This window comes from Mytilus californianus, unplaced genomic scaffold, assembly GCF_021869535.1.
Source record: "Mytilus californianus isolate M0D057914Y unplaced genomic scaffold, xbMytCali1.0.p SCAF_3, whole genome shotgun sequence".
NCBI lineage: Eukaryota > Metazoa > Mollusca > Bivalvia > Mytilida > Mytilidae > Mytilus > Mytilus californianus.
The window spans coordinates 26,056,299-26,200,477 of record NW_026262679.1 but is presented as its reverse complement, the minus strand read 5'-3'; the positions used below and the strand labels follow the sequence as shown (position 1 = coordinate 26,200,477).

Genomic DNA, 144,179 nt, shown 5'->3' with positions numbered 1-144,179 from the left:
GTATTGTTATTTCTAGGCATCCACTATTTACTCTTGCATTTAAAGTACTGGACAAAAATGATAGAGAGTCCAATAGGAAAGTCTGTAAACATGATACGTATTGTATGTCTGTTCAGCAGATACAACTCATAAATATTCATTATGTTTATCATGCTTCAACAAAAATGGTGTGACTGTAGGTCTCTGTCAGTTCTGTCCATACTTCCTGAATTTCACTTTATGTAATGATTAAGTCTTTATTGGTTGCCAATGAAGCACAGACAGTGACTAGAAATGAACTTGTCTGGCATCTGAAGGTGATTGTTCCACAGGACAGTAAGGACATTTCACCCTGAAATTTATTATTAAAATTGTATATTACTTCCTCTCTAGTTGTTTACACACTTTCTCTTTTATCTGATTAAAACATTTATACAAATCAATTGTAAGTGATGTGTTCCTTGTAATAAAATAAAGTCTTTGTTTTCATAGATTCATATACTCTAATATATTTAGAAAAGCGTTCACCTTCTTTTCTTAAAAACAGTAAATTATTATATGAGGCATATATATGATGTCATACAAGAAAAGCCATTCAAGGGGAAGTAAGCAATGTTCCATTCTTGCACAGTATGTTTTTACTGATACTTAATCCAGAATATAAAAGTTGAATAACTATGATAACTAAGAAAACAAAGTTTTATCAGTAAAAAAAATGCATTCCAATAAAGTATAAAAATGTTTCAATGAAAACAAGTTAAATAAACCATGGCACACAACCTCTAAACAGATTCTTCAATGATTATATTCTAGTCACATCACAACTGAAATGCCTGGACATGTAAATTATAATTAAAAGTTCCAAGAAAATAAAGTGATTTTTTTTATTTGAAAATGTAATACTTGACATAACTAAACTGAACATAGCAATTTATTTTAATGGGTTTATACAGATATTACTTTGTAAATGTCAATTTGATAATACACCTAAAACACCAACTGCAAACAAAATTCTCATATATGCACAGAACAGAAAAAATCCTTCAAGATTTACTTACTTTGAACCACTAAAGATGGTCATACAACAGAATGTATCATTCAGAATGTACTTAATTAGAACCACTTGTAAGTCAAGGAACATAATGTATCATTCAGGATTTACAAACTAAGAAACAATGGAAAGTCACAAATCCTGGAAGTACTTACTTAGAACCACTGGAGAGTTTAGTTAAAGCATCTTTTGATATCACATGACCACATATTAGTCTCATTGGCGGATTGGTATCTGTACTCTGTTGGCGAAGAATTGGACAGGCAAATACGGAATGGTATCGGAAATCAGTTCCCAAATCTATCTCAACCTATCAATACAAAATATATCAAGCTAGTTTGAAGATAAATATGAAAAAAAGTTCAGTTCTATTTTCTCAAAAATACTTCTACATTGTTCATGCACAAAAATAATCAAATAACCCTAATTAAGTTATTGATTCCTTGTTGTGACCTGTATAAAAACATATTCTCTTCTTTTTTCTCTTCTTGTTCTTTTTTAAAAAATTCAAATTCAATAGAGAATAACAAAAATGTGTGGTACGTGCTATATGCATCCTTCATGTTTTAAATTGCCCCTAAAATTGGAATGTAAAATTATTAATGACACTCAAATTTATTGACCTTGAGAAAACACTGGATCAGTAAAAAAGCTAACTTTGTGGTTCCAGATAAAATAGATTTACTACACAATCAAATTAACTACAGTACCATATAGAACTTGTTTTTTTTTATTTCTTTTTTCTTTCAGGTATAGATTTAGTCATTATATCTACAAACCGGCAGTTCATCTTTATTACTCCATACTCCTGACACTTGTCTTTGCTGCATCACCTGTTTTATATTCAGTAATGGTGGCAGAGCAATACAACCAGCTTTAATACTGAAATACATCAAAGTAATCATTATAATCACTGAAATACAGCTAATTAATCATTATAATCACTGAAATACATCAAATTAATCTTTATAATCAACCTGCTTTAATACTGAAATACATCAAATTAATCATTTTAATCACTGAAATACATCAAATTAATCATTATAATCACTGAAATACATCAAATTAATCATTATAATTAACCTGCTTTAAAACTGAAATACAGTAAAGTAATCATTATAATCAACCTGCTTTAATACTGAAATACATCAAAATCAAACATCAAAATCATCATTATAATCAACCTGCTGTAATACTGAAATACATCAAATTAATCATTATAATCAACCTGCTTTAATACTGAAGTATAGCAAATTCATCATTATAATCAACCTGCTCTAATACTGAAATACATCAAATTCATCATTATAATCAACCTGCTATAAGGAGGCTCGCGGGTACAAAAATTTCAGCAAAATTTAAACATTTTTTTTTCATTATAAATTTTATTGATTACACTATTAGTTGTTAAAAAAATCAACCCAAAAAAATCAATTCGTTTTGGCCACAGATGACTTTTAAAATGTTTATATCATTGAATAAAATGCTCACCTGGGCGCAGCTTGATACAACCGCAGAGGTTGAACCCTGAACAGTTGGGGCAAGTATGGACACAACATTCAAGCTTGATACAGCACTGAATTTGGATTGTGATTAAATATTTGACACAGCATAGGTTTCTGACACAGAATGAATGTGGTCTAAGAACTTAAAAAATTTTAATTTACCTATTCAAACCATATTATTATTTGCTTTAATATATAAATCAGAAATAACCAATTTAAAATGGAAAATTTTAAAGAAAAAAAAAATCCCTCCCCCAAATTTTTTGAACCCCCTTATGATTCATCACTCCCAAACTCAATCCCAGCCTTCCCTTTGTAGTATGGTACCTTGCAGTAAAATTTCAGAGAGATCCATACACTTGAACACAGGTTATTGTCTGGAAACTAGAAAAATGCTTGTTTTTAGGCCCCTTTTTGGCCCCAAATTCCTAAACGTTTAGGGCAATTACCCCCAAACTCAAACCCAGCTTTCCCTTTGTGATATGGAACCTTATAGTACAATTTCATAAAGATCCATATACTTACACACAAGTTATTGTCCTGAAACTAGAAAAATGCTTGTTTTTTTGTCCCTTTTTTGGCCCCTAATTCCTAACATTTTGAGGCAATTATCCCCAAAATCAATCCCAGCCTTCCCTTTGTGGTATGGTACATTGCAGTACAATTTCAGAGAGATCCATACACTTGAACACAAGTAATTGTATGGAAACTAGAACAAGAGTGCACACACTGAAATGTCTCGCCTTCTTTACTAATCATTGATATTATGTTGATAGTCCTAAATATAAAGCTTTATTACAACTGTCACATAAACTTAACATTAACCAAGAAAACTAAACATTGACCAATGAACCATGAAAATGAGGTCAAGGTCAGATGAACCATGCCAGGCAGACATGTACAGTTAACAATTCTTCCATATAACAAATATAGTTGACCTATTGCTTATAGTTTAAGAAAAGCAGACCAAAACACAAAAACTTAACACTGAGCAATGAACCGTGAAAATGAGGTCAAGGTCATATAAAACCTGCGCGACTGACATATAGATCATAAAATATTTCCATACACCAAATATAGTTGACCTATTGCATATAGTATTAGAAAAAAAGACCAAAACTCAAAAACTGAACTTTGACCACTGAACCATGAAAACGAGGTCAAGGTCATATGACACCTGCCAGCTAGACATGTACACCTTACAATCATTCCATACACCAAATATAGTAGACCTATTGCATACAGTATAAGAAAAACAGACCAAAACACAAAAACTTAACTATAACCACTGAACCATGAAAATGAGGTCAAGGTCAGATGACACCTGCCAGTTGGACATGTACACCTTACAGTCCTTCCATACACCGAATATACAAGACCTATTGCTTATAGTATCTGAGATATGGACTTGACCACCAAAACTTAACCTTGTTAACTGATCCATGAAATGAGGTCGAGGTCAAGTGAAAACTGTCTGACGGGCATGAGGACCTTGCAAGGTAAGCACATACCAAATATAGTTATCCTATTACTTATAATAAGAAAGAATTTAACATTACAAAAAATCTTAACTTTTTTTCAAGTAGTCACTGAACCATGAAAATGAGGTCAAGGACATTGGACATGTGACTGACGGAAACTTCGTAACATGAGGCATCCATATACAAAGTTTGAAGCATACAGATCTTCCACCTTCTAAAATATAAAGCTTTTAAGAAGTTAGCTAACGCCGCCGCCGCCGGATCACTATCCCTATGTCGAGCTTTCGCAAGCTCGACAAAAATGCTTATTTTTGGCCCCTTATTCCTAAACGTTTTAGGCAATTACCCCCAAACTCAATTCCAGCTTTCCCTTTGTGATATGGAACCTTGTAGTACAATTTCAGAAAGATCCATACACTTACACACAAGTTATTATCATGAAACTAGAAAAATGCTTGTTTTTTGCCCCTTTTTTGGCCCCTAATTCCTAAAATTTTGAGGCAATTACCCCCAAAATCAATCCCAGCATTCCCTTTGTGATATGGAGCCTTGTGGTACAATGTCAGAGAGATCCATAAATAACACACAAGTTATGTCTGGAAGTTACAAAAATGCTTATTTTTGGCCCCTTTTTGGCCTCTAATTCCTTAACTGTTACCATAACCCCCAAAATCAATCCCAACCTTCCTTTTGTGGTATTGAACCTTATGGTAAAATTTCATAGAGATCCATTCACTTAAAGTTAGAGTGTGAAAACCAATGTGTCTTCGGATGACAACGCCGGACGACGACGACAACGACGACGCCAACATCATACCAATATACGGCCAAAAATTTTTTAATTTTTGCGGTCGTATAAAAAGCTCTAAATTATCTCCCTTAGGTGCAAAAAATGCCATTTTTGGGCATTAAAATTGAAATATCTTTTTTAACTCATTGGCGACCTATATTTTTTATCATTTTTTTTCAGAAAAGCTGTACTTAAACTAATAAATTATAAAATTTAAGCGATTTCTGTAATTTAGTTCTTTTTTGATTTCAATATTACCTCTATTTTTCCTATTAGTTCAACAGAAAAAAAGTACCTTAACAAAAATGTATGCTTCTTTCGGAGGCAGATTGTGAGCTTAAATGAAAGGTGACCCTACTTTTTTATTTTATTTTTCTATTAAGTATATGATAAAGTTCATTTATAGAATAAAAATAGCGAAATCCTATATTTAAAAAAAAATGGATTTATACCCTCGAGCCCCCTTAATACTGAAATACATCAAAATCAAAAATCAAAATCATCATACTAATCAACCTGCTCTAATACAGAAATACATCAAAATCAAACATCAAAATCATCATTATAATCAACCTGCTTTAATACTGAAATACATCAAATTAATCATTATAATCACTGAAATACATCAAATTAATCATTACAATCACTGAAATACATCAAATTAATCATTACAATCAACCTGCCTTAATACTGAAATACATCAAATTAATCATTATAATCAACCTGCTTTAATACTGAAATACATCAAATTAATCATTATAATCAACCTGTTTAAATACTGAAATACATCAAATTCATCATTATAATCAACCTGCTCTAATACTGAAATACATCAAATTCATCATTATAATCAACCTGCTTAAATACTGAAATATATCAAATTAATCATTATAAACATGTGCTTTAATACTGAAACACCTCAAATTAATCATTATAATCAGTGCTTTAATACTGAAATACATCAAATTAATCATTAAAATCAGCCTGCTTTAAAGAATACTGAAATACATCAAATTAATCATTATAATCAGTTTTCTAAATATTTTTTACTGAAACTAAAATTATGTAAATACTGGGACTACATAGGACTGAGACTTTGAATGTAAATCTGAAAATTGTCATTCATTTTCAAACTGCAATTTAAATCATACTTGTAAATGCAATGTCATAAAGCCTTCTCTAAGAGATGTCCTTGTTCAGAAACTATACTTTCCAATATTTTGAAACACAGGGCAGTTGATTAATGACAGTTTGGGTGTGCTCCTAACTACTAAAAATTAATAGACACTTTGACATTAAGACAGTGGATACTAAAATAACTTTACTGATTCTTTATCTAATCATCCTTTTCTATAAATATGATTCACTATTCAGAAAAGGGTGAATAAATATCTATAATTTCACATATAAATTAAGATTGGTTAATTAGTCATTCAGCAAATATTACATGCTTTTGAAGGATGATCAAAGGAACATACCCTTGCTCTGTCGAGTTGAAATTTTAATATGCTAGATGACAAAGTATCAAAATGCCAGAAGATATATCTCCCTATCCACAGAAATTACATTGATTCTGAGCCAACCTGTTTTTGCTATTTTACAATAAATGCTGCCTGCTTAGTGGAGAAGCAGACAATAAAAAATATGTGTTTGTTTTGAAGCAGCAGGGAATCAAAACCAATGCCTCCTACTATAATCTCTGAAAACACCTGGATTTTTCAGAATCTTACCTGACACTTAATGGACTCTCCATGGACATGCCCATCAAGGTACATGCATCTCTTGTAAAAATATCACAGATTTCATCCCAGTATATGGAAGAGAGAAGATGGCTATATGATGAATTCTGTATTCCATGTCTGAGAAATAACAAACTTCCCATCAAAATCTGAATATCTGTAATATAAGTAGCAGGGTTGTTAATCTTGAGGATTGACTAGTAAGTGTAATCAAGAACCAATGTCCAAGCAAAGATTTAGGGAAGCAGAATATGATAGATAGACATCTAATATATTAATTCTTAAAGAATATTGGTCCTTAGGAAAATAAGAAAAATTGGATCATGAAAAGTAACAAGTATGTGTTCAAAATTGTATAATTTTAAACAAATTATAGACCTTTTTTTGTTCATACATCAACAAATGTTGACATGTACTGCCAACAAAAACAAATGGCAGGTTTGTAAAAATACTAATCAGATCCCCAATTGGCAAATTCACTATACAATAACTTTAAATTCTTTAATATAAAGTATCTGCATTAATTCTCAGATTTTGGGTTGGTCTTAACAGTTTATATCAGTGTTACAGACATATGGGTAAGCAAAAGTTTCAACAAGTTTGACTATGAAACATATAAGGGAAAACACAAAAAGTCTGCATAACATCCCCAAAATTTTACTTTTCTCTTTTTAATGTCCATCATTTGAAATTAGCATTTAAACCAAAGGTTTCATTTTTGACAAACAAAGCTCGTTATCAATACACATATAATGCAACTTGAATTGCAAATGATCATTATATATTTTCAGAGAGAGAGGCAAATTGTAATATAGAAATGCAACTTATTACAACTAGTTTAATTCTAGATAAAGACAATTATATCATTTTATCTTATTCTAATATTTTTTTTTATATAAACAGAAAAAAAAAAAAAAATTATGAGGGGACATAACACAGATATTTTATATTTGACCACAAAAATGTATCTATTTTGTTACTAGCAAAAAACAAGTGCAGTGTCAGACAAAATTTTTAATTTGCAAAAAGTATAATAGTATCTTGTATCTTATATCAAAATTCTGTAATAAGTTTCCTCCATAATATTTTTCACTACTATTATGTTAAAACCTGCACAAATAGATTAGATATGTGTTATAAAAATACCTCTAGCATGCTGATCTGCAAATTTTTCAAAATTTTTTGAATAATAAAGTGCAGCTAGTTGTGCTGAAGGTCCTTCTTTGATTAAGTTTATAAACTTTAATCTGTGCAGCTTAAATTCCAATGAACTGTTCATTTCTCTCAATTTAACTGCATGGGTATGTGCCCAACTGAAATAGAAAAGTTCACATAAAAATTTAAACAATCTGAATTCATTTTTTTTAAATAAAAAAAAGTTAATAAAAAGTCAAACAAAATTATGAAATATGGCAACAGAAAACATATAGGTGGAGATATTAACTCTTTACTTTTCATAAAGTTTTTTATCCTGCTTTCTGAAATAATTTTAACTGGAATCTCTCTTTTCATGGAAGTTTTTCTTTTTTTTTTATTCTATATTTGCCTTTATTTTAATTCAAACTGAACTAGTATATCTACAGAATAACATTAACTGACATAAATGTTGCCACAGCAAATATATTTTATTTTGGCTTATTTCCACTATTTTGTTAAATATAGATATCCCATAATAACTATCTTTTAATTCTAAAATACTTGTCAGATCATTTATTTCACAATTAAATGACAATTGTACTTTTTCATAAACCGTTTTATTGCTCTTATCAAATAAACTTTTTTTATACATTCCTTTTATGGCCTTACCATAATGCTGGATCAAGATCATTCATTCTTAAGGCACCAAGTATTCTGTGCAATTCCATAAATGGTTCTTTCTTATCTTCAGCAATGGCTAGGTCTGCATCCTATTTAAAAATTAAACTCAAAATACAAGATACAGATTCGTATTGAAAGTCAAAATATCTTTCATTAGTATGAGAAACTATGTTTTGAAATGCTGTTAAAAAAAAAGTATGGGGAATACTTTGCCATTTGATAAAGTACTTTCTGTTTTCAATTTTCCTTGGAGTTCGGTATTTTTGTTATTTTACTTTTTTAATCTGTATCAAGTTATTTTTGACATGGTGAAAAATTAAAGCACCCACAATTTAATAACTTCTGCACTTCATTTGTAAAATTTGAGGTGGGAAACCATGTGCATTGTATTAACATAAGATAGCATAGGATTTAAGAGAAATTAACAACTCTAACATGAAGGTACCCAATTTGCACCTATTTTGACAGTTTTTTTCACCTTCATTTATTTAAGAAACAGACAAACATTTCAACTTTTATTTTGTAGATGTATTCTTCTTTCCTATTTTGTTCCACAAATCTATTTTTGAATTCATACTGAGTCAAACCAAATGATCCAAGTTTCTTTAATGAGGAGTACCTAAATTGCACCCATGCTTAACTAGCTACACATCAGATAAAATGCTCCGCAGGGCGCAGCTTGATACGACCGCAGAGGTTGAACCCTGAACAGTTGGGGCAAGTATGGACACAACATTCAAGCTTGATACAGCTTTGCATTTGGATTGTGATTAAATATTTGACACAGCATAGGTTTCTGACACAGAAAGAACTTAAAAATTATAAATTGGACATTCACCTATTATGGTCCAATATCCAAAATCTAAATACATGGTTAGATTCAGCATATCAAAGAACCCCAAGAATTCAATTTTTGATGAAATCAAACAAAGTTTAATTTTGGACCCTTTTGACCTCAATGTGGACAAAGTTGATAACGGGGCCCAAAAATCAAAAATCTAAATACATGGTTAGATTCAGCATATCAAAGAACCCCATATATTCAATTTTTGTTGAAATCAAACAAAGTTTAATTTTAAACCCCGATTTGGACCAACTTGAAAACTGGGCCCATAATCAAAAATCTAAATACATGTTTAGATTCAGCATATCAAAGAACCCTAAGAATTCAATTTTTGTTAAAATCAAACTAAGTTTAATTTCGGACCCTTTGGACCTTAATGTAGACCAATTTGAAAACGGAACCAAAAATTAAGAATCTAAATACACGGTTAGATTCGGCATATCAAAGAACCCCAATAATTCAATTTTTGATGAAATCAAACAAAGTTTAATTTTGGACCCTTTGGACCTCAATGTGGACCAATTTAAAAACAGGGCCCAAAATCCAAAAACTAATAACACGGTTAGATTCAGCATATTAAAGAACCACAAGAATTCAAGAATAAAACCCCATTGAAATTGGTCAAGAAATAAGCAATTTATACCAAGTATCTTCTTTTGCACAATACTGTGCAATTAAATATTTCTTGCTATTGCGCAATACTGTGCTATTGCGCAATACTGTGCAATTGAAAATTTCTTGCTATTGCGCAATACTGTGCAATTGAAGATTTCTTGCTATTGTGCAATACTGTGCAATTGAAAATTTCTTGCTATTGCACAATACTTATTATATAATTATTTACACATCCTGTTTGGTGTGTATCTCCTACCATATCATTATTATTTGCTTTTAAATATAAATCAGAAATAACCAACTTAAAATGGAAAATTTTAAAAGAAAAAAAAAAGGAAAAAAAAAAAAAATCCCCCCCCAAATTTTTTGAACCCCCTTATGATTCATCACCCCCAAACTCAATCCCAGCCTTCCCTTTGTGGTATGGTACCTTGCAGTACAATTTCAGAGAGATCCATACACTTGAACACAAGTTATTGTCTGGAAACTAGAAAAATGTGTTTTTTGGCCCCTTTTTGGCCCCAAATTCCTAAACGTTTAAGGCAATTACCCCTAAACTCAAACCCAGCTTTCCCTTTGTGATATGGAACCATGTAGTACAATTTCAGAAAGATCCATACACTTACACAAAAGTTATTGTCCTGAAACTAGAAAAATGCTTGTTTTTTGCCCCTTTTTGGCCCCTTATTCCTAAAATATTGAGGCAATTACCCCCATCATCAATCCCAGCCTTCCCTTTGTGGTATGGTACCTTGCAGTACAATTTCAGAGAGATCCATACACTTGAACACAAGTTATTGTCTGGAAACTAGAAACATGCTTATTTTTTGCCCCTTTTTGGCCCCCAACTCCTAAACGTTTAGGCAATTACCCCCAAACTCAATTACAGCTTTCCCTTTGTAATATGGAACCTTGTAGTACAATTTCAGAAAGATCCATACACTTACACAAGTTATTGTCATGAAACTAGAAAAATGCTTGTTTTTTGCCCCTTTTTTGGCCCCTAATTCCTAAAATTTTGAGGCAATTACCCCCAAAATCAATCCCAGCATTCCATTTGTGATATGGAACCTTGTGGTACAATGTCAGAGAGATCCATACACTAACACACAAGTTATGTCTGGAAGTTACAAAAATGCGTATTTTTGGCCCCTTTTTGGTCCCTAATTCCTTTACTGTTGGTACCATAACCCCCAAAATCAATCCCAACCTTCCTTTTGTGGTATTGAACCTTGTGGTAAAATTTCATAGAGATCCATTCACTTAAACTAAAGTTAGAGTGCGAAAACCAATGTGTCTTCGGACGACGACGACAACGACAACGCCAACTTCATACCAATATACGACCACAAAATTTTTTTTTGCGTCCGTATAAAAATCAAATAATTGATGTTTTATTTTCTTTCCTCCACATTTTTTTTACCATTTTACAATAGTCTATGCTTGTTATGTACTTTATATGAAACGGATGTCTGTGACATATTTTAATTTCTCATTTTCAAAAGTTGACTATTTTTAGTTGTCGCATGCAATGTTTTCGTTGATTCTACTTTTTCACTGGACACTTCATCTGTTGATATATTATATGTGACCGTTTTGTGTATCTTTAAGAATATTTACTTATGTTGAAAGATGTGCATAATGATAAATGATAACATTGCAAAGTTTAATCTCTAAGATAACCTATAAGATTTTCAGTCAAGTTATTAATACATGTATATGTAAAATGGGTGTAAATTGGGTACTCTGTGCAATTTGGGTACTGTTTAGTTATGCTGGTGTTCGACAAAAAACTTTAAGTTTTATAGCAGTTTTAATTCTGAATGATAACAAGGACTTGTTTACTTCTATGGGATGCTGCTGTTTATTTCTTATGAAAATTATGGTGATCACTACCTATTTAGTCCAAAGAACCTTGAATAAGTGATAAATATATCCATTGAGGTGTATTGGACGACACCCTATTTGGCACTTAATAATATTAACTTAAAATATTTCTATCCTTATGATATATCTTTTTTAGACTATTGGTAGCATTGCATGCACTAACATACTATTGTTCTTTGTTCAGTATTTTCCAAAAAGACATTATAGCAGTAGAGGCATATACATGTATTCTTTTTCAAATAAAATTTCTGTATGTTTAGCAATGAAATTGAAAAAGGGGTACAGGTGTCATCAGTTGTCACCACCTATATTAGAGCTGATTAGCTGTACAGTGTTTGATTTGAATTAGAATTAAGGTGGTGACAACTGATTTGATATATTCACTCAAGGAATATGTATCAATAAATACCTCAACAATAGCATCTGCCACATCTAGCATTCCTTGTCTCATAAAATGTTCACATACAACTTCATTTAATAACATAGCTTTCTCTTGACCTTCAAATGCCCTATCAACAATTACTGATGAGAAGTCATTTACAAAGTTCTGAAATCAAAGGAAAAAGCATGATAATTACATTTTTTTGTAAGTGTGCATACAACTTAAATGATAGCCTAATGTGACTTTGTCTGTATGTAATTGACCATAATTTTAAAAAATATTGTACGACAAAAATGTACATGTATGTAAAAGGAAAATTTTAATAAAAAAAAACATCTAAAACATTGTGCAATGTCCAGAACAAACTGTACAGCTTTCAATACAGAAAAACAAAACAAGCAGTTTCTTTATCCTTAGTATAATAGTATTTTAGTAATGAAAACATTATGTTTATTAAATCTGTAAAGTCACTGCAAACATGCCCCATATTGAAATCAACTAAGGAATGTACACTCAAAGCCAAAAGAATACCAAAATCATGGAAAAGATCATTTATCAAGTTTTATCATATGAATGAATGAATACTTTATTTTTATTGCAGAAAGCATTAATTAACTATGCTATAGCAACAAAAACATATTTACAATATGACAAATGATAAACAGTAGAGAGCAATACATAAAATACATTATAGAAAATAAGTAATATTTTTAAGTAACAATATGTGATCGGATTGACCATGCAGATTTTATATGTAATTACACAATTTCTTTATAAGTAAAACAGACGTTAATTTAAATCACTCCCTTCTACAGATGCTAACCAGCTTTGTATATATATACTGATCTTAATAACATCAATAGACAATGATAGATATAATAATACTTATTTGTGACTGTCAATACCATATTTAATTTAGACCATTATCAAATAATAAATCACATACATAAACATCGTACAATAAAGATATAAAATCTGCAATAAACTTTTTGAGGGGCAAAGTAAGTCCTGGTTTCCATGCTTATTTTTATCAAGGTTTGGAAAACACAGACTTGAAAAGAGTGCTTGGTGACTAGTCGTACATTTCAAACTGATTTTTTTATTTCCTATAGCTTGTATCATGTAAAGCTACTACTTATACTGTCAAAAGAGGTTTTCTACAATGAATTAATGAAGTTAAACTTATCCTATAAATAGACCTTCTTTTTTGAGACAACGGCATTAAGATGCATACATTTGTATCTTGTCTTTAATAGAGACAGCAGCTTTAGGAAGTTACTCCTTAACGAATCTAAAACTTACTCTAAACTCACTCTTTCTACTTATGTATCTACAATTGTTTTAGCAGGTAAACCTTGACCATAAAGCATTTGAAACTTATGATGTCTATAGATTTACCTACTTTTGAGACAGTACTGTGAAGATCTTTGTGCTCTAACAGAAAAGTAACACATCTCAAAATTTTCTCATGTCTACAGATTTTCCTAAGAAATGTACTTTAGACACAATGACATTAAGATGTACTCTTTGTCTGTAACACATGTATAACCTACCCTGTCCACAGATTTTCCTACTTTTGAGACAGTACTGTGAAGATCTTTGTGTTCCTGTCCATATCTTGACACAGCTTCTTTTAGTCGTCTTAATGTCTGGATTAGAATCAATGACTGTGTGGCTGTCAACTCATTGTCTTCAGGACCTTTCAAAATTTAGAAAAGGGTAATTTCAAAATCCATACAAAAATACATTTTTACAAGTTACAGTAAATCTTTGTTTTAGAATTTGACATGTGGGGATCTAAGGTCTTTTGACCAGGTCAAAAGAATAACTTTCGTAAACCATTGAACAAACTATTTCCTAGATCCAGTTAATGTTAATTATATATTTTGAGATATAAATTTGGATATAGTTTCAGGTTTTTGCATCCCTTTCAAAAACTGTCAAGATATATAAAAATATTTGTGGATAGTGTCCACATTTGGACACAGAAAATGCCCCTGCTTGCATATCATATAGTTATAAAGGGACATAACTGAAGAACGGTAAAAGTGACGCTACCCAAATTTGAACTTGATCTGAGTTTTGTGGTAATAAGCATTGTGTGTAAGTCTCATAACATTTGGTTGAGGCTAACTTAAGAAGAGAACAGAAACTAAAAATTCTGCAATTTTTCTATTTGTAAACACGCATAACTCTAGAACGGTTGTGTATAAGTTTTAAAACATTTGGTTGAGACAAACTAAAGTTAGAGAACGGAAACGAAAAATTCAGCAATTTTTATGTTTATAAAGGGACATAACTCAAGAATGGTAAAAGTGTTGCCACCAAATTTCGTACTTAATCTGTATTATGTAGTAATAAGCATTGTGTATAAGTTTCATAATATTTGGTTGAGTTAGAAAACGGAATCAAAAAATTTGTACTTGATCTTAGTTTTGTGGTAATGAATATTGTGTATAGGTTTCATAATGTTTGGTTGGGGCAAACTTAAGTTACAGAATGGAAACTAAAAATTTTGCAATCTTTCGATTTATAAAGGGGCATAACTCAATAATTGTTAAAGTGACACTACCCAAATTCAACTTGATCTGTGTTTTATCAGTGGAAGTCAAAATTAAACATTGCATTGTATAAAGCATTGATTGTAGTTCATTCAACTATAATCATGGACAAAGGAAGATAACTCCAATTTAAAAATTACTTGATATTTAGAAGAAAATAAAAATTTTGCAACTTTTCCATTTATAATGGGGCATAACTCTAGAACGGTTAAAGTGACGCCACCAAAATTCAAATTTGACCCGTGTTTTGTGGTAATAAGTATTGTGTATAAGTTTCATAACATTTGGTTGAGGCAAACTAAAATTAGAGAACGGAAACAAAAAATTCAGCAATTTTTCCATTTGTAAAGAGGCATAACTCTAGACAGTAAAAGTGATGCCACCAAAATTCACACTTGATCTGTGTTTTGTGGTAATAAGCATTGTGTATAAGTTTCATAACATTTGGTTGAGGCAAACTAAAGTTATAGAACGGAAACCAATTTTGGTACGTACATACGGACAAGGGTAAAACTTAATGCCCCCTCCGCTACGGCGGGGGCATAAAAAGACCCATACAAAGTATGGTCACCTATAATTGTTAACTTCCACATCATTTGGTCTCTGGTAGAAAGTTATCTTGTTGGCAATCATACCACATCTTCTTATCATTATATTGTTTCCCACACTAATTCTGAATCTGAATCTGAATAAGTACGTTGCAGGGTCAGTATATGGCATCAATGGCAACGGAAGAGAGGGGCTGGAAAATTAGTCCAACAATGTGAGAGCAACCGAAGTTTTAAAGCTCTCAATTGTCTTAGCACACAGAAGATTGTCTGGTAGTCTATTCAAATCGGAAATTGTTCTTTCAAAGAATGACTGTTTATATTGGTCAGAATTACTAGGTGAATTTTTGAAACACCGACTGTTGCATGTTTTTTACAAATTTGTCTACAATGTTTGTTGTTTTATAGTCACTAAATTGTTTTGATTTTATTTGACGTTTTGACCTGGTAGAGAAAAGTTAGTCTACTGTGACAACGTTTGTTTTCAAGTGTTGGAAGTTTTAGTTAGTTCATAAGTCTCCTTATACACAGGCACTTGTCTCTGAAAAGAAGTCTTATATTTCCAATCGGCTGTTGGTAGACGAAATAATTACAGTTGACATACTTGGGGAGGCCTGCTACGAATGATTCCGACAACAAAGGTAGGAGTGTTATACATCATTGTGTAGATAAATAAATTTAAATTTACGGCATAACAAATTTTAGTGGGGTTGACTACAGAGAAATTGAAATATAACGGAATTTAGCGACCGGGTGACATTTTTCAAAAATGCGAGTCAAGTACCTGTGTCCTTAAACTACCTTCCTCTTTGCTTGTATAATTCCCACTGATGAAACGCACTGTTTGTCTCTGGGTGTGTTCTAATGCATTAATGTCCTTGTTTAAATAAGGGTCCCATACTATTGATGCGGATTCTAACAGTGACCGGATAAGCCCTATATACATGTAGTCTTGTTTCCTGCAATCCTTTGGACAGTGAGAGGTTTCTTCGCAAGAAGCCTAGAGTGGAGTAAGCTTTCTTCACGGTTTTAGCAATGTGGCTGCCCCATTTCAGATCATCTGAAATAATAACACAGAGGTATGGATTTTGTTGTACCTGTTGCAGGATGTGGTTGTCTAGTTTGTAGAAATGAGATGATTTGTTGTTGATGCTCAACACGTAACATTTTTGGCATTTAATCTCATATCCCATTTTGTGGCCATTTTTCCAATGATACAAGGTCGTTTTGTAGTAGTTGGTGGTCCTGTTGTGTTTGGACTATCCTATATAGTAGTCAATCATCGGCAAACAATCTGACTTAAGATTTGACAGTTTCAGGTAAGTCATTAATGTGACACAGGAAAAGCAGTGGTCCAAGAACTGTGCCCAGAGGTACTCCTGATGCTATACAGTTTTGTACCTACAGAGTTAGAATTTTGGCCATCTACCAGGACTTGCATAGATCATTTTGTAAGGAAGATGTTGTGCGAATTTAGAATTGGTCCATAAATACCATAACTTTCGAGTTTGGATAGCAGCCTTTTGTGTGGGACCGCGTCGAAGGCCTTAAAGAAATCCAGTATCACAATATCTGTCTGGTGGCCTTTGTCATAAAATTGTTCATAGTTGTTAAAAGTTAGGTTTTACAGGAGAAACCAGAACAAAAACCATACTGGAGTGGTGTGAGTATATGGTTCTTTTCTAGGTGTTTAAGGATATGCTTACATACAATATGTTCAAGCAGCTTGCAGATAACGCAGGTAAGAGAAACAGGTCTATAGTTTTCTGGTGTATCAATATTTCCTTTCCTAAATACAGGAGTGATGTTCGCATTTAACCAATTAGTAGGTAGGGTGCCTGAGTTTACAGATTGCTGAAAGATGTGTCTCAGCTCAGGTGCTAGTTGTTTAGAGCAGTTTTTCAGGACGATATTTGGTAAGTTGTCTGGCCCAATGGCTTTAAAAGGTTTTATGTTCTTTAAAAGTTTTTCGACTCTGTTGTTATCGTCAATGGTGGTATTGACTGATCAACTTTCTTGTCAACGTTTAGTGTGTCTTTTGTAAAAACCGATTCAAATTGGTTTAGAAGTATATTTGCCTTCTCTTTGTTGTCCATTCTGTTTCATTGCTGGTATACCAATGTTTTCCTGTTGTCTGGATTTAACATTACACCAGAATGGGTTTGTGTCGTTTTCTTGTAGACCTTGGTAAATAGTGTTGTTAATGTAGTCTATCTCTGCTTTCTCGAATTCTTTTTTGCACCTTTTCTGGAAGCTTTTGCAATCATTCCACTGTTTTGATTTCTTTGCGAGCTTATAAAGTCTTATTTTGCGTTTTTGGCTAAGATTTCTGTTGAGCCACGACAGTGATTTTCTGGATGAGCATACCTTTGACAGGGTGTGTTTGTTGATAATTGTGAAGGACATAGTTCCTCAACTGGAGTGGTGATTTGGGATTCCATGGATGTTGACAGTTGTTCCATTTCTTTGTAGATCGAGTCCCAATCAACTTTAATGAACATGTATTTCTTACACTTTGACTGTTTGATATAGTGTGGGATTAAGTCAAAGTCTGTGACGACCTTAGCATGATCAGATACCAGGGATGCTAGTTGAAGATTTACGTAAAGATGGATTATTTGTGAAGACAAGGTCTATTAAGTTATTGCATCTAGTTGGCTCTCTTTGTACTTGAGTAAGCCCGAGATCTATAGAGGTTACTGTGGATTCATTTATTTTCGTGGGTACCAATTTTCGTGGATTAAGGAAAACTTACTGGATATTTAATTTCCTGGTTTTGCCGAAGTCTGCATACAAGCCTATAGAAAATTTGTCATTCGTTAAACATTTAATTTCGGGGTTCACCTGTACCAACGAAATCCACGAAAATTGGTATCCAACGAATAATAATGAATCCACAGTTGGTTTTAAAGATGTAAGCTGACTTCTAACTTGGATAAGCTGACTACTAACTTGAATAAGAATTCTTTAAAAGCACTTTTAATTTAATACTTAAGCACACCTTCGTTAAGTTCTCTTTGAATGCTCTGGATGGAGTTCATCAGTTCATCTAGGTTATTGGCATAATGTTGGTTCAAACCTGTAAATTTTTCAAGAACTTTGTTAACTTCTTTTTCCACAGCTTGGCATGCTTCCATACTGCCAATTATCAAACACAAATAGACAAAAAAATACTAATCAAATATATTTTCCTTCTTTGTTGTCATTTTTTCGTCACCGGAAATAAGAAATGAAGGTCAAGGTGAAATGAAATCTGACTAACCACCAACAACCATTGTTTTAATAGTAAACAAGAACGGACATATTGTTATTTGCAGAACTTTTCCTGGAGCCAATGACGAAAAAAAAATTTAACTAATTATTACAAGTAACTTCAAATAATTTTAATGTTAGGAATCGACTGAAAAAACAAATTTTACAATATGAAAATCACAGATCATACAGGTCATGCATAAGTTAACCGGCAAAGTCTATATAGTTATAAGTGGTCAAATTTTATAGATAATATCAACCTATGTATGCTTGGTACAGGAGAATAAAAATAATCTCGTACTCTATTTCATTTAGTGAAAATTTGGTGTACATACGGATCTGGCTTCGTAGCAAAGGAACCTTCTCTGTTCTATCTAATACCCGATTACTATATAACACATGACTATATATTTTCATTGGAACTAATCCAAAAACTATAAATAGACTGACAAATCAAGTACTGGGGCACCGCACGGGAGTATTATTTCCCCGTTTTCCCCTACTTTATTCGTTCTCTTTACTGATAAACAAAATATAAATAATATGAAACCTGCATGGATTAGTTTTTATCCATGTTTCTTGTACCTTAAAATTTGGAAGAACATCCCGTAGTCCAATTTTTTGGTTTTCTCTGAAAGCATTGAAAAGATGTTTTTTTTCACTCATTGGAGTAATGTGAATATACTTGTTATTAACTCATCTTCGTTTTAAAACCTCAGTTCCTAATGTAAGATTGTTGTTTTGGGAACTCAAGATATTTGATATAAAAATAAGGAGATGTGGTATGATTGCCAATAAGACAACTATCAACCAGAGTTCAAATGACGTGTATCTTTCTACAGGTATAAATCGCCGTTCTAGATCGTTCCACATAATAGGATGGCTAATGCGCTATATACAAATATAAACCGCACCCACTAAAAAGGCACATCAACACACAAAAGAACGTGCCACTAATCCACCAATTCATGCATATATATATATATATAACGGTAACGGTAAAAGTGTGCTGTACAAATACTGCGTTGTCATTTACATGTTTATATACATCGTGCATTACAGTGCAGTTACGATTAAGACGGATGTGATCATCATCACTGCTCCATGCCTAAAATACTAGTTGCTATTTTATGCTAGGTGTGCGGATATATACATTAGATTTATAGCAGTCTATAGGTAAGCACTAAAGGTTAATGTCCTCTATTTTAAACATACTGTTAATATTGGATATATGCGTTCATCTGCAGAATATGTAGATATGTTCAAAGTTTAGGTACATTAAAGCACTATGCGGAAAATACCCAGGAAAAGAAAAATGTTAAAGCACTTTGTTGTAAAATGTCCAAATAAACAATAGGTAAATAGCCAAGCGGATTGTCGTTATTTTTGAAAAGAAAAATGCCCCTACCCTGCCATCTGCCTCATTCTACTGGTATGCATGTCGCAGCAGAACAGCCGTGTGAGGTTTTCTAGCTCTATGTATTGTTGTTGTTTCATATGGAATCCATAGTTAATGCTTTTGTGAGTACAGTCCATCACAATGTATATAACTATTAATCAACTGAAGCATACCATTATGGTTGTCGGCTGTTGAACATTTCATTCGAAAGTTCTGCAATGTAATTATGAAAGAGGAGTCTTAGTTTTCTTATCTATGCCAAAATTTCAGAAGGCACGTGTGATCCTATAAATTAAACAAACAAAAATTGAAAAAAATTAATATACTTGAACTGCTAAGTTTTACTGTAGATAACCATGAACATAAACTTTCCTTTAAAGAAAATTCTCTATTTCTATCCAAATTTTCAGAAATATACCGCTATTGAATTATTGTCTTCTCGTACTTTAATTCGCCGACAGCTTTTCCAAATGCAGCGAACTTGACCATGTCACCTATCTTTAGAAATAAGGAAACACCACAGTGTAATGCAACAAATCATTTAATAACTGTTATGCTGATGTTTGATTAACAAATGGGAACACACCAGAAAGTATTAAAAAAAATTAATAAACATCTCTCTATGTTCACGTGCTCCATGATTCTGTGCTGAATGTATATACAGGTCACGATCGGCGAGCTTCTGCACTAAAACCCGAAAGTTATTAGCATCCAAATTTTTCGGTCAACAACCACCCTATGAAATATTTTTTGTCGATTATACGTTCTTGATTTGTAATAAATGTTAACAAAAAAACATACACATAGAAGTTTAGTATATATGCATGTTTTGGTTCAATAATTTCCTGAAACTTGTTTTATACGACTTTAACAATGTATAAGTTAGGCAATTTGTAAACTGCATGAAAAAGATATGCATTTTCTAAATATTATATGTTGACGAATTTTTATCAGGCATTTTATAAAATGTCTGGAAAAATAGAAAGGCATTTTACAAAATGTCTGAAAAAATTAAGTAATATGAAATTTTCACAAAAAAGCCGTGCCTTTGAACAACAGAGCAGTTTATTCTGCGATAATCACTGGATTCATTAGCAGGTATTTTAAGAATTTAAAACCATTGAAAATTAATTCTACTAAAATGTTGACAACTCACAGAGACACTGAACTCGACCATCATTTGTTATATCAGATAATGTTTGGATGGCAGCATCTACTTCACATTTTTCCTCATTGTTTTGCAAAGCCATCGTTTTGTGTTACATCTAGTCTTACCAACAGCACTACAAACACATTATGTGAAACCCTGACCACTCACTTTCAGCTCTGTCAATACCTTTTTCTGTAAAATACGTAACGTTCGAAAAAACCAAAAAAAAACCATGGGTTTTCGAAAACAGCACACAAATGATGTATTTTCTTATACAATTATAGACAAATATTTAAGTTTTTACGAAATTGTTCGGAAAAGACTATATATATATATATACCAAGAAATTTGTTTTACATGCACAAGTATAAAAATTGCGGTTTTTATCCAACGCAATCATAGGTTTGAACGTTGTTTTCAATTTAGACTTTTGTATATTTTTTCGTTTGGGCTTGTATTATATTTTCCTTCGGGTTTATATGATTCGTTCATCCTATTTCGACTCTTTAAAATTAAAGAGTCTTTCCCAAATTGAGGTAAATTATATGGCCTTCCAAATACCGTTTCGATCCCTAACATCACTGAAGAGACATTAATTGTCGAAATCCGGATATGGTGTACAAATTTTTGCACCCCATGTTTGTGGCATACCATCTTTTCCACAAGTTTATTGTTTTCTGTTTGTCATTAAATTGATATTAAGATCTATTTTCTTAGATCTGGTGATCAATTTATTTGGCAATCGCCAATGGCAGTCAGCAGGGTTTAAGAACATCAGTTGTTCGACCTGTTAGTCAAATGCGTTTTGTTAAAATAGACTTTTTCACTTTTTTTGGTCTTTTGGAAATTGTTGTTTTTGCTGTATTTAGACCCCTCTACCAAGAAATTTGTTTTACATGCACACGTATAAAAAATGCGGTTTTTATCCAACGCAATCATAGGTTTGAACGTTGTTTTTAATTTAGACTTTTATATATATATATATATATAACTCGTCTAAACATTACCCAACAATGTTAGATCTGTAAATTTGCTTTCGCAAATATATATATATATATATATATATATATAAGAGTGAGTCAATCCCAAATTGAGGTAAATTATATGGCCTTCCAAATACCGTTTCGATTCCTTACATCACTGAAGAGACATTAATTGTCGAAATCCGGATATGGTGTACTAATTTTTGAACCTCATGTTTGCGGTATACCATCTTTTCCGCAAGTTTATTGTTTTCTGTTTGGTATTAAATTAATAATTATGATCCATTTTTATATCTGGTGATCCGTTTATTTGGCAATCGCCATGGCAGTCAGCAGGGTTTTAGAACATCCGTTGTTCGACCTGCTAGTCAAATGCGTTTTGTTAAAATATACTTTTTCACTTTTTTTGGTCTTTTGGAAAATGTTGTTTGTGCTGTATTTAGACCACTCTACTAAGAAATTTGTTTTGCATGCACACGTATAAAAATTGCGGTTTTTATCCAACGCAATTATAGGTTTGAACGTTGTTTTCAATTAAGACTTGTATATATATATATATATATATATATATAGTCTTTTCCGAACAATTTCGTAAAAACTTAAATATTTGTCTATAATTGTATGTATATATCTTGCATTAATTTGTAGGATCCTTTACAATAGATATTTCAGCTGATCTGTAACAATTCCATCTTCATGCCTTATATATCATGTACTGTATTACGACGCTAGATTTTAACTGACGAGGAAAGGTAACACCCGGCCACCGAAAGCTTTATTATAGTGAAGCCTAGGTGGTCGTGTGGTCTAGCGCGTCGGATACAGATATCGTGATTTGGTGTCACGATATCTCAGAAGCATGAGTTCGAATCCCGGCGAGGGAAGAACAAAAAATTTGCGAAAGCAGATCTAACATTGTTGGGTTGATGTTTAGACGAGTTGTATATACAGAATGTACACAGCCATGTATCACCATCACTGCTGGTGATCCGATGGATAAATCTGTTGTAGAGTTGTCACTGGTTCAGACGTACTTATAAATATAATTATTTCTGTGACTGTATCTTGCATTAATTTGTAGCTAGGATCCTTTACAATAGACATTTCAGCTGATCTGTAACAATTCCATCTTCATGCCATATATATCATGTCCTGTATTACGACGCTAGATTAAAACTGACGAGGAAAGGTAACCCCGGCCACCGAAAGCTTTATTATAGTAAAGCCTAGGTGGTCGTGTAGTCTAGCGCGTCGGATACAGTGCAGGCGATTTGGTGTCACGATATCTCAGTAGCATGAGTTCGAATCCCGGCGAGGGAAGAACAAATAATTTGCGAAAGCAAATTTACAGATCTAACAGTGTTGGGTTGATGTTTAGACGAGTTGTATATACAGAATGTACACAGCCATGTATCACCATCACTGCTGGTGATCCGATGGATAAATCTGTTGTAGAGTTGTCACTGGTTCAGTCGTACTTATAAATATAATTATTTCTGTGACTGTATCTTGCATAAATTTGTAGGATCCTTTACAATAGATATTTCAGCTGATCTGTTACAATTCGATCTTCATGCCTTATATATCATGTCCTGTATTACGACGCTAGATTAAAACTGACAAGGAAAGGTAACACCCGGCCACCGAAAGCTTTAATATAGTGAAGCCTATGTGGTCGTGTGGTCTAGCGCGTCGGATACAGTGCAGGCGATTTGGCGTCACGATATCTCAGTAGCATGAGTTCAAATCCCGGCGAGTGAAGAACAAAAAATTGGCGAAAGCAAATTTACAGATCTAACATTGTTGGGTTGGTGTTAAGACGAGTTGTATGTATATATATATATACAAGTCTAAATTGAAAACAACGTTCAAACCTATGATTGCGTTGGATAAAAACCGCAATTTTTATACGTGTACATGCAAAACAAATTTCTTGGTAGAGGCGTCTAAATACAGCACAAACAACATTTTCCAAAAGACCAAATGAGTGAAAAAGTATATTTTAACAAAACGCATTTGACTAGCAGGTCGAACAACTGATGTTCTTAAACCCTGCTGACTACCATTGGCGATTGCCAAATAAACGGATCACCAGATGTAACAAAATAGATCTTATTATTAATTCATTACCAAACAGAAAACAATAAACTTGTGGAAAAGAAGGTATACCGCAAACATGAGGTGCATAAATTTGTACACCATATCCGGATTTCGACAATAAATGTCTCTTCCGTGATGTTAGAAATCGAAACGGTATTTGGAAGGCCATATAATTTACCTCAATTTAGGATAGACTCTTGAATTTTGAAAGAGTTAAAATAGGTTGAACGGATCATATAAACCAGAAGGCAAATATAATACAAGCCCAAACGAAAAAATATAAACAAGTCTAAATTGAAAACAACTTTCAAACCTATGATTTCGTTGGATAAAAACCGCAATTTTTATACGTGTGCATGCGGAACAAATTTCTTGGTAGAGTGGTCTATATATATATACATATAGTATATATATTATATATATGTATATATATATAAAAAAACGCCTAAAAAGTGTACAAAACAACACCAATAACAAAAAAAGAAAACTATAAATGTAATTATTTATAAATATTTCGGATAACAGATATCCTTCATCAGTATGATTATGATCATGGATGTCAAATGAATCATATCAATCTCCTTTGATTAAACTACTAGTATAACAATCTTGAAATTTATACAATAAAACAGTTAAACTGACCGTCATAGTTTAGACCTTGTAAAATAAAATGACTGAATAATAGCCAACGATAAATCTTACGGGGCGATGGATCATATAATTATGATACAGTACACTACAAAATGTGATATATAACAAGTCTAAAAGGGTACATCACTAAAAAATAATAAAATCATGAACAAATGTTAGATATTTCGGATAACTAATATCCTTCATCAGTAAGATGTAAAATGAATCGTATCTTGACATGTGGTAGTCGAACTGAAATAATAATCTTTATCGCTATACAAATTATCAATAATCAATACGCAGGTAAATTTTTTCAATATTGATGTTTGGGAGGAGGAATAAACTCCTTAAAACAAGTCTAAATTGAAAACAACGTTCAAACCTATGATTGCGTTGGATAAAAACCGCAATTTTTATACGTGTCCATGCAAAACAGTTTTCTTAGTAGAGGCGTCTAAATACAGCACAAACAACATTTTCCAAAAGACCTAAAAAGTGAAAAAGTATTTTTTAACAAAACGCATTTGACTAGCAGGTCGAACAACGGAGGTTCTTAAACCCTGCTGACTGCAATTGGCGATTGCCAAATAAACGGATCACCAGATGTAACAAAATGGATCTTAACTATTAATTTAATACCAAACAGAAAACAATAAACTTGCGGAAAAGATGGTATACCGCAAACATGAGGTGCAAAAATTAGTACACCATATCCGGATTTCGACAATTAATGTCTCTTCAGTGATGTTAGAAATCGAAACGGTATTTGGAAGGCCATATAATTTACCTCAATTTAGGATAGACTCTTGAACTTTGAAGAGTCGAAATAGGATAAACGGATCATATAAACCTGAAGGCAAATATAATACAAGCCCAAACGAAAAAATATAAACAAGTCTAAATTGAAAACAACGTTCAAACCTATGATTGCGTTGCCACGGATAAAAACCGCTTTTTTATACGTGTGCATGCAACTCTTTTAGGTCATTTTTTAGTAGCAATAAACAAAAAAACTATGTCAATTGGACATGCTTTGATACTATATATGCCCTTGAATTTTTACTAGATAACATTTTTGTTCGCTTTGGAGATTCCGTATATCGTCAGGTTATCGGAATTCCAATGGGGACTAACTGTGCACCACTTATTGCGGACCTTTTTTGTATTGCTATGAGTTACAATTTATGACAAAAATCAGCAAAGACCCATCGAAACAAGATCTGATACACCAGTTTAATAATACTTTTAGATATTTGGATGATATTTTGGCTCTCAATAATGACGACTTCAGTATGTATACTAAAGAAATTTATCCTGTTGAACTTACTTTAAATAAAGCTAATACTAACAATGACCACTGCCCTTTCCTCGATCTTGATATCTATATCATCAATGGAAAGCTTAATACTAAAATATATGATAAAAGAGATGATTTTTCATTTCCTATCGTTAATTATCCATTTTTAGATGGTGACGTTCCCTTGTCACCATCTTACGGTGTTTATATATCTCAACTTGTACGATTCGCTCGTGTATGTAACAATGTTTTAGATTTTAACGAGATAAATTTATGTATTCCTGAAAAATTATTACACCAGGGTTTTCGATATCACAAACTAGTCAAAACATTTACTAAATTTTATCATCGGTATAAGGACATCATTCGTAAATATAGCTCAACATGCAGACTTCTTATACGTTCAGGTATTTCACATCCAATTTTTTATGGAAATATTCTTTATAAAGCACAAAAATGTCAGTATTCACCTCTGAAGCTAACAAAACCTTTAAATAGACTTATTAAGAAGGGATATAGTTACGATACTGTTGTCAGGTCATTAAAGATTGCATATTTTGGCGTTAATATTGATTCACTTATAGGGTCTTTGCATCGGCACTAAACACATTTATTTAAAAACCAGTTGTTGGCATGACACGGGTTATGTTCTTCTCATATATGTTATGATGGTATGATACTAAACCCCTAACGGGAAGGATTGTGCCTGATATTCATATGATGAAGACATAATCTTTCAATCAGTTTAATTGAAGTCTGGAGCTGGCATGTTAACTGCTAGTAGTCTGTTGTTATTTATGTATTATTGTCATTTTGTTTATTTTCTTTGGTAACATCTTCTGACATCAGACTCGGACTTCTCTTGAACTGAATTTTAATGTGCGTATTGTTATGCGTTTACTTTTCTACATTGGCTAGAGGTATAGGGGGAGGGTTGAGATCTCATAAACATGTTTAACCCCGCCGCATTTTTGCGCCGTCCCAAGTCAGGAGCCTCTAGCCTTTGTTAGTCTTGTATTATTTTTAATTTTAGTTTCTTGTGTACAATTTGGAGTTTAGTATGGCGTTCATTATCACTGAACTAGTATATATATTTGTTTAGGGGCCAGCTGAAGGACGCCTCCGGGTGCGGGAATTTCTCGCTGCATTGAAGACCTGTTGGTGACCTTCTGCTGTTGTCTGTTCTATGGTCGGGTTGTTGTCTCTTTGACACATTCCCCATTTCCATTCTCAATTTTATTCTTGGTAAAGGAGTCTAAATACAGCACAAACAGCATTTTTCAAAAGACCAAAAAATTTATTATTGTTAGAACGTGCAAATCCCTTATCTATGATAATGTCCGGTTTCTTATAACCTCGTTTGGTCAAAAATCCGCGAAGTTCCTGTAACTGACAGCCTCCTCAGAGGAGCAAATCCGCTTTACTCAGATAATAGCCGCAATGACCTATTACAATACAAACAGAAGCAGTATGTTGTATTGTAATAGGTCATTGCGGCTATTATTGTTAGCACGTGCAAATCTCTTATCTATGTCTCGTTTCTTATAACCTCGTTTGGTAAAAAATCCGCGAAGTTCCTGTAACCGTTTAGTGACAGCCTCCTCAGAGGAGCAAATCCGCTTTACTCAGATAATAGCCGCAATGACCTATTACAATATAAACAGAAGAGGCGCAGCAAAATAGATCCATTTGTTTTAACATACAATCCCGCCTTTACTAACCTTTCACATTTGATCCATACCAATTGGCAAACTATTGCCAAGCACCCTAAATTATCCAAGATCTTTCCCAAACCTCCTGTCTTAGCTTTTCGGAGACCAGCAAGTCTGAAAGACTTATTTGTGAGAGCTGATGTCTCCTCTAATAAAAGCTGTTCAAATTCAGGATGGTGCAAGTCGTGTGGTAACAGACGATGTCTGACTTGCCAACAAATACTGAATACTTAAACATTTACTTACCACTCCACCGGATCTGTGTACACTTTATTTTGCAATGTAACTTGCAAAACCTAGAATGTTGTATATATATACCTTCTTCAGTGTCGATGTGGCATGCAGTATGTTGGCGAGACAGAACAGCCATTCAACAAACGCATGAATGCTCATCGAAGTGACTACACCTGCAAGCCCGACCTCCCCGTAAGTCGTCATTTGAGATCACCTGGGCACGCCCAAGCTGATCTCAAAAATCTTACCATCACTATCATAGACCACAACGAGGGTTGGTCAAGGGCCGACAGACTTGCTCCGGAAAGGTTTTGGATACGAAAGCTTAGGACAGTTTCCCAAGAGGGCATAAATGAAAAAACATAGAATGTGTCACTCATTTTCCCTACCACCACTTGTTTCCAGTAACTCAGGCTTCCGTTTTGGACTCTTACAGTTTTAAGAAATTTATTCCTCCTCCCAAACATCAATATTGATAAAAAAAAATCCATGCGTATTGATTATTGATAATTTGTATAGCATTCAAGATTTTTATTTCAGTTTGACTACCACATGTCAAGATAAGATTCATTTTACATCTTACTGATGAAGGATATTAGTTATCCGAAATATCTAAAATTTATATATATATATATATATATATATATATATATATATATATATATTTACCGGTTAATAGCTTCAAAAACTATTTACTGAGTAAGAACTATTCACTAAAAGCAAGCATTTTCCCCTAAAAGACAATTTACCGGTAAATAGTTTCAAAAACTATTTAGTGGAAGCAAACATTTTCTCGTATAATTTCTGTTGAATTAAGCACTTATTTACTAGCTATTCAGGACAATAGCAAGTTTATTATCGCCTTTGCTCCGTGGACAATAAACTTGCTATTGTCTTTATAGCCAGTGTATACTATTTCCTGTGTTCCCAAATATTTAAAGTAACACTAGCATGATGAGGTTGACTCACATCATTTGCATATCAGAGCATTCAAGAGGCTGAAGCAGATCTTCACCAGATTGAAAAGAGCAACGAATCTCCTGATGCAGTGAATATGAAGATAATCAAATACAAAATTTATTTGGATAAAAAACAAACTCGGTCTTATATGGTGATCTGTTAATGCATGTGAAATTTTGTACAAAAGATTTTCGATCCTAAAGATTGACTTGGGTATGGAAATAGGGACTTCGTCAATCCAACAGAGAAAGGAATCCGTTTGCGCATGTAGAAATTCGCATCCTTTTTGAATAAGGACATTAAATCTAATGCTTCATGAAAGGAGAGTGTTTAAAGGCAACATGTCGTTCCATCATTATCTCAATTATATAATTTTTCCACAAATTACTTGCCTCCGAACGGACAATTTGTTGATATTGATTTTGATAATGTCAGTCATTTTACAGCATTACTGCCTGGGTGTTTTTGTCATTTTATACTGGGAACAGTATATCTATGTTCCTGTTTTATATAATGCCTGTCAAGATTAGGCATTTTATAAATTGCATGAAAATTTAGAATTTTTACAAAATACGGCCTAAATTTATAAATTGTCCGTAACATATATATATCAACGTCTAAATATGTGACAACATTACGACAGACTTTCTCTATTTGATAACATATTGTTATCTAGGACTTAAAACTCACAACCTAAGTGTTGACGAGCTAGTGATATAGTAGTGATTAGAGCATTCGGCCATCGAGACCCCTGCGGGATTCGAGCTTCTGCTTCTGTTACATAGTAGCAACATCACCTGCACTGTGCCGAGCTTCCTAGACCACTCCACCAATTAGGCTTTATAAAAATATAGCTTTCGTTAGTCGAGTGATGCGTTTCATTTCGACATTATGTAGGATTATAACACAGTGCATGATGTTTAGTGGCAGGTAGATTGTATACATTGCAGATTAGCTGTCTTTCGTCTGTCGTAATGGATGATATTTTACGAAGTTTTACATACCATGCATTCACATCAATATCAATTTTATTATATACGTCTAAATATATGACAACTTTACGACAGACGGTCTACATCGGATAACCTATATGGTTTACAAGGCCAACACCATACTTTATAAATACGTCTGAAATTTATCCCAATAATGTTAGATCTGCAATATGCGTTAGCAAATGTTGTGTTCTTCCTTCATATACTGCGGGATGCAAATCGTCATTAACATACTGATCAAAATCCAAACATATGAACAGCAAATGTATGCTACAACCCGAAGATAAAAGAAGATAAAACTTAGATACAGAAAGTAAAGCATCCAAAATACTATATCATAATATAATGTAGTATGTATTTGCTATAAACTGAAAGATATTAAACATTAAACATATTCTATTTCCAATTTGAAACCCTTGTGTTGTATTATATGTCTCTGATACATGTTATAAGACTAGAATGATCCAAATAGAGACATGACACATGATATTATTTGAATAATTATATCAAAAGGTTTAAATCAAAGATACGAATCAAGTTAAATTTCTCGAACGTCCGTTCTATAGCGGTTTACATTAGTTCATTTTTCGGTGATAGGTTATATGTCTGTTGTTATCAACCGTCATCACATGACTAAAAATTAATTGATGTATCAGCTGTACCTTAATTTATTACAACTGTCAAGGAGAGTCCATGCCATTGCTACATAATGTCTAAAAGTAGACCCAAAGCTAGTAAGGAAGTCAAAGTAATCGAAGAAAAAGACGAGAAAAATGTTTATGATTATGTATCGTTAAAAGAACTTCCTAATTTTGCTGAGTTAAACCAACAAGTAACCCGGCTTGTAGAAAGCAGCAGTTGGTGGGACCGGCATGGAGTGGACTGGATGATTCTATTCCTGAGTTTTGGACTTGTGTTTGTTGCTCTTTTCTTAATGAAATCTAGCAATATACAAACCGTTGCTTTAGGAGTGTTTGTTCTTGGATGCTGCCATTCAACTATAGCAATTAAAACTGCACATTTAGTTCAGCACGGTGCACTTTGCAGTAGCAAAGCTCTAGGCACATTTCTTGTCTATTTCGTTTCTGATGTGTGTGGCTCATTTTCTGGGGATCTTGGATATGATATCCACATTAAGGTTCACCATCCACACACTAACATCATTGGATTAGGAGATTCTAGCACATGGAAAGCACCATTTTTACCAAGCTACTTATATATGTTTGTAGGACCTTTGTTTTTACCTGTTGTGACTATACCTATTGTACTAAGAGACATATGGGGAAAATGGAAAAGTCTACTGAAATATCTAATACTGATGCCTCTCGGACTTGCAATTAACTTGTATCTTTTAATGAATATATCTGGATTCACATTCTGGGGAGCAGTTTTGTGCACACTTACTTACAGGGCAATTCTAGCTATACCTTATATACATGTCAACATTTTCCAGCACATTGGATTAGCAATGTACTCGCCCAAAAGTCGTCCAAAGAGGATTTATCAGATGTCCACTGGTGTACTCAACCTTCCACGGAATCCAGTCTTAGATTATACATTTGGACATGCAATAGTAAGTTGCCACATAGAACACCACCTCTTTCCAAAGTTATCGGACAACATGTGCCTAAAGATCAAGCCACTGGTTTCTAAATTCATCAAAGAAAATGGTCTTTCATACTATGAAGATACTTACATGAACAGAATGTGGATGTTCATAGAACAATACAATGAACTAATGGTGAATGCCCCACCCATTAGTCATTTTGTAGGGATTCAATGATCAACAATTATTTATTTACAGAATTATATTATAATGTTAAATTTTGTATTAAGAGTTGCTTTTATCTTCCTTTTTATCAATGTTTTGAAATTGTTTACCATGGCATTATGTAAAATTTTATTTACTTTTAAGGTCAGTATTCAAGTTATGTCTAAATGTCTAAATGTCTATAATAACACATAATAAAATGAATTAGAATATTATACATGCATGACAATTTTAAAACCTTTTGTTGATGGACTAGTTGCGATTACACATTGTTATAATTTTAAATGGTTTAAAGAAGATATATTACCGGTAGTTAAATGTCAACCAGACTAATAACAGTCATGACAGTGTATAATGCAAACTTGTCCACAGACATTTTCATAAATCAGGCTAGTAGTGTATTTCCTTAAATGTCTATTACAAGCAGTTCAGGTTTAGCATTTTATGTGTTACAGTAGGTGTTGATAGAGCTGCTTAAACCATTTTGTATTTTTAACAATTAATCCTCTTGTGTACGGGTAGCTGTAAGGTCATTTACATGTAATAGGAACATTGAAATCCATAGCAGGTCAAATAACATATATATATAAATATAATTTTGTTTCACTCTTGATTAAAATTGCCAGCCAAAAAATGCAAATACCTTTTTGAAGTCAATTTCATATATATCTATACATGTTGATATATTTATCATATACATTGTATTCAATGTTTGTTTTTGCTTTGTTTTTATTTCATCTTTGTTATGATTCTATTTTCAGACTTATTTCATGTATTAAATGGTTATGAAGAAGTTATGTTTCAATAGGGATGTCCATCTTGACATTAAATGATTCTATTATTCACAAACACAAATCTAAAAAAATTTAAAATATACTGTAGCAAAATTACTATATATACCTCTGATTATATTTCCTGAGAGAAATTCAGCTGTACATACATACTTTGGGTTGTATATTTTATGAATTTTATGAATTTTTAGAAATGACTTTCCACTCTGTTGACTTAAATTGACCTTGCAGTTTTGCTGGTTATCTTTATGAAATGAAACTTACTGGATTAGTCTCTTTTATTTATATGGTTGTTTGTTTGTTTGTTTGATAATCAGTGTTGCATGTTTTGATATTTTGTTAAAGTTTATAATTTTTCAATGAATAAAACAATAGAAATTTCAAACGTATTTTATTGAATTGAAATTGATATTGTTGTCATCTTATTCTGAAGAAAAAAAATTGAGAATGGAAATGGGGAAAGTGTCAAAGAGACAACAACCCGACCAAAGAGCAGAAAACAGCTGAAGGCCACCAATGGGTCTTCAACACAGCGAGAAAATCCCGCACCTGGAGGCAGGCTTCAGCTGGCCCCTAAACAAAAATGTGTACTATTCATTGAAAATGGATGTCACACTAAACTCCAAAACATATAAATGAACTAAAATTAAAAAACATACAAGACTTACAAAGGCTAGAGGCTCCTGACTTGGGACAAGCGCAAAAATGTGGTGGGGTTAAACATGTTTTGTGAGATCTCAACCCTCCCCCTATACCTCTAGCCAATGTAGAATAAACAAACACACAGCAATACACACAGTAAAACTCAGTAACATGCATCACAAGTGTTCTTACTACCTCAATGGTCTCATGGTAGCATGCTCGCCTAAGAGTGCAGGAGGTTGTGTGTGATCAATTGCCTGCTGGGTCAAAACCAGAATGATAAATTAGTATTTGCTGTTTCTCTACTTACATGTAGCATGCAGAATTAAGGAAAAAGAGCACAGACTGGTTGGTTGGGAGTCTGAAAATGTGTCAGAGTAGTATAACATGTCTTCCTGCAGACTATTACCTGTTGCACTATCATGAAAAAAACATTGCTCAGTATATCGTTATAACGTGGTTTTAGTACATAAGTTTCAAATTCACATTGCATTAACATGTTCTTGTCCTCAATATGCTCTAAATTTGCCACTGGATGTTAAAAATCCATGTATCATCATCTATATAAGTTTTTAGATGTTGAAAGTTCAATTCTAGACGATAAATTATACATCTTTCTTAGTATTTGTAGATAATTTCCAAAGCACACAACAATTTTTTCTTGTTCCAACATGTATATATTTAAAAGAATCTTTCTTCTGTAGTTTTGTTTGAAACTTTTACATGGATGTTTAGAACATTGGTTCTTCCAACTTCTGATATATTCATAAACAGTTAACCACAAGGACAAACTAAAAATTTTCCTAGATTTTTATCCTTAAAGGGATCCCTTCATGCGAATCTTGAAGTACATTTATTTTTCCAATAGTAAGCAAACCATAGACAGGTGATCCCAATTATATACAGGCAATAGAAATGTTTTCATTCTAATTATAGACAATAGAATCTTGTTCATTATAATTCAGGACAATAGAATCTTGTTCATTATAATTAAGGAAAATAGAATCGTGTTCATTCTAACTAGAGACAATATGAACTCGTTGAATCTTAAAGTGAGACAGAGTGGCCAAGAAAACAATCATATTTTGTTGATCTTTATGTATGTTAATGAATTTTCAATTGTAATTTTAAACTCAGTCCAATGTCAGTCCAAACAGCTATTTTTAAGTTTACATCAAAACCTATTACAACTTATAAACTGTAAGATATACATGGAGTTAATGATGAATTATAAACTGTAAGATATACATGGAGTTAATGATGAATCAAACTTCATAAACAACAAACACATTATAACAGATTTTCATTATTTATTACAATGTACATAAAGCAACAATACAGCACATGAATATAAGATGCAGCTGAATGAAAATTCCAGTCCTAGTGACCAACTGAAAAACAATTTAATGTCAAAAGATATTGAACTTTATACCTGTACTTAACATTTCACTGATTTATCTACTGCAACCAGACCCCCCCCCCCCCCCCAAATGTAATTCATCATTATACTTGCATGAGACAATTGATTTTCATTATTTTAAAAATGTTTATAACAAACCATCTTAACATAACTACTAACCAAAGAACAACCATAAACAATAATGTACTTTCATTTTCATGATTTCAACAAAAGACATAGACCAGATGTTACTTATAAAGACATAATTTAACTGGATGAAATTTCTATGTTTGTGATATTTCATTATTCTCACTTTACTCACTAAACAAATTTTAAAGTCAATTATCTTGAATGAAAAATGATATACACACTTCAAATTTATTTTCATGTGTAAAATAAAAAAAAAATTACAATGGACTTTACAGATAATTGTATTAAATTTTCAATAACCCAATTTTTTAATCAACAGATAAATCTGTTATACGTACATCTGGACATATTCCCAATATTTACCAATTGTCATTAAAAGTGTAATAAATTATCTGAATACATTTGTCAACAATCAGATCAATACACACAGTGAAATTATTTACATATCTTGGCCATGTGACAAGTTATATAAATATAATCAAGATGATACACATGTTAAAGGTCACACATTGTCATTATATATTAGAAATTTTTGAAGTAGATAAACATGATTAAGAATGGTATTCATCTGTCAATGACATTGAAAGGATAATCTTATCAATTATTTACAGGTTTATCAGTTTGTCTAAATTTCACTGTTGACCTAGACATTTGTGTCCAACATGGAGGACACACTCCAAATTCGTAAAAGTTGTCTTATTTTTGTTCAGTTTAATCACTGTCACTATCACTCTCATCACTTTCTCCCTCTTTGACATCTATGCTGAATTTGTACTCCTGATCACATCCCATGTAGGCATCACTCATATAGTATATAACATAGTTATAATGTCCAGGAGAGGGTGCCACAAAGTCCAACTTAATTTTGGCTTTCTGTTGTAATGTCAAACGTTTGATAGATAACAGAGAATTATTTTTGCTGTCTCCAATAACAACCCACCAACCTTCTTCACGTTTCTGAAAAAGAATAAATACTTGTAATATTGTATTTTTCAACAAAATTCAAAATCAATATACATAAACAATATAAAATAAACTGCTTCGGTGAGCGCAGCTGGAAAGACGGCAGAGGTCCAACCCTGAACAGTAAGGGCAAAAATGGACACAATATTCAAGCTTGATGCAGGTCTGAATTTGGATTGTAATTAAATATCTGACACATTATAGGTTTCTGACACAGAATAAATGTAGTCAAAGAACTTAAAATTGGTTATATGATTTGATATACAAAGAATTAAATTGACCCCCCCCCCCCCCCCTTTTCCAAAAAAAAATATTTGAAGAAATTTTCTTTTTATTTTCTTAAGTCTTGAGGATAAAAAATTGTCCCTCTCCAAAAAAATTTTTTTTTTTACCCCCCTAAATTTTTTTTTAACCTTCCCCCCCCCCCTCTTTTCCCCCAAAAATAACATTTGACATTCTTTTTGTAAAATGACGTACAGTTTAAGAGACATCAATACACTTAAACACGAGTTATTGTCTGAAAACTAGAATAAACTGCTTCGCTGAGCGCAGCTAGATACGCCCGCAGAGGTCCAACCCTGAACAGTTGGGGCAAAAATGGACACAATATTCAAGCTTGATTCAGGTCTGAATTTGGATTGTAATTAAATATTTGACATATTACAGGTTTCTGAATAAATGTAGTCAAAGAACTTGAAATTGGTTATATGAATTGAATTTATATTCAATTAAAGATTTCTTGCTGTTGTGCAATACTTAGTAAATCTGTTGTCAGACTATAAACAAAGTTCAATTAATTCTCAATATCATATTAGAAATTTATGAAAATAAAAAGGGAGCTTACATCAATAGATATAAACAATTCACCAAAGTTTCAATGAGAATTGGTGACAGCATTTTTGAGTTATTGTCCGAAAACTGGAAAATCACCCCTTTTTTTAATGAATAAAACCCCATAACTCAGAAATGTAAAATGTAAAATTTATAAAATTCTAAAGGGAGCTTACATCAATACGCACAAACAATTCACCAAAATTTCATAAGAATTGCTGAAAGCATTTTTGATTTTTTGTCCGAAAACTGGAAAATCCCCCCTTTTTTTATGAATAAAACCCTGTAACTAGGAAACGTAAAATCTAAAATTTATAAAAATCGATAGGGAGCTCATGTCAATAGATATAAACAATTCACCACAATTTCTTGCAAGTTGGTGAAAGCATTCTTGACTTATTGTCTGAAAACTGGAAAATCCCCCTTTTTTTAATGAATAAAACCCCATAACTCGGAAACGTAAAATCTAAATTTTATAAAAAACGAAAGGGAGCTCACGTCAATAGATATAAACAATTCACCAAAGTTTCATGCAAATTGGTTTAAGCATTTTTGAGTTAATGTCCGACATGTTGGCGACGGACAGACGGACGGACAGACAGAGGTATACCATAATACGTCCTGTAAACGGGCGTATAAAAATGCTTGTTTTAGACCCTTTTTGGCCCCTAATTCCTGAATGGTTTGGGCAATTACCCCCAATATCAATCCCAACTTTCGACTTGTGGTATTGGACCTTGTGGTACAATTTCCGAGCAATCAAAATACTTATACACAATTATTGTCCTAATACTAGAAAAATGCTTGTTTTGGGCCCCTTTTTGGCCCCTTATTCCTAAACGGTTGGGACCATCACCCCAAAAACAGTCCCAACCTTCCTTTTGGTTAAATTTCAAAGAGATCCATACACTTAAACTTAAGTTATTGTCTGGAAACCAAATGTCTTCGGACGACGACGACATGATAGCATTATACGACCCCAAAATGTTTTGCAGTCGTATAAAAACCATGCTTTAAAATCATAAAAAAGACAGGGTTCATCTTGACAGACAAATTGTTCATTCTATTGCAACAAAGTACACTTCAGTTATTTTTATCTTAACCTGATTAATACTGAAGAAGGATCATCTTAAAAAATATTGGGACAATGAACAATAACCCTTCCAAAACTGGAAAGGCATTAAAAGGCTAATTTTGTCAGGGTAAATAAACTTTCAAATGCTGATAAATTAATTACAATTACCATTGTCACAAATGAGCAGGTCATGGTTAAAATAATTATAATACAGAAATGACTTTAGTAATGTGAGCTTATTAACAGACATCCAAATTTTGTACCATCAACCTCTAAAACAACACAATTTAGTCCACTTACCTGTGGGAAGAAAGGAGCAATAACTGGTCCAGCTAATTCATCTTCTCTTTCTAATGTCACCTGTACATTTACAGCTGATCCACTATTAACAAAAACAAAGAATATAAATCATAAATTTCTGTAACACTTAGAAGTAGCTTAAATTCTAGGATTTGCTTTGATATAGATGAAATATTTTTAGCTGAACATTAGACAATCAACAACCAATCAATCAAAATTCATCATCAAATATACAAATTCAAACTAGAATGAGCTTTTCTTATTTGTGAATTGAATTTTCAAGACCTGTAAATTATTTGTAAAGCTATCATTATCTTAAACTTCAAATGTCAGTTGTATTGTGAATGTACTATACAAATTTTAGTTTATCTATGGATATGTATAACTTAAAATGAAAACTGACCTGGAGATGCTATCCTTATCTTGAACTTCATAGGTTAATTCTATGTTAGGATATCTGTTACAGAACCTGGCCACATCAGCCATTTGGGCTTCAGAAAATGATAACATGCTGTTACGTTCTTCATCTTCCATCTCCATAACATCAAAAATACTCTCTACACCCTGTTAAAAAATAAGACATCAATACATTAAACAACGGTATACCATAATACGTCCCGTAAACGGGCGTATAAAAACTCTACGCCCTGCCAAAATAATAAATCAATACATCAAAAATACTCTCTACACCCTCTCAAAACAAGACATCAATGCTTCAAAAATACTCTCTACACCCTGCCAAAATAATAAATCCATGCATCAAAAATACTCTCTACACCCTGTCAAAATAAGACACTAATGCATCAAACATAATCTCTACATCCTGTTAAAATAAGACACTAATGCATCAAACATACTCTCTACATCCTGTTAAAATAAGACACTAATGCATCAAACATACTCTCTACATCCTGTTAAAATAAGACACTAATGCATCAAACATACTCTCTACATCCTGTTAAAATAAGACATAGATACAACACATATATTCTCTACATCCTGTCAAAATAAGACATCAATACATCAAAAATATATGTTCTATGTTTTCATAGATCCATATATCAAATGCATTAAATTCTAAACTGGCAAAACTAAAAAAAAATATTTAAAAAGTCTACTGAAAGTTTGAATACGTCTCTCAAAGTAGCACTATAATACTAAATCGAACACAACTATAAAACTGTGACAAAGGTAATTTATTTTCTTAGCATTGTAGTATAAAAAAATGCTGCAAACGAATCAGTTAATATAATCCAAACTTCATATCTATGAAAGACATTTCTAATGAAAGATATTAACATACCTTGTCCTGACATTTTTTGACGATTTCTGAGGTAAAGTGTGGTAACTGTTTCAGATATGAATCTTTACCCCACATAGCCTGGGTAACCATTTGTGCCAGTTCCATAGCAGCTAAAGCTGGTGTTAACCATCCATTACTACTCAGTACATCTACACAGGCTTGGATTAAACGAATAGCCTGTAAAAACAATATGTACTCTTCATTTCTGTCTGATAATCTTAATTTCAGTTTCTCTAATTCTTAGTCGATTTATACTTTCCCTGACCTGTAGATTACTTACTACAATATAACATAATATAATCAACGTGTGGTTAGTTTGATCTAAGTTCGTACACATCTTTTTGCAGATCAGTGGAAAAGAAAGATGGTTTGTTTTAAAATCAGTAGACAAACAGATTCCACCACAGAATCTTGTGTAATACAATATTTCTCCCCTATCAAAAGTTAAATTTCAAACATTGCATATGCTCTGCCAGCCGCCTGTTTTAAATTAAAATAAATGGGGAATGTGTCCATGGGACATAGATGATGCCCCCGCTTGCATATCATATAAAATTATAAAGTGACATAACTGAAGAACGGTAAAAGTGACACTACCCAAATTTGTACTTGATCTGAGTTTTGTGGTAATAAGTATTGTGTATAAGTTTCATAACATTTGGTTGAGGCTAACTTAAGTAAGAGAACGGAAACGAAAAATTCAGCAATTTTTCCATTTGTAAAGGGGTATAACTCTAGAACGGTTAAAGTGACGCAACCAAAATTCATGGGACACAGATGATGCCCCCGCTTGCATATCATATAAAATTATAAAGTGACATAACTGAAGAACGGTAAAAGTGACACTACCCAAATTTGTACTTGATCTGAGTTTTGTGGTAACAAGCATTGTGTACAAGTTTCATAACATTTGGTTGAGGCAAACTAAAGTTAGAGAACAGAAACCAACTTCGGGACGTACAGTGACAAGGGTAAAACTTAATGCCCCCTCCGCTATGGCGGGGGCATAAAAATTAATTGTCTCGAGTGGAGATATATATAATATACACCATTTCAATATTTGTTTTGCATGACCAATAAATAATAGCAGTATGTTTAACAAACTTGATATTTGTAAATAACAGAATTGTTGATTGACTGACATTTGAGGAAATCTAAATAGATTGTCACCTTGCTGAGAATATCCTCTGTATCTTGTTGTAGTTCTGCAGATAACTGCATCCTAGATAGATGTGCTTGTAGTAGGAGATTGGTCTTTAGATGTGGATCATTGTACTTAGGGTTATTAGGTTTGTTAGGTAGTCTGGATGAAAGCTGTAACAATATAAATCATCATATTATTAGGTTTGTTATGCAGTCTTGCTACCAGCTGTAACATTAAACAAGAGTCCACACACTGAGATGTCTTGCCTGCTTTACTTATCATGATTGAATTTGATGTTGAAAGTCTTTAAGATCAAAGTTTTACTACAGATATCGCATTATAAACTATATATCAGAAAAGGAGCATGTGAAAAAGTCTGGAAGCAACGATTGGTTTTCTATATTTTTGGTATTTTTTGTCTCTGTTGTGTGCCAGATTTGATACATTTACTCAAAACTCCACCATTGTAAGGAAAACGTTTGGTTGCATATATCGTTTTTATTATTTGATAATGTATGAATCATGAAGGAGAAACTTTATATGGTAACATTTGAGTTCATCAAACTTTCCATCTAGCAACTTGTTATTTTTTCGAATGTAGGAGCCCTGCTCGACAGTCTCACGAATGACCAAAAAATAAAAAAAACGTACAGTTCCGTTACCACACTGTGTTATTGTCAATAATCAAACTTTAAAGTTATTTGAATCAGACAACCTTATTTTGCATTTTTTCTAACAATTAGTAAATACTTCAAAACCTGCTTTATGGTTTATATATTATAAAAATGAAAATCTAGGAAATGGAACATTTAATTTTGAAATCAATATCAAGCCTTCAATCGTATTTCTGACTTGTCAAACTGTCAAAATCCCTGTGCATAAATGAATCATAGAATTTGACTTCGTTGATTCTCTTGCAAGGATTTCACCTTTTTCTGAAACTTCAACTTATCATGCAAACTACATTTGTTTTGTATTTTACCTGTCTCAGTATATTGTCTTCATGATGTCTGATAGGAATGTCTTCATACTCAGCTGCATTAGATATGATTTCTAGTAATCCTTTGATCTTTGTCTTGCCATTTAATGACATACTGAAGGTCTCTACAATAGTATTTAAAATCATTATTATTACTACTAAAGATTGAATCTATTGTTTTTTTTAGTGACAAATGAAATGAAAGAATTCAGTTCCAACATCTATGGAGTGTAAATATTTAATATGTGCAAGGGCAATAACTAAATTTTTTGTTGGTTCTTTTAAACTTTTTATGAACATCTTATAAGAAATGTGGACATAAGATCGCTAAACAATGTTATTTTCCATATATTTCTATTTCCAAGGGGAATAACTCCTGTCATAATAGTTGTTCATCACTCTTCCAAGAACCTTGCTGATATAAGCCTTTAATATAAGCTTATAAAAGTTCGACAAGAAATGTAGGTGCGAGATTGCTTACAATGCTATTTTCTATATAGTTTTAAATATTTCCAAGGAGCATAACTCTTTTAAAAATAGTTGATCTGCATTGATTTTCGAATTTATTCCAGACATTACTGATAAAAATGTTTGAAATAGATTTCATAACAAGTGAAACTGCGAGCTACTGCTCACTGAGGATACTGCCGCCCAAATATTTCGGTTAACAGGAAGTTGTTGAGTGATGAATCTGAAAATGCATCACACGGTATAGCTGACTCATATAAACCCTGAAACCAAATTGTACTCATGATAGAGCTTACAATGCAATTTTCTATGGAATATATATCTATATGCAAGGGGCATATCTCTTTTAACAAAAATGTGTCCATAGTACACGGATGCCCCATTCGCACTATCATTTTCTATGTTCAGTTTACCGTGAAATTGGGGTCAAAACTCTAATTTGGCATTAAAATTAGAAAGATCATATCATAGGGAACATGTGTACTAAGTTTCAAATTGATTGGACTTCAACTTCATCAAAAACCACCTTGACCAAAAACTTTAACCTGAAGCGTGACAGACGGATGGACGAACGGACACACAGACCGGAAAACATAATGCCCCTCTACTATTGTAGGTGGGGCATAAAAATACTTGATCGGCACTGATTTTCAAACTTGTCCTAGACATAACTTGTATAAACCTATGATATAAATTTCATAAAATTCTGGCAAGAATTATGATAGAGCTTACAAGACCCGACAGATGGACGAATAGTCAGACAGACGGAAGGAGATCAGGTATTTCTTTGACCCTTGCAACAATTCAAAACAGTGTTCTAGCTACATATTTTGAACAGGGCGCAGCACCCTCCCTTTTTTATTGACCCCCATGCCCTTTTTGGTGACCCTGTGCCTTTTTTCTGCTGTTTCTCGGATGAGATTTGTTGAAATGTTCGTCGCCATTTTTCTTCCTTGTTGACAATGCGTAACGCGCCACCTATAACTAATTAGCATAAAAATTTGCCTAAAAAGTGTTTACCTTGACTATCGATCGATTTCGTCATTAGAATTAAACTGAGAACTTAATTAAGTCCAAATAAATTTTAAATCATTATTTTCATAATGCGGACTCGAGATAGACGCCTGAAAGATGAAACCAAAAAAAAATACTAGCCAAAATAAAACTTTGACATCGTTCTTTACTATGTAAGTGGAAATTATTTTTAGAAAAAAAAGTTTTATCATTTTGAAATCTTTTACGTCACTTAACTAACAATTGACTGAGCTCTATCCAAAAATTTTGAAACTTATGAGTGTGGCAGCAGTTTTGCCACTGAGCACAGCTGAGGTTGAGGGAGTGTTTTCTCAAGTAAAGCTGATCAAATGTGATCATAGAAATAGGCTCAAGCAATCAACACTTGAGAACTTGCTACATATCAACATTAACTGTCATAATGACATGTTCTGTTCAATTTTAGACAATGTTGTAACAAAGTTTTTTAAAGTCAAACAGAGAAGATTGTGCCAAAAGTATTGAATTTTATTACTCCATTTTAACTGAAACATGATTTTACCATTGTGCCTGAGTTATATAGAGTATTTTGTTTGTAATGTTATGTACATATGCATTTTATGACATATGCTAATAAATTATGAGGCTTAAATAATTGCCCTTTTTTCAATGACATTTACGCGTAAAATTGCCTTTTTTTCTGACTAGCACCCTGCCCTTTTCAAATCCTGGCTAAAACACTGCAAAAGAATGATGAAAGTGATGACAACTGCTCTTGCTGTCCATTTGGAAAAAGTGAGCAGAATATTCAAATGTAATCAAAAGATCAAACTTAATTTTATTGAAAAAAAAACTATTAGGTTCACTATATGAAAAAATTTGGGAAAGCTGAAAATAATGGGTATTGCAAAATAAAAAAAAAAAAATAAGATAATCCTCTTACCTATGGTAGTATAGTTGATGTAGTAGTAAGCTGCAATCATACCAAGATTGAGTGGTGTCACATCCATTTCATCTTCAATACTGATACACTGAAATACACATCAGATTAAATTTAAACATTTTCATTGGTGTAAATGGAGTGATGTGTAAAAGCCACCAGATATTTTCCTGTTTATGACGCCTAGTGAGATAAGATCTTTATTCCATATTCTAAACACAACAGAGATTCAGCAGTTGTTTCATTAAAACACAATAGTTTGTTTGTTGTTTGTTGTTTAGCTGTAAATGGCACAGAGAAAAACTTTAAAAACTTACTAAGGACTCTTGTTAATATTAATGGATATTTTCAGCACATAAATTAATCCGAACTTCTTGGTTTGAGCAATGAAATAATCGCGAGTCACTTTTGAAGAAAGCATTCTTCGTCGTGATAAGTGAACTGTCCCTTGGGAAGATTTTTTTTATCATGATTATGCCCTTTTCACAAGTAACAATTAAATGTATGAACATGATTTTTTTAAATGCATCTTCCTTATCCGAGTCGGTGAACCAGATCTGAAATAATTCAACTTAATGAGGTCAGAGCTGATATTTTTTTTACCAGTTTAGATACATGATCATATAGGATTTTATAACACCCATTACATCTGGTGTTCCATCTTAAGTATGGTTATTCCACCACTTAAAATAAGCCATCTAATAAATAAATGTATAAGACCCCTTACATATGAATGTTTCAAATCGTTGATGGTACTTTCTACCAATTCAGACAAGTATTTGAAAAAATGTTAGTGTGACCACCCCTCCTCACTTGACATTTGACTGTATCAAGTCATTTATGGTCATTTCTACCAGTTCTGACATGTGACCTAAAAGACTTGTTCATGGAATAATTATCTGGATGTCTTATAAGACATTTGCATATCAATTTCTTTGGTGGTGGGGTATTAGGTAAATATAGTCTATGGGCAGTTGGGCTTCTGAAAAAGTTCCTTCAAAGACCCAAATGTTAATTTTTTTCTGAAATAGTCATAAATGTTGAGAACATCCCTTGTCCCCTGATCTTTGACTGTTGAGGGTCAATGCCAGGGATTTTCTCCAGCTCAGACATGTGGCTATGTAAATGACTGGGACACCCTTACCTTTGGCTGTTCCAAGTTACTGATTGTATTTTCCACCAGTTCTGACATGTGATCAGATAAATGACTGGGACACCCTTACCTTTGACTGTTCCAAGTCACTGATTGTATTTTCCACCAGTTCTGACATGTGATCAGATAAATGACTGGGACACCCTTACCTTTGACTGTTCCAAGTCACTGATTGTATTTTCCACCAGTTCTGACATGTGATCAGATAAATGACTGGGACACCCTTACCTTTGACTGTTCCAAGTCACTGATTGTATTTTCCACCAGTTCTGACATGTGATCAGATAAATGATTGGGACACACTTACCTTTGACTGTTCTAAGTCACTGATTGTATTTTCCACCAGTTCTGACATGTGATCAGATAAATGACTGTGTGAGACTCCTTGTAGATTGTAATAATTTGGATTTTGTGTCATCCTTCTGTACAAAAATGTCCATGTAAGATAATCTACGGCATCCTGTTTATTTTCTACTGTCTTGGTTACTATTTCAGCACTGAAGTGATCATGTAAACAATGATCAAGATGACTCTACAAACATATAGGGATTGTTACTTTAGTGTAGTCAAGATTAGTACTGTGATAGTATTGCAATTTAAGGGACATCAATTTCATTGGATTTTATGGCTGAGTAAAACCATGATTTTCAAAACCTTAAATATACAATATTTTCGTTAATTTATTTAAGGAGAAAGAAATCCCCAAAAAATGTGTGTTAAATACAAACGATAGTTTCTATAAAATGGTGAAAGTGTTTTTTTTTTTATTTTAAATGTATGGCATAAGATAATGACAGTTTTCAATTTTTTGAATTGAACTCCATTTTCTTGGTTGCGACATTTTGTGGAACATTGAAGATCACAAGAACTGTACTCTACCAGTCTGATTTTCATGTTTCCATAACATCATAGAAAGAATAAGATTTTAGTTATTTAAAATTTGTGTAATACATTGATGGCTGTCTGAATTTGATGGACAAATTTGTATGTATGTAACAAAATCATTTCCTTCTTGTTGGCATTGACTGACAATTTCCACAATAGCAATCTTTGAGTTGATTGGAAAAACATAGCATTAATCGTAAATTTGATTATCAAAGTCTATATTTACCTCTACTGGAAGTGGTTCATACAAAAACTTCTTGAAGAATTCTTTCTTTGTATTCTGACAAAGAATAACTGCTCTCCCTAAAATTTAAAATACTAATCAATACAGAAACATTGTAATGGTTATCTAAATTTTTCAAATTTTTTTTTTTAAAAGAGTTGAAAAAGTTAAAAAATGCCATTGGTAGGATGCTTTTATAAAAAAGAAATCCATTTAGAAGATTCTCATATGAAATTATAATTCCATTTTAATATCAAATACTGTGTGTTTTTTCTACAATCTTTAAACAACAGATCTAAGTTTTTGAGTAAATCATTTTTGTTGTTTTCCAAATTTACAGTCTGTTGCTTTTGGTTGGTAAAATTCATAAACCATTTAGGCATCAGAACTATGAGTTAAATTTTTGTATAAGTTAAAGTATGCATTCATGTATAGTTATAGCTTTATTTTGTTTGAAATAACATATTAAATACTGTGACATGCATAATTTGGTCAACAATGATGATCCTACCTTCTTGGTCTGTCATTGGTCTATTAGCTCTGCCAATCATCTGTAATACATCTGTCACTGGATAATCTTCATATCTATAATTAAATTAAAGAGTTTTGGTTTACATATAGACAGTCATTAAAATGATTAAAAGTTTAATCATGTGCACATTAACATACCATTTTAGACTATACTGTGGTGTATAAAAATATGCATCAATATATAGTGGTTGGTTGACTGTTTACTTATTATCTAATGGCAAATATTTCATGCATGTTCAGAAATGTAAACTAAAGAAATCAATTAGGCCGGTCCAAGAAAGTGAATTGATAGGGAAAATTATCAGAAAACTTTGACTGCCAAAGTAAATAAGGACAGCTTGGTTTGGTTAGGGTAAGAAACTTTGCATTGCAAAAGTGCACATATTGACAGAAATCTAAAGAAAATTGTCAAAAAGGTTTTTTAACATGCTGAATAATGGCACTCTCCAATGATGAGGTATTCAATTTACTGTCTTATCTAAATCTGATTTTGCTGTGTATTTACAATTCTTAAACGAAATGAACATCCACTTTCTAGGGAACTACTGTCAGACAGAAGAAATCTAGATATCTTTATACTTAAAGATTGACTGATTGTTGGTTGCTTATTGTCCAAAATATTAATGAAGCAGTATGACTATATATATGAGATATTTTGGGACTACTTCCAACAAATACAACTACCAAATCAGGTAGTTAACAGGTTTTAATAAATCCGTATACGTACGAGTGAGTTTTCCCGTCATAATATTGTGTATCCATGACTACTACTAGATGTGCAGCAACATTCATTCCCCAAGACAGATTCCTTGATGAAACAACAACCTGAATGGCTCCACTACTGAATAAATGTTCCACAGCCTTCCTCTCAATGTCTGCTAGACCTTCATGGAGGTACCCTACACCATTACTTAATGTTTCTTTCAGTGTCTGAAAATACAATCTCAATATTTACTTTTATGAAAGCACCTAAAATATTCGTTTCTTTGAGAATTTAAACTGTACCTTGAAAACCTCCCAAAAGATGTATTCACTGACTTATAAGGAAACAACAGTAATAAAACCAGAAGAACTAAACAAACTCTTTCTAATCAAATATTAATAAAATTGAAAGCTTTTGTTCTTGACAGTTATATAAATATGGCATGTCCACAGAGTCAGTGTTGAAAGATCTATATGATCTTTTACACACACTTTTTTAATCATGTGTTTCTAGGTGACGCTTTGTTGACCATAACAAAATATTTTTGGGAGCATTCATTAACAATTCACACACGTTGTAACGCTGTGTTCATTCAAAATACCTTGTCATTGATTTTCTCCAAGAAAGGTTGTATATCCTCTTCCTTCACATGTAAGAATCTACTTCGTACACTTTCACTTTCTGGGTTCATTTCTGCAGCACTAAATGTCAGTATATCTACAGCTGTTAGACGTGTCTGTTTTCTGGATGGGACAAACAAAATGACTGGTTTCCTCGGAGAATGTCTTACTATAGCTTGATACGCTGGCTTGGCCATAGCTATAATTCTAGACTGATTATGGCTTATGTTGAAACCCTTAAAAGTAAATATAATAAATATTTGTTTTATCAAATTTACATTCAAAATACAAATAAATGTATGCTGAAGTGACAAAACAAGCAAGAGGAAAAAAATAGTACTAAAGTTAATAAACTGTTAACCTAGAGATATGTCTTGCCTGTTTGACCTCCTCACAAACTTAAACAAAAGTTGATTCCCCAATACCCAAAACAACACAGCCAAATCTTACTTCTGCAACGTTGTCTCAGGCAAGAAGAAATTTGTTTTAAATTACTTAATGTGAGCATGATATCATTATGAATTTTTAATATTTATCTATAGTCACATAATTACCAAGAACAAATGTCTTAGCTTCAATGTACTAGTATGATCTAGGAAGGAAGATCCAGAATCAAGTTGCACTACAGCTTGACTAGGTGTTCAATGGTACATATACATACGTAACCAACATCACTGGAAATGTCTCAATTTTTAATGTCACTAAATTTAAGCCTAAATACCTGTATGTGTAGTTCTAATGGGACTGGTCTGACATTTGGATGAAAGTTGAAGAATCCTGTTGTACTACAACCTAACCACTGTGAGATATCTCTAGCATTGGACAATGAAGAACTCAAGGATACAATTCTTATATTTCTCTCCAGTTGTGAAGAGATGTACCTCATTCTGGAACATATCACTTCCAATATTGGCTGAAGAAGACAAAATATTAAATTTTAAACATAGAGCATAAAATTCATGAATTAAAAGTGTATTTTGAAGAAGTTAAAATTATCTAATTATGATATCATGTATTGTCTTCTCTACCTGCTATGTTCTAAATTAAAGAACAATAACACCATCTTATAGGATCATACAATCTTTACTACTAGAATAACGAGGTCCAATTTGTTAGTCGGCATGACATAAAACGACAAATCAAAGAATTCAACTTTATACATAACTAATATTGGACATTGGTGTTGATTAAAACTTAAACCATTCCAGGCCCTTTTGTTTTCCACATAATTAATATTACCTATAATTAACAAGTCCCGGGTTGAATCAGATACCAATACCAATAGTATATGTGTCACATGTAGTTTCCAGCTGTTGTATAGTAAGAAAACCAGGAAGGGCTCAAAAAGAAAAATTAAAAGCAGAGAAAACTGTGCACCTTAAAAAAAGCATTACTTTATCAGATGACAATAGGAATACTAAAAATCCAGGCTAAAGATAAGACGTAGGCACTTTACTTCAGTCACGGACCAGCAATATCCCAGGTGTGTTCTAGTATAGTCTAAAAACTAGATGTGTCTAGACAACACAAATGATCCTGCCAGCTGCCAAATTTGAAGGGCTTAAATAAGTGAATGGTATGTCACCCTAAACAAAACACAAACTCCATCTTTAACTCACTTTTATAAACTGATGAACCATCAATAACTAAATATCTACTAGCATTATGGGAAAAAGTCAGGGTGAATCAAGGGTAACAGTATGTGCCACTGAGTGGTGGTGGCATAATAAGAATATTTTTTTTTTAATAACAATAACAAAGCATCCAAATGATGAAAGCAGAACTGAATACACAGAATCAACATATAAACCATTACATCAAGGCTTCCAAAACGGTCATATATTCCGGGCATTTGTATAATGACCGGTAATAGTCCGGCTGGGCAAAGCATGAAACGGTCATCTACTTTTTAGCTTTCAAGGCTTTCTTAAGAGACGGTCATTTTAACATAATTAATGATCATGTCACTTTTATGACCGGAAATGTGTGATCTTTTTGACCCAACCTTTTGCCTTTAACAGCCACACATTTCCGGTCATAAAAGTGACATGATCATTAAGTACTATCAAAACAACCCCTACTTTAATACCTTCTCATTTTAATCAAGGCTAATTAGTTGTCAAACAGCTGAAATTTACCTGTTCAGGTGACAGGTAAACTATTTTGAACCGGACATTGATTGGTCTATTCAAAGTTATTTTCTTACATTTCAGCGGTTTGCATCTAATTAATTTAGTAAAAAAGATTTAAATTATCAGAAATACGTTTACAAATATGATTTGATGAAAAAATTAAAAAAGGTGAAAATGAAAAATCTTCATAACCACGTTGTTTGAACCAGAGACATGTCACTGTTTGAACTAGTACACGTGTGCGCAGGTGTGAAATTTAATTATGCATCCTAATTTCTTCAAAAAATGCTTAAATTGTCATTGATACCTTTATCTCACGTTTATTTCGAATATTTTCTTGAAGAAATAATGTAGAAAGAGCTACGTACACTCATTCATGCTTTGCAAACGTACATGGAATTTACGTATCCGTCTCTGGTGCATGTTTTACCATTGTCAAGATAACATCCAGTATTAGATTTAAAAACGAAAGTAAAGTTTTAGACAACGTTATTTTGCACAAATAAAGAGTCTAAGGCAGATATAAGTACGCTGATGTTGCACACTTCGAATGATGCACTGCCAATTTAACAGTTTACGTCAGAACTTCGAATTTGAATCAAAGAAAGTTTAATATCGTTTTTTTTTTTAATGTCAATCATTGGGATGGCCAACTCGGCAACTGAATACCATAATTGCCTTTTGTTTATTTAGTCTTAAGGGATTAAAATTGGGATAATATATAAAATGTCCGGCTGGCTAAAAATAATTTTGGAAGCCCTGCATTACATACCCCGACATCTCCTCCAATCAGATGTAACTCATCAACAACAAACAAATTGATGTTGTGTACATTTTTCCTCTGTTTCCATCTCCTTGACAATACATCCCATTTCTCTGGCGTGCTAATGATTATGTTGCCCTGAAGTATAATATATTCATTAATATAATGTAATAAACATTATATACTATATCAAAACTCAAGTTATTATTCAGTCTGACAACTGTTCTTATACATTGAATAAAACATTCAAATAACCTTGGACAACATTAAACACATTTATATCAAGTCACCATTTTCAGCTAAGATTTGCAAAAATTTTAGATATTGGATTAAGATTCAAAATTTTACTAATATTCATGGTCTTACAACTGGCTTTAAATTCCAGTACTTAATTACATTAAAATGATAAAAAACATCTGTTTGAAATAAATGTAACTATGTGTCATAATTTATAGGTATATAGCTGAACATACCTTTGCTAATAGTTTGAGATCAGTGGCTGTTTCTCCAGTCAGCAAAACTACTTTCTTACCCAATTGTTGCCCAAATTTCACCTGCCACTCAACGTACATCTGCAAAATAAATAGAAACACATCATTGTTGAAATCCTGTATCATATATCCTTTATCACATACCCTGCACAAATCCCTGTTTTGAATACTTGCAGAATCACCATATTTTAATGTAAAATGAAGTGAACATATGTATTGCATTCTGTACCATCCCTCAGACTCTCTTGTAGCTTGTTTCAGATGAGTGTATTTTAGATATACATGAGTTCCACTCAAGCAATTATAGGTTGGACAAATGAAACAGAGGGCATCTTTTAAATAATATCTTCTTTTTTTTTAAAGGAGTAGGTCCAGTAAGACCCCTTTTTGGACCCAAAATATAGCAGTTTTACAAAATTGTTAAAATGTAAACTTTTAGCTGTTTATTGGAAAGTAGAATACTTCTGCTACATAAATATGGGCAGTTTTTGACAATACAATGCATATATATTGGGTACTAGCATCATTAAGTCATGCTAAATTACTGAAATCTTCTCAAATTTAGCATTTGAGTTAAATTTTAAACAGTTTCCGTCTTAAATGGAAGTGGCCGCATTTGTGTTCATTCTTAATATTTAAATGCAAGTTGTATTTGATGATAATACATAACATATATAAAGGTTGAGAGTGAACACGGATGCGGCCACTTTCATTTTTGACAAAAACCATCTGAAAAGTGACATATTATGGCATATTTGATAGATATTTCATATTTAAGCTTGAATCTGAGCGTCTTTAATGATAAAATCAGTTCAAATCTGTCACATAAACTAATTGAATCGACTGAAGTAGACACTTAAGTGTTTAAAAAGTGACCAAAATCTTTCATCAGATGAACCTGAAATTTGAGGCCAAAATCGGCCCTTACCGGACCTACTCCTTTGCATTTGTAGAAAGCATATACCAAATTAATTAATAACTTTTTGTTTTTATCTACATGAAGTTGATTGAATTGGTAAAATAAAGTGGCAATTCATACACAAGTTTATATTTGTATATCAGGCATCAAGAATAAGCTTACCTGTTGTGCAAGGGCTTCCAGTGGGGTAACAAAAACACATCTCCCATCTGGACTCTGTGAAAACAATCTGAGTAAAGCAAATTCTGCACAGATTGTTTTCCCACTCCCTGTTGGTGCCCCAACAAACACATTGTCATCACTGTTGTAGATGGCATTAAAAACTGAAAGTGCAACATAACATTTTTTTAATTAATCATTTTTGGAAATAACATTTGCACTGCATAGTATTTTAATCTTCACTGTTCTTTCTGAGTCCTTGCCTAAAACCTTTCTGCAACTTTCATGATAATGATCAACAAAACAACACAGTTTCTTTCACAGATGCAAACAATATTGTGAGTGTACTACAAAATATTTCAAACGCTGAAGTTCTTCAAGTATAGCTTTGTATTGTCATATGGGTGCTTTAAGAAGTAGCAGGTAGCACTCTTATAAATCTTTCTAGTTAGTAAATCTATGGCTTTAATTGTTCAAGCATAATCAATTTGACTTCATTATCCTACCTTGTGTCTGAATAGGATTGAAGAATGGAAATTTATCACTGTACAGAGTTTCAAACTGTGGATTCCTAAGAGCAGAGACTGGAAGTGGCTGTAGATCTAACAACTCAGTGGGTGGTGGATACTTCTCAGGAAGGATTAAATGTCTGAAGGATACTGGTAACTGGGTCTCTGCAGCTGAAATCATGTATATTTATAATACTATAGGGTTGACATATTTTAATGTACATTTGTATACATTGAAGATCTGTTATTGTACATTTTGTAAGAATCTTTACAACGAAAAAATGCATCTGACTTTATATGATACATGTACTTCTGTGGTGTAAAAATTAATAAACTGTTAACACAGAGATATGTCTCGCCTATTTGTTATTTTGATAATGCGAATGTTGAAATTAAAATAGCAATACTTTATTAATATGTAAGTCATGCAAATATTCAAAGTCAATGAACCATGACTGAAGGTACAGGGCTAAACAATCTCCATGGAAATGAGATGTGCCAATACTAATACAACTGTATACCAAATACCACTGAAATCTCACAAGTCGTTCCCTTTAAACAAACACAAACATTAACTTGTAAACTATGTAAAAGTTTCAAAGTCAATGAACCATAATGAGGATGTGGGTTTATCTAATCTCAATGGAAATGAAATTTGCAAATGCCAATACATTTGCATACCAAATACATGTATCATTGACTTAACATTAGTGGTTCATCTTAAACTGACCAAATCACAAACTAATACATGTCAACTAAGCAAAGTTTAAAAGTCAATAGACCATGACTGAGGGGGCGGGGCCAAATAATCTCTGTGGTAATGAGATGTGTCAATGCTAATACAACTGCATACCAAATATCATTGACCTACCACTAGTGGTTCACCATAAACTAGACCTAATCACAAACTAATACATTGTTGACGACGCAAAAGCCGCCGCTGACTCCGGAAACAGCATACCTATGTCTCGCTTTTTGACTCCGTCAAGGCGAAACAAAAACCATCTTAACGGACTCTCTTCATATTCATTGTTTTATTGCAAAAGAAAGGCACATGTAACCCTCTTTTGTAAATTCAGTTGATAAGTTGCTATCTCACTGACATTTACCCAAAAAAATTTAAAAGCCTTACATCTTAATTACTTTTCTTTCAAACAAACTTACCTAGCCATCTGTCTGACACAACTCTGATGAAATATTGTGGTGGTAAAGGTTCAAAAACTGGGACAAAGAATTTTACTACATGTTCATCAGCTGCAAATTTGCTGAAAAAGAAATAAAAGCATAATAATATCTAATTTTTTTCTTTGCCAAGATGTATATTGGAATAGAACCAAACAAATATTGTGCAAATATTTGAGCTTTTGTAAGATAGACTTTTTTACGAAAAAATAGTGGCAATTTTGATGTTTTACTTTTAAGGTGAAAGTGGTTGGATTCACTTACTTACTTCCATCTATTTTGCTGTAAAAAAAACCTTCAATTTGATAAGAAATGTTATCTACCTTTTGGATTGACAGCTCAGAAAAAAACATATGTGCATAAATGGTCTTACCTTTTCAAAAGAAAGTATTCATGATGTAAAATCACTTCACTGTCAACATCTTCTACTAAAATCCAAAATGCCTAAAACATATACATGTTTATTATTAGTATGTATCATCATAAATAAGATAATATAATGATGATGGAAAATGGATCAGTCTGAGTCAAGTTATTGTGTACATTGTATATGTGTTTTATTTGCCATGGTGCAGAAAAGGAATATACATTGTATATGTGTTTTATTCTCCATGGTGCAGAAAAGGAATTACATTGTAATACACAACATGTTATGGGTTATCTGAAAAATAAGTTGTTGTAAAATTGATTCAAAATCTTAAATTTTTTTTCATTGTTTCTTGGGATGTGGATAAAATTAATCTAAATACTAAATTTTATCTACTCTGAAAGGACAAGAAAATGAAATTGCGAATTTGTGTACCATCAAAATAGTTAGTTTTTCCTAAATCCAAAAAAATTGATACCAATTAAAATAGCTGACCTCACAGTAATTAATTGTTTAATAATAATTCTCTACCTCTGACTGTCCATGTATTTTCTCTTCCCACTGGAAGTCAGGAGCTATTGTCAGTTCTACCTTTAAAGTAGACCTTGTAATTGGTTGCACATGAACTGATAGATCAAGCTTTGGGAACTGATGCACATATTTATGTATTATCTTTCCACTCTTTGCAACTCGAACAAGTTCTCCAATCTCATGTGGATTTAAATCATACAGTCTCTCAAAGGGGAAATTTTTCTTCTCTATTTTCTTGATAATTTCTATAGGCATCTTCCTGTCAACAAACTGTCGTAGAGGACACATAGACTGCCACCTGAAGGAAATATTCCAAACAAAATTCATTTCTTTACTGATTCAGTAAAAACAGACTTTTGGTTAAATTTTAAGCAAGGATGGGAAATTTATTGAAAACAGTCATAAGATATAGTCAAACCTGTTTAACCCTGCAACATTCTTTACGTGCCTGTCCCAAGTCCAGAGTCTATTGATTTTCGCTGGTTACTGTCTGCCATATGTGTTTTACATTTATGGTTTCAAGCATTTCTCTTTTAAATTATTTCAAGTTTTGCCATGATGAGACCTTTTATAGCCTTCTATGTGGTATGGGTTTTGCTCATTGTACCATGACCTTAGTTGTTTGCTTCCACATCTTTGTTCTCTGTTGGATAGTTGTCTCATTGGCAATCATGCTACATATCCTTATTTTAATACTTAACTAAACATCATAAGAACCCAAGAATTTGTTTGGATTAGACAGGTGCACAGTTTATACAGGTTAACAATATATAATGATGTTGGTACAGAGGGTTTCTGGAGCATTTCTGGTTTAGACAGGTTTCATATTAAGTCAGGGTTTGGTTTTGACAGGTTTTACTGTGGTATCATTTTTTTTTTTTTGTATTTGTGTAAGTTTTTCACCTTGAATGTACAGTAACACTTGAATGATGGTTTATTATCTACTACTAAGGTAGTTTATTAATACTAGTCAGCAAAATTTTACTTGGCTTTCTAAATCATGTGGCAGCCCTTATTTTCTTGTTAATTTTAGAAAATACTTAAATATGGATCAGAACATAACTATATGATAAAGACTTACATTCTTTTGTTGACCATTTTACATAAAGCCAGAGCTTTGTCTGTAAGCTGTGCCCATCCTCTATGTAGGACAATCTCAAAGATAGCTCTAATCAATCTGCCTGCTGACTGGGTAATAAATACCATATCAGACATCAAGGCAAATCCTTCTAACTTCAACTGTGAAATGTATGCTTGGAGTAACACATTCACCTTAAATGAAAGATATCAAATGTTATTTAATTTTATATATTTATCTCTCTCATTGGTGTACACTTTCATATCACACTTAGCCAGGTGGCTAAAAATAACGCAAACCACACTTGTTTAAATTTTACCATGTAATTAACTGGTAATTTCAGGTGCTATGATTGGTAGCTAATTCATTAAGAAGTAAAATTATTGATAGCTTTGAAGGCAATAGTGTAATCATTGTTCTATCTGATCACATGTTCTTTACACAAGAAAGACTGAAATACATTTAGGGGAAGCATTGTATAGATTTAGTTAAATTTATGGAGAAAACAATTATTTTGTAGGAAATTCTTTTCAAACATCTTTATTTACTGGATCTTAAATAGATAACAACAATAGTTAACATACTTTGGCACTTGATTCTTCAATACTTTCTTTGATCGGTATTGGCACTCTTTCTAATAATTTTAGAAGTTCTAGTTTTTCTTCCTACAAACAATACACAAAATCAAATTATTAACAAAAAGCATTAACAAATAAACACTATTCTATTGAGAAAATAATACAGAAAAGAAATCAAATGGCAATTGTTGAAACAATAAAAACATAGGATTTTATATCAATTTGCTAAAATTAAAATATAGGTTTGATTTTTTGGCTAATGTTCTATATAATCAGGCCAAATGTTTTTTCTACTATATTTCTAGTTATCAAATCACCTTACTTATTTCCACTTGACCTAATTATTTATATTTATTGCAGATCATCAAAATACATACATATCCCTTCAAAAGTTACATCTGTTTTTGTGTGTTTCAAACTAACAACATAAAATATCTGAACTAAGGGAGATAATTTAATGCTAAAACTTTGTTTTTGGATTTTTATGTGCATTATAGTTGATATACAAAGTTGAAAACATCACCAAGACAATGGCAATACATTTGGAAAGACCTTAAAATTTATATAATCAGTGATTTTGATTCTTTGATCTTTGATTTTCCATTTCTATAGCAAACATGTACTTCTGTCCAATAAAAAATGACTTAAAAACACAAGGAAACAAATTCTGACCTGAAACACTTATTAATTTTAGATAACATCAATTTCAAATTTAACATTTTCTCAATTTCTTTACCTCTCTAACAGCAATGTACTTGAACTCTGAAGACAATGAAAACACCCTAAACAATTCTATCTCACTCAGTGTAGGTTTCAACAATTGGTTGTACGTAGATACTGTCTCATTTGTCAGATAATAGTGACTAGCTATACGTCCTAATTCTGTACTTAGAAACTGCCCAGTCTTCTTGTCATACTTAATCAAGTTATTTTTATCCAGTGCTAAGGCGGCTGTATGTATAATATCTTTACGTCTTTGTTGTAACAGTGGATCATCCTTCAGTTGGTCATGGCTGACACCATACAGAGATGGAGATCGCAGCATTCTGATATATAAATATGTATATCCTGCAAAGTATAAGAACTAGCTTTTATAATGTTGTAATCAAATGTCATATTAAACTCAGAAGTGTAAAACACTTTAAAAGTATGTTTAGTGATTAAAGATATTTAAACAATCAACATGATATCTATACTGGAAGATAATGAACATCCAATGTGTCTTAGGTAGCTGTAAGCATTCTTTGTTACAGTTGTGCTTATATTGTTTTTTTTTTTGTTATCACATAACTTTGTTTCTGTTATCTGTAATAATTACATAATTGACTGAACACTTTAACTATACTAATGTTTATAGTGTGTTTTCTCTTTCCATTTGGTATTTCATTGAGATAATAGGTTTAATGAGTACTCACATAACCCAACTTAAAGCTTAATATATTGTAAGGATAAATTCAGCTTTAGACGTTTGTTGGTTTTTTGTTTTGTTAAATTGAGTTGTTGGGTTGCTGTCTCACTATCAAAAAACCCATATATTAAATTTGTATATTTGATTTAAAATATCTTAAATTAAATGAACCAATATTCTTTATATTAACTCTCCAATATCATGCAGATTAACAGTCAGATGTATTCTGAAATTATTCTTTGATTCATTTACAAATAGGACAAAGTGAACAATGAACTTAATGTATCTATACTAACCTAACCAGTCAACAGCATCTTTGACACTTTGAACAGTACCCAGCACTACCTCAGCATTCAACATGTCTGGTAACTTACTGACAAACTGACTTTCTATAGGCAACTACAAAATATAACAGTGCACAAATTTTATCAAAATACACAAGCAACTCATAAAATATCAAAAATACAAGTATAATTTATTGTGATTTGAAAATAAATGTCAGTAATACTTGATATACGTTAAGTCTGAGTGGTTACTGCTGTTATTCAGTATTTACAAAATTCTATATTTTATCCCCTAGTAACCAATAACGTTTAGTCCCTATTAAGTCTATAAGAGAGAAATTCCTTACACTAAATGTAATCAATTCCATAATTAGGGACACCTTTGATCTTCTTGTAAAGTGTAAACTATTAGTTTATTTCTGAAGACCTTCCAACATGACATGATGAACAACAATAAAATTTTCTAATTTAACAGTAATTAACTTCCTACGTAGGCCTATCTGGTTCTCCTAATTTCTGTTAGAATTGCAAATACATAAAGTATGACAATTTAAACTTTAATGAAGTTATTCCATGTGTCTATGTTGGTAACACAATGAAAGCTATATTGAAGCCTACCTGTTGGTTCATCAGAGACAGGTAATACTGTAGTTCACTGTGGTTAGTGATCATGATACCCTCACCCTTAGTGTCATACTGTGGACGTCCTGCTCTACCTATCATCTGTAATAAACAACAGTAAATAATCATATTGTAGAATTTCCAGACTCAAACCATTTAAGCGAATCATGTAAATCAAGGGTTGTTTCTATTACTGATACAGTTCCATTATGTACTTAAAAATATTAAGGAAGCATTAATGTTTAAGTAAAGTGACAATATATGTTCATGCATCTAAACTGTTAAAGTAACTTTATTGCTTTTCAAAACCTTTGTTCTTTGGACAAAAATGCAAGATGGTTAATAGCAAGAAAGATCAAAACCTGTAGATTTCAATTTATACAAACTATACATACCTGCATAACATCTAGAGCACTGAGTTCCACCCATCTACCTTTCTCAGGACTGTATATCTGTGTTCCTTTAATGATGACAGTATGTGCAGGCAAGTTAACACCCCAAGCCAGAGTAGATGTAGATACTAACACTTGAATATGTCTGTCTGCAAACAAATCTTCTACCAGGATACGGTCAACTCTAAATAACATATTAATTATATGTAGTAAAGTAGACAAAAATAATTCAAAATTAGCTCATGATTTATATACTCATATGATGTTAAATAAATTCATTAATATAAAACATTAAAAAAACTTATTCCAATACCAAATTCTTCAACTTTTAAAAGATGCCAGCAGATTTTCAAAAGCTGTCTGTCCTGATCCTAACCAATCAAAATATATTATGTTTTCATATTTTAGTAAGTAAGTTAATTTTATTTTAAGTTGGCATACATGTACACAATAAACACAATTTCTGATGTGCTCTTTAACCGACCATCAATGCTCCAAAAACAGTGAAGAAAAATAACCATTCATACATGTATTACAAAAATTACTTTCCTGCCTACTGTAACAGTACTATCATATGAATCCAAGACCACAGAATTCTCAACCAGAATGACTTCATAAGTTAGTTTAAGTAGAACATATTATATTTGCAACTTACTTAGCCATTCCTGCATGATGTATAGCAAATCCATATGGTAAAAGATCTTTGAGTTCCATATTCTGAAATCACATAAAATGTAACACATCAACTATTTCTCTGCATATATCACAACATATTTTAACAAAAAAGCAGGTAAAAACTGCACACAGATTTTTAGAAAAGATTGTTAATTTTCATATCATTCTAATGCATAATTTTGAATGAACAAGCATTCTGTGAGTATTGAAGGCAATAAATAGTCCCCTACCGGTTAAAAATTCATTATACTAGAACAAAATGCTAACTTGATCTATAACTTGTCATGGTGTAAACTATATAACAAATATCAAGTCAATATCTTCAAGCATGACGAAAAAAAATGTGGTAAAGTGATTATTTGAGTGAATTTTCTAAGTCCAAGGACCATGACTCTGCACAAAATCATCAGACTGGAACAAAATTCGAACTTGATCTCTAACTTGTCATGATAAAACTATATACCAATTATCAAATCAATATCTTTAAGCATGACAAACAAAAGTGCTGAAAACTGATTATTTGAGTGAATTTTCTAAGTTCAAGGACCATAACTCTGCACAAAATCGTCAGACCGGAACAAAATTCAAATTAGATCTGTAACTTGTCATGATAAAACAATACATCAAATATCAAATCAATATCTTCAACCATGACGAAAAAAAGTGTGGAAAACTGATTTGCCGGACTGAAGGATGGACAGACAGACAAGACAGACAGACGGACCGAGTGCAAACCTAAAGTCCCCTTTGACTTCATTGGTAGTCACCTAATCACCTAATTTTTCACATTATGTCTGCTTAAAATATTATTTGGGTTTAATGTTTGCTTTTTCATTCATCCATGCAAAAATTATATGAATTTCAAGAAAAAAAAATTTAACACATAATTTTCATCTGTGCTTTATTTGTTAATAGACATATTTGGCAAATGGGCATGAATTCCATAGCAAGTAATCTTTATCCAGGATCCCAAATAAACTAAGAATTTCAAGGTATTTACAAGTAAAAGTGAATCTCTTTTTTTTTGTTTTAAGAATGAATTTAGAATTTTCTATAACAGTTAATTTAACCTTAAAATAACCTTCATTATAGATGTGCGTGTCCCAACTTAGGAACCTTGACAGTTAATGTTGCTGTCTAGTTTTGTCCATTAAAATTTAGTGTTAGTATCAGATATTTGTGATAAGCACTGTGTGATGACCTCTATATATCTATTTTCCATAACATGTGTTGTTGAATTGCTGTCTCATTCATATTGACCTCACTTCTTTTATTCATTTTAGAATCTAAAATTGCAATCAAAGGGCTACTTTTAAAATAATTCTATAAGCAAATTTCAAGTGAACATTTTGACATTTAGCTTGGATGTCCCAGTAACTTACCTTGACTTGTTCTGCTTCAGTTCTCAATACAGCAGTAGAAGCTGAATATTCCTTGAGGAACAATCCTAATGTATCCTTCTCTAAACACATGTCTCTAATGGCTCTCGCTGTTTTACCCGTCTCTTTCCGTGAGTGAACAAATATCAGCAACTAAAACAGAAAGGGGTCTCCATTTTATTACTATTGCATTGCTAAACAAAGTTTGAAAGAATAATAATGAACAGCTGTACTAGAAAAATAACTTATTATTTGAGGATAAAATTCACATGTGAATAGATCTTTTAAAACTGTCTGTGACAAAGGAACAATCAGGAATTTCATTGCAAGTTTCAAATTACAAGGGAAGATATTACCTGCAAAAGGAACAAACAAAAGAAAGGGTTGGCTTAAATCTTCTGTTTGATGAAGGTAATTAGCTGATGCTTTATTCCAGATGAAGAACTGCAGATCATTTTCTAGCATTTTGTGTAAAATAAAACATTTCTTTTCTCTAAATCTTTTGAATGTTTTTTATCATTCCATCAAAGGACATCACCTCAAACATGGAGTTGGAGAAATTTGTGATGAGAAAAATGTCATATTGGAATACATTATAATACCTGATTTTTTCCAGCATGCTCCATTACTTTTTCATAGACAATATCATTCATGATCTGAAACCTTTTTACAGCCTTCTTCTCTGTGATACCAATAAACTGTTGTTCCAGAGGTACAGGACGGTAACAGTTGTCAAAAAAGTACAAGCCCTCTGCAGGGTCTACACGGAGGAATGTAGCTACATCTTCATAGTTAGGTAGTGTAGCACTAAGTCCTACTAATCTCACATCTTCTTGGGTTGTTTCTACATTACGAATGGTCCTGAATCAAAAACAATATTTCTTAAAATATCAAATTTAAATCTGATATTAAACATAGGTACTGTAAATACAGAAGTTTTTAACTAATTTTAAAAAGAAATGATACAGGTAATCATCAAACTAAATAAAACTATAACAACATGATTTTACATTGCATTCAATAAAATTTGAATTCAAAGCTGGTCATTAGGAATTTGAAACACACATCCATTATTTTCTGACTATACAATATAATTTTGTAATATATGAGCTGCGTTGGATAGAAATTGACCTTATGCAAGTGCACGTATACATGTACATGTATATACATATACTTTAATTGGTTTTGGAACATTCAAATACAATATAAAAGATGAATTTTTGTCTGTTTTGTATAGGGTTCTTATATCAACTTAATTTCAAAACAGTTAGAGACTTTGCATAAAGATTTTTTTTCAACCCGAAATAAGTTAACAGATGTATATTGATAATGACAGATATTCATTTGCATAAGGTTGATTTCTATCCGATGCAGCTCATATAGAATCTTTAACTACTGATATAAATCTCAATTCCATGATATCTTCCTTCAATGGGATTTCTTCATTTTTACATTTATACCTGAAGAAAATGTAAATTTGGATAATTTTGTTTCAAGAAAAAGTATATAAGGGTTGTACAAAAAAAATATTTGAAGATCATTTATTTTTATAATAGTTAGAATAAGTAAAGAATATTCAATAAAATAAACAGTTTTTTAGCTGAAGTTTTTCTTTCTGTTATTCATATTCAAATGATAATATCCTTAAACTGGTTAAAATGATATTTCAATCTCGCATCCTATCATCTATAATTAACGGCTTTATCATTTCGTTTTTTGTTTTTATATTGAAGGTTTTTACCTGGCAACAAGAGCTTCCAGAACTGGTCCCCTGTCATCATGCAACAGATGTATTTCATCCTGAAATAAAAAATAAGAGATCAATGATTGACAAGTTGAATAGTTTTGTTTGATGCCATATCCTATATAACCTCTTTGTAGTCAACGGTATTCTTGGGGTAAAAAGTTGTTTTTTTTTTGGGGGGGGGGGGGGGGGCTAATAAATTGTTAAAGATGTGTATCTCAAGCTTATCCTTTGCTTTACAATTTTTTTTGGAACATTTATGTTTTCCCATTCAATATCCTTTCCTTCTTCAATTTCTTCATTCACATATTTGCACAAAGTATTTGATATCTTTTTAAAAATCGTTTCTGGCCAACAAGTGTTGATATAATCTGATTGAACCAGAACATGTCAAAGGGCTACAATAAAGTAAATATAAATAAAAAAAAATGCCAATCAGGAACAAAAACTTGCTCTATTTTTTCCAGTGCAAACAAAGATAAGACTGAGGTGTTGTTAACCTGTACTTAGTAAGATGATCAGATTAACAAACTGTGTGTATAAATTGTTTTACAAAAAGTATCTTATTATAAGTTGATACAAATCTTTAAACTATACTTACAAAGATCATCAACCTTACAAGCTGTGTGTAAGACCTTTCTCCACCTTTTCTTGTTATAATGTCCCACTTCTCAGGTGTACATACAATAATCTGTGTTTCATTTATTTGTTCCTTGGTAAGCTGATGATCTCCTGTCAACTCGGCTACTTTAATTTTATAATGTGCTAATCTCTGCAAAAAGAAACAAAAGAGTTAGTTTTCTCTATTCACTCATGACAAGGTAACATAATAATTTCAGCCAAAATTAAATAATATCAGAAAACAAGCTTTTGATATAAAATATAAGTCAACACTTAACGTAAGGCTGAAGCTATTGTTAATTTTGATATTTTAACATTTTAACATTTTCTACACCAATATTTTCTCCTACAGATTAATAAACATATCATTACAGCTCAGTAAACATACTTAAATATATATAAATCAGGCCGTTAGTTTTCTTGCTTGAATTGTTTTACATACGTTCTGTCAGAGACCATTTATACACATAGCTTGCCATGCAGTATAGGCTTTACTCATTGTTGAAGGCTGTACTGTGACCTATAGTTGCTAACTTCTACATCATTTGGTCTCTGGTTTCATTGGCAATCATACTTATACTTTTTACATTATATACTTTCTCACTCATTTGCCCTTTGCAATAAAAAATATTTTTTCTAAAATATTTTGTATTAGGTATGTGAACCCACAAAATGAATTAAATATCTGTTAGAACATTCAAACCTAAACCAATACATACCTTTCCAAAACTGCCAACCATTTCCTGTACTAGAGATCTCATGGGAGCTACATAGATAATTTTGAACTCATCTGTATTGATTGTTCCATCTGGGTTCACATGTTTACCAATCTCTCTCAGCATACACAACAAAGCTACATTGGTTTTACCTGCTCCCTGTTAAATATACATGTATGTACAATGCATTAATATATAAACAAATATAGGAATAATAGAAAATAAGTGGCCTAAATGCATAAAATATCATCCTTTTCCTGTTTTGAATGTTTAAGTGAAATGCAGTTTATATACTTTTAGCTCAATTTTTGTCTTTTAAAAATATCAAGGATGCTTACTTTTTTCTAATTTATTTGTTATGAAAAAGGCTGCAACTTAAAAAGGCTTTATAATATTTGCTACTGTAAGTTTTTCTAGTAGACTTCGAAAAAAGATTAATGAGGACTAACTGAATACAAAATAAGGAAATAAAACACAAAATTTTCAAAAATATCAATAATTTAGGGCTATCTTTTGTTTCACCAGTAAATATACTTACAGTAGGAGCACACAGCAGGATATTCTGGCTAGACTCAATGGCAGCTTTGAATAGTCTACTCTGTATTCTGTTTAAACAGGCAAATCCATCAAATGCTGGCTGTGCATACTTTGGTAGTTGGTCAATAGGCACCAAAGACTGAATATACACAGAGAAACCAATAAGTTAATACATTAAAACAACAAAATATTGGGAACATAATTTGACTGAGATTTTCTTCAGGTGTTAGGTTTACGAAGGTATTAAGAAGTTACTTGTAGTTTTTAGTTAAAGAATACCCTACTCATAATTTTATGTATCAGAAACAGTACGTAGGTATCTGTCAGATAAAAATAAAAAAGCACTAACACATTACAAATCATCACTGCAAAGTGGCAGACAATAACTGGCCTATAAGTATCACAGTGGAATTTTTGTATCATACAAATAAAGGCATTCAATAACTATTTGTTAGTGGATATATTTCATGTTATTTGCAGTTTGGACAGCAGAGAAATCAGATTAGTTAAAAGTGTTTGAAATTCTATGGATCTGAAATGCATAATTAAACATTCCAAAAACATTACAAAATACCAAAAATGTAATATTAATCAGTATTACCTCACCAGCTTCAAAAGTCTTTGGTTTTAGAGCTGGAACATGTACTTCTTCATATCCTATAAAAATAAAAGAAAAGGTTCAAAAACTTATTACTTTATTTGCAGTACATATGCTTTGATAGAAATCTTTATCAGCAATATGAATGTTGATAGTGAATTAACACAATCATTCAAAACAATAACTGCTGATACACCACAGTTTGTGAATTGCTAAAGACAAAGAACAGAGCTTTCAATAGAAGCCGGTAGCTGGGGGTTTTCTCTATCTATAGCACAAAAATCAGCCGGCTACTTTGCCCTAAAGTATATTGATGAAAATCACAAAAAAATGTTTAAGATAGAAATTGATATTTTGACAATAGTTCTATTTCTAACCTTGTCGTGTTTAAAATTAAACTTCTTTGTTGTGAATGCTTACATGTGCGAACAGGATCACTGTCAGTCTCTCTGTTAAAGTAAGTCTGTTGTTGTCATTCCAAGTATTGTTCGTAAGACCATACCTGATTGGCTGATCAACAAGTCCTTTATTTAACTGGACTATGATTGGTTTACTTTTTTTAGCATATCACGGCAAAACTTAAACAACGCAACATTACCCATTGGGTACAAAAAGTACAGAAACAAGGTGACTAATAAAAAAAAACTGGATGACAACTGATTAAATGAATTTCTAATTCTTAATTTGTTGTAACCATGGACAATGCTGATTTAAGTTTCCTTTTAATTGTTAATTAAATGCAAATGCATACCATATAAGAATAAGTTTGTTAAAGTTATGTATTCATTTTCCAATTTTCAGGATTAAAACAGAAACTTGCATACTTGTTTTTGACAGTTTTAGTGATAAATGTCAAAGCAGTCATTCAATTTTGTACTATGTATTTATTTAAGCAGTTGAGACAGAATTCTTTTTCCCTTTGAAACTTGTGAAATCTGTTTCTTCAAGAGCTTTCTGGTGTTAAAATGAAATGATAATCATGAGGACAGGTTCAGAAGAAAACAATAAATATACCAGTTTTAATGCCCTGTATCAAATGGCTTGTAAACTCTTTTCTACATGTTGAAAGTTCAATAAGAATTTGTTTTCAAAAATCTTTTTTTAGACAGTCCCATCTTGGTTTGTAATAACAGAAAATTTCTAAAAGCTTTGTTACCAAAATTCAAAATTTACAAAAAATTCCAAGAGGCAGTAAATGAACAACAGACACTAGCTTGGATGACTCAAAATTTTAAGAAGGTAATGTAAACCAAAATTCAATAAAAAGTGAAAACTTCACACAAAAATATGGCAATCTGAAAGTTGTAATTATGTGCCAGGAAACTGTCAGAATGCAGGATTTTGCTTTAAAAAAAAAAACCCAAGACCCCTGGCCGTAAAAGGCGGTGAGCAAGCTCCCCAAGGCGGACAGCAAAAATTGGTGGGTTGGCTACTTTCTGGTTTCAGCCTCCTACTTTAATTTCTAAAAAGCCCCTGAAGTAAATAGTCTTTATATTCATTCGCTGCTGAGCTCACACGTTAACACCACTAAAATGTGTTAGTAAAAAAAGACCTTTGGCAAAAAAAGTTAAGTAGCAGTGGGTATTGCTGTGTGTTTGTTTATTCTATATTGGCTAGAGGTATAGGGGGAGGGTTGAGATCTCACAAAACATATTTAACCCCGATACATTCCCCATTTCCATTCTCAATTCTAGTTCTGAATTGCAGGATAACCAAATATCAGTTTTATGATCAGGGTAAAGTTCAGACCCTAATTATACTTCAGTCTTTTGTGCATACGCAAAAACACAATGTTTAAATATTTTCTTTTCTTGCAAACCTTTCTTTCAGAAATAAATGTTTGAAGAAACATAGTAAAAGGTGATGGTATGTAGTAGTCTTACCTTTTCTCTGTTTTCTGTACGAACCATCAGGAAGCTGACATCTTTTATTTGCCATGAAATGACTTCCCTGTGCAAATGTCAAATCATCTAGATCTAAGGTCTGTACATAGCCTAAATTTTGCTACAAAGAAAAATTATAATATGCTCAACATATAAAATATTAAAACTTTTAAAATTCCCCGAGATGTTATATTTGACCATACAAGTAATAATTTCATTACACAATCAATGTTCTATTTTAGGCTTCAAATAATGCCAAAACAAACATACGATTAAAAAATATCAAAAGAAATAATACAAAAGAATGTCTAAGATATGTTTGACATACAGCAATGCTTATGTTCAGATTCAAAAACTATTTGAAGAAATGGGGGTTTAAAGTAAAGAATCATGCAATTGAATGATTATTTTAAAATTCTGTATCTAAATTAAATGTAACAACTTTTTTGTTTATTTTCCCTTTCTTCTAAAAAAAATAATTCATTTACAGAAGTGTAACTATTATCTAAATTTTATGTAACAACTAATTTGGTTAACTTTCTCTTTCTTATAGAGATGATTTATTTTTAGAAGTCGTAATAATACTAATGTATTTTGTTTTTAAAATTTAGAAAATGCATCTTTCCCCTTGAGATTGATTAAGAACCTTTTGCTCATCTGTATCCATAGCTTGTATATCAGCAGCTACACGTGATTGTCTAGCTTGTTGCCGTCTAGCTCTCTCCTCTGATACAATATCCTCTTTGTCTGTTGCGCCTAAAGCATGTAGGAATTTTGCCAGCTCTGGATCATTTGACATTTTCTCCTCTATTTTCTTCTTCTCAGCCTCGGTCTGTGCAGAAGCCAGTAATGTACAATAAAGAACTGAAAAAGACCAATAAACTCCTTGCATTTAAGCAAAAATAAATTCAGATTTCTAGTAAATAGTAAAAGAAAATTGTTCCATTAACTTCTTCTTAAATGAACGATATCAAAGTTGTATTAACAACAAAGAAAGAGTTTTTAAACTATACTAACATTAAAGTTCTTCAATCACTTATTAGTGATGTACAGAAACATAACAGGAAGACAAAAAAAATCATTAAGATATAGATGTCTTTTTTGTGTCATTTGTTTTAGGTTTTTATCTCACTGAAATTTCCCTAACATCATCCTTTACTCACTCATAAAATTCCTCTTATTCAATTCAATGTATGTGGGTTAGTTAACCAAAGAAACAGAACTTACTCATGTTCCTGTACTGTCTAATTGTTTTGATGAAATCAAATTGAGTAAATCCAAGTAATAATACCAACTGATTCTCAACTTCTCTGTCATCACTTGAGGTCTGAAATTATCACATAGATTATCTCTGTTAAAGATGTCATACTGATAAAATAAATGACTGCAACTAACTCCAACAGCTCCAGTGTCAGTCATAGAAAAGATAATTCTGGTATTAATTCAAAAGGATTTTTGTTGTTGTCTATCTACATAAAGCTAATATGCTTTCTTTTCCTAGTGTAAAGACTACATGAACATATCTTTCAATATTCATTTGTTCTTTTCAGAAAATTTAATAATTGGTTTTGACAATGCAGACTGTTGTTTAACAAGTATATTTAAAGACAGTAGATAACATTCATATTTCTGTGTAAAGAAGTTAAATCCAGACAACTGCGGAAAAATACTATTAATAGATTTTAAATATAAAAATTGGCAATGAATTTTGTTAAATTCTATACATTTTTAAAGAAATGTCAAAGCCAAGTGTACAGTCATATATGCTTTTGAAATGAAGATCATTCCTGGAGCTTGATGTCTCAACTTTCACATCAAAATGATAACCAGGATTTTCTATATTGATTTCCAACTCTGATTTTTATAATGGAAACTGACCTTTGTGATTACCAAAATTATTAAGAAATTCCTTAATTCCAATACTAATACAGTATCCTTTATGACCACATTTTTTTTCAAGTAGAAGCAATTTTAAAACTATATACATCCTTACTTTCAATATATCTAATATTTCTCCAGCTTTAGTTTGAGCCATGGTGGGATCATCCGTATAACCTTTACTAAGTTTTCTCTGTAACCAGAAAGCATCAATGTCCCGAGGATGGAGCCCTGATTCAGATTTTCCTCCTTCTTCACGTCTTTTTTGTAACTGAAATTCAAATTTGTTAAATTTTCATGGTCAGAGTATTTCAAAAAGAGAAATTTATAATCTCCAAAAGTTACTTTATGTACAAAACTTAATTTACAAGACTGAGATGACTCTAACTTTACTTTTGTCATTTCAAGAAAACATGGAAACTTACAAGTAAACAAAAAATATTTGAAGAAAAATTATTTTAAACTAAAAATCAAATAACTTCTTATTATTTTCAAAGCAATTCAAAGTTTGACATTATTATTCTATGACTTTTCATTTTGACTCCTTCAATTAACCAGAAAATTTAAATGATGCTTATTTGAAGCAAAATAATTGCTTAACTAGTATTTATCATAAGGGCTGTTCTTAAATTGGTTGTGGCATGAGTTGAGAGGCACTCAAATTAATTAATTTTGGGTGGTTGCATTTTTCTTAATAATCTGAAAGAATTATAAGTAAAATGTAACAGCCTTTAGGTAAAACTTACATTTGCAGTTAAAGTTGCATCAACTTCAGCTTCTACACCTTCCTCATCATCATCTTCAGCATCTTCTTCTTTAATTTCTCCTACTACATCAAAATCGTCCTAAAGAAACAGAAATACCTATCAATATAGATACTGTTTTTGTGTTTACAACATAAGTCCATAAAAAAACTACCAAAACAACTTAAAGTTAAGCTACACAAATCATGACAATAAAAAAACCAGGAGTAATCTTAGGTGCCCAGGAAGGTCACTTTTTCCTCCCCATATGCATAAGTAGAAAAGCATCTAATATTTTGAGGAATAAATGGACAACTTGTGTTACGATACTTATATCTTCATAAAGTTTAATTTTGCATTTTTAAAGTAAATTAAAGCTTGTAACAATGTGATAACATAATCATATTCTATTTAATTTGTTTTGTAACAACTGAACCCAAGACAATTTTATATTAGGGTAAACCCTTTATGATTTTCATAATAAGCTCAGGGCTATTCCATTATAATGAATGTGGAAGGGTATGAATGAAGGTTTTACTTTAGACTCTAAGGGTAATCTTTGGTTGTATGCCGATTTGATGCATTTTTGCAAAATTACTTAAAGAAAGTATGTTAGTTGTGGGTTTATTTTAGAAGTTCTTTCCTACTCCCTTACATCCATATTACTGGAGTAGCGGTCAGTGCGTTTTTACAAAGTGTCTTAATTAAAAATTTCATCAAGAAAGTGGGGCCTTGTTTAATATCGGATTTCCTCTCTTCTTTCATAGTTTTATCACATTTACATTTACCTAACTAGAACACATATTTGATTCAATACTACACTCATTATCTATCTGATCCTTACCTCATCTTCAGATTCTTCAAATTGTACATTAACACCATAGGTCTCATCGATGTTGTCATCTGTAAAAATAACATATGTTTACTTCTAGAATTACCAAATATTTTTTTATTCTCAAAATGTGAAAAAAGTAAAGTTACCGTAGAAAGGCTTGTATAGTCCGCGGTTTTATTCTCCAAAATTGGACCTTCCAGACGGGGTGCGGACTATAGAGTACAATAAGCAAGAAATAAGAGAAAAATTTCAATTTCGCGGTCGAGGTGGTTTGTTTACGTTCCGCCATCTTTGTTATTTCTATTGTAGAGGGCGCTCTTATCATTTTTTAAACTAATAATTTTAACTCATCCATATTAATAAGTTATTTCTATTCAATATCAAATTAATACTGATAAATATAAAAACTAAACCTTTCATTACAAATTTCTCGTTTCTTTTCAATGCATTGGTTGAAATAAACTGGTATCTGCTCGATTGAAACGATACAAACATAGTGAAAAAGACAACCGTAAACCAGCTTAGAATTTGTAAACTACGAAACGAAATCGGTTATTGTTCGTTCCGTTTTGGTGTTTCATACTGACTAATATGGTTTGTATTAGCTTAAGACCCTTCAAACATTAATGTGATAGATATATTAAAGACTGTTTTACAAAAGGATGGAACTGTTTTACTTTCAAAGTCGTATTATAGTGATATCTATTATGTACGGATTTCGACTCTCACCGGTTAATTTCTTCTTTTACACGTGCTTTTTAAACTTCCTGTTTAAACATACACAAGTTTCTAAATTGTTTTTTAAGTGAATTAAACTTATTTTAACAATCATGAAGCGTTCTAGAATCATTAACAAGCAGTTTCAGCTTCTGTTTGATGATGGAAAACAGGTTTTTCCAAGAAAATACCGCAAACGACCGCACAGGATTTGAAATTACCGGAGTTTCATTAGACCTTTTCTAACAGTTACAAAAAGTTTTTTTACCTAAAATTTCGTGGGGAGAAGGGGGTGCGGACTATGTACCACTGCGAACTATACAAGCCTTTCTACGGTACTGTGCATGGAGAATTGCTCAAACACTTCAAAAGTATGATATAATTTGCACATAAATGACAATATGAAAATAAATAATGTCATAAAATCTATAAATTTCCATTAAACATCTACCCATATCAGTTATTTAAAATTATTTAAGCTTTTAAGAAATAAAACCAAAACATTTGTAAGTTTTTTGTCTCCATTATATTAAAAGTAAAATAATTCTTTGCACTGCAATTTTGTACATTAAATATGTAGACCTCAAAAACATGACTAAATACTTGATAAACGTAGTTCATGTCTTCTAAGAAAAAATAAAGCACTGGGCTTTTTATGCGTAATCTATTTGTTAATCATTTTGGTTTTATACATCTCAAAATTTGCATTACTTTCTATTTTAATCTTATTACAGAAGCTGTCACAACATGTTTAGATATTTAATAATAAACTAGTAATGTGAAGTAATTTAACAGTCTAAAAAGTAAGTTAGACTCCATTAGAAATTGTCACAAATTACATGATGATAAACATGCTTTACACAGTCAAGAATTACCTGTTTGCATTTTCTCTTCTTGTCCCCAGTCAGAAATTTTCTTGCCAAGATTTACTAAGAGAGCAAATCTTTCTTCAGCAATTTCCCCTAACAATGATTCCACATCTTTTTTCTTTTCTTTATCTTTCATTCTGTCATTCTTTAGTACAACCAAGACTTCATCTGCAGCACCACATAGGACATCTCTTGGCTGAAATATAGAAAAACAAATTAATTAATGCTAATTCAAACATAGCTATTTATGTTTTCTTGGGATATCAATTTTCATAAATTTTTACACCAGGAACTAATTCAGAATTTGTTTTCGGTAAATTTATGCAATAAACAAACAACTTTTCATTAAATTAAGTGCTGGACAGCTCCCCGCACCACAAACACACACACAAATCTTCTTTTACAGTAAAGGAGTAGAGCCAGCAGTAAAGGCATATTTTTTATACTGCAATTGTTTGAGTGAATCTATTGCTGATGTATTGCTAAATATATTACTTTTAATATCTGCATCATATTTATAAATATTTCAGCCTGAAATAGGAATATATTTTATTGTTGTCCCAATTTTTTGAAATTTGTCACCTTTTAAAACCTTTATTCATGATTTAATTTGTGGTGCCACCCCCACCCTTTCAGATTTTGGTTTAAAGTAAAGAATAACATGAATAAGGTATATAAAGAATATTTCAGCAAACATTAAATATGTGTTTAGAAAATGAATAAAATACTATTCTTACACTATATAGAAGAAACATAACTTCATAGTTAATACAACAAATTGGATTTATTTTCAGGTACAAGTAAAACAAATCTGAATTGTTTAAATAATATGAATATTCCAAAAACTATCAAGAGAAGTCACTGATAATACAATGTAATATGACTGGCAACTTCAAACTCTAAAGTTTTTTGAAGGACATACCTGGTCACCAATTGCAGCTTGTATAAAGCTTAGGATAACTTCATAAGTTTGTCTTGTGTCCTGCGTCTTTGGTCGATATTGTATCCCTACCATTTCATCAATACCCTCAGACAACAATGTTGTTCCTTTCATTTTAAGCATGTCATGCTGTGCTTCATCTCTTTTCCTTCGCCTAAGAAATAAAAGAACAGAGTTCCAATATCCCCCGCATTGCACATATTTTATCTATCCAAGGTACAAGGGCAATAACTAAATGAAACACTTTTTTTGTAGTGCTAACGAGACCATTTCCATAACTTTGATATTTCCAAAGGACATAACTCTTTTAAAATAAATGTGGATAGTGTCCACATGTGGACACAGATGACGCCCCCACTTGCATATCATATAGTTATAAAGGGACATAACTGAAGAACGGTAAAAGTGACACTACCTAAATTTGAACTTGATCTGAGTTTTGTGGTAATAAGCATTGTGTGTAAGTCTCATAACATTTGGTTGAGGCTAACTTAAGTAGAGAACAGAAACTAAAAATTCAGCAATTTTTCTATTTGTAAACACGCATAACTCTAGAACAGTTGTGTATAAGTTTTATAACACTTGGTTGAGACAAACTAAAGTTAGAGAATGGAAACAAAAAATTCAGCAATTTTTATGTTTATAAAGGGACATAACTCAAGAATGGTAAAAGTGTCGCCACCAAATTTCGTACTTAATCTGTATTATGTAGTAATAAGCATTGTGTATAAGTTTCATAACATTTGGTTGAGGCAAACTTAAGTTAGAAAACGGAAACAAAAAATTTGTACTTGATCTTAGTTTTGTGGTAATGAATATTGTGTAAAGGTTTCATAATGTTTGGTTGGGACAAATTTAAGTTACAGAATGGAAACTAAAAATTTTGCAATCTTTCGATTTATAAAGGGGCATAACTCAATAAATGTTGAAGTGACACTACCCAAATTCAACTTGTTTTATCAGTTTTTTATCAGTGGAAGTCAAAATTAAACATTGCATTGTATAAATCATTGATTATAGTTGATTCAACTATAATCATGGACAAAGGAAAATAACTCCAATTCTAATAAAATGCTTCGCTGGGCGCAGCTTGATAAGACCGCAGAGGTCGAACCCTGAACAGTTGGGGCAAGTATGGACACAACATTCAAGCTTGATACACACTGAATTTGGATTGTGATTAAATATTTGACACAGCATAGGTTTCTGACACAGAATGAATGTGGTCTAAGAACTTATAAATTTTTAATTTACCTATTCAAACCATATCATTATTATTTGCTTTTATATATAAATCAGAAATAACCAATTTAAAATGGAAAATTTTAAAGAAAAAAAAAAGGAAAAAAAAAATCCCTCCCCCCAAATTTTTGAACCCCCTTATGATTCATCACCCCCAAACTCAATCCCAGCCTTCCCTTTGTGGTATGGTACCTTGCAGTACAATTTCAGAGAAATCCATACACTTGAACACAAGTTATTGTCTGGAAACTAGAACTAGAGGCTCTAAAGAGCCTGTGTCGCTCACCTTGGTCTATGTGCATATTAAACAAAGGACACAGATGGATTCATGACAAAATTGTGTTTTGGTGATGGTATTGTGTTTGTAGATCTTACTTTACTGAACATTCTTGCTCCTTACTATTATCTCTATCTATAATGAACTTGGCCCGGTAGTTACAGTGGAAAATACTTTGTAAAAATTTACAAAAATTTACAAAATTTATGAAAATTGTAAAAAAATTGACTATAAAGGGCAATAACTCCTTAAGGGGTCAACTGACCATTTTGGTTATGTTGCCTTATTTGTAGATCTAACTTTGCTGTACATTATTGCTGTTTACAGTTTATCTCTATCTATAATAATATTCAAGATAATAACTAAAAGCTGCAAAATTTTCTTAAAATTACCAATTCAGGGGCAGCAACCCAACAACGTGTTGCCTGATTGGTCTGAAAATTTCAGGGCAGATAGATCTTGACCTAATGAACAATTTTATCCCCATCAGATTTGCTCTAAATGCTTTGGTTTCAGAGATATGAGCCAAAAAATGCATTTTACCCTATGTACTATTTTTTAGCCATGTCGGCCATCTTGGTTCGCGGGCGGGGTCATCGGACAAATTTTTTAAACTAGATACCCTAATGATGATTGTGGACAAGTTTGGTTAAATTTGTCTTAGTAGTTTCAGAGGAAAAGATTTTTGTAAAAAATTTACGAAAAATGGTTAAAAATTGACTATAAAGGGCAATAACTCCTTAAGGGGTCAACTGACCATTTTGGTCAAGTTGACTTATTTGTAGATCTTACTTTGCTGAACATTATTGCTGTTTACAGTTTATCTCTATCTATAATAATATTCAAGATAATAACCAAAAACGGCAAAATTTCCTTAAAATTACCAATTCAGGGGCAGCAACCCAACAACGGGTTGTCCGATTCATCTGAAAATTTGAGGGCAGATAGATCTTGACCTGATAAACAATTTTACCCCATGTCAGATTTGCTCTAAATGCTTTGGTTTCAGAGATATTAGCCAAAATCTACATTTTACCCCTTTGTTCTATTTTTAGCCATGGCGGCCATCTTGGTTGGTTGGCTGGGTCACTGGACACATTTTTTAAACTAGATACCCCAATGATGATTGTGGCCAAGTTTGGTCAAATTTGGCCTAGCAGTTTCAGAGGAGAAGATTTTTGTAAAAGTTAACGGACGACGACGACGGACGACGGACGCCAAGTGATGAGAAAAGCTCACTTGGCCCTTTGGGCCAGGTGAGCTAAAAATGCTTGTTTTTGTGCCCCTTTTTGGCCCCAAATTCCAAAACATTTAGGGCAATTAACCCCAAACTCAAACCGAGCTTTCCCTTTGTGATATTGAACCTTGTAGTACAATTTCATAAAGATCCATACACTTACACAAGTTATTGTCCTGAAACTAGAAAAATGCTTGTTTTTTGTCCCTTTTTGGTCCCCAATTCCTAAAATTTTGAGGCAATTACCCCCAAAAATCAATCCCAGCCTTCCCTTTGTGGTATGGTACCTTGCAGTACAATTTCAGAGAGATCCATACACTTGAACACAAGTTATTGTCTGGAAACTAGAATAAACTGCTTCGCTAAGCGCAGCTGGATACGCCCGCAGAGGTCTAACCCTGAACAGTTGTGGCAAAAATGGACACAATATGCAAGCTTGATACAGGTCTGAATTTGGATTGTAATTAAATATTTGACATATTAAAGGTTTCTGAATAAATGTAGTCAAAGAACTTGAAATTGGTTATATGAATTGAATTTATATTCAATTAAAGATTTCTTGCTGTTGTGCAATACACTGTGCTGTTGCGCAATACTAAGTAAATCTGTTGTTAAACTATAAACAAATAAAGTTCAATTTCTTCTCAATGTCATATTTGAAATTTATGAAAATCAATAGGGAAATTACATCAATAGCTATAAATAATTCACCAAAGTTTCATGAGAACTGATGAAAGCATTTTTGAGTTATTGTCGAAAAACTGGAAAATCCCCCCTTTTTTAATGAATAAAACCCTATAACTCAGAAATGTAAAATCTCAAATTTATAAAATTCTAAAGGGAGCTTACATCAACAGATATAAACAATTCACCAAAGTTTCATGAGAACTGCTGAAAGCATTTTTTAGTTATTGTCAGAAAACTGGAAAATCCCCCTTTTTTTATTAATAAAACCCTGTAACTCGGAAACGCTAAATCTAAAATTTATAAAAATCGAAAGGGAGCTCATGTCTATAGATATAAACAATTCACCAAAATTTCTTGCAAGTTGGTGAAAGCATTCTTGAGTTATTGTCGGAAAACTGGAAAATCCCCCCCCTTTTTTATAAAAAAAAAACCCAAAACTCGGAAACGGTAAATCTGAAATTTATAAAAAATGAAAGGGAGCTCACTTCAATAGATATAAACAATTCAATAAAGTTTCATGCATATTGGTTAAAGCGTTTTTGAGTTAATGTCCGACATGTTGACAATGGACGGACAGACGGTCAACGGTATACCATAATACGTCCCGTAATTGAGCGTATGAAATTGCTTATTTTTGGCCCCTTATTCCTAAACGTTTTGGGCAATTACCCCCCAACTCAATTCCAGCTTTCCCTTTGTGATATGGAACCTTGTAGTACAATTTCAGAAAGATCCATACACTTACACACAAGTTATTGTCATGAAACTAGAAAAATGCTTGTTTTTTGCCCCTTAATTCCTAAAATTTTGAGGCAAATTCCCCCAAAATCAATCCCAGCATTCCCTTTGTGGTACAATGTCAGAGAGATTCATACACTAACACACAAGTTATGTCTGGAAGTTACAAATATGCTTATTTTTGGCTCCTTTTTGGCCCCTAATTCCTTAACTGTTGGTACCATAACCCCCAAATTCATTCCCAACTTTCCTTTTGTGGTATTGAACCGTATGGTAAAATTTTATAGAGATCCATTCACTTAAACTAAAGTTAGAGTGCGAAAACCAATGTGTTTTTGGACGTCGACAACGTCATACCAATATATGACCACAAATTTTTTTTGCGGTCGTATAAAAATTACTTGATATTTAGAAGAAAATAAAATTTTTCCAATTTTTCCATTTACAAAGGGGCATAACTCTAGAACGGTTAAAGTGACGCCACCAAAATTCCAACTTGATCTGTGTTTTGTGGTAATCAGCATTGTGTATAAGTTTCATAACATTAGGTTGAGGCAAACTCAAGTTAGAGAACATTAACGGAAACCAATTTTGGGACGTACGTACGTACAGACGGACAAGGGTAAAACTTAATGCCCCCACCGCTACAGCGGGGGCATAAAAAGTCGATCGGCCACCATTATATAACTAGTCCGAGATATTGCTGATATTAAACTATAGTGTAAGTTTTATAAAAATCTGGCAAGAATTGTACCTGTGAGAGCGCTAACAAGACCGGACGGATGGACGCCTGGTATTTCCATGTCCTCTGCAACACATTACACAGCGGACAATAAAACAAAAAATTGTAGTCCAATATCTTCATACCTAATTTTTTTCTTTAAATCAGATGGCTACGATACAACTTTAATTTATTGTTACACTACTCAACTCTTACAATTATAGTGTAGAAATTCCAATATGGAACACATTTTACTTTATTGTAGCAATTAAACATTTTTATGATGTTTCAGCCACTGGCCTTCTCTATTTTTCTATTACCCTTCTAACCTACATGGTAGACAAGTCACTTTCTTCAAATTATGTCAAAAACTGATTATGCCATATATTAATTTATTGATATGTTCATTTTCTGAAAAATCAGTTTATAAAAATTTTGAATATTCAAAACAAAAAGGCTTTTTTACCCCAGGAATAGATTGTGGTAGCTACATTTGGCACAATTTTTAGTATTCATTGGTCTTTAAGGCTCTTCAATTTCATATTTGATTTCGCCTTCCTGTTTTAATTCAAGTTTTTAAAGGGTTTTACAGTAGTTAATTGCATTAACGTGATGTAGGGATCTTGCATTTGCCAAATTTTCATCTTCATTTGCATTAAGTATTTATCAAAGCTGAAAATTACCAATGTAAAGTTTTACTACTCATAACATGTGTACTGTTGAGACCAATTTATAGTAAATAGAATATTACACACTATAAATCTTTGATGGTGGTTGTCATTTTTGCACTGTGATAAGTGGATCCCTAGTCAGAGATATATATGTACATACTTGACTTTTCTTTCTTCCATCTGTGGAGGTCTGGTTCTCTGTGCCTTATCACCCATTCTTGTGCCCAGTAACTTTCCAGTAAGGGAAACAACCTCTCCTGTAGATTCATCACGAGCCCTCCTGTCAATCAGTGACCTATCTGCTTGCAATACAAGATTGGAGTTCTGAAAAGTAATCAAAATTCACCATAATTTTTTTTAACAAATTGGAGAGTATGAAATAAGTTTAACCATGATAATTGATTGAATAAAATTCTACAATAAGCATTGTATTTGATGATTATAACTCCTATTTTAGTTAAGACATTTAAAAGAGGACACTGTACTCCTTTATAAAGTTAAATCTATTACAGAGGGTGACTGGAGTATAAAAAAAAATGGTAATCTTGCAATTGATCTTCTGACAAACAGTAAAACCCTAGCCAAAGTAGGGCATGGGTTTGGATGTGAAGAATGTATAAATATGCAGCCATGTCCAATCAGAATGGGTACATTAAATCTGATGCCTCATATTAATTTGAGTGCCACATTCTCTGCACTCCAGAACCCTTGCAACTACTCTTCGATGGGCCTGTAGCAAGGTAAAAGTTCTGTCCCTATCCATTCCAACCTCATTGTTTTGCAGTGGTGGCCTCATTTCCTGCCCTTCATCACTACTGTCCCACCCTCGTTCAATTGTTAAAAATATTTCTTGTTGCATGAAATAATGCAAAATGGACTTTAAGCAAGCAGCAATCAATCATTACATAAAATCTCATTTACCTGCAGTAATCATGGTAATATGTAAGAAATAAAGGAGATAACATGCCAAGAACTTAAACTTTGCAAGGAATACAATATATGTGGGTTCGGTGTACCCAAGAAATCTAGCTTTAAAACTTAGTGTTTAATGCCATTTTCAGCACTATTTGGTATATTGTGGCAATTGAAATCTAGCTTAGCCTTAGACACTGGTGTTACGTCTGGCTATCAACTTTTTGACAAATCTTTGTTTATTTCAGAGAAAATTTTACTAGTACTAATATCGGGTTGCACTTATATCAGATTTTAAATATTTCGGGACGAAAGTACTAATAATTTTATTGTATTTTACTATTCATTGACATTGTTAAATAACAGTCGTAAAACAACACAAAGTCTCTGTTGTTTTAATATCAATTCTGTCCATTTATTGTTAAATAACAGTCTATTTATTCTAAAATAACTGTCGTAAAACAACACAAAGTCGCTGTTGTTTTAGAATTAATACGAAAGTTGTATTTTGATTCGGTTCACATGTAACAAAGCTCAACCAGTTTGTCATTTAAGTCTGGGTCAAGAATATAATTGACTTACAGCCTTGTACTCATATTGAAGCGATCTGGCCGCTGCATCAGCCATGTTCCCTCCTGTTGATCTTTATTTAACTGTTTTGAGCGTTAGTATTCTATTCCATGCGGCTACGTTTGTATTTCGTTTTGTTTTTTTTAAAAGACGCTAGATGGCATTACACTTCCGGTTAACAGTTCCGGATAGTTGTGTCTTCTTTGTGCTAATTACACTACTGTTATATCCCTCATCAAACAATTTAATTCTGAAACGAACATTGAAGCTTTTAAAATAAAGTTGAGTTCAGATTTTTCTTTCGAAAGTTACTGAATTTAAATGATCAAGAGAACAAATAATGTTTCTTTTCCGTGTTAGTTTTCAAATTAGGCTATTGGGATTCAAATAATTAAAACGTTTTATTCAACGAATGTCTTCATCTATTTTCAAGTTCAAATTCGACACCGACAAATTCAGAAAGAGAAAGTACAGTAATTACATCTAGCAGGTATGCAAGATCATGCAAGTCATATAGTCAAATTTCTTGGAAATAATCAGTACAATTCAACAGTATATGCTATTTAGGTTAAAAAAAAAGTTCCTAACAATTATTATAAATAATGATTTGGACAAGATAGAAGGACTCAAAGAGTTTGCAGAAGGCACAGGGGCTCGTCTTGTGAGCCATAAAAGTGTCCTGTGAAAAAGTGTCCATTTAAATGTGTCCGATGCTGTGAAAAATTGTCCATTCAATCGGACATAATTTCATGATAAAATACTATTAAATTCTGTCCTTTATCCTCAATGATTGGAAGTTCGTTACCCTAACTCGAAATGAAAAAAAAATCACAACCTTGGAGCAAATATTATCCACTGTGCATGTAAATATTCTTTACTGAATTGCAAACAGTCTGCTACATTTAATTGATGAATATCTTAAGAAACATGGTCAATCTGTCTATGTTTTGTATTGTGACCAAATTCCGTAAGATAAGTAGACATGCTTGTAAGTTCGTGACCTTTGTCTTTGACGGTGGCTTTTGAGCATGTGCAACAATATATTGGTCAGGCTTATTGTATTATGTATTTGAACATTTCAGAATAAATTTGAGATCAAATAACAAATGAATATCTCGGAAAAAAAAGAGAAAAATAGATGATGACTCATTGTTGAGATGTCAATAACATTGCTGAAGGATTTTCACAAGAATTAAAAAAAAATTCTAGGAGAGGAATAAAACAGTAGTAGTGGAAATAGACGTTTAAACAAATAATATGCTAGAACATACACAACTTCTCTCTTTCAAGCCGATATTAGTGAAAATGCAATGAAAAATATTCGGTTAAGTTTTTTGAAGTAGCACGTTGCCGATGATAAATACTTTTGCATGACGTCACAAATAAAGTGGAAATCCCCAAATGTCAGGAACTTGCAAGCATAACGAACTTGCAATCATCGACAATAAAGGTTGATTTTCAATAAGAGGACACTTTTTCACAGTAAAAAGTGTCCTTTAAAGGGAGATGATAAGTCACTGAAATGTTTTAGCTATAATTAATTTTGTATTACTTAAACAAACCAATTAAGATCCAGTTATGATTTGATATAAACAAAATGGAACAAGAAAGGCCAAATGTAGGAAGAACAGTATTTATGAGTACTATTCTTGAATATTACATGATTTTGTAAATTGAAATGAATTACATTTATGTTATTTACATAGTTCATATTAAGTTCTATTAAATGTGTTTGTGTTTGTATCAGTACATGTTTTATTGTATGATTTATGTTTAATTACACATGCTGATGATCACATTTTGTATGAATTCAATACTCCAGTTTACATGCCATGTTTTGATAAAGACAAAACCCCTATGCTAATTTTAAAACTTCAATTTAGATAAAGAACTGAAGCTATGTATATATTTTGTAGGTATTGAGAGTTAACACCTTTTCACTTGAAATACTGTCCTTTCTACATGTTCTATGAAGGACACTTTTTCATATGAAATACTGTCCTTTCTTTGAAGGACACTTTTTATACGACCGCAAAAAAATTTTGCAGTCATATATTGGTATGACGTTGATGTCGTTGTCGTCGTCCGAAGACACATTGGTTTTCGCACTCTAACTTTAGTTTAAGTGAATGGATCTCTATGAAATTTTACCATAAGGTTCAATACCACAAAAGGAAGGTCGTGATTGATTTTGGGGGTTATGGTACCAACAGTTAAGAAATAAGGGGCCAAAAATAAGCATTTTTGTAGTTTCATGACAATAACTTGTGTGTAAGTGTATGGATCTTTCTGAAATTATACTACAAGGTTCCATATCACAAAGGGAAAGTTGGAATTGAGTTTGGGGGTAATTGCCCAAAACGTTTAGGAAGAAGGGGCCAAAAATAAGCATTTTTCTAGTTTCCAGACAATAACTTGTGTTCAAGTGTATGGATCTCCCTGAAATTGTACTGCAAGGTACCATACCACAAAGGGAAGGCTAGGATTGATTTAAGGGGTAATTGCCTCAAATTTTAGGAATTTGGGGCCAAAAAGGGGCAAAAAACAAGCATTTTTCTAGTTTCAGGACAATAACTTGTGTGTAAGTGTATGGATCTTTATGAAATTGTACTACAAGGTTCCATATCACAAAGGGAAAGCTGGGTTTGAGTTTGGGGGTAATTGCCCTAAACATTTAGGAATTTGGGGCCAAAAAGGGGCAAAAAAACAAGCATTTTTCTAGTTTCCAGACAATAACTTGTGTTCAAGTGTATGGATCTCTCTGAAATTGTACTGCAAGGTACCATACCACAAAAGGAAGGCTGGGATTGAGTTTGGGGGTGATGAATCATAAGGGGGTTCAAAAAATTTGGGGGGAGGGATTTTTTTCCTTTTTCTTCTTTAAATTTTCCATTTTAAATTGGTTATTTCTGATTTATATATAAAAGCAAATAATAATGATATGGTTTGAATAGGTAAATTAAAAATTTATAAGTTTTTAGACCACATTCATTCTGTGTCAGAAACCTATGCTGTGTCAAATATTTAATCACAATCCAAATTCAGTGTGTATCAAGCTTGAATGTTGTGTCCATACTTGCCCCAACTGTTCAGGGTTCGACCTCTGCGGTCGTATCAAGCTGCGCCCAGCAGAGCATTTTATTCACATGTGTGGACACGATTTCACAGGTAAATATTGTCATAACATTATGTCCATGGTTACAATTTACTATGAAAAAGTGTCCGGTGGGCATAATTTCATGGCGGACAATATTTAATCCTACAGTATCAGGTATCAGGTATCAGGTCCATTGACCCATAGAGTCCTTTCGCCCTACTTTTAAAAACAAATTAATAAATATAGTGGTATTAAGATTTAATAAACTTATTCAGATATTTATATGATCAATACTAAAGAAAATATATATTCTCGAAATTCATGAAAAATCATTGTTTTCATGGTTTTAGAGCATTTATGGGCTTCATTCTTACATTTGTTTTAATTAGAATTAATTTTAATGGCCGTTGATTATAATTTAGAATGCTGATTTAGGTATAATTATGATGTCTGAGCTCACTTTTTTTTTTATTAATTGTCTGTTGGATTGATAATGAAAGTAACGTTTTTTTTTTAAATAAACTAGTCAGCTTGGAATGAGTAAAAACAATGATGTACGAATTGTAAGACATAAATGGAATTTTTCTTTTCGCACACAGCTTGGCTACTTTGATCTCAAGATCGTTTTGACACATTTACTACATAATTATGTGCTCTTTAACATGTTTAAAATAATAGTGTAGAGTAAAAAATTAAGGACATAACTGGTGTGTGATTCGAAGTTCGAATTGGATCTTGTTACTATTAATGATTGTTTTGAAATTGTTAAAATTTATCAATAAAGATAAATACATGTAGATAACATGGTCTTCAGTTGTTTTGTATTAAATTCCTTGTATTCCTGCATGGTACTCTACAGTGCAGACAGAGACATATAAATACATTTAGTATATATGTCTCTGGGGCAGATCAAAGGAAAATAGTCATTTTCAACAAACTTTAACATACGGTACTCTTTTCAAATAATAAGCATTATACAACAAGACAACAAAATAGAATAAAAAATAGAGCGAATGGACCCAGGGCAAACAGGTATAAGGGCGAACAGACCAAGGGTTGAACAGGTACTAGGGCGAACAGACCCTGATTCCTCATATCATAGATGTTTTTGGGGCAGAAATATATGCTATTCGACTGGTATGTGTTCTACATTGTGTTTAAAGCGGAAAGGGAAGAAACAGTTCACAGGGATTGAAAAAACTGGGCTTAACTACACTTTCATACAGGAGAATAAAAAGAGATATGATTGAAACTTTTAAAATTGTAAAATGGCTGCTAGTATTATAACTTAAGGAAGCAAGCTCTTTTTCAAATTGATAGAGGACTCACAACAAAGAGTCAGTAGCATAATAATAAAGTGGTACACCAAAGGTTTCAATCAAATATCTTAAAACACTCATATTTTGTAAGAAGAGCCAAAACTTGGAATAAATTGCCAGATACATGTAAGATTACCAAAGCCCCTAATCCCTTATCAAGACCTATTAAGTCAATTAGGGAAAATGTTTGCCAACTACCTCACCCCAAACTGGTGCCTTTTACAGCTACAGCACCATTCCATACACCCAAAGCAGGTAAGGTATTTTCAAAACGGATTCTGAAAGGCTGATATGTCATCTATTCAATTCTTACCTGCTTTAGGTGCAGATAATGGTGCTGTAGACATAAAAGACATTTTTTTGTGCCATTTTACTAACTGTTCTTCTTTATTTGATTGCCCTGTTTGTATCTTATGTAATCTAGCATTTGGAATCATTTTGCCTTTAAAAGCACACATTTTTTAATGTTGAATCAAATAATTTCTGAAAGAATACTTTTATATTCTGTTAAAAAAAGTTAGTTGGAAAAAAATATTGAGAAATATGTTGCAGGTTTGTTATTTCTAAATAGTAAAGTAGAACCCATTGCAATCAAATGAAAAAAAAATCAAATTCTTAAACTTGTTATATTTCCATCTAGTGAAAGCAGAATTTGAAATCTATGTTAAGGATGTCTATTTCACAGTGACTGTCATGACTTTTGCTTAAAGTGAACTGCACCATACTTGCAAATAGTTATTGATATCTCTATGTGTGCATGAACTGTATGCAAATATACATGATATATAAACATAAGAAGACCTATGTGGTATTATTGCCAATGATACAACTCTCCACCAAAGAACAAATGGCATAGACGGTAACAACTATAGGTCACCGTACGGCTTTCAACAATGAGCAAAACCCATACCGCATAGTCAGCTATATGATATACATGCATTACAAAAAGTTTCTGACAAAAATTAAGTTTCATTGATGTATAACAGTTAACATGATATACCCACGATACTTAAAATGAATATATCTGAAATGTTATTTAAATAAAGTAGTGGAATTTGCATGTTTACAGATGGTCAAGACAGAGATACCTGAAAGATAATTTCTTTTCCTGCATAAAAATTGAAATCCACAGAAAATAGAAAATGGTCATGTCATACATTCATGTATCAAGGATCCTTAATAATAAAATTGTTTACTATCTATTTTTTGCCCTTTTAAACTTTTTGTGTTATAAGGTCAGCTTACCTTGATTCAGTTATAATAATATATATTGTTTATTGCTCCATTTGTGTCTCTTGTTGTATGTCAAGGAACAAAATCATTGAAATCAGTGAGAAACCCTTAGATACAAAATGAGCTATATAAGTCCCTTAGACATGTTAGAGCCTTTAGTTTATATTACTTGGTGGATTTGTTAGGTTCTGTTCTCACAACATTGATTGATTGATTGATTGATTTTGGTTTTGGTTTGAACTCAAAACCTCAGTGTTTACAGGCTAGGAATGTCTGTAGATGATCTACTTAGACCACTCAGCCACTGAGGCCTCTGCTCTTACAACATGTTGAAGGTTACACACTGAAGAAATACATGTATATGAAAAACATTACTGAAAATGTGAAACTTATTTTCAGGAGGAAAATATTAATGGTAATGAAGAAGATGCATGTATAATTATATACAGAAATGAAGTAAATCACAGTACAAACGCTAAAATTGAAATTAAAAAGAGCTACTACAATGGATCAAAATACCAATTGCAGTAAAAATAATGATAATTCGAATTGTGATAATGAAATCGTTTATGAAAATAAACAGAAAACTGATAACAATGCACCACAAGAAGAACAAGAAAATATTAATTATCAAGAAAGTAATGAGATGACAGAACAAAATAGAAAAACCAGTGAGGGTGTTGTGTCAGATACATTGAAAGCTGATGGAATACAGACAGAACAAAAAGTTAGTGATGATAAAGTAAATGGTAATACTGACAGTGAGGAGGGTGACTCTTCATCAGAGGAGGAGTATGAATCTGCTGATGAAGGAGAAATTGAAATAGAAGAAGAGCAACTAAAGTTGGAAGAGGAAAAATTGACAGAAGAAGAAAAAAATGTAAGATGATAATATTTATATCAATACTTATTAAACTACAAAATATCTATGTATATGGTGAAAAAAATCGTTACTTCATGTTTATGTTTATGTGAAATAATATACTTTTAATACATATATTTGTTAAGTGATCTTAGGCAATTTTAATATAAGTCATAATGATTTGTACTTACTTAAGCATAATAAAGTGGCAAGAAAATACACACATTTTTATTTCAATACATTAAAAAAAACCAGTATCACAATATAGAGAAATATCTAGAATAAAGCATTTTAGAAATATATATTGAATTTAATAATATGGCCTGGATATTTCACAGGGATTCCATCATTTTGATTTGCATCCCTGAAATCATGTGGAGTTTCAAAGAGGTTCTTAAATTCAACATCACTGCTTGTATGTTATCAATAACAATGGTATAACAATGAGCTGGAATAAATAAACAATCAAAAAGCTTGATTTAACTACCAATTTACTGGTTTCAGTATCTAAATATCAAAATAAGATTTGAAGGATTTTTTTTGAAGTCTTAAAGGGTTGTAAAACATTTCTAAACAAGATGTGCTTCGGTCAACAGTTTTTCTTCTCAATAAAACTACAGAAAGAAGCATTCAATTCCAAAATTACCAATGTTTATTAAAATAACAGTGTACATATTTTTCTGTATTTTTTTCAGTTAAAGAAAGCAGAAGCTCAGAAATATAAAGATGAGGGGAACAAAGTTTTCAAAGAAGGGTTCTATAAAGAGGCTATAAAATATTATAGTAGAGCTTTACAGACCTGTCCATATTCATACTTCAAAGAAAGGTCGATAATGTATTCAAACAGAGCTGCTTGTAAACTTCATATGGTAAGAGTTTTGAAAAATTCAATTCCTTAACAATTAGGATGTTCGTTATATGAGCATCCCATCTTAAAATACAATTTGATGCTTATCCAGGATACCTGATTCAGTTCGAAGGTGTATTACACTATACATATATATATTTTGTTTGTGATTGTATGGCTAAACATTGCCAATGTTGTACCAAAGCATTGCCCATATTGCATGATTTACAATTTTTGTACGTGAAGAAAAGGAGATTTCAGGTGTGTGTCAATGAGACAGCAACCCAATGACACAAACAGCCAAAAGATATCTAGTAACATACAGACAGTATATAACTGAAGACTTTGTTGTAAGAATTAGAAAAATCCTCTCCTCCCACAGTTTTCACCCAAATCAATTACTTAACATAGAATGTTTGCATGCAAATTACAGTTTTGCATTTCCATTGTTGTCCATTGTTCTGTTTCTTGGGTATCTTTCTTTTTTTTTATGCCCACGCCGTAGCGGTGGGGGCATTAAATTTTACCCTTGTCCGTCTGTACGTATGTACGTACGTATGTCCCAAAATTGGTTTCCGTTCTCTAACTTAAGTTTGTCTCAACCAAATGTTATGAAACTTATACACAATGCTTATTACCACAAAACACAGATCAAGTTTGAATTTTGGTGGCGTCACTTTAACCGTTCTAGAGTTATGCCCCTTTATAAATGGAAAAATTGCAAAATTTTTAGTTTCCGTTCTCTAACTTACGTTTGCCTCAACCAGATGTTATGAAACTTATACATAATGCTTATTACTACAAAACACAGATCAAGTTTGAATTTTGGTGGCGTCACTTTAACCGTTCTAGAGTTATGCCCCTTTATAAATGGAAAAATTGCAAAATTTTTTTTTTCTTCTAAATATCAAGTAATTTTTAAAATTGGAGTTATCTTCCTTTGTCCATGATTACAGTTGAATCAACTACAATCACTGCTTTATACAATGCAATGTTTAATTTTGACTTCCACTGATAAAACACAGATCAAGTTGAATTTGGGTAGTGTCACTTTAACCATTATTGAGTTATGCCCCTTTATAAATCGAAAGATTGCAAAATTTTTAGTTGCCATTCTGGTACTTAAGTTTGCCCCAACCAAACATTATGAATCTTATACTCAATATTCATTACCACAAAACTAAGATCAAGTACAAATTTTTGGTTTCCGTTTTCTAACTTTAGTTTGCCACAACCAAATGTTATGAAACTTATACACAATGCTTATTACTACATAATACAGATTAAGTACGAAATTTTGTGGCGACACTTTTACCATTCTTGAGTTATGTCCCTTTACAAACATAAAAATTGCTGAATTTTACGTTTCCGTTCTCCAACTTTAATTTGTCTCAACCAAATATTATAAAACTTATACACAACCGTTCTAGAGTTATGCGTGTTTAAAAATAGAAAAATTGCTGAATTTTTAGTTTCTGTTCTCTACTTAAGTTATCCTCAACCAAATGTTATGAGACTTACACACAATGCTTATTACCACAAAACTCAGATCAAGTTCAAATTTGGGTAGCGTCACTTTTACTGTTCTTCAGTTATGTCCGTTTATGACTATATGATATGCAAGCGGGGGCATCATCTGTGTCCACATGTGGACACTATCCACATTTATTCTTCTTATGTTTCAGGTCTCAGTAATTCGGTCATTTTTAAAACATAATTAAGGATGTAGATCATCATGTTTCATATGATTTGATTGATTGATTGATTGTTTTCTTAAACGTCCAGTGTGCTATGATTTGATGTTTGAAAAATTGAAAATGAAAATATGAGTTAATCTTTTAAGTAGTAACAATAGGTGGTTAACAATGTAAATATTTAGCTGTTATTTGTGTCTGGTTGTGTAACAATTAGCTGTTATCAGTGAGTTTTGCTCAAGTTGATGTAATGATAGCCTTATTACTGGAGCACATTCATGAAAATGATCATTTTCCCCTGCTATCAACCATTCTTGAAGATAGTAAGCTTTTATTTCGTATAATTGTGTAATGAGTAGTTGCATTTTTATACCCCCGCCATAGCAGAGGGGGCATTAAGTTTTACCCTTGTCCATCTGTACTTACGTCCGTCCGTACGTCCCAAAGTTGGTTTCCATTCTCTAACTTTAGTTTCCCTCAACCAAATATTATGAAACTTATACAAAATGCTTATTTCCACAAAACACAGATCAAGTTTGAAATTGGGTGCCGTCACAATAACGGTTTTTGAGTTATGCATCTTTATAAACATCAAAATTGCTGAGTTTTTCGTTTCCATTCTCTAACTTTAGTTTGTCTCAACCAAATGTTATGAAACTTATACACAATACTTATTACCACATAATACAGATCAAGTTCAAAATTGGGTGGCGTCACTTTTACCGTTCTTGAGTTATGCCCCTTTATAAACATAAAAATTGCTGATTTTTTTGTTTCCGTTCTCTTACTTTAGTTTGCCTCAACCAAATGTTATGAAACTTTTACACAATGCTTATTACCACTTAATACAGATCAAGTTTGAAATTGGTTACAATTAATTAAGCCATCCTTGTTGATATTGTACTTGAATTTGATATTTATTGTGTCACTAGTAGTTGCAGATTGTATATCCTCTCTCTTTCTACACAAACACTAATTATTACAATCAGTGAAATACCAATTGGTATAGAGAAAAAACAAACTATAAAATGTTTCTAACTGAATGATATTACTATCACAGATGATAAATACACAGTGTTATATAGCCAGATAATACCATATTAAAGAATACTTTAGTTTACATAAAGAATGCTCACAGCTCCTTACCTGTTGACATAAAAATAATGCCTATTATATTTTAATGTTCACCACATTACTTATGTTCTTTTGATTTTATGCAGCAATGTAATAAACAATGCGAAACAACCAATTTGTTCAATACTCATTGTAAATTTGTGCCAAAAAATTTCAATACAGCATTTTATTGTAAACAACTGTCACCTGCCTGTTTTTTTAAAGGAAAAATATGATGAAGCTATAAAAGACTGTAGTAAAGCGATAGACTTACACCCACACTATCTGAAAGCTGTACTACGAAGAGCAGAATTGTATGAAAAGGTGGAAAAATTAGAGGAGGCTCTAGCCGATTATCAAAGAATTATAGAACTTGATCCTAGTCATTACATTGCTAGAAGTGCTTGTATGGTTGGTATATTTTTTAAATTTCAAATATTCAGAAAAAATAATTTTCTGTCTTGTAGCCTGCAATGCTCCTTTCCCTTCCACCCTTTTCAAGGAAGAGACCTATTTACAATCAATCATACCATGTGTAGTTATGCTAGATAGATTTTATTCTATGATTAGATTTACTTTATAATTTCTTTAAGCTTCACATATGAATCTTTGTCATTTCTGCATATAAGAATTTTTTAATGCAAAATCTCCTACAGTTTATTTTAACATGAAACAAAACTTTGCCTGCAAATTTTTCATTTGAGCCAATAAGTTGATTTTTTAGAGTAACTGTCCTTTACATCTTGGACAGGAGAAAAAAAATATGATTCTATTCTGCAGACAAGAGATGACAACATTCCATCTGTTTATAAATATACAGAATTTGACCACGATGTAGGTATCATTTAATACAAATAACACATTTCCTTCTTCTTCAGAGACTTCCTGACCAAATAAAAGAAAAGAATGAAAAGTTAAAGGAAGAAATGATGGGTAATTTTAAATAACAATATGTGAAATAGAAGCGCTTTTAATTTGTTTTTTACTACATGTTTTTTTTTCAATGATATATTTAATATAAAAAAAACAAGGAGCAGTTAATTCTAAAAAATTTAAGAAGTATAAAAAAAATTAATATAATAAAACAATTGTTGACTTTGATATCAGTTGATACTATATAAATAACACATAGCTGAGAGGGTGATAGAGCAGATTGTTACCCCGAGAAAACATTGTCAACTGAGGCGAAGCCAAGGTTGACAATGTCTTTTCGAGGGGTAACAATCTGCTCTATCACCCTCTCAGTTATGTGTTATTTAATTTATTATACTGAATGTTCTGTTATTACCGTCGATTAAATTTCAAATTCAAAGTAATAAACTATGACGTCTTGTACATAACAACCATCCGTATTTAATAAAGCGCACACTTGATCAAGCATCTCCGTGAAGGGTAATAGAGTATTTGCCATAGGATAGAGTCATATTTAATAAAGCGCACACTTGATCAAGCGTCTCTGTGAAGGGTAATAGAGTATTTGCCATAGGATAGAGTCGTATTTAGCGCACACTTGATCAAGCGTCTCCATGTAGGGTAATAGAGTAAATTAACACCCTTGTATTAGCCAATCAAAATATGGCATTTTAACGTGAAGTATAATTAAATGATTTATCAACCCCGAAGATATGACATTCACATGCTGCCGTTGTACTCGGTGAATATCATATCTTTGAGGTTGATAAATCATTTTATTATATGACTTTACATTTTCTGTTTGCTCATTGGTTAAAAGCATAGGAAATCCTCTTTGATAAAACATTATATTCACCGAGGCAAAAATCACGAGAGGTTAATATAAGATTTGGAACAACGTCTGTGTACCAAAATATAGATATTCCAAGGCAACGTCAATGACGTCATGTACATTCCTGTTTTTTTCTTTTCTTCTTGTTTTCGGTGTATTTTTTTTAGTAAACTTCATTGAATATTTCAACTTATGAAAATTAGCAACTGCAAAAGCAGATGATATATTTAGTATAAAAACAGGGAGCAGTTTTTAAAAGTATCTTGAGCAAATACTAGAAAATTGGAGAAGGATAAAAAGTCGTATAATAAAACAATTGTTGACTTTTGATTTTTGACATTCATATCTCTGGGGTTGATAAATCATTGTATCAACCTCATCAAAAGTCAATAATTGTATAGTATCAACCTCATCAAAAGTCATTAATTGTATAATATCAGGGAGAGGATGTTATCAAATTCTGTTTGATTATTATTATCAATAAGATATTTGAAATTTAAATTGATTTTTAAAATTGATTGATCTCTGAAAAAAAAATTGGAACCTAATGATGATGAAATTAAAAGTGTTGCAATTAATTATAATTGTTAAATTATGTACTGGTACTTTATTTACAGGTAAATTAAAAGACTTAGGCAATATGGTTTTGAAACCATTTGGTCTTTCTACAAACAATTTTAAAATGCAACAAGATCCAAAGACAGGAGGATATTCAGTGAATTTTCAACAGAATCCTGAGTCATGACAACAGATCAGACTTTAGAAACTTGGTGATGAGTTCTTCCTGACAGAACTTATTAACTTGTGTAAACTCTTATACATCTGTCCATTTCAATGCAAAGTTACTAAGGTATTAAAATCATACTTAACAATAGTCTGCTTCTACATGTTGGATTTTAATCAAATGAAAGAATATAGCGCTAGAAATACATCGATGTGTCTATTTGAACTTTTATAAATGGTTTTAATGTTATTTTGTTTTTGCCAGTGGTTCCTCAGATGTAAGCAAAATCATGTTAAATGTTTTTTTCATCACCGCAATATATTGAATTTGTATATAGATGGAGGGTCTCACTATTTCATTTGTAGAATCATATGGGGTTTTGTTACATATAAAAATAAAAATGGACTTGCACATAGTATGAATTAACATGTTTTACCATAAACTGAAGTTTTCCTCTATAGGAGCATTTTGGATGTTTTTATCAGATAGTTATGTTTTCATTTTAATTTCTTGTTTAATTAGGGAATCAGCATACTGAAATTTATTACCATGGTCGAGTTGTCTTTGTTTTTTTGTCTTAATCTTTTTTTGCGCTATTGATTTTTCAACTAATAATCTTATAGTCTCTATTTGAAATTGATCAAACATCTGAAATCTGCAGTTTCTAATGAAACCACCAAATTTAATACACTCAAAAGAAAAGGGAGTCCTGATTACATAATTTTTTCAAACTATTTATCTTCTAATTTTGATAAATTTTCACTTTTGAAAAAAATTTCAACAATTAATCTGTGTAAAAGATATGTAATTTGGTTAATTACATGAATCAAAGTAATAACTGCATATAATATAAACAGTACAATTTTATTTTCAAGAGCTTTTAAAGGTCTTTGAGGGATTCAAGTTTTGTTATTGTGAAATGTTGGTACATAATGAAAAAATGTAGTGAATATATATATATACTTTGAGGTAGAATTTGCAAATGTTTGCCATGGTTGCAAGTAAAAAATTCAAAGGTTTCAGCTTTTTCAAAAAAAATACCCCAAATTAGGAATGTGAATATAAGTAATAATAGAATTATAAACATTACAAATGTTTGTACTGAATTGATATATATATTAACCTTAAGATATCTTTGGGGTTTTTTGTGTCTGTTGACTGTGACCTCATTTACATATATAATTATAAAAAATTCATTTCACCACAAATGGTACAATTTACCAGTATTTTTCAAATATGAAAAGATAGATGAATCTAAAAAGTGTTAAAGCTTTTCTCAGTCAGTCATCAAATTTACCCAAAAAATTTCAATTTCAAAATGCTTTGAAAAATTATAATATCAAATATTTAAATCAGAATGTTTCTTCAAAAAAATTAATTTTTTATCATTGCATTTAGTGATAACCATTATATCAATAAACCTCTTTCTTATAAAATTGTTTCTATAATTGCCAATCATTTTAAACAAATGAAACAAAGTATACTAAATGTAAATTCAATAAAAGTTGATATGGTAAACAAAGACTTTTGTCTTGTTTTTCCACTAACTATTAATTTCAAAATCTTGTTTTTTTTAAGATTCAATGAATGTTTCTCTTATTACCATAACCAAGAATAATATTACTAGGTGTTGACTTTTTCTCATAAAGAATAATGTTATTAGGTGTTGACACTTTTTTTTCTCAATGAGAAAAATGTTAGATTTTGGCCGTTTTGATATCTAGCATTATTTTTTTAAATCATAAAAGTAGCCAATTATAATTTTGTTATTTCCACAATCTCAAACTTCCCTACTGAGGCAACTAGAGCTACCATACTATCAAAGCGTGTTCACTATCAATTAGTAAATTGGATATTCTAGTCATCTCTAGGAAACTGAACAAAGCTTTCTACCATGAACTAATAGTTTTACCTTGTTTTTGGAAAGAAATCCATTACTGATAACTATAATACTAAAATGGTTTCCATGGAGATTATATAGCCCCACCTTGAAACTTTTACATAGTTTACAAGTTAATGTTTGTGTTTAGGTTTGTTTAAATGGAACGATTTATGAAAAGTCAATGGTATTTGGTATGCAGTTGTATTAGCATTGGTACATCTCATTTCCATGGAGATTGTTTAGCCCTGTACCTTTAGTCATGGTTCATTGACTTTGAATATTTGTATGCTACATTTTTGTACTTTACATGTTAAAGTATTGCTTTTTTAATATCAACATTTGCATTATCAAAATAACAAAAAGGCAAGACATATCTCTGTGTTAACAGTTTATTTTCAATATGAATGAAAATATTGACTTGTTATTTTCATAATTTTACTTTGATTAACTGGAAGTTTTCAAATATTTTAACCTTAAAGACACATTGCTTTCAACACAGCTGAGTAGATTCAGCTAGACAGCAGTATCATTTGCTTTATAAATATTTGTAAATTTAATATTTAAAGTGAGTTATCTCCTCTTGGAATATGTTTTTTTTTTAAGTACCGAGTTATCTCCACTTAGACTCAAGAAAAACATGGAAATAATTCAGCTCACATAGATATTAGCTTGATATAGTAATATGGAACTAGAAAATATTTATTTATCGTTTTCTGTCTTTTTTTCAATCATTAATTTATTTTGGGGGTATTATTTATTATATTCATTTACAGCATTATTATATCAGCAGACAGTGGAATAAAATAATAAAACACCTTGCTTCTCTGTCTTGTTATAACGCCTTAGAAATATGTTTTTAGCTTTTTTCTTCACCATTGTGCATTTATCAGAGTAAACAGATTTTTTGCAATCTATTAACACTGTGTAGTTTATTATACACATTTATAAGCAATGAAAACTAGATGACAGTGTTGAAATACTATTTAAAAAAATATAAATATGTACTGTATGTAAATCTGAATTACTTAAACAAATTACTATTAAATGATAATCATCTACTGTATCACAATCTTAATTGACTAGAATTGTCAGTTTTCATGCCAAAAGGTGGAGGTTCTCCTGCTTTCTCCACCAGTAAATACTGCCCCCACAATAAAACCAATAGTGCCGAAAGTGGTGTTAAATACCAACATTCAATCAATCAATATTCAATGATAAAACAGTCTTGTTAATCGTGGAAGTGTGCTTGGTGGGAGTGTGTGAGTTTGTTGGATCGATCTCAAAGACTTTTATATTAATAGTTATTTCTCCACCAAGTGTGATGCATTAAGGAGTATGAGTAATGACTGGTCAGTCTGGAGTCGGTTAGAATAATTACAGTCATATAATTTAGGGTAAAGATGCATCTTGTGGAGTATAGCAATCGCCCACATAACATAGGTTACTCTGACCTAGTTTTTAGGCTTCACTGACTGATATTTAGTGTAATTTTTGCTTCCTTGATTCAGATAGTAAGTAGCCCATATATAATTCTTAATTGCACAGAAGGTACATATTTTGAACTTTTTCAAAATAAAATTTACATATATGTATAGCTAATAACTGGTCCTTCACAAAGGATATAACAAACAAGTGTAAGATTATGTCCCCATCATTTGGTCTCTGGTGTATAGATTTCTCATTGCCACGTCTCGTTATTTATATACTGTATTCACAAAAGGATGGTCCTAGTTTCTCAATGAAAATTATGTTTGCTAATTAATTTTCCAGGGTTGCAAGGTCATAGAAAAAAAGGTACTTTTAGCTGTACTTCTCTAGATAAACAGTACTTATAATTAAGTGAAGTGAGGTTCTACTTTATACCTGCCAACTTTTCAAAATCTCCATGGGGGATTTTAAGCACAAGAGGACCTTATGCTCCTCTAATATTGTCATAAGTGTTCTTAATCTACTACTATATTGTTTTAATGAGTATATTTGTGCTTCAATACCCTGATTACTCATTTGAATGCCTGTTTGAGGTGTTCTGTTTATATAACAAAGAATTTCAAAATTCAGGTCAACATCTCTCATGGGGGATATCCCCCATAAATCGGGATAGTTGGCATGTCTGCTACTTTGATGTGCAAAACGTTTAAATTCTTGGCCATGTCCTATCAGAATGCCTAGTGTCTGACTTACATTACTCTTAGCACATTGATCCTTTATAGCTCTTCAGAGTTTTTTTTTTAATGTCGATAGCCAATTGAAGATTTCATACATGTTTACTCATTTGTAGATCTTATTTTGCTATTTACTAATGATACCTATCTACTTTAGTTGTTCTAAAAAATTGGTTAAAAAGCATTCAGGGGAAAGAACTTCTATGAAGCGTCAATATTTGATTTCGGTCATTAGACTTATTGAGCTGAACCATTTTTACCGTTTAAACACTCTTTATCTTCTCTAGTTTCTGCAAAAAATTACAAAAGAAAGGTAAAAATCTTCATTCAAGGGTTACCTCTAATATGTAGTCAATTGACGATTTTGAACACTATTGGTTTATTGTAGATCTGTAGATATAATTGTTCTCAACATTTTTTGTAATTAAAAAAGTTTCTCACCACCTACAATAGTTATCAAGATAATAACCAATAAACAGCTGCGCCACGAGCGCATGATACGCCCGTCGTCTTGTGTGTGACGTTCTATGCAATAATCATAACTCTAAAATAAAATTTTAAATCATCACCAAAAAGTATACAGATCTTTAGATTAATATAATTAAGAAGTGTGTAAAGTTTTAAGCAATAATTATAAATCGTTTTTGAGAAACAGCGCGACATGTGAAAGTCCCGTAACTCAAAAAGTTTTAATCTTATTTTCACCAAAAAGTATACAGATCGTTTGACCATCATAAGAAACAACTATGTTACTTTTCATGAAATTTGGATTAGTTGTTCTCAAGTTACGGTGCAACATGTGGACGCCGAACAGACGGACAGACAGACGGACGTTTGTATACCATAATACGTCCCGTCAAAATTTTGACGGGCTTGTAAAAAGGGTGAAATTTGATAAAAATTGATATTTCAGGGGCAATATTTTCAAAATGGAATGAGTGAATTTTTTTTAAATATTAGAGATAGACCTTGAACTGCTGATTGTATTTACTCTTATGTCAGATTTTCTCTAACTGCCTTAGTTTTTGAGATAAAAGCCAACAACTGCAGTTTACTCTTATGTTCTATTTTTATCAACAGCTGCCATGTTTGTTGATGGATCAAACCTCTGGATACAATTTGTAAACTAGATTCCCTTAAGAACATGCAGGTAAAGTTTGGAAGAATTTGGCCCAGTAGTTTCAGAGGAGGAGATGGACTGAGGGCAAGTAATGGCAATAGCTGACATTGCATTTTGGATCAGGTCAGCTAAACAGAAAGCCAAATTTGCCCTACATATCAGTCAATGTGTCAGCTTCATGTGGGAGGCCTCTGCATGCTAAGATGCATCCTTGCAATAAGTTATATGATTATAGGTCACTTAGTATCAAAGGTCTGAACAGGAACATAAACCTCAATCCTAGCCATTAAAGCTTAAAATATAGGTTAGAATAAATTACTTTTTGTGGGAAGCTAATGATACTTCCTTAGATGCATCTTTACACCAAATTATGTATTTTTAGGTCACTAAGTATCTTAGAGCTGAACTCTGACCTATCACTCAATGAAGTCAAAAGAGGTATAAAATGTTAGTCAGTGACCTTATTTTTTAAGTGGGTGCTATACTTCAAAGTTCCTGTAATAATCCTTACACCAAGTTATATGATTTTAGGTCTCTTACAATCTAAGATCTAAACTTGCCAGGAGCTTGTAATTCAATGGTTGTCATTAGTTAGTGTATATCATATTTGTTTTTACAATTGTTGTATTTTTACACAAGAGTGCACACGCTGAAATGTCTCGGCTTCTATACTGACCATTGATTTTATGTTGATAGTCCTACATATAAAGTTTTACTACAAGTATCACATTAACATTTATGATCCAAGAAAATGAGGTCAAGGTCTGATAAACCAAGCCGGAAATACATGTACACCTTTAATACAATCATTCCATACACAGAATATATATGACCTATTGCTTATAGTATAAAAGAAACACACCAAACCATGGAAATTCTATATTGACAAATGAACCATGAAAATGAAGTCAAAGTCAGATGAACCCTGCCAGGCAAACATGTACACCTTAAAATCATTCCATGCATCAAATAAAGTTGACCTATTGCTTAAAGTATCTGAGAAACAAAGTTAACCAGGAAACATTGACCAATCAACCATGAAAATAAGGTGAAGGTCAGATGATACCTGCCAGACAAACATATACACCTTACAATCATTCCATACACCAAATACAGTTGACCTATTGATTAAAGTTGAAAAAAAACAGACTAAATCACAATAAAATGCGTCGCTGAGCGCAGCCTGATACGACTGCAGAGGTCGAACCCTGAACAGTTTGGGCAAATTTGGATATAATATTCAAGCTTGATACTGTCTGAATTTTGATTGTGATCAAATTTTTGACATAATATAGGTTTCTGACACAAAATAAATGTGGTAAAAGATCTTACAAATCTATTGCGCAATACTGTGCAATTGAAGATTACTTCTTGAAACTTTTACAAAATTTGAAATTTGAAAATTTTTGAAAAAAATATGAATTCCTTAAAAAAATTGGAAACCCCCCCCTAACTTTTGGAATCCCCCCTTGGAGCAATTACCACAAGACTCGATCCAATTCTTTCCTTTGTAGTATGGAACCTTGTAGTACAATTTCAGAGAGATCCATACATTCTAACACAAGTTATTGCTTGGAAACTAGAATAATGCATGTTTTTGGCCCTTTTTTGGCCCCTAATTCCTATATGTTTGAGGCAATTACCCCCAAACTCAATCCCAGCCTTTCCTTTGTGATATGGAACCTTATGGTACAATATCAGAGAGATCCATACACTTACACACAAGTTATTGTCTGGAAACTACAAAAATTGTTGTTTTTGGCCCCTTTTAGGCCCTTAATTCCTAAACTGTTTGCCCCATAACCCCTTATATGAATCCCAACCTTCTACTTGTGGTATTAAACATTGTTGTACAATTTCAGAGCAATCGAAATACTTATACACAATTTATTATCCTGAAACTAGAAAAATGTTTGTTTTGGGCCCCTTTTGGGCCCCTTATTCCTAAATGGACCATCATCCCCAAAATCAATCCCAACTTTCCTTTTGTGGTATTGAACCTTCTTAAAAAATTTCATAGAGATCCATTAACTTAAAACTAAAGTAATTGTCCGGAAACCAATGTGTCTTCGGACAACGACGCAGACAACATCATACCATTATACGATCCAAAAAAATTTTTTGCGGTCGTATATAAACTTAACATAAGCAATGAACCATCAAATAAAACCTGCCAGACTGACATGTACATCGTAAAATATTTCCATACACCAAATATAGTAGACCTACTGCATACAGTATTAGAATAAAATGCTCCGCTGGGCGCAGCTTGATACGACCACAGAGGTCGAACCCTGAACAGTTGGGGCAAGTAGGGACACAACATTCAAGCTTGATACAGCACTGAATTTGGATTGTGATTAAATATTTGACACAGCATAGGTTTCTGACACAGAATGAATGTGGTCTAAGAACTTAAAAAATTTTAATTTACCTATTCAAACCATATCATTATTATTTCCTTTTATATATAAATCAGAAATAACCAATTTAAAATGGAAAATTTTAAATAAAAAAAAAAGGAAAAAAAGAAAAAAAAAATCCCTCCCCCAAATTTTTTGAACCCCCTTAGGGAGCTACCATTTGATTTTTATGGGGGGGGGGTCTAGGATGAAATTTGAAAAAAAAGGCAGGACAGGAGTTTTGAGTTTAAAAAAAAGGCAGGATGACAATGTATGTAAATAAAGTCAGGATAAACTAATTAAAAAAAAGGCAGGACCGAATAGAGTGAAAAATAAAAAGGCAGGACAGAGATTACAACTAAAAAAAAAGGCAGGACAAAATTTTTCATCCTAGCCCCCCCCCATAAAAATCAAATGGTAGCTCCCTTATGATTCATCATCCCCAAACTCAATCCCAGCCTTCCCTTTGTGGTATGGTACCTTGCAGTACAATTTCAGAGAGATCCATACACTTGAACACAAGTTATTGTCTGGAAACTACAAAAATGCTTGTTTTTAGGCCCCTTTTTGGCTCCAAATTCCTAAACGTTTAGGGCAATTACCCCTCAACTCAAACCAAGCTTTTCCTTTGTGATATGGAACCTTGTAGTACAATTTCATAAAGATCCATACACTTACACACAAGTTATTGTCCTGAAACTAGAAAAATGCTTGTTTTTTGCCCCTTTTTGGCCCCTAATTCCTAAAATTTTGAGGCAATTACCCCCAAAATCAATCCCAGCCTTCCCTTTGTGGTATGGTACCTTGCAGTACAATTTCAGAGAGATCCATACACTTGAACACATTAGTTATTGTCTGGAAACTAGAAAAATGCTTATTTTTGGCCCATTTTTTGCCCCTTATTCCTAAACGTTTTGGGGAATTACCCCCAAACTCAATTCCAGCTTTCCCTTTGTGATATGGAACCTTGTAGTACAATTTCAGAAAGATCCATACACTTACACACAAGTTATTGTCATGAAACTAGAAAAATGCTTGTTTTTTGCCCCTTTTTTTGCCCCTAATTCCTCAAATTTTGAGGCAATTACCCCAAAAATCAATACCAGCATTCCCTTTGTGATATGGAACCTTGTGGTACAAAGTCGGAGAGATCCATACACTAACACACAAGTTTTGTCTGGAAGTTACAAAAATGCTTATTTGTGGCCCCTTTTTGGCCCCTAATTCCTTAACTGTTGGTACCATAATCCCCAGAATCAATCCCAACCTTCCTTTTGTGGTATTGAACCTTATGGTAAAATTTCATAGAGATCCATTCACTTAAACTAAAGTTAGAGTGCGAAAACCAATGTGTCTTCCGACGAAGACGCCAACGTCATACCAATATACAACCACAAAATTTGTTTATGGTCGTATAAAAACAGACCAAAACACAATAAAATGCTCCGCTGGGCGCAGCTTGATACGACCGCAGAGGTCGAACCCTGAACAGTTTGGGCAAGTATGGACACAACATTCAAGCTTGATACAGCTCTGAATTTGGATTGTGATTAAATATTTGACACAGCATAGGTTTCTGACACAGAATGAATGTGGTATAAGAACTTAAAAAATTTTAATTTACCTATTATGGTCCAATATCCAAAATCTAAATACATACACGGTTAGATTCAGCATATCAAAGAACCCCAAGAATTCAATTTTTGTTAAAATCCAACTAAGTTTAATTTTGGACCCTTTGGACCTTAATGTAGACCAATTTGAAAACGGGACCAAACATTAAGAATCTAAATACATGGTTAAATTCAGCATATCAAAGAACCCATATATTTCAATTTTTGATGAAATCAAACCATATCATTATTATTTGCTTTTATATATGAATAAAAAATAACCAACTTAAAATGGAAAATTTTAAAGAAAAAAAAAAGGAACCCCCCCCCCCCCCCAATTTTTTGAACCCCCTTATGATTCATCACTCCCAAACTCAATCCCAGCCTTCCCTTTGTGGTATGGTACCTTGCAGTACAAGAGAGATCCATACACTTGAACACAAGTTATTGTCTGGAAACTGTAAAAATGCTTGTTTTTTGGCCCCTTTTTGGCCCCAAATTTCTAAACGTTTAGGGCAATTACCCCCAAACTCAAACCCAGCTTTCCCTTTGTGATATGGAACCTTGTAGTACAATTTCATAAAGATCCATGCACTTACACACAAGTTATTGTCCTGAAACTAGAAAAAGGCTTGCTTTTACCCCTTTTTGGCCCCTTATTCCTAAACTTTTGAGGCAACTACCCCCAAAATCAATCCCAGCCTTCCCTACCTGGTATGGTACCTTGCAGTACAATTTCAGAGAGATCAAGTGTCTGGAAACTAGAAAAATGCTTATTTTTAGCCCCTTTTTGGCCCCTTATTCCTAAACGTTTTGGGCAATTACCCCCAAACTCAATTCCAGCTTTCCCTTTGTGATATGGAACCTTGTAATACAATTTCAGAAAGATCCATACACTTACACACAAGTTATTGTCATGAAACTAGAAAAATGCTTGTTTTTTGCCCCTTTTTTTGCCCCTAATTCCTAAAATTTTGAGGCAATTACCCCAAAAATCAATCCCAGCATTCCCTTTGTGATATGGAACCTTGAGGTACAATGTCTGAGAGATCCATACACTAACACACAAGTTATTGTCTGGAAGTTACAAAAATGCTTATTTTTGGCCCCTTATTCCCTCAACTGTTGGTACCATAACCCCCAAAATCAATCCCCACATTCCTTTTGTGGTATTAAACTTTATGGTAAAATTTCATTAGAGATCCATTCACTTAAACTAAAGTTAGAGTGCGTAAACCAATGTGTCTTCGAACGACACCAATGTCATACCAATATACAATTTTTTTGCAGTCCTATAAAATCTTAACATTGAGCAATGAACCATGAAAATGAGGTAAAGGTCAAATAAAACACCAAATATAGTAGACCTATTACTTAAAGTATCTGAGATATGGACTTAACCATGAAAACTTAACCTTGTTCACCATGAAATGAGGTCGAGGTCAAGTGAAAACTGTCTGACAGGCATGAAGACCTTGCAAGGTATGCACATACCAAATATAGTTATCCTATTACTCATAACTGAGAAATTAACATTACAAAAAATTTTAACTTTTTTTTCAAGTAGTCAGTGAACCATGAAAATGAGATCAAGGACAATGACATATTACAGACTGTAACTTAATATCATAAGGCATCTATATACAAACTATGAATCATCCAGGTCTCCTACCTTCTGAAAAATTAAGAAGTTAGTTAACGCCGCCGCCGGATCACTATCCCTTTGTCGAGCTTTCTGCGACAAAAGTTGCAGGCTCGACAATAAATCAGGACATGGTTTTTCTCATTTGAATTGTTTTACATTTGTGGTTTTCAGACTTTAATTGCTTGCAATGCAGTATGGGTTTTGCAAGGCCCTACATGACCTTTAGTTGCTAACATCTACATCATTTAGTCTCTGGTGGATAGTTTTCTCATTGGTAATCGTACCATTCTCCTTATTTTATATTAAACATATATATATATTAATTGAAGTTAAATACTTTATCCCTTCAGACTGCAAGAAGACATTTATTAGTGTGTTTTAGTATGTTTATGTGTAGTAAGGCAGTAACTCAACAAATATAAAATACTCATTCTTCCATCTTGGTTTTATTTATCATTCAAAATTGAAAAGTGCACCAACAATTTACAAACTGATTGGAAAACAGAGAACAATTTCAATATCCCTTTTTGTATAACAAAACTTTCTCCAGTATTATTTGTGCTTCTTGTAATTATTCTTCACTGTACTTCAAATCAACAATTTTAGAAACAAAATATACTAGGAATTTTCAACTTACATGTTAAATCAACTGTCATATACTGCAACAATTTTTTTATCCTCTACTTGTAAACTATGTTAATTGTTTAAAATATTTCATTACTTTTAAAATACTATATTAAAGTTGTTAAAGTGTTCCACCTTGGATGTGTTGGGTATGAAAAAATATGACATTTTTTTTGTGCAACTGAAAATGTGATTATATAAAACAGAATCATTTGAAAAAGTTTACAAAATTGTTAAATCCCTAAATTATGATTTTTTTCTTTCTTAGATCACTGAATTTAAAATGTTGATATGCCAGGATAACTATATTGAAAAAGTAAAGATATTTTTTTTAAACTCCACTATGAATCATACAAAAAGAACAGGCAATGTGCCCTTTGAAAATGACCTGGCTGGAACACTGACATATATAAATATAATATTTGACTTATAAAAATGAGTCTTAATGAGGAGTATATCGATGGAATTTCTCATTAAAAAAAATTAAGTTTAATCATGTAACTTTTGGGTTAGCAATCCCCATCTGCAAGTCCTCCAGGACCAGAAATTGGTACTCAAATTAACTCAATGAGTCAGAGAATCTTCAATACTTAAAATAGCATTGTACACCTGGTATTTTTAAACAGAATAAACCTAACTTTAGGATTACACTGTTAATGAAAATAAATTGCCACAATGCCTACATGCCATAAAACATATTAAAACAAGGAATTATTTGAATCTGAAATAATTTTGAATTCTTGAATATTGATGAGAAATGTATGATCAAAACTAATTTTAGAGGGATAGCCATGCATGTATGGCTAAGGTTCAATTTACTTTCACTGATGTTTCACTCCTTAATTTGGTTAGTTTTCATCATACCTTTCTCATCAATTTTCCAGAATTCAAAATTATTCCAGATTGAAATAATTCCTTGTTTTAACTATTAAGAAGTTGAACATCATACCAAAACAAATATATATATTATTACATAGTAGGTTAAATAATATCTGGTTTTCTCTTGAAAATACAGGTTTATGAAAATCTCATAAAAATAAACATTCTAAATGCATGCAATCAAAAATTTTCAAATCATAGGTACATTCATAAAAAGCATTTTCTTCAATGCTCATTCAACATAATGTAAAATCATTATCTATATAAATTTAAAATCAATGATTCACACTAAATAAGGAACATTCATACAGAATACATTAGGTACTGTATATATGACGTAACAGTTCTTTTAACATAAAAGATATGTACACATGAAATATCGACAAGATAATCAACTCTGGAATGCACTCCCAATTTCTGTAATATACCAGTTAGTAAAACTGTAATTAAAATTGAATAATTTGGTTTTGATATAAAAAAAATCTGGTTTAAATAAATTAACAATTCAAACAACTGAAAGACTATGTATATCAACTCCTTCAAACTCTCATTACTCCCCAATTTAAGGAGGAAAATCATCAATGCAAATCTTTAAGTTTTTATTATTTGACATGTAAGGCAAGTGCCACTTGCAGACAATAGTAAAGATATTTCATATGTGAAGAAGGTTTTTTTATGACATAAAATAATCAAATGTTGAACAGAAGTCACACAAGACATTTTTTAAAAGACATATCATTTAGCTGCCTAATTTTGTATTAAGTCTTTTTGTGGCATTTGGCACATAAACAACAAGAAATCTCAAACTGAAGGATTTTTTTTCCTTTAGGTTAAAACCAGGGCTTCCAAAAAATATTTGAGCCAGCCGGACATTTTATATCTTATCCCGATTTTAATCCCTTAAGACTAAGTCACAAAAGGCAATTATGGTAATCAGATGGCCATCCCAATGATTGACATTAGATTAAAAAAAAACGATATTAAACTTTACTTTGATGTGAATTTGATGTTCGGACGTAAACTGTTAAATTGGCAGTGCATAATTCGAAGTGTGCACATCAGCGTGCTCATAACTGCCTTAGACTCTTTATTTGTGCAACATTACGTTGTCAAAAACTTTACTTTCGTTTTTAATATCACGTTTTCCTAATACCGGATGTTGACCTGACAATGGTAAAACATGGACCAGAAACGGATACGTAAAATCCGTGTACGTTTACAAAGCACGACTGAATGAAGAAGCTCTTTCCACGTTATTTCTTCAACAAAATACTTGAAATGAACGTTAGATACAGGTATCAATGATAATTTTTATCATTTTTTAAGAAATGAAGGATGCATAATATTAAATTTCCCTACTGCGCACATGCGCACACGTGTTCTAGTTCATACAACGTAGTTCTTACGATTTTTCATTTAAAACCTTTTTAAATTTTTCATCAAATCATGTTTATAAACGTATTTCTTATAATTTCAATCTTTTGGACTAAATCAATAAGATAGAAACCGCCGAAATGTAAGAAATTAACTTTGAATAGACTGGTCAATTTATACGATGTCCGGTACTGGAAATAGTTTACCTGTCACCTGAACAGGTAGATTTCAGCTGTCCAACAACTAATTAGCCTTGATTAAAATTAGAAAGTATTGAAGTAGGGTTTGTTTTGATAGTAATTAATCATCATGTCACTTTTATGATCGGAAATGTGTGGCTGTTAAAGGCAAAAGGTTGGGTCAAAAAGATCGCGAATTATGCTAAAATGACCGTCTCTTAAGAAAGCCTTGACAATTAAAAAGTAGATGACCGTTTCATGCTTTGCCCAGCCGGTCTTTTACCGGACATTATACAATTGTCCGGAATATATGACCGTTTTGGAAGCCTTGGTTAAAACCACATTTATTTCTAAAATATTTAACTGAAACATATTTAGGACAAACAATTTTGCAAGTTGAAGTGTCACAAGAAGTTACATATGATGTCGCACAAAGTATGGCCCACTTGCTTTCTTTTTATTTGATATTGATGAAAAAGTCTATGCTCATTTGGTAAAATAAAACTTGCAAGTATTGTCCAACAGGAAGTGAATGTTTGGAAAATCTGAAAATGGCTTCCACAGTACAACTTTTAAAAGATAATGCTTAAACCAAGTATAAAATCCTTCCTACAGAAGCTGAGTAATATTAAACAAAAGTTACAGATGGACGGACAAGATGATTGCAGTATATATACCATTCTATAAGTGGGGGAATAAATTGCCTTGATCTGTATTGTATAATAATTTAAATATTATATTACAACTAGAGTTTCCTATGTCAGTTTGATAAACAGAATTTAGCTTAAATGATCAACCAGCTCACTGACTTAAAGAGATGACTGATGACGAAGACGAGAAGATGAAAGTATGAAAAGTTTATGGTTACAGATGCCAGACAATGACAGGACACCATGTAATGACAATAGTTCACATGGACTAAAATACCAGGTGAGTATACATGTATAACCAAATTCAAACATTCAACTAAAGTGAGTTAAAAAGTGAAAATTATATGCATTAACTCAATCTCAAAAAGACTGCCCAATGGAGTCAAGTTATTTCTTGTGTAAAGCCAACTTGTCTACTTTCAGAACTTCTCAAGATGAGAATGAGATAAATTATATGTAAAGGATCATTGTGCCATGCTTTCTTAGGTTTAGCATTATAATTTAAATAATTTCATATAATCCTCATGAACAATAAAATGATTGTGCATGAAAAATATTTCAACAAATTAAAATAGTGCAAAAAAGAATCGAAGAAAAACATAGAATCAGAATTTCTAACACATTAATCATTAAAAAATAGGGTTCCAACACAACAAAACAAAACTGACTGAAACTTAACAAAACATTATATTTATACTTCTGCCCCTTTTTTCAGTAGACTTTAAAAGTACATGTACAAAATTATTTTACACACCTTGAACAGTTAATATTATTCATACTGCCAAATAATCCTAATGTAAATACGTTTTACACATTTTGTAAATTTACAGGCAGTGAATATAAATCTTTATACATTTGTACATATAAAAGTGACTAGAGTTTTATATTCTTGGACTCAATATATATTAGTTAATTTAAAATAAATACTATAATGATTGTTAATATATATTTAACTGGCCTCCAAATGTAAAAGTGATACAAACACATCGACTTCTTTAAAATATAAATTTATATGAAACAGTATATTGGTAGTTTGGAAGAAGAAAAAACAATTAGAGCTGAGGTCAAGACTTAAACCGTCATCAACATGTTCAAATTAAGAAATTTTCCAAAGATAAGTTTATCAAGTCATGTAAAAGTTATAAGGCCACTAATTTTGAAACTAATAAAGCATATTATTATATCTTATTTTTCAAAAGCTATGATTTGTCAATTTTTATCCCGTGTTTCCAAACCTGAATTATAATTTATGTGCATGTGTTTTATAAAACTCACAGTACTCAATGTTAGGATTATACCTATTTTATCACCTACATTTTTAAAAATACAAATGTAGTTTATTAAGTCATAATATATATGTACATTCTGTATATGCTTCATTTATGACAATAATTATTTATATCTTTTTATCGGCAACAGTCTAAAACATTTCTAAGGACGCTCACTACTAAATATTCTACTTGCTTTAGTATATTGTAACTGTGTATTCATGAGCAATTCACTAAAATTAATATTTCATTTTTTATTAAAACAAATTAAAATAAAACATTAATTTTAATGCACAGGAACAAAATTTTAAATTACATTGTACAGTTGTCTTTGTGAGGTAATTTACTAGTCAGTATGGCAGGGCTGTTATACCTGTATTCTGGCATAATTTGAGGTTTGAAAGAAAAAGGTGTTAAAGATTTTTGTCAACAGTATTGTATATATATATTCACTAAAATGATTCTTTCATATTACATTATATAATTTAAATTCTAGTCTAGGACTTTGTCCTTGCTAGACTTTGCCCCCGATTTTTAAAAAATCATTAGAAAAATATCCACTTTTGTTCCCAAGTAAAGCTATTTTTATTCCATAGGGGCTGTTTCACTAGAACAAGCTATCATACTGCATTGTACCCTATAATATGAAAAGATATTAGACAACAAAAGACAGTAAACCTATGATATCTATACCGTAAATGGAAAATTGTCATTTGACACAAATGCAAATATTTTTCCATTTCTTATAAAAATGTACTTTAATTTGTTGAAAAGTAATCATGGTAATTGGAAAGAACAAGACTTATAAATATAAAACAAAATAAAAGCATCAATTAAGAAATAAAGTCTGTCAAAAACTGGACTCAAGGCAAATCTGTTTAACTTTAGAACTTGTGGCTGGTTATTGGTCTGTTATTAGGCATGTTTTGTTATCTGTCTTGTAAGAAGCACTGTAATATTAATTTCCTGAGTATACAGTAAATCTGAAATAAAAAAAAAATCAAATCCAACATACATTTCAGTGTGAATAAACAGCTTCGCCGAGCGCAGCTGGATATGACCGCAGAGGTCCAACCCTGAACAGTTGGGGTTAATATGGACACAATATTCAAGCTTGATATATACAGGTCTGAATTTGGATTGTAATTAAATATTTGACACATTATAGGTTTCTGACACAGAATAAATGTAGTCAAAGAACTTGAAATTGGTTATATGATTTGAATTTATATTCAATTGAAGATTTCTTGCTGTTGTGCAATACACTGTGCTGTTGCACAATACTTAGTAAATCTGTTTTCAGACTATATACAAAGAGTTAGCAAAATAAATTGTGACTCCCAATTTTTCTTGGGAAAATTGACAATTTCTTAAATCTTGAGGGAAAAAAAAAAATGACCAGTCCCGCAAAACACCCCCCTTTTTTTTCTTTTTGTAAAATGTGGTACAATTTTTAGAGACATCCATACACTTATGTATAATTAAACACAAGTTGTTGTCTGAAAACTAAAAAAATGCTCGTTTTAGACCCTTTTTGGCCCCTAATTCCTGAACGGTTTGGGCAATTACCCCCAAAATGAATCCCAACCTTCTACTTGTAGTATTGAACCTTGAGGTACAATTTCAGAGCAATCAAAATACTTATATACAAGTTATTGTCCTGAAACTAGAAAAATGCTTGTTTTGGGCCCCTAATTCCTAAACGGTAGGGACCATCACCCCCAAAAACAATCCCAACCTTCCTTTTGTGGTATTGAACCTTTTGGTTAAATTTCATAGAGTACATACACTTAAACTAAATTTATTGTCCCGAAACCAAATGTCTTCTGACGACGAAGACGATGCCGACGACATAGCAATATACGATAAAAACCACCAAAAAATAATAATGATGGAAATCGAGATATGAATCATTTGTTTTCAACTGCCTAAGATTTTAATTTCAACTGCCACATATTTCAGTATGTGTACATGTAATTAGTGTTTGTTGACATTTTTTTATTGTAGTGTAAGACTGAAAGTAAAGCTGCATCCTTAAAATATTAAGTGTAAGTACATGAAGTAATGAAAGAAATATCTGTTATTGTATCAGGTATTAAACTATCACAATAATTTGGTATACAAGAACAAACTATATACATTTGTTTGTATAATAACTGGGTAATAATCATATTACGCATAATACATAAATTATGTGGATTGTGTGTCTTTTTTCTTTTGGCAAAGGTGTTGTTTGTCTTCTTCAGCTTATTGTTTTTGATTGCCTCCCTTGGTATCTTCTATCCCTTTTTTTTTATCTTTGAAACATACATGGACCCTTTATATCATGTATATATTGTACAATGTACTCATCGTGTTCATTTAGCCTATTTGCGTTAGAACAATGTATCATTTACCTTTCACTTACAAACAATACTTTTTGCTAAGCATACTTAGTATAATTAAAACAATAAACAAAGATGTTTTTATTCAAATTAGCATTTTACATCTATTGCTGAGATATTATCTATCATGTCTATAATTACCTTTCATAAATCAAATTCTGAAAAATCAATATGATGTGTATTTGTGAGACTTTGTGCTGCAATTGTTGCTTGTTTAATTGCCATCTTATATGGACCTCTTTTCTTTTTATTGTAACGGATTTTAAAATCTTCCAGAAAAGGGTACAAGTCTGAACACTGAATATGTGACATTGTGGAAGAACCAAACCAAGCTAAATGTGCAAGCTGCCGTAAAACAACACCACTCTCTCTTGAACTAACAGTTATTGATAATACCCGTCCTGGCCACCATGGAAATCCTTTGATTTTACCCCAAACAATATCCCCTAATTGAACAGTTCTTCCATCAGATTTAACACATTTTGTCACATCTCTAGTTTGTATTTTCATCATTAATGGACGAAGAACTTCAATGTTTTCATCAAGTTCAACAGGAGGCCCATCTGCCTCTTCATCATCTTGGTTTTCTTCAGCACTACTCTGACTATCCTCATTAACACTACTTGCATTGAAGGACACTTCGTTGTCATCCTCACTTCCAGCAGACATTATAACATTGTCATCACTCTCTGACATAGAAGTATGTGAACTATCACTAGAAACACATGATTCGTTGACTTCCTCAATAGATTTTTCTCTACTTCGCAGTCTGTATTCCTTTCTTGGTTTTAAATCTAATTTATCAATACTTTGAACACTTTGTTGAGGTGACATTTTAATATTGTATGTATTGTCTATATCTCTCCTCGGAGAGAGCCCTTTATTTTGTCTCCATGTATATAGCAAACGAGGCCTTTGAGACATAATTGTTTGTTGATTTGAATCACAATACTGTAAATTATCACTATTTTCATCACATTTCTTAACCATATCATCTTCAGAATTTTTCAACTCTTCTTCATGTTTTCTTTTGTGTTTTCTTTTATGTTTTTTATGATGATAAATGTCAGATGAAATATCATGTTTGGTAACAATGTCATTTTCACACTCCTTTTCAAGCTCCTTAAATTTCAACTTCTTTAATTTCCTATGACTAGAATCATCTAATTGAGTGTCAGTTTTTGGTTCAGAAGATTGGCTATCACCTTTATTTGATACACCATCCACTTCATCTCCATGAAGACGTGGTGGAATTTGTAACACAGTACCCGCTCCTATATTGATTTTGATAAATGGACTAGCTTTAGTGTTCATCATACTAATCTTGTCTGGTAACTTTTCTAGCTTAATAGTTTTTGGAACACTGTAGTTTTCTGCTTTGAGGTTTTGATTACTAGGTCGTCTGCGGAAGCCTTCTTTGGAAGGTGAAGCTGTTGTTTTATTATTTGTTGTATTTTCTGGTTTTGTACCTTGTTTTGGCACAGCTGTTATTGGTACAATGCCTTTATCAGTTTCTTGACACATTGCTTTACATTTATTACACAACATCTGTCGAGGTCTTAAACGAATGTGTTGCCTAGTATTTTTATCTTTCTGTACATTCTTTACTGGAACATGTTCCTTCATTTTATTTTCATGTTGCATATAGGTATGTCTGAAATAGGTGGCAGGAGCTTCAACAGTACCATCCTCTGTTTCTATACCATTCCCCTCAGCTCCTTTGAATCTTGAACAGACACCATGAGGTATATTTCTGAAATAAGATAAAAAAAAAAACACCCTTACAAAACAAATGATTAGGGCTGTAACGATACACCTACCTAATGGTATGATATGTATCGCGATACAAGAGTGACGATACGATACATAATACCCAACCTTGAATTAATGCATGTACTCATGTAGCCTAATAGCAAACTACCTTTGTTCTGTTTCTTTTGTTTGTGTTTAGTAAATGTATCGCAATGATCCAGCCATGTCAGCCATTTTCATGGAGACGCTTAATTTGAAATAATTTGTAACACAAGTTTTGATTGGCCAATTTAAAATTATAACACTCAGAATTTACCCCTACTGGTACAAAACTGAAATACATGAAATATGGTGCAATGAATGAAAATTGAACCAAGAAATAATGCGGTTCATTGATTCTTCGGTGAATCATTTCACCTCTACAAACATGACAAATGATTTGTAAAATTACTGAAACAAAAGAAATTGTAGTATAAACTAAAAAAATATATTTTCAAGGGTTTGCTTTGTAAAAAAAAAATTCAATAAGATAAAATTTTGCGCTACGATCATTTTTTCCACATTTCATACCATTGTGTACATGAAATGAGGAGTTTATAAGTGTATAAACCATTCTGTAATAAATTTCCTGAAAAATTCAACTTTTTAGCTTCCAGTTTTATCATTTGAAATAAAATACTAGTGTTTTCATAGTTTTCTGGTTGTTAAAATACCATGGTTTTAATACCTCAAAAAGTAATGCTTTTTATAACTGACAACAGTGAATGTTTGCACATTATGAAATCATTTTTGACGTTTCTTAATAAAAATGCTAAAAAAACAAAAGTAAAACCAATTCAGTGACTTACAATCTGCTCATCAAAGTGAATTTAAATTTGAACTGCTTACAATAATACTGGACAAAACTTATATATTCCTGCCACTAAAAAGCTCCCATAACATTAGATTATCATGAATTCAAATGTGGACAAGATGTGTTTAAAATTCAAAATATTTTATTGTTCAAATATCAAATCATGACAAATGTACATTTAAACAAAGGGATTGGACAAAAGGCAGTGCCTATACAAATCCTTTCCCATACAAGATGGATAGAATAACATGATAGTATATAATTTTCTGATAAATTCATAGATCATACATTGTTGCAGTGAGTCAGGGGAGGCAATCCCCCCACTTCTTGAAATATTTTATTGGGTATACATATATAAATAATAACTATGTGAACAAAGTCATTGCAAGATCTACTGAAAGTGGTGTCGAATTTTATACCACATTAATAAGTGTTGGTAAGGAATCAAATAGATCATTAAAGTGATATTTATCCTCAAATTCACAAACTCACTGCAACAAAGTTGTTCTATTTATATGAATAACAAGAATAATTGGCCCTTATTTTGCAATACATAAGTAATTTAGTATACCATCTTAATGATGCAAGATGTGTGCGCTTTTAAAAGAGGGAATTAAAGAGCATGAAATAAAAGAGTAATTTCAACTACTTTTTTACTTGTATAAGAAAGGGTTGCTGAATTTTGTTTTAATTATAATTGAAAATTAGGGGGGCATGAATACAACATTACGAGTATCAAACAAATTTCTTGATCCTATATTTTATTGAATACTTTTTTTTTTAATCAAAGACAGTGTCAAAGTAAAAAATTATTATTTGTTCTTGAAAAAACAATTCTCACCACCACAAGATTTGAAGGGCTCTGTATAATTCACTTTAGTCTTCATGACACTTATTACTTTGTTACTTGTGTGGGCTACCTAATATATATACTAATATATTTCAGACATATCATGCTACCATGCATGGTGGGGAGCACTCCTCAAACAGGATATATGGGGCATCATCAACAATGTGGATACTCTTAATCTATTGTGACATACAGTAGCAAATCTTTTGGGCAAGTTGTACGAGTTTGGACGTTTAATACTTAATCAAAGTATGTTCTTTTCGTTCTACCTAAAGTATTTGATTTGTGAAATGGACAGATGTTTACATCGAAAACAGACGAATTTCCATCAGATATGGGCATATTTCTTGATACCTTTTATTCGAATCCAATAGAACGCCTCTATATTTTCTAGTTCCATAATCGAGACACACAATGAGTGCATCCTCAATAGCATCTTCGATGGTAACTGGAAGCTTTGACCCCTTAGAAATTATTTTATTTTGTCTTCTAGTCTCCGCCATATTTTCAGGGGAGCTCCATTGGTAAACGCATGCGCGAGTGATATATTTGCTCTGTTATTCTCCGAAAAATCTTGTATAGAGCAATCTTCAGTTGACTTAAGCAGTATCTTAATGTCAATTGATATCAGAGTCGTATCCTTCCTGCTTCTTTGTATTATCTTAATAGGTATTTTTTTACAAAATCGCAAATCCGAGTGTTAAACAAGGGAGATTACTCTAAATTCTCCAAAAGTATTCCCTCCCCTTAACTTATAACTTGGGATACTAAAAATTTCCAAAGATCTGTTAGAATGTATAACGTGACGATACCCAAATTGCACCTATTTTGACAGTTTGTTCACCTACGTTTATTTATGATACAGACAAAAGTTTCCATTCTGTGTTAATTTTGTAGATGTGTCATTATTTACTATATGGTTCCACCAATTTAATTTTGAATCCATATTGAATCATTGAAAAATGGGTTTGAACCGACCTCCAAGCGATCCATGATTCTGTAAAGAGGAGTACCCAAATTGCATCCATGTTTAAATTCACATATAATAACAGATATTTTGTTTTATTTCTTCAAATATTTAGAATAATTTGACATTAGTCCATGCTTACCATTCATTTTTTTACTGAGAAATGGATGCTTGTAACATATTTAATTTGTTCATTTTTAAAAGATGACTTTTTGTGAACGTCACATGGCGACGTTTTCGTAGATTTACTTTTTTCAGTGAATGCTTCATCTGTTGATATATACTGTGAACGTTTTGAGTATATTTAAATATATTTAACTTTGTTGAAAGACGTGTATAATGTCAAATCATAAAAATACAAATTATTTAGTCTCAAAGAAAACTTGTAAGATTTCCGCAGCGATTTTTGTTGAATAGGTGCAATTTGGGTACTCAGTGCAATTTGGGTACTGTGACGTTAAACAATCTAAGTCTCTTTCCTCTTGCAACGATATAACAACTGTTGAATGTTTTCCTCTTGCAACGATATAACAACTGTTGAATGCATTACCCTTAACACTAATATTCCCTATTCTAAATCAAAGAAAAAGTAGTCCAACTATGTTACATCAAAAAGAACGACTGACAAACGGAAATACAAATACCCTGTCAGTTTAGGAACTGGTAAATCAATCTTTGACAAAAAAACTAACTCTGATTTAAATATAAATTCTCTGAAACTTAACCTTGAACAATCAAAATGCTTGATTTTTTATTGACAACATATTTGTTACATTAAATTTTGGAGGATGTGTTTTTATTTCAACAAATAATCGCCTTGACATTCCCATTGGAACCAACTGTGCTCCACTTAATGCCGACTTGTTCCTTTATTTATATGAGGCAAACTTCATTCAAGAGCTTCTCAGAACGAATAAAAAGAATCTAACATTATCCTTTAATTCATGTAACGTGTCCCACTATATAGATGATGTCCTATCACTTATGTATAATTAACATCAGACGCAGATACCATATCGCTTAGCCAACACGATCTGAATAAACTAGCAGACTGGGAACATCGAGGTCTAATGCAGTTCAAGATAGAAAAATGCAATGTCATGACAATTAGCAAGACAGAAATCCCGCCATGAAAGACTACACGATTATACACAGTAATCGAAATACTTGAGAGAGTATCAGCTGCAAAATACTAAGGAGTTACCATCAGCCAGATTTAAAATTAGAGTATACCCATGTGACAAAAAGCAAATTTAACTATTGGCTTCCTAAAATAAAATTTAAACATCAACAACAGACAGCTGAAGGAAAATGCAGCGAGTCATTAGTAAGCCCAACATTAGAATATGTAAGTGCAATTTAGGACCCACCTCAACAGAACAACAAGACAAAAATTGAGATTTTACAGCGCAAAGGGGTTAGATATGTTACGAACAAATATACTGTGATGCATCATCAGTAGATGCCATGATAAAACAACTAGAGTAGAAACAATAAGAAGAGAGAAGATCAACAACAAGGATGTGTATGATGTTTAAAATCACAAATGGACATATGTTAGTATTGATGCAACATCTATAGGCTTATTCCAACAAGACGAGCATCAAAAACAGCTTTGTATTGGATGCTATTAGGTTCCCTTATGTAGGACAAGGCTTCAAGGCTCGGATGAAAAATTACACGTGTATATATAGGATTTTAAAAAATCCAGAACTGTATATATTTGATTATTATTTTGGACTTCATAAGCAACACAGTGGCACAATTAGACAGTTGATTGTGCCCGCTAAACAGAAAGAATAATTTAAAGTTTGTTGACTATTTTGAACGCATCTATCCCCGGTTGACCTTGAAATAGAGGATACCACAGATGCAGTTAATAAAATTGAGAATGGAAATGGGGAATGTGTCAAAGAGACAACAACCCGACCAAAGAGCAGAAAACAGCCCAAGGCCACCAATGGGCCTTCAACACAGCGAGAAAATCCCGCACCTGGAGGCGGGCTTCAGCTGGCCCCTGAAACAATAATGTATACTTGTTCAGCGAAAATGGACGTCACAAAAAACATACAAGACTAACAAAGGCCAGAGGTTCTTGACTTGGGATAGGCGCAAAAATGCGGCGGGGTTTTATGAGATCTCAACCCTCCCCCTAGGCTATACCTCTAGCCAATGTTGAATAAACCAACACACAGCAATACGCACAGCAAAACTCAGTTTAAAAGAAGAAGTCCGAGTCCGATGTTAGAATAGGTAACAGAAGAAACTAAGCAAAAGACAATGATCAACATAAATTAACCAAGGACTACTAGCAGTTACTGACATGCCAGCTCCAGACCTCAATTAAACTGATTGAAAGATTATGTCTTCATCATATTAATATCAAGCACAATCCCTCTCGTTAGGGGTTTAGTATCATACCATCATAAAATATATGAGAAGAACATATCCCATATCATGCCAGCAACTGCATGGTTTTAGAATAAATGTGTTTATTTCCGATGCAAAGACCCTATGAGTGAATCAATATTAATTCCAAGAAATGCCATCTTTAATGACCTGACAACAGTATCGTAACTTTATCCCTTCTGAATAAGTCTGTTTGAAGGTTTGGTTAGCTTTTGAGGTGAATGACGATATTTTTGTGCTTTGTATAGAATATTACCGTAAAAGATGGGATGTGAAATACCTAAACGTATAAGATGTCTGCTCGTTGATTTATATTTACAAATGATGTCCTTGTACCGATGGTAAAATTTAGTAAATGTTTTGACAAGTTTGTGATATCGAAAATCCTGGTGTAATAATTTTTCAGTAATACAGAGATTTCTTTCGTTAAAATCAAATACTTTGTTACATACACGAGCGAATGTCACCATCTAAAAATGGAAAATTAACAATAGGAAATGAAAAATCATCTCTTTTATCGTCAATTTTAGTATTAAGCTTCCCGTTGAAGTCGTCATTATTGAGAGCCAATATATCATCCAAATATCTAAAAGTATTATTAAATTTTTGTACTAGATGTTGTTTCGATGGGTCTTTGCTGATTTTAGTCATAAATTGTAACTCATAACAATACAGAAACAGGTCCGCAATAAGTGGTGCACAGTTAGTTCTCGTTGGAATTCCGATACTGATTTTACGATATATGGAATCTCCATAGCGAACAAAAATGTTATCTAGTAAATATTTAAGAGCAGTTACCGTATCAAAGCAGGTCCAATTGACATAGTTCTTTTGTTTGTTGTTACTAAAAAATGACCTTAAAGAGTTTGAACATGTATATTCGCATTCTGACTTTTAAATGTCCATTTAATTAGGTATGTGAATTTTTTCTTTATGAGATTATGACGCAAAGTGGTATATAGGGTTGAAAAATCAAAACTTTGAACAGATTCGAAATCACCAATATGTGCATGCAATTTATCAAGTACTTCGAACGAATTTTTGACATATCCTGACTAAGTTAAATTCACTTACATCTAAAAATTGACAATGAGTGTCTGTTGAGAACATAACCGCTAAACGACATATGGGATGATTTTAGCTTTCCCATTTGCGAACTTTTAATTTCTATATAGCACCTTCCTGCAACGCCTGGATCTGGAGTATATAAATCCGAGTTGATACGATATTCCAGTGCTTGCGTTTCCTATCATGATATTCCTCATATACGGTTGCTTTTTAAAAGGATGTTATTGGACCATGGGTCCGAAGTTCTAAAGTGGAAGTTATTCCTTCGAAAAATTTGCTGACGCCATCACGAGTTGGTTGATCGTTATGGAATATGTTCCAATTGCCGTAACAACAATTCCGTCCCCGTTCGCTCGATTGTGATATCACTAAAGGACATATATAAACATTAACGGATTTGCACTTACCGTAAACAACAAGACGGGTGTCACTTCAGGAGTCGGCTCGTCTTACCCTTCCCGAGGACCCGAGACTATCCCTAGTTTTGTTTAAAGGGGTTCGTGTTGCTCTTGCTTTATTTTCAATGTTGTTTGTGCTTTTTAACTTTCCAGTGTCTGTTTTAAGACTACTGGTAACAGTTGTCTATCCTTTGTCTTGAAAAAAACGTTTTCTATTCAATATTTCATATTCGGTCCGGTTCCAGGGGTTAGTAAATTAGCATGACAAATCAGTTACGAATTTGGTGATGTCTTTGCGTAAGATTTATAAGAGTCAATTACCAATCGCCTAACTATCAACGTAATATGTAGGAGTCACACGACGGGTGTCATATATGGATCTGCATACCCTTCCGGAGCATCTGAGATCACCTCTGTTTTTTTAAGGGTTTATGTTGCTCAGCTTTAGTTTTCTATGCAGTGGGCTTTTTTGTCTTTTTTGTTTTATCATGACGTTGTCAGTTTCTCTTCGCCTTTTTATGTTTTGAATGTCCCCTTGGTATCTTCCGCCTTTTTTATTTTACAGTTGTAGATCTACTATAGTGTGCAACTATTTCATGAATTTTTAATTGAAACGTGCTGTGAACAAGCCACGCCAAATATATCTAAATATTTTTTTTTAATTAGAGAGAAAAAAATTAAGTTTCCGAGTAAAGAAATGTAAAATACTGATAACATTTTATGTGTTTTTCTTAGACCTAAGACGTATTATAGAGAAATCAATGAATGCAAGAAATTATATAACACATGAACAGTTAAATACACTAAGAATCAGAAAATGCTCGCTTTAACCAGATACCAGAAGTCAATTATTAGTACTTTAGCAATGGACTTCTGCAGATTTAGTACATATACAAGAGATTTGACAACTAGGCGAAAACTGGTGAATTCAATGAAAATTTAAAAGGACAAATTTAATCTTTTTTTAAATCACAAAAATAAATATTTATAGAAAACCTGCAATACCCTACGAAGACATCATCCAGATTTCAATACATCGTTATATCCTTTTAGGTATCATCAGCTCAGTAGTCAGTACTTCGGTACTGACATGATTTATAACAATTTTTCTAAAGATATCCGTTTATAAATTTAGAACAAATTAAGAAACTAAGGTTTTAACACGCCTCTGGCAAAGTTGACCTTATATGTATTTGACTATTATTTTAAGTACCTTTTTTGTCATATAACTCTTCTACTGATTCGGTCTTTCTACATCCCTGGCTTTCAAACATTCGGCTTTGAGCGTTCCTGATGAAGGTAAATCCAGAAAAGTGCTTCGGACGCATGAATTTATGTTGTTTTCATTTTTTGGGTTACTACCAAAAGCAAAAAAGAAGTATCAACCAAAACCAACACCATCCCTCTTTCTGTGACTTCCTTGAATTTTCAATTTCTTTGTGTCAATTTTCTACTTTGATTATTCATTAAATTTTTTTTTTTAAAGATGCGGTTTTTTTTTCAAATAACTTAAACCATCTTCGTAAATTAAAAAAAAATAGAACGATTTAAAAGAGGAGGTACATGTTTTTTCACATTTTGAATCGGAAAGTAAAACTTTGAACACAAAACTTCAGCATAAATTGTCTAAATGAGATATCGATGAAGGCGGCATCATTCCACATGAAATCAATTATAATTCGTCTTTAAGCTGAATTCGGTATATGAAGATGTCAATATCAAAGTAGATAGCTCTTAAAATATTAATTAAATTCGGCAAGTCAAGCTTTTTGTTGGATTAAGGTTTCATTTTTATAGTGACTTCACTGCATACTGACAACGCCATGGCTAAAAAAAGAAAAAGACCAACACAAACAAAAGTACACAAAATACAACATAGAAAACTAAAGACTAAGCAACACGAACCCCACCAAAAACTGGGGGTGATCTCAGGTGCTCCGGAAGGTTAAACAGATCCTGCTCCACATGTGTCATCCGTCGTGTTGCTCATGTTAGTGCAAACCCGGTAATAGGTCTATAGGTCACATTCGGGAAAAGGGGGACGAAATTGCAGTTACGACAATTGGAACATATCCGCTGTGACAGTCATCTGTGAAACGGATATTCCATAACGTCCAACCAACTCATGATGGCGTCCGTAAAATTTACAAAGTACTGATTTCAACTTCACCACTTGGAACCCTTGGTTTAATAGCTTCCTTGTCAGCAGCAACCCTCTATCAAGGAAATCATGATAGGAAATACAAGCCCTGGAATATCGTATCAACTGGGAGATATATACTCCGTATGTTGGCGCTGCTGGGATGTTGCTACATAAAAATGGAAAGTTCACAATTGGATGGGAAGCTGAAATCATCTCTTTTGTCATAAAGTTTTGTTTTCAAACGACCCTCATTGTCAATTTCTAGATGTAAGTCAAGTTATGATGCAGACTTAACTGTATCTGTTGTATCCTTTATCTCAAGTTCGATGGGAAAGATGCGTTCAACATAGTCACCAAGTTTTTAATTATTTAGTGAGAGAACATCATCTATATAGCGGAAAGTAAAGTTAAAGGATAATGCTAACTTCTTTTCTTTCTTCCTAAGAAGTTCCTGTATGACGTCAGCCTCATATGAATAAAGGAACAAGTCGGCAAGAAGAGGAGCATAATTGGTTCCCATGGGAATACCGATTGTTTGTTGAAAAACACGTCCTCCAATCGTAACAAATATGTTGTCAATCAAGAAATCAAGCATCTTGATGATGTCAGTTTCAGAAATTTATTTTGTCTAATTCAGAGTGATTTTTTACAGAGTACGACGTATCCCTCCCTAAGTCAAGATACATGTATCTACGTTGTCCATTCTTTTTTATGAAACAAAACTGGACCAACTCTTTCAATTTGTCTTTTAGTTTGGAATGGGGAATACTTGTGTAAAGTGTAGAAAAGCCAAATGTTTTAATACTATTGCAAGATGAAAGAGTCTTAGAATGTATGTACTCTAAAAGATCTTTGGAAATTTTTAGTATCGACATCTGATTCACGCCACCTCTAGAATATGTAGTTTCACAATAACTTTGAAGCCCAGAACAAATAAATTAAAAAGTTTTTAATCAGATTTATATAAGTTTTGATTTCAAAAGTTCTCCATCGAGGTATACAGGTCATGATATCAATTTCAATTAATATATTTCATCTGATCCTTTTTTCATGAAAAAAGCCTACATAATGTTGATATATAATCAGAGGATTTTAGCTATTTTTGATAACAAAACTATTTCCATGTTAGGGGATTTTAGTTATTTTTGATAACATAACTATTTCCATGTTCAGAGTTAAAAAAAAACCCGCCAGTATATAGTTGTCGTAAATATCATATCTGAATGTCTTTTGCTATTTCGAGAATTGTCTCGATGTTGTTTAAGAAATTAAGACCTTTTTTAAACAACCTTGCAAATTTTATATGATACATTCTTTGAATCGAAGGACATCGTTAACTAACATGGATTTATTTTGTATCCGAAATACAATACATATAACTTTATTTCCGTTTTTTTCAGTCCTCCTTATTATTTGTGGCGTCAATATATATATATATATTACTTCGTCTCATATTTAGTCCAACAATGTTGAATCTGCATAAGCAAATTTTTGTTCTTCCCTCAGCGGGATACGAACACCTGCATCTGAGACATCGTGGCAGCATCGCCTCAGTGCTCTGTATCGTGTCCAGCGCTCTAGACCACTCGACCAACTATAGGCTATATAAAATTTAGCTTTCGTTTGTCGAGTAATGCCTTTCCTCGTCGGCATTATCTAGGGTTGTAAAACAATTCGTTGTGTATATGGCAAGCCGTTCTCGTCAAAACTATGTTTAAACCATTTTTCGAAAAATTTACACACTGAGAATTAAAAAAAACCACACTGAGATTAAAAAACCTAAAAACACACACTGAGAATTAAAAATTACACATTGAGATTTCATAAATACGCACTGAGATTACAAAAAATGAAAAACACACACTGAGAATTGAAAATTACACACTGAGAATTGAAAAATACGCAATGAGATTTCAAAAATACACACTGAGATGAAATAAACTGAAAAACACACACTGAGAATTTGAAATTATACACTGAGAATTTAAAATTACACACTGAGATTTGTGCGCACTTTTTATGCGCACATATCTAGTTAGCATAATTAATCTGAATCTCTAGACTATTATATACAAGCTTAAAACAACTAGGGGACAGAACTCGTGAGTCCTTCAATTTGGCGCTAAATGTTTTATAAAAAACATTAAAAATACAACGTATAGAAAAACTACGTTATTAAAGGCCAATAGAACAAGAAAAATACCCACTTACTCTCATTACAAAATATAACCAAATGGTGAAAAAAAAACCCGTTTATTAAGATTATAAGAAAACATTGGAACAATCTGCATAAATGCAAACAATGTAGTGATTTTTTTTCCATAGTTCCTATTATAGCATATAGACGTAACAAAATTATAAAAAAATACCTTGCGAAATCAGGGTAACAGTTGAACGACTTTTGAAAATGGACCATGCTTAAACAGTTTTAAGCAAAAAATCCCGATATACTGTTAGTAATAATCTGAATTATAGGCAACAAACTTATGAATATGAATTAGCAAAAAAAGTTGTCAGTATTTAAAGTCTTGAAATTTATTACGAATGTTGGTTGTAGGAACCGCATTTCATTATAATGACAAGAGTTCGGGAGACCAAGATATTAATCTGTTGAATTATTTATCTCATGAATATTCATTAGTAATTTGCATATTAATCTCAGTGTGTATTTTTTAAATCTCATTGTGTCATTAACAATTCTCAATGTGTGTTTTTCAATTTATTTCATCTCAGTGTGTCCCTGGTGTGTCTTTTTTAAATCTCAGTGTGTAATTTTAAATTCTAAGTGCGTGTTTTTCATTTTTTTAAATCTCAGTGTGTAATTTACTTACCATGTCGTCACATCAAATTTTAATATATATATATATTATTAATCGAATATTTTTAAGGATTTGTGATTCGTTAAAACTTGATCACATGTACATTTGTGACTTACTCAGTTTGCATGCCAATACTGATGTGTTTAGCTTTTCGTAGGTGAAAAACATCATATTGCACAGGGCATACAGCATGTTACTAAAAATACATTCTAGAAATCCCCAATTTTACATTGTTCATGCAATAGTTGTTGATAATAATATCAAAATTGTAGCCTTTGGTTGAGGTCAATACGATGTTATATCGATCTAGAGAAGCATATATCGACCTCGGACTTCGTCCTCAGTCCATATGTTTCTCTAAGGTCGGTATAAACTCGTATCGACCTCATACAAAGGTTATAATTGTATAATATCAAATGCTGTTCTGAGTTATCTGCACGCGTTAATTGTGTAGTTAAATGTTCAGAAATATAGTTATGTTCATACATACTTCTACCAGTATAAAAATGCAGTTATGATACCCTTTGAATGATCGAGGGAAATGTTGAAACACTTCTAAAAATATGCCCCTTCAGTGGCAATGGCGTGAAGAAAATTCAGGGTGAATTGGCCCTACATTTTTGTATTCACTACTTTCGACATATTGTTTAGACATCCCTCTATTGTTGAAGACTGTATGTTGTCCTGTAGATCTTCGTCGTTTGGTTGCTATCTGATAGACGTTTACCCACACCCCCTTTTATTCATTCATGTATAAGTATGAAAGGAACGATACAATCAGATCAAGTGAATCAACGTCTTCCACGCAAAATATTAATGTCCGTTTAATCTGTTTTCGGTGGTTGCCTTGTTGTTCTGCACCCATGATCATCCTTTTATTTTGCTCTAGTTGGTTCTTTGGCACGCGATATTGTCTAATTTGATGTTCCTTTTCGTAACTCAACTAAGTTGTTATAATTTGTAATATATATACAAATATAAGAAAATAATTCCTTTACTTAGGCAGCATTATACGAAACAAAACGACCACTACAGAAAAAAGAAATAAAAATCGAAAAGGGAGTAAATGATTAAATCATATATTGGATCGGACATCGATTTGGTAATTCATGGCGTGACATTTAACGTCGATGAGAAAGTTAACATATTATACATTGACTTGAGAGTGTGAAGTTAGATTGGACGTCGATTTGAGGAACGGACGTTGATATAACAATATATATGTTCCTGATATAACCTAACGGTAAGCCAAATTGCACCGAGTACCCAATTTGCACCCATTTCCCCCCAAAAAAGGCAGCTGAAATCTTCTTATAGGTTTTTTTTAAGAATAAACCGTTTGTGTTTTTATGATTTGCCATTATGCACGTCTTTAAACATAACTAAATATACTTAAACGTACACAAAAAGTTCACATTATTTACATTATATATCAACAGATGAAGTATTCAGTGAAAAAGGTGAAATATAAGGAAACGTTGAATGCGACGCCCACAAAAAGTCAACTTGAATAATTAGAATATGTCACATGTAACATTTTTTTTCAAAATGTGTAGTAAGCGTGGATGGACTATTGTTAAATTGTTTTCAATATGTGGAGAAATAAAACAAAACATCAGTTATTCGATTTTTAAGGATATATATAAAGTTACGCATTGGTGCATTTGTTACAGCAACGGTTCCATATTTCAGAATCTTGGGACGTTTTTAGGTCGGTCCAACCTTTTTTTCTATGATTCAGTATGAATTTTAAATTTGTGGAACTTTATAGAAAATTAGGACACATCTACAAAATAAAATACAAAATGAAAACTTTTGTCTGTTTTTTTTTTTAAATAAATGTAGGTGAAAAACTGTCAAAAAAGAGAGGCTGAAGAAACACCAAAAGTGACATCGCTACTGGAATATTGCTACATATAAAAATAAAAATTTCACAATTGGGAAGCTGAAATCATCTCTTTAGTCGTAAAGTTATGTTCTCAACCGACCCTCATTGTCAATTTCTAGATGTAAGTCAAGATATGAGGCAGACTTAACTGTTTCTGTTGTATCCTTTATCTCAAGTTAGATGGGATAGATATGTTCAACATAGTCACCAAACTTTGAATTATTTAGTGAGAGGACATCATTATATAGCGAAAAGTGAAGTTAAAGGATAATGCTGGCTTCTTTTCATTCTTTCAAATTAAGAAGCTCCTGTATGACGTCAGCCTCGTATGAATAAAGGAACAAGTCGGGAAGAGGATGAGCACAATTTTTGCCATGGGCATGTCGATTGTTTGTTGAAAAACACGTCCTTCAAACGTAACAAATATGTTGCTATAATCAGGTTTAGAGATTTTGTTATTTGACTCAGAGTCAAAGTTTTTCAAAGTACGCGGTTTATCCCTCCCTAAGACAAGATACTTGTATCGACGTTGGCCATTCTTTTATATGAAACAAAGCAGGACCAATTTAATTTTCCGATTTGTCTTTTAGTTTGTAAATGGGAATACGTGTGTAAAGGGTATAAAAGTCAAATGTTTTAATTATACTGCAAGATGAAAGTCTTAGACTGTATGTACTCAAACAGGTCTTGGGCATTTTTTAGTACCCACATCTGATTCACGCCGACTCTAGAATAGGTAGTTTCACAATATCTTCAAAGACCGACTTTGATTGCTGAAAAAATTGGTGTTAATAATTTAGAAAGAGGTTTCGTGGAGCACTTGGAAGACCCAGCAATATAACGTTGTTTGTTAGGAAACTTATGTAATTTAGGTATCCAATACATTGAAGGAAGATCCAGTTCTTCTTCTTTGGTTAAAATTCCAAAGATAAAACAGGCCTATGATTATTCAGGATTTTCTCCTTGATAAGTGTCTTGGGGATATGTTTCGGCTTCCAAGTGAATTGTCAATACTAAATGCGTTAATCAAGCAGTTTATGTAATGTAATTTACATGCCAAAAACGATGTTGTTTGGGGCTTTTTCTGCGGGGACAACAATATATTTGTCATGGAGGTAGAACAGGTACTTTGCAACATTTGGGATTTTAAAGATCGATTTAACATGTGTATATTCATAGATCAATTCAGGTTTTTTTTTTTAATTCTGATTTGTATAATCAACATAGAACAGACTTCAGATTCATGATTTCCTCCTTGGTAAGTGTCGTGGATGTAACACGTTATATGTTGAGTTTAAAATAGGAAAAAATTAGGTTCCCTCACCATTGGCGGATCCAGAGGGCCGGGAGTTGGAGCCCTTCTTTTTTTCAATATTTATTTATATTATGAGAAAGGTTTAATAGTGTCCCAGGGGTTGGGACCCCCCCCCCCCCCTTTCAAAATGGCTGGATCTGCGCCTGCTCACGTTATGTATATTAAATTACAAATTGGAATTCAGTAGAATCCAGAATACTAAGAACTAGTATAAATTAGAATTCTAATATATACACATAGTACGACAATGTGGTATAACTTTCAGTGGTAGGGTAAAACCGGGGATGTTACCATAGTTGGTCGTTGGGTATTTGTATATGTTTTTTTTTAACAAATCATTAGAACGTTTTTTCTCGGGAAGAAACACAGATATATGAGGAAACCATTTTAGACTGTAATTAAAAGTATTTTAGTGCCAAGATTTTTAAATACAATTTGCTTTATGGTTTGGAGGTATATATATGACTGTTATGGTTTTGTTTGTAGTGAGTGGTGTGATCCGTAAATAGACCACAATTATACCATTATACTATCGTTTCGAATCTTGTGATTAAGAGATTTTGTGATTTTTATTTTGAGTGCTAAATCAAGAAATTACTTTATTTAAGGTCACAAGCTATACAACAGTGAAACACAAACTCAAATCAGCTTTTAAACCAATGTAAATGCACAATCACATAAAGCATGCAAATACTTAAAAGGACAAACATGAAATAGACATAACAATAAAGAGCATAGAAGGCATACATACAAAACATATACACATGAAAATTAACATTATAATGTAGCCTTTGTACTGTATCATATATTACTTATTTTAAAAAGTTTGAGCAGTTTTAAGTGTTAAATCTTTTTTCAAATCCAATTTGATGAATTTCATTTTTATTTTGATAATGTATGTCCAGATTTATAACAATAAGTAATTCCTTGAGGGTTAACCGGTTTAAGTAAACATGTTTCCTGTAGTCTTGTTCATTTCCAGGATCTAATTATCCCTCCAATTCATATACATGTGATTAGATCATTAGTGTTAATAATCCAACTGTTTGTATTAAATTTAGCAGGAACTCAATAGTCATGTTAACTTGCCTCAAATTACTTTGAACACTTTAGCTATGAAGACAAAGTTGACAGGTAAGAGTTGTAATTGCAGGGACCATATAAACATCCTTATTGTATGGTATAAATAGTGATGCTCTTTATAACATGGTATTGCAAATCAGAAATTTAGAGAGGTAAGAATATGTTATTGATTGAGGATAAATCCAACTACAATTTCATAAATATTTTAAAGCAATGATAGTCACCCACCAAATGTGTACATCTTATACAATTGGTACACATAAATTATCATAATTTTTTTAAGACTGGACCTAGTTGGTCAGCCTCATGGCCTGATTCTCTGTTAATTTTTCATCTAACCTGGGCTCCTAATAAAATAAGTTCACTAGAATATTACAATATAGAGTTATAAGATTTCTTTTACCAGTGTAAGTTATTAGCTGATTACTTCTTATCTCATTTTTTTATTTTGTATTATGGCATAACAAGTCTTTTCTGTTTTTAGTCTACCTGGTTGTTGAGGGGGAATATTGTTTATGAAATACAAATCTTCATGTAGTTTATGACTTTATCAGTAGACTGAATCCCTAGTGGTCCTTGAATTGACATCAATATTCCCAATTGTAAGCATGTAATTAGAAAATCTTCAGGGATGATAGTAATTGTAAACCCTCAGGGGGAATATTCTGACACATATGTTTATTTATACATAAAATGCAAACAGATCTTTATTTCAAATCCTGTTTATTTATATGTAATAAATACATATCTCATGACTAAATCAGTAAAAGACATCTATAATTACCCTCATATATATTTTACATGTAATATTTGAAAAGTGAAGAACAGTTGTAATACAAATGGTAAATAGAATTTTATACCTTTTTAATAGCTCAATTAATATTCATGTACTACATTGTCTAAGTTTAGGAATGTTTAATTTAAATTCAAATCATTTTTCTTACTAAAATAATCTATAGGAAAGTATTTAACGTTACCACTCCTTCACTGTTTATCTTGAAACATTTTATTAAATTTGATACTCCCCTATGTTGGTCTTTAAATTAAAAATATTAATTTGGTATTAAGGGTATAGGGCAAATCAGGGTTACAAGAATCACATTTGGGGGTGGGGGAGAGGAACATGTTTTATGTATATGATATAGGTTAAAAAAATAAGCTTTATTTAAGTTCCTACTAGAGAAGAATGGTGTAATGGCTTCAGGCAGTCCAATTTCTTAGTTGAATGATAACAAAGAGTACTTTTGTCAGTGGCAAGAGATAACACAAGGAATCTTATTGTAATTGTTAATTAGATGTCTCAATTAGACAATCAGTTTATTTTTCTTATTTGAAATCTTTCAAATGAAAATCTTAAAGTATGTATTTATGTATTTGATAAAACATAGGAATATTAATTAAAAGCAATGTTTTAATTTTGTACCCTCAAATTTATTTTGTTGAAAAAAAGGTGTGCTTCATAATATCAAGGCCTTGATGATATCGAAACAGATGTCAGACTTCTGATTAAAAACTAATGTAAATTTTATTAGAGAAATCTTTAGCCCTCAGAAACTGTTTTAAATTAAGTAAATCATTTATAAATTTTTTTTTACAGTTAAGCAGTATGCATAATATAAATATTTTAACACATATCTTTCATCAATATTTGTATATTAAAAATATCACATAGTATTGAATTGAATAGATGCTTGTCAAGGTATGGTTTTCTCACTAATCAATTATTTTATTTTTGAATAATGTTCAAAATAAGCACAGTAATAATTGATTATTTAAACAAGAAAGGGTTTGAGCATAGAAAAATCCACAGTCATACAGTGCTATTTCATACATTATTAAATAAGTATTATCCTCAGTAAACCATATATATTATCATAGTTATTTGAAATTTTTCAAAGCTTTTATTAAAATCTATTTTCTGAATAAATATTTCTTTCAATTTGATTTAATTTTGATTTATTGATTCATGAATTGTATACCAAGCACTATTAAATATGGTGGAGTGGTAAAGGTCATTATCAAATTAAAACTAATCCTAATTACAAGGGTCTGTTTACCCAGATTAGATATTATTTGATCCTTGACAGAGCTGGTATTGTGTAATTCGAAGATAGATTGTATCTGAATATAATGACACTTTTTATCAAAGACTCAACATGAGGTTTGCCCACAGCTTGGCTTTCACACTCACATGCCCATTTTTATGGTGGACAATGGACTGCAATTTCTTGTCATCTTTATATCAGTGAGAAAGGTTCAGTCAGATGGTTGAATATCATTTCCTCTTAAATGAAAAATATTTTTTGAGGAGATCAAATTTGTGTTGCCAGGATGTTATAAAGATTTTAAGAAGCTTTGATAATAAACATTAAGAGGTTTGTTATTAAGAGAAAATGTTATCACTTTGTGTTCAGTATTTAAGGAAAGGATTATTGTTGGCTATTGAAAATGAGTTTTTAGCTTAAGGTAACATAGTGACATCTGATTTACTAAGTGTTGGGTGTAACAAAGAAAATATCTTTTACTAAATTATTTATATGCGATGGAGAAATATTTTAAGAAGGTAGAGCTTTTTATTATTTTTTACTGTATAATGTTTCAAATGTGAGAAGGTGTTTTATATTTGTTCTGTTTAATAGGAAACTTAATATGACTATTCAAATGACATGAATGAGACAGGATATACATTTGGTGTTTAATTCAGTCTTAACAGCAATTTGAGCAGATAATTTGCATTCAAAGCAATTGATTTATAATATTAAAATATCAAATTCATATTTTTTTCCACATATCTTTTTTCAATTTTATATTTTTTGTAGGAAACTATAGTATAAAATCAAGAACTGAATAAATAAATGTTACGTATTTGGGAAAATTTTCACAATGGCAATGACAGTGGAATGGTGGAAGGACAAAGTTGCGGAGGATATTTATGACACAATGAGAAAAAAGGAACAAGATAACTTTACAACATACAGTTGCCATTCCCCACAACTATGGGCTAGAAGACAATTAGTGGATTGGATATCTGTAATAGTGGAAAATTTTAACTTAGATATCACTTCCCACCATCTAGCTGTCTATCTGTTAGATTTCTTCATGGAAAAGTTAGAAGTGGACACAAATCATTTATATCTGCTGGCTATAGCATGTATTTGTTTAGCAGGTAAAATCACTTCTGACATCACTTTTATTACATGAACTATTCTAAATGCACATATTTCAGACTTGAACAACTGGATTTTCTCCCAAATATTTTGATTTAGTCAAACTAATTAATATTGGTAGTCATTCATGATATGACAGTGATATATCCATATATCTTCAAGATTACTGTGAAGACATATAGAATATGTGTAACATTACATAATAAATGTCATAATATTAACAACAAACGACACAGAAGGCCAGAAACCATAAATAGGTATAAATAATGTACATGATACATTACAGTTAAAATATAGCATGTATGGTTTTAAAATATCAATTTTCAAATTATTTAGATTAATATGCATAAAATGTATTCAGGCTATATCCAACAACGATATTTTTATTTAGTCTTGTCACAGTGCAGTTTGTTATTTGTCTTGTAAACTTAATCAAATAATGTCTAAAGACTAAATAGCTGCACCTATTCATTAATTTAAACCTCTTAGACTGTAAATTAAAATATTATATTTCAAACTCTAATCCTGCCAATAGTATTATATTTGAAGAGTATTAAGTGGATTATAGAGTATTAGAAAGATATGGCTGTATGAAATAATAGAATTATACAAGGGTGTTTATTTTCAATGTAGTATTTGTTTAGTCCATTAATTATATGAAAAACAAACTTAATTATCTCCCTTAGGTATACCACCTTATGTAAATATTTCATGCCTGCCATTGTTGTCTTACTTGTATTAAAAAGAAATACAAGATTAAGAAATACATGGTCTCAATTTTTTTCTGATTGAGTTTGACATTTCTTTCCATACATGACTGAAATAAATACCAAGGATCAATAACAATCATAAGCATGATAAGTTGAAGAAGGACAGAAAATGCCATACTCAAAATAGAAAAAAAGACCACAATAGTCCACTAAACACTACCCAAAAAAAACCTTAAGATTGAACATATGGAACCTCAACAAAGACTGGAGATGAACTAAAATGATTTTGCTCAGGAATGATAAGGTGTTGACTGTGGTTGTCTTGCTCACTATTACCTTACTACAGTTTGTATTATAGAAATATTAGACTTGTCAAGAGGTTTATATGGAAAATCAAAATACCTATACTAAAAAAATAAAAATAATCATTATTTATTTCATTTAAAAGGCTTTCTAGCATAAAATGAAATTCAAACCAAAACATATGCCATCCTGTCCTTCATACTGGGAAATACCTAGGTTCTTAATCAAACTTTTTAATAAAAAATCTGAACAGCTTAATCATGAATTACTTAATTATCTCATGTAAAATCACATCATGCTACATGTGTTTTTTTTTCTTTTAGTAAAATATGAAGAACATTGTGAGAAAAGACCAAGACTAGCTAGTTTAAATGCCTTTATACCATCTCATGGATTACTGGACATTAGAAAGTACACAGCGTCAGAATTACGATCTATGGAACTAACAGTGCTAAGTTACTTTAACTGGAATTTATCTATTCCAACATGTGCTCAATTTCTACCATATTATTTATTAGTAGCTGTGGACAATTTAGACTTAAGAAATGGTATTCCTATATCTAGTAAAGAAGTTGTGGAATCATACTTACAGAAACATACTCATTACTTTCAGGAGATTTCTTTACAAGGTAGGTAAAAAGCAATGAAGTATGTGCATAGGCTTTTAGTTTGAATGTGGCTATAAGGGCAATTAAGAGGTTAACAAATTGTGTAGACATTTTGCTATTTTCAAAGACCTTATGTTTACCTCTGTATGTCTTTTTGCTTGTTTTTTGTATTGTTGGGTTGTTTCAGTAATGACATCATATATACCCCACATCTTATATTCACTAAGGAGAAGGATAAAGTTTCTGAGACACAGCAACCAACAATCTTATTTCTAGAACTGTTTTTTTTATAAAACAATTTCACCATTTTTATTGGGAATAAAGACGAAAAAATACTTGTACAATTTACAAATTTTTACAAAATTAAAATGATAACTGTAAAATATATACACTGAAAAAGACAAGACTTGATGAATAAAGTAAGGTGTTGTTGTGTGTATAGATAAACATTGTCAGTTGGGCCTCCTTATTCGAATTTAAAAAAAAAGGTAGTTTGTTTTTGTTTGTTTGTATTGATGTTTGATAACAATCCTAAAATTTGATTTGAATTCAATAAAATCTTTGACTTTAAAATGAAAACGTGTCAAATTATCTATATCTTTCATTTATTAATAATCTTTATATGACACAAAGAATAAATTTCAAAGTCAGCATGAGAACCTTTAACCCCTCCTTTAAGTGTCTAGTATCAAGGAAGATTTTGTTCACACAAGACTGTCAGTTTAGGGTTGTAGATAAACTTAATCATGCTGACAATGATAAAGTTGTGTCCGCCAGAGATAGACCTAGCAGCTGGGACTATCTTGTATGGACTATCAACTGATAGGCAACTTATCTAAATTGGCTTGTTGATATTAACAAATTGTAACTGGTTTAATTTTGAAATTTAAAACATTTTTAATGTGAGTTTAATTTAATGATCAGTGCCCTATTTAGCAAAAAGTAGAGAATTGCAGCTCTCCTTTGCCGTTTGTGTGCACCCCTCTGCCCTTATAGTTCCCACATATACGTTATTGTTTTTCTGTAGCAAAATAAATACTATTTAATGCAAAAAAAATGTTTTTAACTTCTGGAAACCTGTTTTACAAACAAAAATACTATAATTCAAAGAAAAAGACATAAATTTATTGAATAATTTATTTTTTAAAAACGTGATCAAAAGTTTTCAGACAAGAAACTGAACTGTGCTATCTTCTTAAAAACTGCCCCTCTGATTTTAAACCCTAGCTAGAACACATATTATGCTTAGTTATTAAAATAAAGTTGAGTGAACATCAGTGAGACATTTAACAACAAACAGAGATATCACAGAGTGGCTTTAAGTAATTCAATACAGAATTTTAAGTAGCAGAATTCATTCTAATGTATTTAAGATTATTTATTATTGCTTTATACATGTACTTTGAATAATCAGATAGAAAACTTTATGCTAAAACCATAAATAATCTGTTCATTTGAACGGTTCATTATGATGAAATTTTAATACTTTTACAAGTAGTTTTAGTATCTTGCAAAACATCATTTTCTCCTCTGTACTAAACATCTTGTGACACTTGCCTTCAAGAGGATTTGCTTAGATGTATACAGGTCATATAAATGGTAGCACTATCTTTTTCAAATTTATGTCTTTTTCAGAACACACTTTTAGGAGTTATTTACCATCAATGATTGCTGCATCATGTATTGCTGCATCTAGAATCTGTCTCCACCTGACTCCAACGTGGCCAAAAAATTTAGAGTTAATGTCTGGTTATTATATAGAAGAATTATTACCTTGTGTTCATATGATGATCAGGTAGGTACAATTATAATTTTTAATTCAAGATTCTTATTAAACTTTTGCCTCTTGAATAGTATTTCTCAAGATATTTCCAATAGTATTCTAGCATAGAAATTTTCAAATAGTATTTTGTTGCTGAAATATATAGCATCAGTTTAAAGCAAATTTCTTATACAACCTTAAAGAAATTGAATTTTATTAGGATCACAGTAATAATGCTAAAATACCTTATTGAGAACACAGCTTAAAATTTGTACAATTGAACAGGTCAAAATAAGAGGTCTCCCATTGGCTCTGTCCAGTAATATTTCTACAGGGCAAACTTAGACAAAAGTAAATTGTGCACACGGTCAACTTATTTCACTTATTTACACTGTTTAAAAGGGAAAGTCAATGTCATTGTTTTCAAGTCAGTTTAAGGAGCTTGCCTGCTTGGCAAGTTAGACACAACATCATATTTCTACCCCTAAGAATGTTATGAGATATACATAATATTTTTAATTTCTTATCGATATAGTTCTTTAGTATGTTTAGAAGGCCCTTCAATAACTTTCTGGAAGATCGAAAATGAAATCTTCAAGAAAATGTACTCTTAATGAAAATTTCTATGCCAATTTTTGTTTGTTTTGTTTAGTTTGTATATATGTAATGATTGATAAGGTGTATTTATCATATACATTTTTTAACAGAACATATTTTATAGTATGTCATAACAAGTTACCTTTGAAAGTTTACAGCTACACCTTTATTTGAATATGAATTGACTGCAATATGATAAAAAGCTTAAAATAGATGATTGATAGTTACATTAGATTTAAAAATTCTTTATTGGAAGTAAATATTTTCCACTTGGTTATTTTTTCCTCAATTAAAGTGATACTTCTGGCAAAATGATGTCAGAAGAAACTTGACAAATATTTGCCTATCTTTAAATATTAAATACATTTAAGGATTTCAAACTAGTTGTTGAGGGATAGTTCAAGTACTAATTTACGTACAGTGTCTGATAACAGTTTCCGGTTTAATAATTGTACTAAAAACTTTATAGTCTTTTACTACATAAAGAATCACGATTTCTTGATCAAGTTTTTCAGTCTAAAGATTTAAATATTTTGAGCTTATATTCAACAGGATTACTATAAGCTTCAAAATACAATCATGACAATTGATAAAATCAATGAATTTATAATTAATATCTCCTAACCATGCAGACCATGTTAAATGCTCAAATATTTTTTTTTATATAGGAGATAATCTCTATCAACAAGTCTTCATTTGAATGCTAAAATAATTAAGGCCATGGAGCATGTGGAGCAATGTTTAAAAATTTAAAATTCTAACTGATATTTGGTATGGTCACAGAAGGATGAGTTACAGGGTGTTTTGATATTTATTCCTTCATGGCCTTTGTGATAAAAAAAAATGCAAACAATTAATATTTATGTGATTTGGCATTGGCCTGATTTTAAGGATCAAGGCATTAGGGTTTCTTTACTGTGACCCATAATATTTTACACCCTCCTTCTTTGGTTTTTAGTGTTGTCTCATTAGAAATCATACCACATCTCCTTAAATTATATTATATTAAAGATTTGCAGATGGTGTCAGATTTTAATTGTCTTTGTCAGATCAATGTACATGTACCTGAAATAGCTGTCCATGTGACATTATACACATGTAAATATAACAGAGTTATCAGGATCCTTTTTCCGTTAAAGACAATTTATAGGAAAGATATTGAACGTTATTTATATAAGTATATTATGTACAAGATGTTGATTTAGAATTTCGTTTATTCAAGAAAAATGTACCGTATATGGAAGTTGCACTCTTTGTAATAATACTATTTCTAATTTCTTCTCTTTTTTTTCAGATTGCAACAACATGATAAACAGCAGCATTCTGATTTACAAGTAGTGCCTTCTAATCCATCTTACTATCCTGTGATACAAACTCCTTTTATAGACAGTCTCTACAAACCTCCGTTTACCTCAGTGGAATATACATCTTTTCATGATGACTATACCAAATCTGTTATGTATGCTCCCTCCAAGTCTCAGGTGATAGCTGTAGGAAGGGAATCATGACTCGAAAACTTACAAATGTGCTTTATAGTAAATTGATAATTAAGTAGTTTAAGTGCCCATTGGTGATAAAATCATCTGATAAAGAGACCTGTAGTATAATACCAGAACTATTTGTAGACCATTGTCAAGTGATCAATTGCAGTTAAAGTTTTCCTAGTCTAATGTTGATGGAACTAAAACCTTACAGCATAATGAAAACTGTAGCAGGTTACTCAAATCATTAACATTCAATTGTAAATAATGTAGGTTTTATTTGCTATCAGGAGTTCAAAGGTTTGTTTTGATTTTTCATTGTTTGGAAAAAGGATAGTATGATTTATTCTCACTTTATCCAAAATAAGTTGAAATTTTGAGACTTTTCACAACTGTGCAGTATGGGAGATAACTCTTCTCAATTTTGTTTATAATCTGTCTCAGGTATTTATTTTGTAATCCAATTTATTTTTATATTGTTTTGTTTCACAAATTGTAAAATATTTTTTTCATTTATTAAAAACATGCATTTTACTGTACATAAAAAATTCCAAACACATTATGCAATTACCTTCTGAATGAAATAAATTGATTTCATTGTAGATATTTTTTCAAGTAACTACCAACTATACATGTCGTGATCACTTGCAATAAATCTTTAAGGTTTGAACAACCAGCATTTTAATGTTCAGTTATATAAAGAATGACAGATTGTTAACTAAAAGAATAATATTTGTAAATGATATTTAATTATTATAGTCTTCTTATGATGTATTTGAAGTGATATTTTGAGCATTTGCAAGATAAATTTAGATAAATCATTGTTAGAATTTATTATTATACTCTCTCTGTTATTTTCAAAACATTTTGATTGTGTTTGATCTTTTCCGTCTCTTGATCTCCTAAACATAATAATAATACAATAATGATTTGATGCAGTTTGTCAGGTATTGTATTATTTGAATCTATAATCTGAAGTATAAAGGTTTCACATTTCTTGGGCTGGATATTAAATGTGTACTTGAATAGACCCTTATCTAAATCCCTATTATTAAGAATACTATTGTGTCTCATACTGAAGTATTAAATATTCTGATGGATACAATTATTTGGATTAGTCAGAACTTGTAAAAGTGCTCAGTGATAAGGCATCCTACACTTCATTTAGGTATGAAAAGTCACATTAGACAAGATAAACCATCTTAACAAGACTATTTTAATGAATATTTCCTGACACTTTTTACTAGAGATCTAGACTATGTAGAAATAGCCTGTAGCAGATTTGAGAAGAAAAGCACATTGATTACCTAATTACTGTACTGGAAAAAATATGACAAATTTTAATGATGTTAGACACTTCTTTAGAAAATAATCAATATATTTTTCTTGACATCTGTTCCTAATTTGTTTTCTTAAATTTTGTATTTCTGTACTCTTATGGAGAACTATTATTGTATCAATGCATTTCAATTTGCTCTTGTTATATACTCTCCGTGTATTAACGAGTGACTTGTTTGGTGAATTAAAAAAAAAATGTTCTTGAATATTAAATCAATCGGTTTCCTTATTAAATAGGAAGAAATAAGATTGGAAAATGAATTATTTATACATATAAAAAATCAATTCAAATAGCTGAAAAAGAAATATTTTTAGGTAAACAGTCTCCATGTTTTGATAATTTGTTATCTAGTTATTACTATTTGGTACAAATCCCCCTGATACATTTTAACCTTGTTCTGCTAAACTAAAAAAATATGGTCTTTTTTAAATAACAATAATGAGCAGAAGAAGAAATTAAAGGAATAAAGCAAAATGTCAAGAAATGTTTGAAACTGAAAAATAATGTAGTTTATTCTATTTCGCTGATTTTTCCTGTATTGAAAGGGGAGATAACTGTTAAATATTCTTGTGGAGGCCAGAACTAACCTAAAAAGTCTGTCATTCCAATGATTTTTAATTTGTTCAATTCTTAATATTGATTGTAACATTTATATCAACATATGTTTGTAAAATTTATAGTCAAGACTAAAATGTTGAACATTTGGTCTTGTTTGTATTTAATTATCTTTATGTCAGATCAGATATATTTAGGGTTTATTCAACAGACATTAAAAATTGTCAAGATTTTGAATTCAAATATCTACATGACTCAAAACGTGTTTATCAAATTATTTATTGCTGAATTTATTCATTAAAAGGGAATAGGCTCAAAAAGGTTTTTTTTAATTGCCCTTAATATCCAAAAAAAAATAGCTTTTGATTTTGATATCATTGTGACATCATAATTATGTACTCTGACTCAGGAAAATATATTTTATAAACAATTTTTAATAGCTTTTTATTTTAAAACCATAAGGCACATGCTCAAAGCAAAACGATTTTTGTTATATTGTGTATATTACATTTATATGCCTTTTGATTACAAATTTGTTGTCAGAATGTGATACATGTACCCGCTTTTCTTAAAAGGAAGTATTGTACATATTTGCTTTAAAGGGAATGTTGTCATAAAATCTTGAAAATTACCCAGTTTTGGAGATAAACTGTTCTAAATAAATTGCACTTAAGATTTAGAAAAAATTGATATATATACTTAATATTATTGAAATTTCACATCTGCTTATTTGGTGCAATGTAGCAAACTTTAATTTTCAGGGTCAAAATAGGGCATTCCTGGAGACCTACTCCTTAACCATTATTTAATGTTCTAAATGTGATATATGATGCAATGTTTTAATTATCACCTTATTGTGTTCAATAATATTGTTTGTTCATAATTGTTACAATGTTGAACATATAAATAAAAAATTGAAGTAAAGGATTTTAATTTTATAACAAAATGACTGATCTTATACTGCTGAATTAGAATGGTACCAAGATGTCCTTAGTCTCAAAGAGTCAACAAGTAACATAAATAAAAATGAATGTACAGGATAGTTTAATTAGCCATAGATTCTGACCGACATTTCTTAACTTCAAATCAATATTTGAATATAGTTAGATTGGGGGAAAAGAGAAATACACAAATTGTAAGAGACTCCTCAGAAAAATATGAAATTTGGCTTTGTCTCGCCTGCCGCAAAAATCTCAATAGGTTAAAATATTTATTGCTTATCTTGTAAGAGTGTTAACAATTTGCAATTATTGTAATATCTTATTTACACTCGTACCTTGGTTAACAAAGAACTGTACTGATGAAGTTTGTCTGAGACCTTCTCAACCATTGTCACTAGAACTTCAAGTTTCACTCCTCAGTTGTCAGGTTTAGTTTTAGGATCACATCTGTATTTCACTCCCTCCTAGTTAGACTACATTTTGAGGTTTTCTGTTTCTTTAGTTACTTTACACGATAGGTTGATATAATATTTTGCATGTTTGTCTTAACATTCCATTTGACCTTGACCTCATTTAATCTTTCCAAGGTCAGTTTAAGTTTACAGGATTAGTATTTTCCTCAGTAACTATACAAGATGGGACTTCAATATTTAGTATGTGGATTGGTCATGAGGAGTATGTTTGGCATATGTCATTTGTCATCAGCCTCATTTTCACACTACAGTAGAACATTTTAAGGATTAAGTCTGTTCCTTAGCATTTTTACATGATAGGCTATGTGGTTAGGTTGTAAGTATATGAAGTTGTTTCTCCTCAAAATGCAAATTGTTAATTTACCGTCACAATATACACAGGTCACATCAATAAGCTTTTTTCAAAAAAAATCCAATGAACAAAATTTGGTAACTTTAGTAAGATAAAATCAAAATCTGCTGACCTAAACTGTTTTTTACAGTGAAATCATGTATAAAGTAATATAAAAAATCACAGAAGAAATTGAAATTTTTGTACTTTGTTGCAGGTTAGTTTTATACATGCTTTAGTGGAAATTTTCTCTGTGGATTCATTACATGTATATATGAAAATGCATTGGACAAGATTCTGTTTTCCATGACATCATTTTGCTTACCTGTCTTAAAGGCCAATATGATCTGCTATCATTTGGTATTCATTATTATCATAAAGTGCTCTAAAATGTCTTGTTAATATACCATTTAAAATTTTTTGGTGCCAACAATCAATATATAGATATTCCTACTGAAAAAAATCAAAATCAGTATGCTTACACGTTTTTATAGGATATTTTAATTTGTTTACATTAATTTGTTTTCTTTTTTTTCACTCTGCAAATATGGCAAGGAAATATATAGAATTACCCATGTGCGTACATATGATCTTTATTTAGTAGAATGTACCTTATTAGGTCAAAACTTATGTTAGTAAGATTTCTCAAGAGATAAATGTATCAATGGTATTTTACTACACAGTGCAGACTCCCCATCCTTTTGTTGAGTTTTGTTAGATTTATTCCATTTCTCTGAAATCTATTGCTATATATCAATGATATTTCAATCCTCTTGTATTAAACAAAGCTGTTCAGAAACATTTTCCTCTATCCAATTTTTATGCCCCACCTACGATAGTAGAGGGCATTATGTTTTTCAGTCTGTGCGTTCGTTCGTCCGTCAGTCCGTCTGTCCCGCTACAGGTTAAAGTTTTTGGTTAAGGTAGTTTTTGATGAAGTTGAAGTCCAATCAACTTGAAACTTAGTAAACATGTTCCCTATGATATGATCTTTCTAATTTTAATGCCAAATTAGAGTTTTGACACCAATTTCACGGTCCACTGAACATAGAAAATGATAGTGCGAGTGGGGCATCATGGACAATTTATGGACACATTCTTGTTATTTAAGGCAAATGTTTTCATTGCAGGTCCAATTTTGAAGAAAAAACATGTTGTAATTTAGGCTTTAGCAGTGAAAAATACCACTGCAGGCTGATTGTGTAGTGAGAACATAACATATATAGGTTAAAGACGACTTTCTTTTTTAAATGAAGTTATGTCTTCTTCATCACCTACTGGCAAAACAACTGTGCTGTTTTAGTTCATTTTCATGCTATTCCCCACGTCCATATTAAAAATTTCAAACATATTTTTTCCCAAAAGCTCTATTTGCCATTTCTATTCATTGAAATATTACTTTAAACATAATTTAACTATCAAAATTGTACTTTTTTGATACTCATTAATCATGTTTAAGGTAATATTCAAATTTCAGCAGATTCTATATAAAAAAAATGACCGAGATATTTATTCTTTTTTACGGAAGCGTATTAGCGCCACACAACTTTTTTTTTTGATATTTCTTCCTATGTTTGCGTTATAACGCAAACCTTTGCGAAATAACGCAAAACCTTTGCGTTTAACGCAAACATTTGCGAAATAACGCAAACCTTTGCGTTATATATATAACGCAAACATCTTGATTTCAATTATTCATTAAGTTTTGTATATATGTCCGTCTGTCATTAATTTCTGTTGTGATTTTAGATAAGAAAAGAACCATAAATACAAGGCCAAATCAGTATAAAAAATATGCATAGGAATAAGGGAATACTTGAAGTGCCATTATACATAAATTAAGAATGATATGTGCATCGGAAAAGTATATAATTTAACAAGAAAATAGATATGGTATAGGTATATTTTAATTGAAAGAGCAAAAATAATGTCATACAATTGTGAAACTTGCAAGTCAAATGCACACACTGATCTTTCTGCTTTAAAATGAATTATTAATAAAGAAACATTTTTTTTTAAATTTTGGTGCAAGAAATCGTTTCAAGTTCTAAATCTCAGAGTATGATAAAGATTCTTTGATAGAAAGTCATAGAATTTTCATTTCAATCTAGTGAAGTGACTTTTAAGATGCTTGGGTAGAAATTTGAATGGAGAGAACATAATTTTAATAATAAAACATCTTCATTTTATTGCAACCAGGTAGCTTGTTTGGATCTAACCAACCTTACACAATCCTCAAACGAGAGCTTACTTTGGAAGTATATTTATATTTGGCTATAGCTGTATTAGCAGAGTTGATTTTTTATATTCTTCGATATAACTTCAATTTACTCAATTTTCTTTGTGAAATATATATACATGTATTATAATGTATATAATTTTTGGGACCCTTTATAGCTTGCTGTTAGGTATGGGCCAAGGCTCCGTGTTGAAGACCGTACTTTGACCTATAATGGTTTACTTTTAGAAATTGTTACTTGGATGGAGAGTTGTCTCATTGACATTCATGCCACATCTTCTTATATCTATTATCCTACTCATTATTAGTCAATGATATGTTCTAAATATTCAAGCATTTTACTTTGAAATGAGTACAAAGGGGGATAAATTTTAATGTATGCAGCCTCCTCCATTTATAAGTGCTGCTTCCTTTGAATCTTAAATAAGAAATAAGATAAAGCAAATGTTTGCGTTATAACGCAAATGTTTGCGTCATATCGCCAAGGTTTGCGTTATAACGCAAACATTGGAAGAAATATTAAAAAATAAAGTTGTGTGGCGCTTATACGCTTCCGTACTTTTTAGTATTTTTTGGTTTTTTTTTCAGTGGATAAATTTAGAATAGATTTCTGATAATACGATTGTCCTGTTTATTGTTACTATAATTTACCAATTTGTATTCACAAAAGCTGTGCACAAGAGCCAGATTTAGCATGTTGTTTTTGAAAAACGAAATAAAAATTGGCTATGGTTAACTTGTCTGGGAACTTAAGAGCAGAAATAAAATTTCTGAAATCTGTTTTTTTCCTAGAAACTAAAACCAATAATCAATGACTGATTTAGTTACATGCAAAAGATCTTTTTAAATGAAAGTTAAGGATACTATAGCAATAAAACACATATCAGTTTGTACATATAAATGATACCAGAGTAGCTGAATCTATTACAAAGTCTT

At 31.8% G+C, this 144,179-nt stretch overlaps 6 protein-coding genes across 8 annotated transcripts in view; 3 read left to right on the top strand and 3 right to left on the bottom strand.

Annotated features, from left to right (window-relative positions):
* Positions 1-18,421, bottom strand: part of LOC127734231 (E3 ubiquitin-protein ligase RMND5A-like) — a 20,523-nt gene extending 2,102 nt beyond the window's left edge. The window contains exons 1-9 of the mRNA XM_052244004.1: positions 18,202-18,421; positions 13,645-13,790; positions 12,119-12,256; positions 8,352-8,452; positions 7,692-7,858; positions 6,537-6,702; positions 1,810-1,912; positions 1,186-1,340; positions 1-331 (exon numbers count right to left, since the gene is read on the bottom strand). The exon at positions 1-331 is cut by the window's left edge and continues 2,102 nt beyond it. Of these exons, the coding sequence (XP_052099964.1) occupies positions 268-331; positions 1,186-1,340; positions 1,810-1,912; positions 6,537-6,702; positions 7,692-7,858; positions 8,352-8,452; positions 12,119-12,256; positions 13,645-13,790; positions 18,202-18,337 (1,176 nt within the window). The 5' untranslated portion in view covers positions 18,338-18,421 and the 3' untranslated portion in view covers positions 1-267. The remainder of the gene's footprint in view (positions 332-1,185; positions 1,341-1,809; positions 1,913-6,536; positions 6,703-7,691; positions 7,859-8,351; positions 8,453-12,118; positions 12,257-13,644; positions 13,791-18,201) is intronic.
* Positions 18,422-30,531: 12,110 nt separating this feature from the next.
* On the top strand, positions 30,532-32,856 carry LOC127734232 (fatty acid desaturase 6-like). The gene has a single exon (XM_052244005.1). It carries the CDS (start codon positions 30,619-30,621, stop codon positions 31,690-31,692), a length of 1,074 nt encoding a protein of 357 aa, XP_052099965.1. The 5' UTR covers positions 30,532-30,618; the 3' UTR covers positions 31,693-32,856.
* Positions 32,857-34,720: 1,864 nt separating this feature from the next.
* LOC127734224 (U5 small nuclear ribonucleoprotein 200 kDa helicase-like) lies at positions 34,721-80,532 on the bottom strand. The gene is made up of 44 exons (XM_052243991.1): positions 80,390-80,532; positions 79,056-79,219; positions 73,305-73,476; positions 72,389-72,578; positions 70,806-70,864; positions 69,965-70,063; positions 69,334-69,489; positions 68,568-68,667; positions 67,987-68,204; positions 67,341-67,461; positions 65,461-65,516; positions 64,861-64,998; positions 64,326-64,481; positions 63,587-63,757; positions 62,983-63,041; positions 61,844-62,102; positions 61,245-61,394; positions 59,843-59,904; positions 59,191-59,371; positions 58,793-58,897; positions 58,187-58,289; positions 57,219-57,550; positions 56,489-56,569; positions 55,908-56,098; positions 54,827-55,124; positions 54,302-54,372; positions 53,911-54,011; positions 52,744-52,917; positions 52,241-52,401; positions 51,142-51,240; positions 50,678-50,806; positions 48,495-48,686; positions 47,755-48,009; positions 47,178-47,380; positions 46,431-46,504; positions 45,923-45,999; positions 45,119-45,343; positions 43,662-43,749; positions 41,261-41,382; positions 40,305-40,448; positions 39,135-39,311; positions 38,235-38,395; positions 37,832-37,913; positions 34,721-35,619 (listed from the first exon to the last, which is right to left on the bottom strand). Exons 1-44 carry the CDS (start codon positions 80,432-80,434, stop codon positions 35,374-35,376), a joined length of 6,447 nt encoding a protein of 2,148 aa, XP_052099951.1. The 5' UTR covers positions 80,435-80,532; the 3' UTR covers positions 34,721-35,373.
* A 272-nt stretch (positions 80,533-80,804) lies between these two features.
* Positions 80,805-95,955, top strand: LOC127734234 (tetratricopeptide repeat protein 1-like). Of its 2 annotated transcripts, XR_007997480.1 has the most exons (7): positions 80,805-80,867; positions 86,426-86,906; positions 87,584-87,757; positions 90,768-90,953; positions 91,421-91,475; positions 92,904-94,637; positions 94,674-95,955. XR_007997480.1 is itself a non-coding variant. In XM_052244009.1 (6 exons), the coding sequence occupies exons 2-6, from the start codon at positions 86,532-86,534 to the stop codon at positions 93,029-93,031; spliced, it is 918 nt and encodes a 305-aa protein (XP_052099969.1). In that variant the 5' UTR covers positions 80,805-80,867; positions 86,426-86,531; the 3' UTR covers positions 93,032-95,955. The 2 variants fall into 2 exon arrangements, 1 of the variants encoding a protein (XP_052099969.1); XM_052244009.1 differs by having other exon boundaries at positions 92,904-95,955.
* Positions 95,956-107,226: 11,271 nt separating this feature from the next.
* On the bottom strand, positions 107,227-115,357 carry LOC127734227 (PWWP domain-containing protein 2A-like). The gene is made up of 3 exons (XM_052243995.1): positions 115,002-115,357; positions 111,334-112,945; positions 107,227-109,791 (listed from the first exon to the last, which is right to left on the bottom strand). The coding sequence occupies exons 1-2, from the start codon at positions 115,148-115,150 to the stop codon at positions 111,337-111,339; spliced, it is 1,758 nt and encodes a 585-aa protein (XP_052099955.1). The 5' UTR covers positions 115,151-115,357; the 3' UTR covers positions 107,227-109,791; positions 111,334-111,336.
* Positions 115,358-129,477: 14,120 nt separating this feature from the next.
* LOC127734233 (cyclin-J-like) lies at positions 129,478-140,183 on the top strand. 2 transcript variants are annotated; one of them, XM_052244008.1, is made up of 5 exons: positions 129,478-129,579; positions 131,557-131,903; positions 133,241-133,546; positions 135,161-135,320; positions 137,179-140,183. In XM_052244008.1, the coding sequence occupies exons 2-5, from the start codon at positions 131,621-131,623 to the stop codon at positions 137,390-137,392; spliced, it is 963 nt and encodes a 320-aa protein (XP_052099968.1). In that variant the 5' UTR covers positions 129,478-129,579; positions 131,557-131,620; the 3' UTR covers positions 137,393-140,183. The 2 variants fall into 2 exon arrangements, with proteins under 2 accessions (XP_052099968.1, XP_052099967.1); XM_052244007.1 differs by lacking the exon at positions 129,478-129,579 and adding an exon at positions 130,846-131,112.
* The last annotated feature ends 3,996 nt before the right edge of the window (positions 140,184-144,179 follow it).

What these genes read in the sequence shown, in the direction of transcription:
- LOC127734227 (XM_052243995.1), bottom strand. Translation starts at nt 115,150, where the DNA reads ATGGCGGAGACTAGAAGACAAAATAAAATAATTTCTAAGGGGTCAAAG. An exon ending in CTATTGGATTCGAATAAAAG is followed by an intron (nt 112,946 to 115,001) that starts GTATCAAGAAAT and finishes ATCTTATTTCAG; the next exon opens with AAATATACCTCATGGTGTCT.
- LOC127734232 (XM_052244005.1), top strand. Translation starts at nt 30,619, where the DNA reads ATGTCTAAAAGTAGACCCAAAGCTAGTAAGGAAGTCAAAGTAATCGAA.
- LOC127734233 (XM_052244008.1), top strand. Translation starts at nt 131,621, where the DNA reads ATGGCAATGACAGTGGAATGGTGGAAGGACAAAGTTGCGGAGGATATT. An exon ending in AGCATGTATTTGTTTAGCAG is followed by an intron (nt 131,904 to 133,240) that starts GTAAAATCACTT and finishes TTTTTCTTTTAG; the next exon opens with TAAAATATGAAGAACATTGT. An exon ending in TGTGTTCATATGATGATCAG is followed by an intron (nt 135,321 to 137,178) that starts GTAGGTACAATT and finishes CTTTTTTTTCAG; the next exon opens with ATTGCAACAACATGATAAAC.
- LOC127734224 (XM_052243991.1), bottom strand. Translation starts at nt 80,434, where the DNA reads ATGGCTGATGCAGCGGCCAGATCGCTTCAATATGAGTACAAGGCT. An exon ending in CTGAAGCAGAACAAGTCAAG is followed by an intron (nt 59,905 to 61,244) that starts GTAAGTTACTGG and finishes ATGTGATTTCAG; the next exon opens with AATATGGAACTCAAAGATCT. An exon ending in TGTCTCTGATGAACCAACAG is followed by an intron (nt 58,290 to 58,792) that starts GTAGGCTTCAAT and finishes TATATTTTGTAG; the next exon opens with TTGCCTATAGAAAGTCAGTT.
- LOC127734234 (XM_052244009.1), top strand. Translation starts at nt 86,532, where the DNA reads ATGGATCAAAATACCAATTGCAGTAAAAATAATGATAATTCGAATTGT. An exon ending in TTGCTAGAAGTGCTTGTATG is followed by an intron (nt 90,954 to 91,420) that starts GTTGGTATATTT and finishes CTTCTTCTTCAG; the next exon opens with AGACTTCCTGACCAAATAAA. An exon ending in GTTAAAGGAAGAAATGATGG is followed by an intron (nt 91,476 to 92,903) that starts GTAATTTTAAAT and finishes CTTTATTTACAG; the next exon opens with GTAAATTAAAAGACTTAGGC.